We start from the raw sequence: 144,179 nt of genomic DNA, 5'->3' as shown, positions 1-144,179 counted from the left end.
TTTTTAGACTATTTTAGGTATACATTTTCAATTTCTCAAAGAGAACATGGCAATTAGAGAATATGAGAGAAATAAAATTCTCTTTAATATATTAGATAATCCAAACAAAACCCTGAGTCCACAAAATTTATAGCCCCTAGAGTGTTATCTTCATCACAGCAGGAACTTTGCCAAGCTTCCCCATGGATATGTCCTTACTATGTGGAAGTATGTTAGGAAAAATCAATAATTTTTAATCAGTCCATAACATATTGCCAGTGTTTTATTTATGTGCAAAGAACACTAGGAAGTTATCTTTTGCAAATTCTTTCTACCTTAATAAAAAAAAAACCTTTAATTTTATTCTTTTACTCTATTAGTGAAAGTATAAACTGGAACCATTTTCCTAGAGGAAAATGTGAAGTATCAGTTAAACTTTCATTGTGCATATATTTGATTATAAACATTGACTCTAGAGTACCACTCACCTATATGCACAAAGAGGCATGCCCAGGATGTTGGTTACATAGCTGTTGATAACAGCAATAAAACTGAGAATGCTCTAAGTTTCATCAAGAGGGTATCATATAAAATATCATGCAACAATTAAAGGAATTCTATATATCATATGGAACTCTCTGAGACATATTTTCAAGTGAAAAATTATGTGGGAGAACAATATGTACAGTAAAAACCGTTATGCTTAAATACCACATATATATATTTTTTCATTTCCCTCCTTCAGCTTTTCCAAATAGTTAATGGTAACTTTATCTTTCCAGTAGCTCCAGATCTTTAAAAAATGGCTCTCTGTCCTTTCCTTTCTCACATCTGATTTGTCAATAAGTCTTCTTGGCTTTAGCATCAAACTAGCTTCTGAATTTTTCCACTTTGTACAATCTTCATATTATAACATCCTGGTCCAAAAGCACATCATCTCCTACTATGATTTTTGGAAGTCTCCTGACTCTGTTTCCATCCTTCCCTTCCCTATTGTATATTCTCAAGACAGTAATTAAAATAATCCTGTTAAAGTGCTGATCAGATAATTTCATCCTCCTGCTAAAAACCTTCAAAATAACAAGTGAAATTTCAAATTATTCCTTTGACATACAAGGCCCTACACAGTCCAGCCCACTCCCACCTACCTCTCTGACTTCATCTCCTAGTACTCTCTTCCTTATGGAACTTGATTGCAAAAAGTCCAGCCTCCCTGATGCTTCTGGAATGTACTAGCTAGGCTTCCTCTTCAGGGTCTTTCCCACTGCTTCTCAGTCTGCCTGGCTGTCTTTTCCAAAGACACCAGCATGCTTCACTACCTCACCTCTGTTAGATCTTTATTCTAAATCCACGATGTAAATGAAGATTCCCTTGTCTACTCTGGGAGAATTATGCTGCCAAAATTCTCTCTTTCTCAGCTATTTTCTCCTTAACATGAATTACCTACATGAATTTAACCTACTTTAGCACTAGATAAAATATGTATTTACTTATTTTGCCTACTGTTGTTTTCTACACACACACACACACACACCTCACAACATATACATGTTCCTAAGCACTGTCGAAGGCTGTGATTTTTGTTTATTTGCTAACTATATTTACTACACTTAGAGTAGTGCCTTCCATTAGAGCCAAGGCTCAATACATTTGTTGAATAAATAATTGATTGAATGAATAAATGAAGTAGGTGAATAGATGGATAGCAAAAACAAGTTAATCTTTTTCTGTAAAGCCCTATTACATTGAAGGGTTATTTTTCCATCACCACTCCTAGCCCTAAAGCCCTTTTATTTCACATTTGCAACTTGACTGATGAATTCATATTTACAGCTCTTAAATTACAATTACTGAATTTTTTCTTTTAAACTAGTCACAGTGAGAAACAAAGAAACAAAAAACCCTTATTTGGTTCAAGAAAGAAAAAAATAGTATCATACAATGAAAATAACTAACATTTATTTTAAGTGTTTACTAAGCCCTAGGTGCTAGAGCTTTGTAAGTATCAACTTACCAAATTCTCATAAAAACCTTGAGCAAAGACACATAGCTATTACATGTAGGACATAGATTCAAATACAGAAAATCTATACCCAGAACCAATGTGCTTAGCACCATCACAATACTGTCTCTATATTCTTATGTTGTAGAAAGTATTACTACTTCCATTTTAAAGATGGGGAAATTGCACTAGATTTTAAGAACCTTCCACTTTTATAAAGCTGATAAGTATAACCAGAGCTAAAGCCAGGCTTTTACCCATAGTGTATACTAACTCTCACTGTGTAATTCTTTAAAAAAAAAAAAAAAAAAGACGAAAGTTGTAATATGCTTTAGCTAGATAAATCCATCCATCTATTTATTCATCTGGGTAGTCATCATATATTTATTGAGTAGCAATTATGGCAGCAGATTCTATGCTTGTCAATGGGTATACAAAAGTGAACAGGACAGACATAATCCCCATCTTCAGGGAGTTTATAATCTAGGAAGGTAATATTTGGGAGTATTTAAGAAGCTGGGAACATGACCACCATTCCATACATTCAAGATAAGCTATTTATTATGAGAGCATATTTTGGTGCCCAAAAGACTTATTTAAATTATAACTACCTACAAATTTAAAAATTTTTACATAAGCAGCTACATTAGTAACACATTTTGTGCAATATTAATGACCTTTTTGATATTTACAGATCGAGGATTAACATCACAGAGAACCAAACAGTAATTAGAAAAAACAATATATGATTTTATTTCTAGTTTAAAAATTCTTAACTGGAAACAACAACAGACTTCTGAGAAATTGCATTTTCAAGCCCTGAGTACATCTATTTTCAGAGCTTTTTCACTCATGAAAAATTAGCTGCCTTTCTTTGGTAAGCTCTGAAAATGGGCATTATAAATACAGTAGAATGACACATGATTCCTATGAAAAGAAAAGCAAATAAATAATTCCCCTTCAGCTAAGGGGATCCATAAGTAAACAGTTCACATAAAGCCATGTGCAATTATAGTTATTCTAGTACTTTGGAACTCTTTAAATGTTTATGTTCTTGCAGGGGTCAAGAGTTGAGCAGGAATTACATATGCTGTCTTCCTACATAATCATATAGAGGCAATCTTATTTCTAATACTGTCCCACGGTTTGGTGAAATGTGGAGGCTAAGCATCTGTCATCAATAATGCTGTCGAGAAGATTTGGAAAGCGTTTGATCGGGTTTTGGCAGTGTGTTATCTGTTAAAATATTGTTGGAGGCAAACCTGGGAAGTTTTGATGCATTTAAAGGAGACACAAATGTCTCAGCACATGGGCGGCCTGATACTGGGATAGCGAAGTGTTTTATTTAGTAGAGGCACAGATTTCAGTGCAAGTCAATAAAGAAAAGAAGTATTGCTGTGTTTGTATATTCAAGCATATCCGCTAGGCTCCACAATAGGGCACTTTTCAGCTCTCTGAAAAGATGGCATTGGGAAGGAGCATCTGTTGAATGCATTAAGGAAAACTCCTTTTGCACTGAAGGAGAAACTGAAGCATAGGAGAGATTAGAGGAAGGGCCTGATTGGAAATTAGGCATTAAAAGACATAGAAGTAAGGTTCTGCTTATCAGTCAAAGGAAAATGGGTTTGATAATATTATGCTGTTTCAGCTCCCACGCTGTTAACATTAGGTTGGAAGAAAAGAGAGGAAAGTTGGGGTTGGGTCCAGGTGGGGAAAAAAGGAAGGGGTATGAAGGATGACGAGTCTAATTAAAGATATGACACAGGTCATTTATAAGAAGGGCTTGATGAAACTATCAGGGAACATTTCACATTCCAGCCTCTGGAAATCAGCCAAACTAAGCTGACCATGGATATCAAACACCTGCCTTGGGATCTAGTGGGCTTGTCTTTCAAAGGGTTTCTGGGTTTGTTTCTCAAGTCCTTTCGAAGCTGAGGAAATTCACCAGATGCATCTGTGTTAGTCAGCAAGTCTAATAAACACCCAAGCACAAAGGTTTCAAACCAAACTGATTTTTGCATACAGAAATACTGACAATAAGGGGCTAGTTTAATCTGTATCTACCATAGTATACCAATGGAGTGTGATTCTAAGCAGTTTTTATTTAAACATGAAAGAAAATTTTGGGTGGGAAAGGTAAGGTGTGAGAGAGAAAAATTATGCCAACTGAGGATTTCCCTCCATTCATAATACTTTTGAGAGAAACGGTTTCGACTTTTTAAAAAAATGACTTGGACTGAACAAAGAACCCTAGTATTAAAATTTTTTTAAAAAGTGAAACCCTTTTTAAAAAAGTAATTATCTGTGGAATGAAGGAAAGTCTGTGCCTGATTGTTTTCTTTCTACAAACAAGGTAACAATTCTGGTATCATAAGACTATAGTGAGGTTGTCCTATCAGAATTCAAACAGAAGCAAATGCTTAATGCGAGGTTACAAGTTAAAACTTAATTTGAATTTTTAAAAATAGCATAAGATATATATATATATGCATGTATGTACATATATAGGTAATAATTACTCCTTAAATGAGGCATCTTTCTTCCTGGAAATTTACAAGAAAGAGATAAACACTCATCAATCTGTATTGATTTAATGAAGCCTGATTGGAAGATGAGAAATGACTTAAGTGACTTCAGGAATATGGGCCCTTTTATATTTATATTTTATATCACTTTATGCTCAGTTTATCATTTATGCTTGTAGGTCTTTTATATATTTATTAATATATTTCAGTGAAATGTGTGTCTGTTTCTTGATCCACTTGTAAATCAGAAATTCTTTTGCCACTGATAAAAAGAATGAAGATTATTTCATCTACATCTTTGAAGTGCATTTGATTGCCAAATTATTAGTAATGATCTAAAGAGAGAACTGCATGAGAGAAGATAGGAATTGTCTTCATCGTCAATCTTTCACATACTCAAAGGGGGAAAAGAAAAAAAAGAATGTTTTCTTTCAACATTTAGTATATACCTAGGGACATGATGCTTTATCAAGAAAGGGCAAGAGGAATTCAGTGCCATCAGTGGAAAACAGAAAGTACTGAGGAAAAACCAATGTCTTATGAAAATGATGTGTGAAACACACACACACACACACACACTCACACACTCTCTTTCCTTTCTTCCTGATTGACTCTCCTATCTTATTAACACAATTCTGAGACAAATTCTTAAATAATAAGCAGGACTGTGCTAAGAAATAGATTGATTTTTGTCTTGTTTTAGATTAAGGCTTAAAACATACATACATATTCCAAAATAAATCCACTAATGCCCCCTAAATCATGTGGTCCAGTTCCAGGCCAAACAAAATTTCTTTTGAGATCTTTTTGAACCACTATTTTCTTTCATAAGCAAGGAAAACCCAGAGTTGGCTCTAACTACGTATATATTTGCATATGTTATAGCTCAAGACAGAATGCTAGCAACTCTTCTGCAGGGAAGCATAGTTAGCAAACTCAAAAACAACATTTTTATTCTCTTAAGTAATTAATTAATGCCTCTGTCTTGATTATAGCTTTAGTAAATGAAGATACCTTTTATTTTTACCTATATATTTGAACTTTTCCCATGTCCTATATCCTAGAATCAAAGTAGATATGTTTGTTTAAACAATAAGCAAACAAAAAATACCCTAGGAATACACATATAATATCATTACATCAAGAAATATAAGCCATCTAAAAAAATTTAATAGTTGAATTATATAATAATACATTATTGTGCATTACTTTTTAAACTGTCGGAACTGCAGAGAAACATAATTCCTATTTTTTTTCCAGTGGTAAATTAACAAGGGGAAGTGAATAAACTGAAGCAATTAGGCAGACAGAGCAGGCTTTATTAACATGACAGTTAATGTTCATTGAGCACTTACTATGTGCCAGGCACTGTGTTAAGCCCTTTACATGTTTTCATTGTAAATCATGTAATCCTCACAACAGCAATCATATAAGGTAGGTAGTTTGACCTCATTCTAAAATAAAGTCACAGAAACCCAAGAGACCAAGTAACTTGACCATGGTCACCCAGCTGCCAGAGCCAGGATTCAAACTCACACTTAGAGTGACTTCGGGACTACTGGGTCACAAACACACCTTCACAAACAAAGATTTCCAAATCTAAGCTCATGAGGTTTATTTATAAATATTTGCGTGTTACTGTGTTTTAGAAACTTTTGTGTGGAAAGAGAACCAATGAAATGTTTCATGTGATAAGAAGTACGTGTTGACTGTTGTATTCATCATGGCTCTCCAGAGAAACAGAACCAGTGGGATGTGCACATAGAGAGAGATTTATTTTAGGAACTGGCTCATGAGACTGTGGAGACTGCCAAGTCCAAAATCTTCAGAGTAGGTCAGCAGACTGGGGATCCAGGGAAGAGTTACAGTTCGTGTCCAAAGGTTATCTTCTGGCAGAATTTTCTCTTCCTCAGGTAGCATGAATCCTTTTCCTATTAAGACCTCTGCTGATTGGATGTGGCCCACCCTCGTTATGAAGGATAAACTTCTTTATTCAAAGCCTGCCGATTTAAATGTTAATCTCATCTTTAAATATCTTCGCAGAGACATCTATCTGGGTACAGTGGCCCAGCCAAGTTGACATATAAAATTAACCATCACAATTGTACACTTGTATGTGTTTGTATATTTATATGTTATGGTTGAAAACAAATTAGTAAAATTCTTAATAGGGAAGAAGAATTAGCCAACTCTGAAACAATACTTACTGAGCACCTGCTCTTTACTGGATATCGAACTACAACTAAGGTCCCAAGTTTAGAAATTTCCATAATCTGGGTGGGACAGTTCAGGGAAACAGAGACAGCTATGTAATGTATTCAAACAACTATGCTACACTGTGCTGAGTTTTAATGAAGAGGTTGTGACAGAGTTCTGCAAGAAGATGGGAGAAAGAGTAATGGATTCCTTGATGCCCACCCCAGGATCTGAGAAGAATCTCAGAGAGGAGACACTTGAGCCCCATTGTGGAGGAAGAGGACTCCACCAGGAGGAGAAAGCTGAAGAAGAAAGATATGAAAACACAAACATAGAGATAGGGTTTAAGGATTTTTAGGAAATCTAGTGAAGTTGGAGCATGGCGTTCATGATGGAGAGAGATTGGAACAACTTTATAAGTCATGGTATAAAATTAGGGCTTTATCTTTAAGATAATGGAAAACTGTTGAAGTTTCCAGCTGAGGGAATGATCCCAGATGTGCTTCAGAAAGATCCTATTAATGGTGGAAGAAGAAACAAAGTGGAGAACAGGGCTATGGAGGCAGGAAAACCGTTTAAGAGAGATAGTTGAACTTTTGAACCAAGAGAACAAGATTGGGGAGCAAACTGGGAGGAAAGACTAAAAACTGACCTTTTGAATTAAAATTGATATGCATTTAGTTATGTGTAATTTATAAGGGAGAAGGAATTCTTTCATTCAACAAATATATGTTGAGTACCTACTATGTATTGGACTATAAAGATGAATAAGAGGATATAAACAAACAATCACAGTGTGTGATAAATATAATAATAGAAGAAAATGTAAAACATGAAATGAACTTGAGAGAGAAGAGTTAAGAGGGACCAAACAGAGAAGATTATACCCAGGCTGGTTGTGATAGATGGCTAATAGCATGAGAAGAAAGGCTGGTAAGTAATTCCAAACAAAGGGGTAGAATTCAAAAACGCACTTAGGTGTGAATGAAACTTGTGCTCAGGAGTCACAGAGGGTCAGAAGTATAAAGAATGCAGGAAGAGAATAAGAAAAGGAAGAAAAGCCAGGTTGGTAAGAGCTTTGTATTGTATTGAAAGACATTAATCAGAGAAATAGTGTGGTCTCATATTTCTGGCAGAAGCACAGAGGGTGGATTTGTGGGGAAAACTAGTTGAGAGTTGTATTAGTTTCTTAGAACTGCCATAACAAATTACCCCAAATTTTGTGGCTTAAGGAATTTAATTTAGGCATCAACAGGGCTACGCTCCCTCTGAAAGCTCTAGGGGAGAATCTTCCTTGCCTCTTCCAGCTTTTGATGGCTCCTGGCATTCCTTGGCTTGTGGCAGCATCACTCTGATCTCTGCCTCCATCTTCACATGGTCCGCTTCCCTGTATGTGTCTATGTGTATCTTTTTCTGTCTCTTATAAGACATTCACACCCGAATCTAGAATTACTTCATCTTGATTCTTACTTCAAGTACATTTGTAAAGACCCTATTTCCAAATAAAGGCAAATTCTGAGGTTCCAGGGGGACATGCATTTTTGTGAAACACTATTCAAACTACCACAAGAGGTGATTGCAATAACACAGGCAGAGGAGTGTGAGGCTCTCAGATAAAGGAGAACAGAGGAAATAAAGAGGTAGGTGGGAAGGAGGTCACAGTGACAGGAAGTCATGTTTGGAGGAAGCAGAAGAAGAAGTGAAGTTAGAAGTTGAGGACAACTCCAATATTTCTGGCTGGGGAAACCAGGTGGAGTTTGGCACCAGTGGTTGAGATAGGAACTATATGAGTAAGAACAGATTTGAAAGATGAGTTCTGAGGTGTGGAGAACTTATAAAAGTTCAGTTTCACACAAGGTAAAGTGCTTTGAGTGAGGCTATCCTCAAGGGGAAAGCAAAAGTTTAACAGTGACTTAGATGGCTGGATGCATGGTGGTAATGCAATTAACTGTAGTTGGATGAACGATGAAATAAAGATTTTTTTTTTAAGAAAATAGGGTTAGTTTTGAAAATCTTAAGTTTGAAAAGTAGATGATGTATATATGCAAGGCAAGAAGTAGAGCACAAAGCAGGAAATAGGCATTTGGTGCTCTGGAAAAGAACTGACAATGTTTAGCAGTTTAACAGCAGAAGGCAAATGTCTCACAGGAGACCAAGACACGTGGAAAACAACGATGAGAGAACAGTGCCAGTGAAGTTAAGAAAGGAGTTTCAGTAAGGGAAGGTCAGTAGTATTAAAACTTCAACAAGATTGGGAATTAGGGATGATCTCTTCACATGTTAGAGATCACGGTTTATCTCTGACCAAGTGGTTGAATTGCTGCACAGGTGCCCACGCCATGCTGCCATCACGTGAAGAGTAATAAAGACTTAGGGAGTGGAGATGCACGATACTGTTACGTAAGAAATCAAGTTGTTAATTTGGATTGCAAGATCCCAGGTAAAAAACTATTTAAGTATACATGCAAAGAAAAGACTAGAAATATACATATCAACTATAAAAAGGTACGAACATACTTATTGCTTTATTTACTAGTGCCAGTTATTATAAGGGGTTTACATGCGCTTACATTAACCTCTTTAATTTTCACAAAAATCCCCTGAAGGGCTGCTTTTATACACTTTGCATAAGGGGAAACGAACAGAGGTGAGGTCACTTGGCCAAAGACACGCCTGATGTGTGACTGAACCAGGACTCAAACCTTGAGTCTGTTTCTGGAGGCTGCTCACTTAAGCCAACAGTATCCTGCCTTCCATCATCTTAGCATTTTTCTCTACCTGGTGGGATTACAAGGGGTGTTTATTTCTCTTCTTATAACTCTTAAGCATATTTTCCAAATTTTCTACATCCATTTTATAATTTAAAAGATCCAAGTCAAATCTTTTTAAAGAAAGTAGAGCTAATGAATGTCCTTCTTGTGGGATATGGAGGGAAGAGAAGATTGTAGTAATTTGATGAGTAACATTTAAGAAAAGCATTGATTTTTCTCAATTTTTCTTTAGGATGACTTACTCCCCTCTGAAGGCTAAGGGGGTATAGATTCAGTGGAGAAAGAGAGGTCAAAAATATAAGAAAGAAAAGATAAGGGAGCATGCAGAGTGTAAAAGGGAGCAGCGGAAGATGAGTTGTAAGAGCTGAGTGATAGTGTTCCTGCAGGGCAATTGTGGAAGAATGCTCTAAGCTGAGTGGAAGAGTTCGGAGAGGCACTGGGGTATGAAACAGCCAGCCGTGTCCATGGATTACAAGGAGCTAAGATCAGCAGCATGAGAGAGGATATTTAGAAAATGAGTAATAGCCTTGCAAGGGCTAAAGATAGCATCACAGGAAAAGAACTGGGGACACTTAGTCCAAGGTATACATTTTGGGGTAGAGGGGACAGGAGTCGAGGAAATCCATGATTTTGCATGTCTCTTTTTTTACTGGATAAAATAAGTTGCTAGATCTCCCGATAGAATCAAGAAGGCAGTGGTTTGGTTGAAGGTGAACATGTGAAAACTTTGGAAAACCTTCAGATGGAAGGGGGAAGTGAGGCGCCTGGGGATGGACGAATGTGAATGGCTGAGTAGAAAGAGGGTCCATTCTTCCCACTCTAGCAGTGGTTTGTTCACTTTGGAGCAAACTTCCTGAAAGTAGGAATTCTGTCGTTTTCACTCTGTGGCCCAATGCTTAAAACACAATCCAGGACAAGGTAGCTGCTATTAATGTAAATGATTAGAGTGGAGTTTCTCTAACCATTGTCAGCTTATGGAGTAAATGGGGCCAGAACTGGCAGGGACCCTGAGTTCACCGGTGTTTGCTTCTACCTGCTGAATAGAACTTTCCAGCCACTTAATTTGCAAGTTGTGAGGGTCGTGAAGTGCCCCAAGAAACTAGCCACAATTCTTATAAAAGATTCAAGTTAAACATGTGTGAGGTAGAATGAGCCCTGTCACTGTTCTCAGGGCAGAAGTCTGAGCTAACATTTCTTGGTCCTTTGACAACCAAATATTATGGAAGTCTACTAAGCAGGCTGACTGGCCTAATTTGATTTTCTACTTCTTTTACACTGCGTGTAATATAATCAGTTTCAAAGAAACTTGTCCACCTCTACCTGATTCCACTGCCACCAGCATGTTTAGAAATTATTGAGAGGGCCAAAATAATGTTTTGATGGCAAGGCTGGTTTGACATGAAGTCAAAACAGATGACTTAATATATTTTTACTGTTTTCTCCACATGATGTCAATCAATTCACTTGACTTGTGTAGGAACTGTGTGTGTGTGTGTGTGTGTGTGAGAGCAGGGGTGGTGTATCAAGCAAACAGTTTTGTTGTCCTTCTCTTTAACTAAATTGGTGAAATTAATGATCAAGTCACTGTGGGGTGTTTTGAAAAGCCAGGCTAAGTGGGGAAGTGGAATTCTGTAACTCCTGGATGATGTAGCTTAGTTCCTTTAAAAGGCATTTGTGGGGCTTCCCTGGTGGCGCAGTGGTTGAGAGTCTGCCTGCGGATGCAGGGGACACGGGTTCGTGCCCCGGTCCGGGAAGATCCCACATGCCGCGGAGCGGCTGGGCCCGTGAGCCATGGCCGCTGAGCCTGCGCCTCCGGAGCCTGTGCTCCGCAACGGGAGAGGCCACAACAGTGAGAGGCCTGCGTACTGCAAAAAAAAAAAAAAAAAAAGGCATTTGTGAGGTTAATAACTACTTGAACTTTGTAGGACGGTTTTCTGAGCAATATTGGACGCTACATATAGATTAAGGTTCTTCTATTAGCAGATGGCCATAAAAGCCTTCTGCTAATAAATATTTATTAAATTTGACTTATTTGAATTTGCAGCCAGGGCCCTGGTCCTAAACTGTAAGCCTTCAAGGAAAACACTGGAAAAGACATTCTAATTAAACATGCCACTCGAAGAAATCATCACATCATGCCTCGAGGAATGTATGCTTCTGATGCTTATGAGGTCCCAGAGATAACGAGAGCTTCCTGAACATGCCATATCTCTAGATCAGTGGCACTGATTCAGTCTCCAAACAACAATGAACTTTTAAAAAGTTACAGTCTCCCTTAGAAAAGAAGATAAATGTTTTCCATAACAAGGTACAGAGACCTTGGGCGTTGATTTATGCCTTTTCCTTCTCAAAAAGCTGGAGGTGGGTGGGGCTGAGTATAGAGGGTTTTACTTTGGAAATGGATTCAATTCAGATGTGTCACATTTGTTTCCTTCCCAGTATGATTTCTGTGACCAGTCATAAAAGGTACAATCAACCTTTCCTAAATAACTAATGCTAGGAACATTTATTACACCTAGCTCCTTAAATTATGAAAATGACAAGTACATAAAATTTTTCATTCAAGCACTCCGACTTACTTAGCAAGCATACTGAGCTAAGTAGGAGTTTAATGAGTTCTACTGTTGGGTTATACGCACCAAAAATTAATTAAGTTTCTGATCTAATGCCCCCCTTGTTTCACTGATTAGGGGAGTCATGAGTGGACCATGTCATTCTCAGAAGGACAGTGCAATTGTGAAATCTGAGCAGTCTATATGGGGTTTTTTGCCCAAATGCTCCTTTCAAGTCTCATTAGATTATTATGAGTGTTACAGCTGTGCTAATCTTTTTTTCTGAGAAATGAACTTTTAAAATTGCACGTTTAAAAAGTGACTTCTAGAGTTACCATGGCAGCTTCATTATAATGCACAGAGATGAGCATTATCACAGCTTGGCCTGATCTATCCAGGGCTGTCAGGAAATGAGAATTCCACATAAAGCGCATGCTCCAGTAGGGCTATAAAACTTGCCAGATCAAGTGCCTAGACTTTCAGTTTAACAATTTTAAATGAAAAGCTTTCTGTCATATACTGCACACATCTCTGTTTCCTTCAATATATTCTTGATGACTCAGGATCTCTGTTATCAATAGCTTATTGTACTTAGAGCTACAAACAGTGCTGTTTGATTTTTTAGTCTCCTTTTTCATCTCAGTTTGCCAGCTGCTTATGATGACCAGGGACACTAAGAGTCATTTCAGACCCTGAGAGGGTTTTTGCCCCCCACCTCCCAGCAAGGATAGATTTATAAAGATACGTCATGTCACTTAGAGAGTCTAGGTCCTTTGCTGGGGACTTGATGGGCAAAAATGGCAGATTTGTAATAATATGCAATGTAGTTGGTTCCTGAACCTTCTTTCTAGAGGCATGATTTGTGTTTTCTCCTGACTTCCTGTGCATAGTCCAAGATAATTACTCCTTACCCACCCCTAGATTTACCATGTTCTGATGGGCTATTTCTTACCTCTGCACTGAGTACCTTAAACAGTTCCTTACATAGAAGTTTCTAGAGCTCCAAATATGGAGCTAAGACTCACCATTCATCATGAAACTTAAGGATGCAAGCCTGCTTAACCTTCCTGGGCCTGTTTTCTCATCTATAATATAATGTCATTTAGATAAAATGCAATTATATATTTGGAATACATGGTATAGTCTCCAACTCATAGGAAGAATTCAGTCAATGAAAAAAACTATATGTGTGGAAAATGATAGTGGTTGTTGTAGATAAAAAAGACTGATAAATGGTTGTATTATAAAGACTATTTTAGGGCCTTGAAATTCTATTATGGCTTAAGTATTGAGCTTCCATCAGTTATTTGTCTGTGTGGCCTCTTTTTGTGTCCATTACTACTGTATGAAGTCTGTAGTAACAACTTTGTGTAGTCCATCCCATAAGTAAACTTGTAACAAAATTAGAGATTAGAGGTGTCTAACATAATGCATTGAGCTCAAATTGTGGGTGTGGCTTAGTAAAAAAAAATGTGACTTTGGTTTCTGAGAGGAGCCATCTCATTATCTCAGACCCTGTGTTTTCTTATCTCTAAAATAAGGATAAAAGTATCTTCTTCCAAGATGTGGTATATATATATAATGGGATATTACTCAGCCATAAAAAGGAATGAAATTGGGTCATTTGTAGAGATGTGGATGGATCTAGAGACTGTCATACAGAGTGAAGTAAGTCAGAAAGAGAAAACAAATATCGTATATTAACATATATATGTGAAACCTAGAAAAATGGTACAGATGAACCGGTTTGCAGGACAGAAGTAGAGACACAGATGTAGAGAACAAACGTATAGACACCAAGGGGGGAAAGTGGCGGGGGCAGGGGTGGTGGTGTGATGAATTGGGAGATTGGGATTGACATATATACACTAATATGTATAAAATGGATAACTAATAAGAACCTGCTGTATAAAAACATAAATAAAATTAAAATTAAAAAATATATATCTTCTTCCAAGATTAGAAAAAGATAAAATTTGTACATAGTAAGCACATAATAAAGTTATTGTCAGGTATTTAATTTCTAGACATAATTACATATAAAATAAGGGCTACTGAAAAATAAAATCTGAGTTCACTCTTGGCTGAATGTATGGCTCACCAGAAAGGATGATATATAAAATTATAGAGTGGGGTTGTACACTATCACTAAAGCAGCGGATCAACAATCATATTACAAGTTAGGAGAACACTTCCCTCCCTTGCTCTTCCTTAAGTGTAGAAAACAATTCATTTACAATTGCATCAAAAAGAATAAAATACCTAAGAATAAATCTAACTACAGAGGTAAAAGACCTGTACTAGGAAAACTATAAGACACCAGTGAAAGAAATTGAAGGCCACACAGACAAACGAAAAGATAGACCATGCTCATGGATTGTAATAATAAATATTGTTAAAATGACCATACTACCCAAGGCGGTCTACAGATTCAGTGCAATACCTGTCAAAATACTAATGGCATTTTTCACAGAACTAGAACAAATAATTCTAAACTTTGTATGGAAACACAAAACACCCTGAATAACCAAATAATCTTGAGAAGGAAGAACAAAGCTGAAGTATCATGTTCCCTGATTTCAAGCTATACTACAAAGGTGCTGTGATCAAAACAGTATGGTAATGGCACGAAAACAGACACATATGTCAATGGAACAGAATAGAGAATCCAGAAGTAAACCCACACTTACATGGTTAATAAATCCACAACAAAGGAGGCAACAATATACAATGAAGAAAAGACAGCCTCTTCAGCAAATGGTGCTAGGAAAACTGAACAGTTCCATGCAAAAGAATCAAACTGGACTACTTTCTCACACCATGTATAAAAATAAACTCAAAATGAATTAAAGACTTATGTAAGACCTGAAACCATAAAACTCCTAGAAGAAAACATAGGCAGTACACTCTTTGTCTTAGCAATACTTTTTTTTTTTTTCAGATATGTCTCCTCAGGCAATGGAAACAAAAGCAAAATAAACAAATGGGATTACATCAAACTAAAAAGCTTTTGCACAATGAAGGAGACTATCAATAAAATGAAAAGGCCTCCTAGTGAATGGGAGAAGATATTTGCAAATGATATATCTCATAAGAGGTTAATATCCAAAATATATGAAGAACTCATACATCTCAACATCAAAACACACACACACACACACACACACACACACACACACACACACCAAGATTAAAATGGGCAGAGATCTTGAATAGACCTTTTTCCAAAGAAGACATACAGATAGCCAACAGACACATGAAAAGATGCTCAACATTATTAATCATCAGGGAAAAGCTAATTAAAACCACAATGAATTATCACTTCACACCTGTCAGAATGGCTATTAAGCAAAAGACAACACATCACAAGTGTTGGAAAGGATGTGGAGAAAAGGGAATCCTCATGCACTGTTAATCAAAATGTAAATTGCTGCAGCCACTTTGGAAAACAGTATGGAGTTTCCTCAAAAATATTAAAAATAGAGCTACCATACAATTCAGCAATTCCAAAGAAAACAAAAACACTAATTTGAAAAGATATATGCACACTGCAGTATTTACAATAGCACAAGATATAGAAGCAACCTAAGTGTCCATCAATAGATATTGGATAAAGAACATGTGGTATATATATAACAGAATATTACTCAGCCATAAAAAAAGAATGAGGGCTTCCCTGGTGGCACAGTGGTTGACAGTCTGCCTGTCGATGCAGGGGACACGGGTTCGTGCCCCAGTCCGGGAGGATCCCACATGCCGCGGAGCGGCTAGGCCCGTGAGCCATGGCCGCTGAGCCTGCGCGTCCGGAGCCTGTGCTCCGCAGTGGGAGAGGCCAGAAGAGTGAGAGGCCCGCGTACTGCAAAAAAAAAAAAAAATTAAATCTTGCCATTTGTGACAACATAGGTGGACCTAGAGGGTATTATGCTGAGTGAAATAAGTCAGACAAAGACAAATACCGTATGATTTCACTCATATGTGTAATCTAAAAAACAATAAATGAACAAACAAAACACAAATGGAGTCATAGATACAGAGAAAAAACAGGTGGTTGTCAGAGGGGAGGAGAGTCAGGAGATGTGTGAAATAAATGAGGGAACTTAAGACGTACAAACTTCCAGTTACAAAGTAAATGAGTCAGGGGTATGATATGTACAGCATGGGAAATATAGTCAGTAGTAACATAATACCTTTGTATGGTGACAGGTGGAAACTAGACCTATGATGGTGATCATTTTATAATATACAGAAATATCGAATCATTATGGTGTGCTCCAGGAACTAACATAATGTTGTAGGTCAATTATACTTCAAAAACAAATAAACTCGTAGAAAAAAAGATCAGATTTGTGGTTACCAGAGGCAGTGGATAAAGCGAAGAGGGACTGGTTGAAGATGTGTCAAAAGGCACAAACTTCCAATTATAAGATAAATAAGTACTAGGAATATAGTGTACAACATGATTAATATAATTAATACTGCTGTATGTTATTTATGAAAGTTATTAAGGGAGTAAATCCTAAGAGTTCTCATCATAAGGAAAAAAACATCTTTTAATTTCTATTTTGTACCTCTGTGAGGTGATGGAGGTCCACCAGTCTTATTGTGGTAATCATTTCATGATGCATGTAAATCAAATCATTATGCTCTACACTATAAACTTATACAGTGCTCTATGTCAATTATATCTCAATGAAACTGGAAGAAAAAAGAAAAATAGTAAATACATGGAAGAGATTTACATGCACCATTCACTGACCAAAACAATTAAGCTTTCCTCTACTTTCTCCTGCCTTTCTCACTTCCTTCAAGTTTTGCCCAAATGGTACCTCCACAACTTATAGTCCTGTTTAAAATGGCAACTTTCTCCCCACTCCCAACACTGCTCTTTATGGCATTTATCACTTCCAACCTACTATACAATTTACTTCTTGTTGAGGTTTATTGCTGATGTTTCCACACAAGAATGTAAGCATCACCAAAGTGGACAATTTTTTTTTTTCTTTACTGATTGTATCTTAAATACCTAAAGCAGTACCTGGCATCATTGAATGGTATTTTTGACTATATGAGCAAAATTTTAGTATTGCTTCTCAGACCCTCTATTTATAATGAAAATAAAAAGAACAACAAAATATTTAGCATTACTATTTGGGGACTGAAGTTATTATTACATACTAATTTTAATAATAAATTATATTAGCAATATAAATATATAAGGTAAAACAAAGTGAGCCTGTTTTTATTCATTATTTTGAGCCCTTAATTTTCTTTTTTGCAACTAAAACTGGTAGTTTTAGTTGAATCATACTCTTGTCTTTATTTGGTCATTCTGCAGTAATGTTTTTTGCACAAGGATCTTAACAGAGCCATGAAGAACTTGAGTATCTTTTTGACTTTCTGTTTTTGATTAGATTTCTTCAAGGACATGTTCTTCCAAACCTGTCCAGCTCAGAGAATTTACATGGAGTGCTGTAATCTTGAGGACAGTAAATACCCGTGGTAGCTGGCGTTAGTCACAGGATGGTGCATTTTAAGGGATGAAACATTTTGTGTCTCTAGATAGCTTCACAAAGGTGGCTTAGATCAGTGTTCCTTAAACTTTATTGTAGGCGTCTTCCTCCTTCTCCTACTGCAGGGCCAGAGTCCCTGAGGGAGTCCAGCTGTGTTTAAGTCTGGCGGGTGCCAACTGTCTCTGCCATGCCCCCCAAGAAACAGGCTCAGGCTGGGGGCAGCAAAAAGGCGGAGCAGAAAAAGGAGAAGATTATCGAAGACAAAACTTCTGATCCAAAGAATAAGAAAGGAGCAAAGCAACAGAAGTTTATCAAGGCTGTCACTCATCAAGTTAAATTTGGTCAACAAAATCCACTTTAGGTAGCATAAAGTGAAGCTGAAAAGAAGTTGAAGAAAGACGACAAGAAGAAGGAATTGCAAGAGCTAAATGAGTTGTTCAAACCTGTAGTTGCCACTCAAAAAATAAGTAAAGGTGCAGATCCCAAATCCATGGTATGTGCATTCTTCAAGCAAGGACAGTGTACTAAAGGAGATAAGTGTAAGTTCTCTCATGACTTGACTCTGGAGACAAAATGTGAAAGGCGAAGTGTTTACATTGATGCAAGAGATGAAGAGCTTGATAAAGATACTATGGATAATTGGGATGAGAAAAAACTGGAAGAAGTAGTAAACAAGCAGCATGGTGAGGTGGAAAAGAAAAACCCAAAAACTCAAATAGTGTGCAAGCATTTCCTTGAAGCTATTGAAAACAACAAATATGGCTGGTTTGGGGTATGCCCTAGAGGGGGTAATATTTGCATGTATCATCATGCACTTTCTCCTGAGTTTGTCTTTAAAAAAGATAAAAAGAAAGAAGAAAAAGAAGATGAAATTTCATTAGAAGATCTAATTGAAAGAGAGCATTCTGCCGTAGGTCCAAATGTTACCAAAGTTACGTTAGAATCTTTTCTTGCATGGAAGAAGAGAAAAAGACACGAAAAGATTGATAAACTTGAGCAAGATATAGAAACAAGGAAAGCAGACTTCAAAGCAGGGAAAGATTAGTGATTAGTGGTTGTGAGGTGTTTGAATTTCGTCCTGAACTGGTTGACGATGAGGAGGAGGAAGCTGATGATACCTTTTATACCCAGGGAACAGGTGGTGATGAGGTTGATGATTCAGTGAACATAAATGACATAGATTTAAGCCTGTACATCCCAAGAGATGTAGATGAGATAGGTATTACTGTAGCCAGTCTTGAAAGATTCAGCACATATACTTCAGAAAAGGATGAAAACAAATTAAGTGAAGCTTCCGGAGGTAGGGCTGAAAATGGTGAAAGAAGTGATTTGGAAGAGAACAATGAAAGGGAGGGACAGGAAAATGGAGCCATTGATTCTGTTCCTGTTGACGGAAGTCTTCTTACTGGGGAAGATTTGGATGAACTAGAAGAAGAATTAAACACACTTGATTTAGAAGAATGACACCAAACAAGTCAATGAAAAAATTAAGCCAGCTCAGCATGAGTTGAAATTGACTACATTAATTTTTTTCCACCTAGAATTCAACAGGATGTTTGTTTCCCATGCTGATTCTGGAGGGCTTACTCTCCTCCAAAAAAGGAATATTCTCCCTACATCTTGTCTTCTGACTTTGGCTACATCTCATAGTAAGTTCAGAGTAGTTCATGATAAATTAAAAATATAATGGTCATTGCAGAAAATGATTGATTGTTTTAACTGTCCACTCAAGTAGGAAGTGTAACTGCTTTTCCAGCTTTTGGTTTTCATTGGGTATGTGTTATTAGAAGGACAACATAAATTTAAATTACCCTTTATTTAATGCAGTTTTTAATGAGTGATTTTCTTTCCTTTGTATTTATATGTACAAAAGGCTGCCTAAGATATGAGCCTGTACTTCATAAAGGAAACTGTTTATGCAGATTCAGTATTGTATATCTTTGGACAATTAGATGGACATTTAAAATGAAACTTCATTAGTCTGCCAGGATCAGCTGCAATGCCCTGTGTTAAACTGTTTAAAACTATTCCTTTTCTTTTTTGCCAATAAAGTTGTAAATAAAGACCTTGATACATTGAAATCCAAAAAAATAAAAATAAAACTTTATTGTATATGCAAATTACCTGGGAATCTTAAAAAAATGCATATCAAGAGTAGGTAGATCTCCAGTAGGGCTCTAGATTCTGCATTTCTAATCAACACCCAGGTGATATTGACACTGTTGATGCAATAAGCATCCTTTGCATAACAAGGGTCTAGATTAAACTTTTTTATTGTCATTAACCTGTTTCCTACCTGAATTAAACTTCAATTTGATTTCTTAAAGGGCAATGAGGAGAAAACTTACACACTTTTTCTTTCATAGTTTAAAATCATCTGGTAACATTTTTACTCAATAATATTGTGAATTTCAAGTTTGTGTACAATAGCATTTACAAAGAAATAAGAGAGTTAGTTTTTAGGAACGATCTAAAGACAGGTGTAGATTTTATTCTCTAATGAGGTTCAAATTTAGGACTGTAATGAGCCTCGCTGAAAAAGTGAAGCTAAATGGCAGATTTGTTTTGATAGAGACCGAGAATTTTAAGTGCGTGCTGGCTTTACATGTCTTTGAAACTCTGTGCTATGAAAACACAGGAGCCAGGAAATGAACCCAGCCAAGTGATTCCACTCTCTAAAGATGTCAGAATCAGTTCTCTGCGATGTCCAAATATTCCTCCTTCAGAAGTGGAGGAAAGGCCTCAATCATCTGTAGCTGAGTAAACCAAGAGCACTTTTTCTTATGTAAATCAGTCACAGTTCCTTAAAGAAAAGCATCCTTCCTCCTGAAGACAGCTGAAACATACATCTCTTATTCTAGTTCAGGCTTTGTTTTCTCTGAAATTGGAGAGGAGGACTATTGAAATTTTGTCTTTATTCTTTTAAGAAAAATGAGCTAGCTTAGAGAACAGAAGAATTGGGGTATGCGTGTGGAAGACAGACACTCAATGCTAGTGTCCCAAGTACCTCAAGTTTCTCCTTTTGACTCAGAATTATAAAACAACAATTTCTTTGACCCAATTGCAGGTTCTGCATGTCTGCTCACCAAGCATTCTCCTAGCTATTAGTAACTGTCTTCACTTGGAATTCTCTTTTATGACTCAGTGCAACTCTTATGTTTGGGCTGGGCAACCTTCAAGTTCTTACTTAATCCAACCTGATGCAATCTGAGTGGAAACAGACTGTGCTCCCCTTTTTCTTAAGAAAAAAATTGGTAATATCACTGTGGCTGGAACAGTTAGGGAAACTTTGAGAAGAAAATAAAAAAATCATGGCTTAACTGGGGATTTTAATGTGACAAAGTGTGGGAGTTCTTACAGTCATACGAGTGCACTGACACGGAAGTATTTGCCTTTGAAATTGGGTAAACTGAGCTTAAAATTTGCATGGGGGCAAATTAGCATGTGGTGTCTCAAGATCTCATAATTCTCCTTTCAGAGAACATCTGCTTTCTAAAGGAAAGCTGGCAGACCATGCTGCAGGTAAAAGTCGAGATCATTTGTGACAAAATCAACTTCAGTAGTTAATGTAACACTCTAAAGCAGGGGTTCTTAACTAGGTGTTGTACCCAGAAGCTTCAGTGATTACATAGAGCACTTGTACAGTTTACTGGGAGAGGGTATATTAGTTTTCATCAGATTGTCAAATGATTCTGTGACTCTCCCAGAAAGGTGAAGAACCATATCACTTGTGTCTCTCAAAATTTAAAACGTTTGTGACTTTGAGCTAAACATTCCATCTTCAGGAATCTATCTGACATGAATAATCATCCTAATGAACAATTTCTGAATTGTTTGTAATAGTCAAATAGAAAAAACCTTACATAGCCATCAATAGAAAATAGTTTAAAATATTATAGCACATGTATATTATGGAATACTATACTGCCATTAAAAATAATAAGGCTTATATTGAAAGCTGTCTCAGATGTCTTATTAACTTAAGAGTCTTCTGTTCATCAGATGATCAACTAAGCATCCATGATGTGCTAGACACTTTGGTACCAGGGATAAAAATTAGGAAATACTGACCCTTCTCTAGTTTCATTTTACTTAAGGTCTAGATGAGATCAATATGTATTTATGATATGTGGATAAAGATATAAGTGCTAGTGTTTGCTTGCATATGTGTATTTTCATATACATATCAAAAGTTTGGAACAATATAAATCAAGAAACAAGATTTTAACACCAGGGATTTGAAAAGGAGGAAGAGACGTTCAGTTTTTCTTTTATTTTGTTTGAATTTATTTTAAAATGTCTATTACTTTGGTAACACTTAAATATTTTTAACCATTTACTTAAAACTCTGGGGGAAATCTTCATTTTTAAGCTGAGTGTATAACTGGTTACCATAGTCTTCATAGTAACAAAAAAATTTGTAGGCTTAATTTTTTAAAAAAAATGTTTGATACTAACAGCCAGTTTGACAATCTTTTTGTATTTAAGACAATTTTTTAAACTGTCCACTGGGTCTCTATTCTACTCCCGTGTAATAGTGATTACACGTGAAACCCTCTTCTTATTCCTTTTCTTTGGATCTATTGCAGACATATCAAATAGTTTCCCAATCCACAGTGTTATTTGGCATACAAAATACTGACACCAACCCTGGAAGAATTAACAGTTATTTGGGTTAAATTCAAAAGTGTTTTGTTCAGTATCTAACCACCAACGACATGCTCTTGGAGATCTTTTCGGCTATGTGTTTGATTCTCCAAGTACATTTTTTAAGTCTCTAAAACTCAGGGCTCAGTATTTGAGTATGATTTATACCATGTTTTACCAAGTCTTTGTGGGAACGTCTACAAAAGATATTGTGCCTATTTCAATGACTGTACAATGACTGATCTTGTCATTCATCAATTCTTCCATGAAAAGAGTACATATGTATTGGTTGAGCTGCACTGGAGGACCATGACAGGAGTCCAGCTGGTGTAGAGGAGTCCATAAGTGGTATTTGAGCACTACCTAAAGCATTGTAAAGAAGCATATGAAAAAATGACTCATATGTTAACCTCAGAGATAAAGAGCCCTAATGTTCATCACAATCAGTTCTCTCCTCCTGAGGACACAGGAGTGTTACACATTCCAGCCACCTTGCAGTTTGGTGGGCCCACACAGTAGTTCTGGCCAAAGGACTGGGAATAAACTAATGTACATTAATCCAAAGCTAACATGCTTAATTGATAGAGAAAACCCTTCCAACATACCTTTTCCCTTCCATGGTGATTTCAAAAGCCACCACAGCTGGGGTATGCAGCTGCAAGGTGAAGCTGCATCATGGTAACATCTTTGTCAGCCTGGATCCCTGAGTGGCTTCATGGACACTAGCTGCCCTTTGAGAGTGGCCAGGACCATGACATGAGCAACAGGCCTATGTTACGTTAACAACCGAGGCTTAACGGTATTTCTTCCTGCTGCATAATCCAACCTGTTTTGACAAACACAGCCATACTTATGTCCAATGAAATTTGTTTCTTTTAATTTAGTTTTGTTTAAAAGATTAATTTTTAAGAGTCTGATATGTACCAGGCACTGGTTTGGGTACCAGAAGTACAAAGATGAAAACTCTCTAAACTGAAGGAGCACTTGCATTAGAACCACCTGGAGTGCTGCTAAAAATAAAAAATTCTTAGAACTGAATTCAGACTTATTGGAAGAGAATGGCTAGGCATGAGGACCTAGAACAAGCTAGTCAAATAAGTCTTGCACACCTTTATGTTTGGGACTGATCTAATGGTAGATAAGGACACACAGGTTATTTTGATTTATTCCTGTAGATATAAAAGTAGGCTATTGTACGTGACTTGTGAGAACTATGAGACCCCCAGTGGAGTTCTGCTTAGCAGACTGGACCATAATGGCACCACTCAGCCGTGTGTTTTGGGCAGGACTATTTCAATGACTATACAAAGACAAATTTGCTTGAAACAAAAGTCAGATCTCCATTTCCAAAATGAATGGAAGAATTGAAGAGATTTTTACTGTCATGGAACTTTTGCTAATTTAAACTTAAAAAAAAAAAAAAGAAAAGAAAAACCACTGATTTTTAAGTGACTATGAATTTACATTCTTAATTTATAAGTGTATACATTTTAAACACCAATAATAGGGCTGTGATGCAGTGGCTGGGATGGTAATAAATATTTTTAAAGGAGCTTCATAACTCAGGATTTGGGTATAGAAACAGAAACCACTAATTTTTTATTTATTTATTTTTGGCTGGGTTGGGTCTTCGTTGCTGCACGCGGGCTTTCTCTAGTTGGGGCGAGCGGGGGCTACACTTCGTTGTGGTGCGCGGGCTTCTCATCGCAGTGGCTTCTCTTGTTGCAGAGCATGGGCCCTAGGCCCGTGGGCTTCAGTAGTTGTGGGTCACAGGCTCTAGAGCACAAGCTCAGTAGTTGTGGCGCACGGGCTTAGTTGCTCCACAGCATGTGGGATCCTCCCGGACCAGGGCTCGAACCCGTGTCCCCTGCATTGTCAGGTGGATGCTTAACCACTGTGCCACCAGGGAAGTCCCGGGAAACAACTAATTTTTAAACACTCATTGGTTAAAAGAAATTGAAACAGAAGGAAGTCTTACTCTTCTAGCAGGAACATTTCTGCTCTGTCCCTGCTAGGAAGATGTTCTTGTCTATATTCTCAGTATGATTATATGAGCTTTCAACACATCCGTGCCTTTGTTCTAGTACTGATCCAAATCAAATGCACTTTGCAGATCAATAAATAATTATCATATACAGAATTTATATGTACCATTCCCATCCCTTATCTGTCTGCATTCTGTTAACTGCATTTGGGCAGAATTTAGAATTTGAATGAACGTAATTGCAAATAGCTTGTCATGATACATAAAGGGTTTTATGAAATGGGAATGCAGGAAAGCTCTCTTTTTACCATCCTGACGACAGCAGAAACTGGAATTATCTGGAAAGTAAACAAAAATTTAGCTCAACAGTCTCAATTTCCAGACCCACTATATATTGATTTCCTGTCAAGAAGATGTACAGCTCTTGGAACATGTTGCCTGTATTCTTATTTATTTATATATTTGTTTACTCATTCATTCATTTTGCAGTGGGGTAGCTATGGCTGCCAAATAAAATAAGCTTCTGGAGTAGTAGAATATATTAATGCCTTTAAAATGTGCACCTAATATAGGAAAACACTCCTTTAGGAGTAAGGAAAAAATCATTATGGGGGGTAGATGATTCCTGTCTACTATGAACTTTGCATGGAGGTGAATATGCATATCTATAACTCACTGAAAAAATTAAATTTTTGGAATTAGGATTACACAGTAGATGAGACACTTTGTAGGTACAGGGCAGTGGAAATATACCAAGAAATAAACACTGCTACCTAAATCCCATTTGATCTCATTTTCTTATACCATTTTTTCCCTCCAGGTTAAAGTGAAATAGGGAGGTGGTCACAGCTTCAACTTCCTACAGACAGCTAAAAAAGCACAATAATAGCAAGACAATAATTTAAGTCAAAAGCTCTAAATATTGGAGATTTGTGGTGGATATTAACATAGTAAAGGCTCTGAGAAGTCCTGTGGGAATGACCCACATTTTCTAAATGTATTCAACTATTTTTTATACCTCCTATTAACTTCCCACAGAATACATGGAAAACAAGGCCTGATTAGCTCCCCAGTCTCATCTGTTGCCATTCTACACCTTAAAATATGGGTCACAGACTCACATCTCTCAATCTCCACAGTTTTTACACATGCTATTCTTTTTACCTTATTTCTTTTTTAATTTTCTTTAATTTTTTTTTGTTCCCCCTTCTCATTATTGCTGTTCCAGCTTTAATGAGCTAAACGTTACCTGTAGTCTAGGTCATGGCTTAGCAGTCATTTTGCCTGGGAAGTTTTTCCTAACACCCCAATTACAGACACCGTGCTGTTTCTCCACCTAATCCAGTACTTCTTCATAGCTACAAACACCTTTAGTTATAATTGTATTTTTAATGATCTTGCTTCCCTGTTGGATGATAAGCTCCACAGGCCTGCACGCTCTGTTGTCTTATTCAATATTTTAGCTTCAGCATCTTGTATGGTTATTGGCACATCTTAAATACTAAATAGATACTTATTAAAGTGAAATGAATATCTTAAACCACTGGTTTAGAGAAGTGTTCTTGAGGCTTTTAGACTAAGATACCCACAGATTCTCAGTAAGTTATTGTGCTTTTGACCTAAGAGAATTACATTAGGCTACATAAATTGCTTCATTTTTTTTGAATTTTACTTTATTTTTAATTTTTGTTTTATTTTTACTTTTTTATTTACTTTTATTTTCTTTTATTTTATTTACTTTCATTTACTTTTATTTTCTTTTATTTTATATCTGTGCCTATCTTGAGGTCACAGTATAGTTTACCAGCTAAAGCCAGAGGTTTCTAGACTTTGGGAATTGCAACACCTTGCTCTACTTGGTGTGATTTCATAATATGCTCATTTCTCCCTAAAAAAACAAATGCCACATAACATTTATTTCACATTTACATTTAGATAAATTTATATGGACATGTTTATGCACTATAGCTGCCCTCAAACTACTGAGATGTCCAATGGAATGCTTCCAAGCATGAGGCTGGTTCCTGATTCTTACTCTGGCTCTAATATCCAGGGAAAGTAGGTTTTGACTCTGAAGACATAGCCAGCAAGAAGCATAACTAGATAACTGATGTTTCTTAAATGTTTTAATGGCACTGCTCTGGAGTGAGACTATAACTAATGTCCTGAACAGTCTTTGTTCTTGGAATAATTTTATAACTCTGGCATCTTTTTTTTTTTTTTTTTTTTTTTTGCATTACGCAGGCCTCTCACTCTTATGGCCTCTCCTGTTGCGGAGCACAGGCTCCGGATGCACAGGCTCAGCAGCCATGGCTCACGGGCCCAGCCGCTCCGCGGCATGTGGGATCTTCCCGGACCGGGGCACGAACCCGTGTCCCCTGCATCGGCAGGCAGACTCTCAACCACTGCGCCACCAGGGAAGTCCCCACTCTGGCATCTTTGAACAGTCTGTCACAGTGCTTCAGTTTCTCTGGACAGTGTTTGATACTGAACCTCTGTTATGGTTAATTTTATGTGTCACCTTGACCAGGCTAAGAGATACCCAGATAGCTGGTGAGACGTTGTTTCTGGGTATGACTGCAAGGGGGTTTCCAGAAAAGATTAGCATTTGGATTGGTAGATTGAGGGCCTGGATAGAACAAAAAAGTGGAGGAAGGGCAAATTTGGTCTCTGTCAAATTTGGGATATCCATCTTCTCCTGTCCTCAGACATTGGCTCTCCTGGTTCTTGAGTCTTCAGATTCAGACTAGGACTTAGCCCATTGGATCCCTGGTTCTCAACCCTCTGGCCTTGGACTAGAACCATACCTCTGTTTATCTTGGGCCTCCAGCTTGCAGATGCAGATCATGGGACTTTTTAGCCTCCCTGAGTGAGCCTACCCCTCATATTAAGTCTTTTTCTATCTATCTGTCTATCTATCTCCTATTGGTTCTGTTTCTCTGTAGAACTCTAATACACCCTCCTCATAGATAAACTTTTTTATTCGGTCACTAAATATTTTGACGGATTGTGGTGCTAGGTATTGCACCTATAGACTAAACGTTGATGATTTCTAAGAAATATGGATATAGATATTGTGAAAAAAGAAACGCTATAGCTATAAGTGAAAATGACATAGATGAGAAGAGAGATTACATTTGGCAGCAGGAGTTGTTACACTGAATTATGAAACAATACTGATCATTTAGTAAAGAACAAAGCAGAGCATGTACTCGAGAGTCAGTAGAAACCTTCCATCTTTGGAACTGTCTCTTTAATGCTTTCCAGTGGTTATATCTACATGTTTGGCTCTGCATAATGAGAGGCATTTTCTGAAATATTTTTATATGATTTAGAAAAAGATATGGCATTTTCTGTGAGCTATCTGGAGACCCAGTCTCATAATTGGATGTGAAAATCAATAGACATAAGGGAAAAATAAACAAAAACAACAACAAAACAGGATTTAGAACAATTATATCATAAAATTTAGAAAAAAATGAATAAAATAATTAAAAATTAAATTATTCAGAGTGGTTATCTATGATAGGTCATTTCTTACTGCTATTATAAATTTTCAAAATTATTTATAGTGGCAAGGACTTACAAAATTTAACGAAGTTTATTTTAGTCATTTTCAATTGTACAACTGTGCATTAATTCATAATTGTACAAAATGTATAGTGCTTTTTTTAAAAAAACATTAAGATGAATTGTTTAGACTAAATATGAGTGCTGTATGCATAATGTGAGAACTTACCTCTGCACTATCGCTGGAACACGTACTTTTACATGAAAGAGTATTAAGAGTCTACAGAGCCCAGCATAAATGTCCTGAGAGCATTCTGTAACTGCTTACCCATCCCCACCCACCCTGGCCCTATCCCCACCCTCCCCTACCACATACATACCCTCTGTCTGTGCTCTGTTGTATCATAAAAACCTCTCTCCCTCAGTTATCCTCTCTAGCATCTCCATAGCCATACCCATAAAACTACTTTCCTCATCTTTTGAACCTCTCTTCTCGGCATATAATTTTCACCCATTATAATAAAGCACACGGCTGTTGGTAGCAGTACATGTATACGCATGTATGTTATCCTCTCTCACTATGAAACATTCAGACTAAATAATAATGGGAAATGACTGACCTGGTTTATTCCCAATATTCATATTTTATTTATTATTGTAATTAGTTTGATGCATATCCGAAAGATGGAGTGCCATGTGCATTTTCTATGGGTAGGTTTCTGTTCTTATTTTTTTCCCTTTCAACTACCCATTAATAAGTTTTAGTAAATAATTAGAGGAGGGCTGGATGAAAGGCAGACTCTGTAGCATCCATACAACTCTTCTGTAAACCTAAAATTATTCCAAAATAAAATGTTTTTACAAATAAGAGGAGGAGAAGGAAAACCAGAATATGAGGAAGGAAAGAGCAAGGGAGAAGGTGAAAAAATGCAAAGTTTGTGGTTTTAGGGACCAAGAGACAGAAGCCCTTCATACATTAACAGTACAATCATGCCTGCATTTGTGTTTGGCTGACGATTTGTGGCAATCAGTTTTAGTATTGAGATATGTTAATAAGGGCTTAGACACCTCCAAATCAATTAAATTCGGTTTATTAATGCATAATTCAACATTGTTGCGTAGAGCAGAATGCTTAGAAGGATTTTAAAATTCTATCTTCTGATGTGGCCTGAAATATTTCAAGGAAACACCCACTGTCAAGTGAGTGAAAATGAATAATTATGGGAGCCCTAAAACCCCACAGTTGAGCAGACAAGACAGCTGCTATTATTAAGCACTCCAAATTGAAAGTATGGATTCTATCATTATAAGAACAAAGACAGTGCTGTGATAATTATGGAAACGCTATAGCTTCCATTTTTGCTAATATTTTTAGTGGAACATTTAAAGCCACAAAAGGTTAAGATAGCTCAATTTCTGTATCTTGTTACTCACTTAGATGAATGCAACTTTTTTTTACCAATTGTAGTCATAACAGAGCTTGCAATCCCTGAAACATCATGATAAGAAAGCGCCAATTTGAGCAAGAAATTAAATGATAATAAACATAGTGTAGACTCAGTGGGGGTGGTATTGTTTAATGTCAGTGGTGATTGAAAGTACCTTGTAGATGACTGAAGCTTTGTTGGCCTCCTCTGCTTATATTAATTTCTCCTTTTCAAAGGCCATTATCTTAAATTGCATGTTGTATAACTTGTGCCACCTCCCTCCATCCCGCAGCACCACTCCTAAAGCAACCTGATGAAGCGTACTGTAGGAAAGAAATCTTCCCTTGGCTTAGCATCCAAGGAGATTACAATCTTGAGACTGTAATAGGAATGTATTAAACTTTGTACAATTTCCTTTTGTCACGTGAATTGAATCCCGTTGTGCTATTTTCTATACTCCTTTCAATCTTTGTCGCAAAAAGGATCTCCGAAAGTGTTAGCATTGCTTAAGCAACCCTGGCCTGGTTTTAAACCAGTCAGGATCTTACAGTTTTATTGGCTCTGAATTTCTTTCCCTGAGAAAACAAAGCAAGAAGACTGGGACAAACCTACCCAACAGATGACAGAACACGGAAAAGGTCTTTGTCCTTTGGCTCAGGCAGGTTCAACAAGGACAATCAATAATCTTCATGTTGATCATATACAAAAAAATTGAAAGGGAAATGTCGCAACATAAATCCAATCTGGTGACAGTGACTGCACTTCTCTGCAAGAGGGAGACTGAAACACTACAAAGGTCTTGGCTCCAGGTTTTCAGTTTCTAATCACAGGCTCTTCCTCAAGTGTCAGACTTTCCACATTTTCATTAACTACCACTCTTACCTCTGAGGTTAAGATGGAGTCACTCAAAGGTTGATGGCATCTACAGACTTTGATATTGCCTTGAAATGACCAACACCAACAAAGAGAACAAAATCACTCTTATTAAGAAGGAGAGGGCTTCCCTGGTGGTGCAGTGGTTGGGAGTCCGCCTGCCGATGCAGGGGACACGGGTTCGTGCCCCGGTCCGGGAAGATACCACATGCCGCGGAGCAGCTGGGCCCGTGAGCCATGGCCACTGAGCCTGCGCGTCCGGATCCTATGCTCCGCAACGGGAGAGGCCACAACAGTGAGAGGCCCGAGTACCGCAAAAAAAAAAAAAGAGAGAGAATTGCTCCTCAGAACTTGATTTTGTTTTGATCTCTAGAGTGTCTTTGATGTCAGGCAAAGCTGCTGCATACAATGCACAGTCTTTGGAATTTTGGTTGCCTGCAAATTAAACTCATTTTGTTCAAGTTTAAAAGTAAAATATTTTTTGCTGCTTATTTTTATATCGACTTCAAATAATTCCATAGCACCAATAAATAATTTCTCCAGACAAAATCCATAACATTCACACCATTAAAGTACGAAGTGATAAAGAACTACATGCTTTAACTTAGCTGAAACTTAAAATTGTTCATCTTTTATTATGAACTGGTGAACTAAGTGAACTGGTCTATAAGATCTCTGCCTTGTTTCAGAATAATTAATTTGGAGGCACATGTTTTCCAAGTAGCTACATGGAACATAGGATTAGAGATAAGGAAACCAAGGTTATAGGTGATAAAATCTTGGGTGGGTGAGCTATTTTCACCACATGATATCAGAGATCAGCATTACCCAATGGACCATAGATTTAGTCTGTGTCCCTTTCTTAGGACCAACTCAGAAATAATCCCATTAGACTTTAGTCCTATCAAAAATCACTAGAGGAACCACTGAATCTTTCTGAAAAAAGATTTACCAACAGACCACTTGTCAGATCCACTTTACTCTGTTTTACACTTGCATGCCATGTTGATCCGAATCTGAAATAGACACAGGTTATGCAATCATATGGTACTCCAACCAGAGTGGTCACAAAATGACCTAAACGGTATTCCATTCAGATCTTATCCCTTTTTCTCTCAGGATTTTACCTAAAAATAAAAACTGGTGGAACTGAAGAGCCAACCAATAATATCAATAATATTTACTGAGTGTTTGTCCTGTGTTAGGCACCATCTGAACTCTTTACAAGTGAATCTCCTTAGAGTTCTAGGTCATTTATAAGGGAGATCCTATTATTGCATTTTACCAAAAAAATGAAGCTCAAACTAGATACATAATTTACACATGTTATCACAGCTAAGAGATAGGCAATCTAGGGCTAAAATTGTTCTTAATCAGTAATTTTTCTGCCTTTCTCTGCTACCCTTGTTCTTTATATTGGGCTATCTTATTAATTGACTAATGGAAAGAATTGTCCAGGGCCTTCTAAAACTTTAGTTGACTTTGACTAAATTTTCATTTAAAAAATTATATATATATATATATATATATATATACACACACACATCCAGATTGTTCATAATTTTTTTTCCAGAACACAAATTTATTTGGCATTTGGATAAAACGGTTCTCACAGCATCTTAAGAAGTGAATTAGTGCCAACCCAACCAAAATAAACCCAAACTAAAAACCCTTAGTGAAAGGAAAACATAAATAGGCCTTGAGACAATGGCGTATAGACACCCACCCCCACCAAGCAGGTCAGCAGCTCTCACAGCAGCACAAGACTCTCAGCCAGGGCTGGTCGGGGTTCGTCTGACCACGGAGCACAACCAGATCTCACGATGGTGGGCCTGGGTGGAAGGCCGACCCCACCTCTCCCCTTGCTCCCCATCTCCTCCCCCAGTGGAGCTCAGCCCCTGGGGCACCAGCTCCTGGGGACACTGCAGGCAGCAGGCAGGGCCTGGAGCAGTGCCGCATGTGGGCAGAGCAACCCCGGACAGAGCCCTGGCCTGTCCAGAATCAGGGCCCCCTCTGTGGTCCCCACGGCCTGCTTCAGGCCACCCCCTCAGTGCCTCCCACATGCCCAACTGGCCCAGCAGTCCTTCGGTCCCCAAGGAAGTCCCCAGTCCCACACATCTAGTGCCAGCTGCCCTGCCCTGTACACATGGGTCAGTGTCCTGGGCCAGAGACATGGGGGCTGGGAGGCACCCTGAGCTGTTGGGGCCAGGCCCCTCTGGGGATCCACGGGTGAGCCCACTCCAAAGCAGGAGTGCTCAGGACCCTCACCTGGCACCAACGAGGCCTGCGACCGCCGCTCTGTGCCCAGAACAAGCAACAATACTTTTGGGAACTGTTAAGGCAGCATGATTGAAGTCAGATGCTGTAACTCTTCTGAGGGTTGGGTCTTTTTGTTTACTCCAGGCATCAAAATATCCCCTGTGCTGCCACACAAAAAAATAAATAGATAGCTATAAATATAGGTGGGGATACTGATATAAACACAGACATTAGGACAACCATCTAAACGAGAAGATGGGAAACTGCTTTTTTGTAATCATAACCAAATAAGAGTCTGAAAGCTGTCCGAATGCACATCTCTCAAACTTACAGTTAAAACTGCTCATTATACTCCATTATTTCAGGTTATAATGCAAAGCAACTGCTTGGACACCTGGAACAAGGCTGCTTTAAGTAATCTTCAGATCCTAGAATCTATCAGGATTACTTTTCTCTGTGTGTTGACTCCCCTGGTGCTCTTACCATCAAGATTACCTGGAAACAAGACTAGACCAATGCATGGAAGCTCTCAGTGTAAACCAATTAAACCTGTTTAATAATAGTTCTTGGGCTTCCCTGGTGGCGCAGTGGTTGAGAGGCCGCCTGCCGATGCAGGAGACACGGGTTCGTGCCCCGGTCCGGGAAGATTCTACGTGCCGCAGAGCGGCTGGGTCCGTGAGCCATGGCCGCTGGGCCTGTGCGTCTGGAGCCTGTGCTCCGCAACGGGAGAGGCCACGACAGTGAGAGGCCCGCGTAACGCAAAAATAATAATAATAATAATAGTTCTTGCCCTTTAAAAACCTACATAACTTGTAGTAGTACATCAAGACTTGCATAATCTCTCAGTCTTGCAACAAAGTTTAAGCATTTCCTAAAAAAACAATAATTATATTACATTGTGTCTGTGCCTGAAACCAGTGTAAATTTTTCAGATAAAAAATTACAAGTGAACAACTCTTTAGATAAAACTGTCTCTGCATTTTGGAGTGCTGGGAATTAAGTTTTTTTTTTTTTTTTTTTTTTTCGTTACGCGGGCCTCTCACTGTTGTGGCCTCTCCCGTTGCGGAGCACAGGCTCCGGACGCGCAGGCCCAGCGGCCATGGCTCACGGGCCCAGCCGCTCCGTGGCATGTGGGATCCTCCCAGACCGGGGCACGAACCCGTGTCCCCTGCAACGGCAGGCGGACTCTCAACCACTGCGCCACCAGGGAAGCCCGGAAATTAAGATTTTAAAAGATAGCAACATGATGTTAGTAAACAATATACACAATAAATATTGATAAGTAGTATTGTTTGGGGACTAACTGTTGTCATTGGAATTATGGTTTCATTTCCTTTTAGAAATGGAAATGGTAATGGTTAGTAATGAGGTAGCACTGTTACTAGGGGGAGTTTTAAAATTTTACGGAGGACGTTTTTTGGTTATATCAATGATGAATGTGCTAAGGCATTAGTGAGTGGAAACAATGAATGCTAAGTATCCCACAAATGCACAGAGTTGTCTTATTCAAATTTTAAATATATTCCCAGACAGTCAAGTACAGACATCAGATGGAATCATTTATGTTCTACTCTAGTTATGCATATTATTTTAATATAATTATACTTTTTTATTTCTTAAAATTGTTAAAGCTAGGATATTACATTGACTTTTAAAATTACATTATTGGTAGCTTTGTCATCTATTAATTTCATTTCAGAAAAGTAAAAATATTTGTTATAAAAAGATTTTTTATCTGATAGACTGAGATTTACAGGATAAGCAATGAAGAAAGCGTAAATTAGGGTAGAAAAGCATAAGACCGAATCTTGGAAACTTCTAAACTAGAAAATGTCCAAAGAAATGTTATGATGGCAACTTATGAGGGATAAAAGTTGTTGATATCATGTTATAGCGCCCAGGTTTGGTTTAATAGCTTGACCTTCTCAGCTCTCTTAGTGACCCACAGAGGCAAATGTTGATATCAGTGATATTTTCAATAGTTTCTAGGAGTACATTTTCAAACTGTTCAGAGAAAAGATTTTTTTCAATATTTGTCCGTGCCAACTTTTTGTTGTGTGTTAGTGGTGGTGGTGGCTTCATGTTCACTTTAACCCCTCTTGAGAATTACTCATAACATTTCCAAATGGAACTCTCCAAAGTTAGAGCAACATCTAAGAAATCAATCCAGAAGTCCTTGTATTAACAGCTCAAATTTTGAGGTATTTACATTCCTTTGTATTTTAGCCCATCTGGACTATATGACTGAAGTCTTGCCCAAAAATGTGACCTTTTGAATAAGCTTCAAATACTCAGTGGGCCTGTTGGAACAAATGCTCGTGGGCATCAAAGAACACTCTTTTTAGGCAACGATCAGGATGAAGCCATATGTAACCATCCCTTGTGGGATTCTGTCCATCCTCTAAATAATTCAATTACCTGAGTAATCATAAAGCTTAAAATATGCTTACCTTTGTGTCTCTTTTGCTTATTAAACAAGCTTTCACATCTAGCGATATATTACAGAATTATCTTCAAAGAACATCATTTCTTTTTTTCTCTGAAGCCAAAAAATTATTAATGCAGATAAGACATAACTCAAGAGAAAGCATCTCATTAATTAAAATCCTAAATTGAACAACATAATAGGATTGTTTCTAAATAGTAGCTTAATAGTAATTTTTATACAAACAGAAATATACATGAACATATGAAGTATCCAGTAACTTGTTGCTTGAGTGAATGAGTGCAGTAATTAATCAACGAATATATCTATGGAGTATTTGTACGTACTCGTTAAAACTCCATTTTGGAGATATGAGTTAAACTAAAACATAAAGAACATTCCAAATATTTTTTATTATAGAAAGATCATGAAAAGATCCTAGTTAATCATATTAATGTAAATAATTACAAAATTATAAAATTTAAATATACTTGGTGCTTTCTATGTGTCCCTGGTACTATTACTGAGATTTCATATCCATATTAAATCAGTTCATCCTCACAACAACTCTATGATGTATTGTACATCATTTTACAAACTAAGAATCTTATTAAGTGATTTGCCCTGGGATACGGATAACTTTGGAATTCATTAAAATAAAGAGTCTATTAACTGAACTAATGAGTAAAAAGATCAGGTGTATTGATGAAAATTCACAATTATAGACTTGTGATAGTTAAGACTTTTGCATTAAGTACTGGAAACATAAATTAAGCAAAAAAAAAGAAGAAAAGGCAGTGAGGCTCCTTGACTTTTTTGTAGATCCCAAGGGTGATGTCCAGACATGTTGGAAGGACCAGAATCTGTCAGGAGTATAGCAGAATTTTTTTCTGTTCCTCATATTTGCCTCTCTGCTTAACTGCGGCATTTTTCTTTCTCTCTCTGATAGCCAGTACACGTGACCATCCATGCCTTTCAAACTAATGTGTTTAATTTCCAGCCACAAGGGAAAATTAAAATTCAGTTCAGATTTCAGATTCCTGGGAGAGGACCTTTAACTGTCCAGAGTGAGTCAAATGATAATTCCTGTTCCAATCAACAGTGTGTAGCTATGTAATTCTGTCCACCTTCTATCCTCAGCCATTTATTTACTACATGGTGCGAGCCATGCAGAACCAAGATGGTTGCTGGGAGCTATGCCTGTGACCATGTAGAGTGATAGCTTCTCCAATTTCAGATAAATACCTTAATAGGCATCTATTTAAAGAGTGAGGCATTCAGATGTCAAATATTCAAGAGAGAGTCTTACTAGTTGCTCTAGACAGGTCTCCTAGGCTGGTCTATAGTGTTGTGGCATCATGCAGGTGTATCTGGGTCAGATTGTCAGGTTTTCTGAAGAGAAACTACACTCGATCAACTTATCTATATATAGTATTTCAGATCCTAGGGAATTAACGTTAAACTAACTCATAGGAGACAGCTTTAAAAGAATTTTAGCCCCAGTTTAATACAGTGAAAAATAGGCCTGAGTCAAGAATCATGACTGATCCTGGATGTAAGACCTCTCAGGAGACTAAGTTACAGATTAGCTGCTTGTTAAAAACTGGCACAATCACATCAGATAATCATTGGCAGGTGAATTGTCCTTTCTCTAAGGAAAGAACACTTCTATCTAAATAAGTAGGGCACACCTCTAGGATAAGGGAGCAGTTTCCACTAGTTAGTATAAGATAAACACTAAAATTTCTTGTGTTTCTCCCTTTTGTATGCAGTCTGCCTTCTCAGAATAGCAGTTGCTTTAGTTATATTCCAGACCTAAGGATGCCATTGTGATCCTATTGGAGTATTTCCTAGTCTTGTTCAATAAAATATTTGTGAACATCTCTCAACATATATAGTTTTTCAGGGGGATCTTCTTTATTCTGATTTTTACCAGTTTTACGTCAGAAAGTGACCTTTTATGTGTGTGTATGTGTGTGTGCGTGTGACATATGAAATACAGCTTGATTACTATCATGAACATTCTGTAAACAAAGAACCTAAATAAGAAGTGTAGTTAAGAGTCAGGAAGTGGATGGGATCAGAACCAAAGTGCAAATATAAAAATAAGTGAAAATGGCCAAGGATGTGTGCCACAAATACTACTAGTGTAAGAGTAGCCATCTAATGTGCAAACTAGTGTGTCTGGAGATGTCAGGCTGGATCAAAATACAAGATCAAGATATACCTAGGTGAATACAGCATAGTGTGGGAAGGCCAAGAACCAATGGATTGGAATTATGGGGAAGCATTCATATACAACCTACCAAAATAGTTGCATTTGGTTGTACAAGTGGTATACTGCTGGGGGGCACTTCACATGTTAGTCGTAATATATTTGTATAATTATTACAAATTTATGGCAGATAATAAGAACATATCTTGAAGAAGGTGCCTTTTTAAAATTCACATGAAGCTTTTATATAGGCTAAAGTGGTGTCAGCTATCGTATTTGTACAGATAGAATGCAAATGAGACTAAAGGTTATAAAGGAAACCTAGTTATCGTAACTTCAGATCAATGCTAACTATACTTTTCAAGAGTGGACAACACATTACGTGCTAGTCATGAAATCAGACATTTCATCTCTGTCCACTATCAATGCAGACCACCACGTTATCCACCTAGCTGTAGTAACCAGCACTCGGTAGCTTATGATTTTGGTTAAGTAGATTCTGAACCTGTGATCACAATAGCTGAAATTTCTATTCTCATAGTTTAAAAATGTTCCTGTTTCAGAATTTTATTCAAATTTCTAAAGAAATCCTTCACATTTCTTTCAGCCTCTCCCTTTCCTTGAGGTATACTGTGAATTTTTAGAATTTTGAATTTTCTTAAAATATGTGATTTGTGTGGTAGAGAGACACCAAAGAGAGAAAGAGATCACAAGAGAGCAAGCTTTAGTAATGGGGCTCGAGATGTTGAGCAAATGAGGCACAGAATGCTTCCATTCACAGTGCTTTGACAGCATCGTTCCTATCACCCCTACTGTGGGATTGACTAACCAATGGTTTATTTTATAATTCGAAAGTCAAACTAAGGGTGAAAGAAAACTCCTTCTGTCTTGCCAATAATTCCACGCTTGGAGATGCATATATTCCCACGGGAGGCATGCAGCAGGTGTGAGAGCGTGAAGCTATTGCTGTTGGCTGTTGATTACTCTCTGTAATTTGAAAAGGTTTCTATTCCCACAGCTTTATGTAATATATCAACAGTAATACATTCATAATCATTAATCCAGCCTACTGGAGGTTTGGCCACTGTGACAGATGTCTGCTCAATTTCATATTGCGGGTTCTCACTTATTTCCCCCTCCCCCTGGAAAATCTTTTATATAAAAATCTAACATTAATGTATCTGATATGGTGCTCCCATCCAATAGTGACATTAGTTATCAACCTATAACTTCAAATGAATAGTTAATTAATGATAAGCCAAACACACCAGTACTAATTTAGCACACTTTGTCTGCACTACAGTTTATGGCAAAGATTACTAGATAATAAACAAACTCTGAGGTATACTTTTGTTTTTAATAATTGGAATAATCCACTCTTTTGGTTATACACTTAAAAGCTCTATTTTGTCTTAGAGTTTTAAAGACTTTGTCTTACTTTTTTGTGTGTCTTAGAGATATTCCATCATTGGATGAGAAATGTGGAGTAATCCTCAAACATCTCCACCAGGGTCAACAGTAATCCCAAGGCAAAAAATGTTGCCTGTACCACCTAAATTGACAACTCTTTGCAAGGGAAATTCCATGCATACTGAACACACTCTGTACTTTTATCTGTTATCTGGCAGACTTCTGGTAAATGTATAAGAAAGGAACAACTCTATTTCCCTCTGTTGTTTAGTTTCTTAAGAAACTCTTGAGTTTAAGGCATACATATATTTACTGTAAATATTCATAACAGTAATTGGGCTTAAAGAAATACCTTCAGGGTTCTGATGTTACTTCTATCATTGTAATCCTTTAGCTTTGAATAAAATTGTTGTTGCTATTGTTTTTAAGATTTGCCACTTGATTTGAGTTGTTTTATCCAGTGGGTGCCTCTGTTTTCATTTTCCTTGTATTTTTAATACATTGTACTAATTCCTTCTTTTAAATAATTTTCAGAGTCTTAGAAGCAGGCATGGGTGATAATAATGAGTAATATACAAGAGCAGGAGGGAGGGAAGAAGAGAGAGAGAGAGAGAGAGAGAGAGAAAGCAGTAGCTCTCCACAGAAAGCAAGTAGGTCCTGTGCATACAAAGTTTTTTTTGGTCTTTTTAGTATATCATCAGATCACCCAGGAAGCACAGGTTAAAGCTTTAAAAAAAATCTGTCTCCTTCAGTTGTATTAGAATGCTTTTAGAAGAGCTTCAACAGTTCTTCTCCATTTGCATGTTTTCTTATTGCTCTGACAGTAAGTGGGAGGCAAGCTGGAAAGAACTGTGAAAAATATATGCTTGGTATGGATGAATCTGAGATTTCCATAAGGAATTCCATTTTCTAGCATCTGAGATCAATTTCTTATAATGACATTGAATAAACACCTGTTAACGTACCGCTTGTAAACCCTAAAGATGCCTATTCTACAAAGTATATCTTCAATTGACTCTCATTTATCCTTTACCCCATTAAGGAGTGTATTTAGTTGTATTAGTTAATTTATTGAATGATGCTAAGAAATATACCTAAATATTAAGATTGCTTTTTATATGCATCAAAGGTCCTGGGTCTAATTGGAGAACCAGTGACACTTTTCAATTAGAAGAATAGAAATATCTGGAGGATAGAGGGGACACAGAAAAGCATTTTCCATCAGTAGATCAAAGGTCATTTGCCCAGTGGTTAAGGCCATGGACTCTGGCAATAAGACTACCTGGTTGCACATACCAGCTCTTTCGTTTAAATCCCATGTGACCTTGGGTGATATACTTAATACTTCTATACCTTGGTTTCCTCATCTGTAAAATGGGTATAATAATAGTACCTAGCATTACTGCAAGGGTTTAGTGCACAGTTCTTGAACGGTAAGTACTAAGGAGCATTAGCTACTATATAGGATAAGTATACAGAGCATTTTAAAAAGTCAGACTTAATCTATTAGGGGCTTGGATTAACTCCACTTTCTCAGAGCTGGTGGGAGGGGTTTTCATTTGAAACAATGCTCCAACAATAAAACCATGGGAAAAATGGGACACAGCCAGAGCTCCATCACTGAAAGCTCCATCACTTTCCATTACTGAAGGGCTTCAGTGAAGCCTTTGTCATGGATAATGAAGAGATCCATGACCAGGGAACCCTTCTAATTGGAAGATTTGATGGTTTTCCCCCAGGTTTTGAGACTGCTGAAGGGGAAAGTCAGAGGACTCCTAGAATAAATTGGCATATGGGGGAATTATTTGATAGCAAATCTTAAAGAAAAACTCCAGTTGTTATGTTCATTTTTCCACTGGGAATCCTAGCTAAACAGAAAGCATTGGCTCTGTGACAGCAGGCTTACAAATCTGTCTGGTACGATTTTGAGTTCTACAATATTTGTTAAAATCCAGCCATTTTGCCCCCCAATGATGGGAGGGGTGGTCGAATTCTGTCCATTGCCTGAAAGAAATCAATCGTGATCCTCTACATGACCACGCAGGGTCTTTCAGGCCACAGAGAGTCCATCTTTAGTTGTATGCCTGGAGCCCCCAGATCTCCTTCACTTTTTTCTTTTCTGTTTTTTCCTCCCGTGTCCAGATTCCATCCTGTTTCAATACTTTGTGATCAAACTTCCATCCTAAAAAGAGTATATTGCCTCCTTATACCCTTCAGAAGGGATCAGCTGCAAAATAAACAAAACCTCATTGCTAATATTAAGTGCCCCTTCTAGCAATATCCTAATGCTTGCCTCTCTCCGTTGCAACAGTGAGGGCATAAGGAGCATAGGCTAGACAGAAACACATCTCACCGCAATTTGACAGAGACACAGAAGGAGAGCGTCTCTAAGATCATGTTCAATTCCACAATTCTTTACTTTCATCTCTACAAAAATATGCAGCCTTGTTTCTGCTAAAGGCAGGAACCTCTATAATCAGACACAATTTGCCCAGCAATCAGTTGGTAATAAGGGATCAGTGTTCCAGTCAATTTTAAGGAGACTTTTGGATGATCTAAGAGTCTAGATTATAAAAGAGTTGTGGTAACGAGAAGAGCAGAGAGGGGGAAAGGAAAAGAATTAATAAAAGGAAAGGGAAACTGAAATAAAATCTATGCCCTGAATAAACATAGCCTATTCAAAGTGCAGAGAACTAAGGTTGCTTTTTTTTTTTTTGCGGTACGCAGGCCTCTCACTGTTGTGGCCTCTCCCGTTGCGGAGCACAGGCTCCGGACGCGCAGGCTCAGTGGCCATGGCTCACGGGCCCAGCCGCTCCGCGGCATGTGGGATCTTCCCGGACCGGGGCACGAACCCGTGTCCCCTGCATCGGCAGAAGGACTCTCAACCTCTGTGCCACCAAAAAAGCCCTAACCTTACTATTTTTTAAGGTAATTTCTATGTTTCACATGACTTAGGTATACTATTTGACACTATTCCTTTTTCTCTAAATTGTATTTCAGTGATATTTTTAAAGAGGGAAGAAAAACTTTATTTTTTCCATTTAGATTAAATAATTCAGTGTAATGCCTCAAAAAGTGAAATGTAATCTCACATGACCTCTAGGGTCTTTTTGATCTCTACTCTTCAAGATGCTAGGAGTCTATGAAATGCTAAACACGCAACCCAAATCTGCCATGACCAAGTCAATTTCAGATTTCCATTGTTACCAGGCTTGTGGGCTCGATGGATATGAGCTTCGTAGAGTGGTTTATAATTTATCTGGTTGTCTTTCTATGCTTAATCCATCTGTGGGAGTGACAGCTTGACATAATCACTAGCTTCAAATAAGTAATTCCATTTACTATCAGTTTTTAATTTTATTTCTTCATTCCTTTATTGATGCAGTAAAATGCTGGTTAATCTGCAGAGCCCAGGCCAGCCCAATGTTGTCAGTATTAATTTCACACTACTGCATCTTCGTGTTTGGTCCTATACAGTAATTAAAGGAAATCATTATACAGTTGAAATTAAGCTGGATGTATAATCCTTGGTTTAGTTTGCATGAGACCAATAGATGATTCATAGCAATCTTTATTATTTTCTTCGCATAGCCAATGTTTTCCTTCTCTAGTAAAATATTTAGTCACATGTATTTCTTTGTTAAAGTCTCTTTTATTCTATAATGTGCAACCTCCCCTGCAAAAAACCTATCCTTTAGGAAGATGGGAGTTATTCTTTTAACTCTGGTAAAATTTAAATTTGCTAAGAGCAGTGGTTCTCAAAGTGTGGTACCTAGAGGAGCAGCATTTTAATGACATGGACTCTTAGGTGCTATAAAAAATTACCATAGACTGGATGGCTCATAAACAACAGAAATTTATTTCTCACAGTTCTGGTGACTGGAAGACCAAGATCAGGGTATCAGCATGGTCAGGTGAGGGTCTTCCTCCACGTAGAGACTAACAACCTCTCTTCTCCTTGTATCCTCAACATGGTAGAAAGAGGGTGAGAGAGCTCTCAAGGGTCTCTTTCATAAAGACACTAATCTCATTCATGAGGGTGCACCCTCATGAACTAATTACCTCCCAAAGGTCCCACATCCTAATATCATCACATTAGGGGTTAGAATTTCAACATATGAATTTTAGGGGGACACAAACATTCAGTCCATAGCACAGGCAGTCTTGCTAAAATACAGATTCCACCAAATCAGAAATTCTGGGGGATGGGGCCCAGCAACATGTGTCTTAATAAGCCTTCTAAGTAATTCTAATGTATGCCAGAGTTGGAGAACCACTGATTTAGTTTTCAAAGCATTTCACACACTACATCTACTTTGCTCCTCATGACAGCCTGCACAGTGGCTTCACTAACCCCATTTTATAAATGAAGAAAGGGAGGCTCAGAAAATCTCAAGGATTTGCTTAAATTCACAGAACTGATAAATTGTAGAGCCAGGATTTAAATCTGAAATTTCACAATGCTCTTTCCACCGCATTCATGGATTTCAAATAGATCTCAAAGGAAATATGCAGATGCCCAATGTATAAATTAGGTAAAAATCAATTATTGATTATTTTATATTTATTTTTATATGAAAATTATTTTATATTTATTCTTATGTGGGAGTATAACTTCCATAAAATCACAATCATTTACTCCACCCCCTACTCCCTCATGTACATACACACATCGCCTTTTCTCACCAGCCGTCCATTAGTGAATTCTTCAAATCATAATACACAGACTCCACTTTAAATTCTGTCCAGACTGGGACCTTCAATGTCATGCTGAAGAATTTAAGCTTTGCCTACAAATCAGTGAGTCTGCCCTTCTGGGCCACGGATGGATACTTTGTTATGGAGGGTGGGCTGGAATTTTGCAAGAGATCCACCAATCTAGAAGCACAGCAAGCAGTGAGTTTAAATCGAATGAATAATAATATCTCATTCAAATAAGTAATACAAATCTTCAAATATCTGAAACTAATAAAATACCTATATATCTAACAGAACACTAAATTCCAAGTAATTTTATGTCATCATGGATTTTCTCAAGTGACAGATACCAAAAGTTCAACTACTAGAACATAGGCATTTCCAGAATTTATGGATGTTACGAAGGAAATTCAGACTCAAAGTTTGATAAGTCTTGCCATTTATCCAACTTCTTTGTTCTCTATTCCCCATACCTCTTGTTCTCATTCAAATTCAGGGCTTAATTTGCCTTGATGATCAAAGTAACTTGGGTGACCATACAATTAGTCATTCAAGCTAGGATATTTTTGAGACTGAGAGAGGGCACTATTAATAATTACACTGGGATAGGTGTTGTAAACCCGGGCAGCCCTAAGCAAAGAGGGATCTGTGGTGGTCCTAGCAGAAACCACTTCCTTCCCTGACTCTCCTCTCTCTTTCTACCCAACATACATACGGTTTTCATGGCTAATACATAACCCTGGTCATGTCACTTGTCTCCTCATTCCCAGACACAATAAAATTAGGCTTCTTTATGCTGACATTTCAAATCCTGCAGGATTTCAGGATTTTTATTTCAACCATTTTCTCCAGTCAAGACCAGCTACATAATTTTTTTGGAAGTTTGTTCCTCTTAATCTCCCTCACCTATTTCCCTCCTCCCCTGACACCCCCTCCCCTCTGGCAACTGCCTGTTTGTTCTGTGTCTATGACTCTCTTTCTATTGAGTTATGTTTGTTCATTTGTTTTTTAGATTCCACACATAAGTGAAATCATACAGTATTTGTGTTTCTCTTTCTGACATATTTCACTTAGCATAATACCTTCTAGGTCCACCCATATTGTTGCAAATGGCAAGATTTCATACTTTATATATTTATATATAAATATACACACACCTATATATTTATGTGTGTGTATATATATATGTATGTATTTATGTATTATGTATCATCTTCTTTATTGATGGGCACTTAGGTTGCTTCCATATCTTGGCTATTGTAAATAGTGCTGCAGTGAACATAGGGGTGCATGTATCTTTTCGAATTAGTGTTTTCTTTTTTTTAAATAAATACCCAGGAGTGAAATTACTGGACTTATGGTAGTTCTATTTTTATTTTTTGAGGAGTCTCCATACTGTTTTCCATAGTAGCTGCACCAATTTACAATCCCACCACCAGTGTTTGAAGGTTCCCCTTTTTCTACATCCTTGCCAACACTAGTTATTTCCTGTCTTTTGGGTAATAGCCATTCTGACAGGTGTGAGGTGATAGCTCATTGTGGTTTTGATTTGTATTTCCCTGATGATTAGTGATGTTGAACATCTTTCCTTGTGCCTATTAGCCATCTGTATGTCTTCTTTGGAAAAAATGTCTATTCAGATCCTCTGCCCATTTTTTAATCAGGTCGTTTTTTTTGTTTTTTGGGGGGTTTTTTAGATGTTGAGTTGAATGAGTTCTTGGTACATTTTGGATATTAACCCTTTATCAGAGATACCATTTGCAAATATCTTCTCTTATTCAGTAGGGAGCTACATAATTTTTGAGGCCCAATGCACAATGAAAATGTAGGGTCCCTTGTTCAAAATTTGTTAAGAATATCAAGATGGCAACAACAGAGCAATAAACCAAGTGTGGAGCCCCGTAGAACTACACAAGTCACACATCCATGGAAACTGGCTGAGCTGCCAATAAAACCAGACTATCTACTAGCCTCTTGGACATCCGATGCTTGCCCCTCTTTCCCAGGTCCTCCCCTGAATTCATTATCCCTAATTTCTGTCCTTTGAAACTAGGTGTAAGGCATTCTGTTTTTTCCTCCATAAAGTTTATCTTAATTCTACTAATTTCTTCTTTCTTAAAATCCCCAATTCTCTTTTGTTTGCGTATGTCCCTTAGGTCATATTACTTTAGTCATCTTATTTTATCTTAATCTTCCTCACCATCTAGTTTCCAGTTCAGCTTAGTTATGTAAACATAATAAGAATTTCAAGAACGTTTGCAGAATGTACACATTAGTAATTTTTTAACTCTCTTTCTTTCCAAATATGTAGAATATTATTATTTGCTGACAACAATCCAAACTCCAGCGTAAGTTTTCAACATTGCCTAAATATGTATTGATTTATCCTCATTTGGGGGAAATTCTTTAACATATACTTCAACACAACATATTCTATCTAAAATTTCCTTTGTTCTTGTATGTTATGGAGAAGGGAAATGCTGTTCACTAGGCACGTATCAAGTGCCAATTAATAAAATAAGAACATTTACAAAATGCATCTCATTTACTGCTTGCAAAACCCATTTACTAATATGCCCACATTACAAATGAAACTAAGATTCCAGGGGTAAAGTCACCTGCCCCAAATCACACAGCCTGTGACACAGTCAGGATTCAGAACAATATCTGCCTGTCTCCTGTCTGTACCTCACACCATCAACACTACTTTCCTAAGAGCGGCTCATTAATAATAGAAGGTGACAATCTGTCAATTTTACATTCATTTTATTAAAAGGTGACAACAAACCATCAAGGGCAATGATTGTCCACCTGGCTGCATCTTTCCCCTGTTTTTCTGATAAGGAGGTGAGCCATCTTCAGGACAGGGTCAGTTCTGAGGCCACTCTAGGAGATTGGGTGCCCTGGCAGGGGGTCCAGAAGCAACCCCACAATCCTCATCTCCTCTCCCTTCTGAGTATGACTCAATGAATTACAACTTTATGATGTCCCTAATAATGCTCTGCAGCCTCTAAATATTTGTTGGCTAAAAATGAATAAATGGAGACATTATAAAACTCTTGGATTCCCACAGTTGACTCCAATGAGAAACACACTTCAACTAACAACTCCAGATGGAAATAAACACTGAGGATGCCACAAGGGTCCACAGAGCCCCTCCACCACCCAAGACCAGCCTCCCTTAGACAAGGACATTTTCTTTGCAGAGCTTCAAATCTTGATTACAACATATCCTTAGTTGTTGGGTCTTGGTGATGTTAAAGATTTTGCCTTTGAACCATAGTTCATAATCGTGATTTGCCTAATAGCTGTGCTGTCCCCAGAATTGCCCTCAGAATCAACAAATTACCATTTGCATTTAACGATTAGGAAATAGCTGCTGCTCAAGAGAGGAAAAAAAAATCATAGCTGTGAGAAGCTCACTTTAGGGCAATTACTCTGGATAGAAGTAAGGGTCTGAGGTCCCTAGGAAATGGCAAGAGTTCGGAACAATCAGAGGAAAGGTTATACTTAACTGACTAATTAGAAACCTCAGTCTCTAAAATGAGGAGGCCCTTGCAAGCTAAACAGTGCTCCTGGGGTGAATAGGGCTTTTAATGCATACTTCAGAAACTTGCCCCCTTCACCCCCTTTCTCTTCAGGGAGAAAGGAGTTATCTTGGAGCTTATCACTTCATTTCTAAGGCAGATCACAGAGACAGCAGAAGAATCAGTGAAACTATTTTTTCTCTAATTTTGACACTGATCCATTCTTTAAGTTTCAGCTCCAGAGTCAAATTTCTCCGTAATTTCCCTCAATTCCCAAAGAAAAGGATACAAAACGTTACAGTAGGAAAGATTATGGATTTTGGATTCAGTTCAAATGTTGACTCTTTGATCTACTTGCTGGTAACCTTGGACATGTGACTTAAGCTCTTTGAGCCTCAGATAGCTCTGATGATGATCCTTACACAACAAATAAGATTTGTATGTGATGGTACTGGATTAATAAATGTTAGCTCCCTTCCCCTCGCAGCATCCCCACTGAAACCAGTACTGTTATTAACACATTTCAGACCTTGCTTTATAGTAGGATTTGAATATACATGACTTGCTTCTCTTCCATGATGCAAACTGCTTTTCAAGAAGGGGTGATGTGTATCCTTATAGGCTCAGCATACCTTCTGCAGCATGTGTTCAGTGCATGCTCTTTGCAGGGAATTAAAATATTTTATTCACGGAAAAGGAATGAACTTTGCTTCAAAAGGCAAAGTAGATAATCATTAGTATAGACATTTCTCCAACGAAGACATACAAATGGCCACTTTTTTTTTTTTTTTTTTTTTTTTTTGCGGTACGCGGGCCTCTTACTGCTGTGGCCTCTCCCGCCGCGGAGCACAGGCTCCGGACGCGCAGGCTCAGCGGCCATGGCTCACGGGCCCAGCCGCTCTGTGGCACATGGGAGCCTCCCGGACCGGGGCACAAACCCGTGTCCCCTGCATCGGCAGGCGGACTCTCAACCACTGCGCCACCAGGGAAGCCCTGCCACTTTTTATAGTTGTATAAAAAGACAGTCAGCATCACTAATTATCAGGGAAATGCAAATCAAAACCACAGTAAAATCACCTCACACCTGTTAGGATGGCTATTATTTTCTTTTAAAGAAAAGGAAGAAAATAACAAGTGTTGGCAAGTATATAGAAAAGTTGGAACCCTTGTGCACTGTTGGTGGGAATGTAAAATGGTGCAGCCACTATGGAAAACAGTATGGAGTTTCCTTAAAAATTAAAAATAGAACCACTATATGATCTGGGTATTCATCCAAAAGAATTGGAAACAAGATCTCCAAAAGATATTTGCATTCCAGTGTTCATTGCAGCATTCTTTATAATAGCCAAGATTGGAGACAATCTAAATGTCTGTTGACAGATGAATGGATAAAGAAAATGTAGCATATACATACAATGGAATATTACTCAGTCTTAAAAAAAAAGGAAATCCTGTCACATGCTGCAACATGATGAACCTTGAGGATATTATAAATGAAATAAGCCACTCACATCAGGACAAATACAACATGATTCTGTTTATTTGGTATATCTAAAGTAATCAAACTCATAGAAGCAGAAAGTAGATGGATGATTGCCAGGGGCCGGGGAGCAGAAAATAGGGAGTTGCTCCTCAACTATATAGAGTTTCAGTCACGGGAGATGACAAACTTCTAGAGATCTGCTGTACAATGATGTATGTATAGTTAACACTACTGCACTGTACACTTAAAAAATTGTTAACAAGGTAGATTTCATGTTATGTGTTTTTTACCACAATAAAAAAAAAATAATCTGTTGCTAGTCCTGATTACTTGTACATCTTCTTACATTTAGTACTTTCTTTAAAAAATCTTGAAGGAATAGAAATATTTTTAGTGCCTTACTACTTTAGTACCCTAGGATTAAAGAAAATCAAAATGTATTCTTCTCTGACCAACACTCGCTTTTAGAACAGTGGTCTTTGACCTGAGTGTCACAACAGTTCAACCAGGAGGGGCGCCAAAAGTAAAAACGTATGTGGTTGAATGGTTAAGAGCTCAAGCTAAGGAGACAAATCCCAGTCTCATGTCTTACTGGCTTTGTCTTTTGAGGGAATTACCTGGGCTTTGGGTGCTTCATCTACTCAGATGTAAAACGAAAATAATAATAATGCTTCTCTTGCAGCATTATTATAATAATTAAATGAGATAATACATCTAAAGCACCCAACTCAATCAATATAACTATTACTTTTAATTTGTACTCACAATAGATAAACAACTCAGGTTGCAAATGATTATGTGTGTATGTGCATATGCATGTACTGGGTTGGCCAAAAAGTTTCTTTGGGTTTTTCCATAAGACGTTACAGAAAAAACCGAACGAACTTTTTGGCCAACCCAATAATTGGCTTGTTTTATACATGTTAACCCTACGAAAGCATGACCTTCAACATTTCTGTTACGGTTCAAATAACTATTTCATGATATATTTATTTTGTCATTCAAATTTTTCTCAAAGTGGGTCACTTTAATCGTTTCATCTACAAACTACAGACTTGTTTATGACAGATTATGTGTGTTTTTTCTCTTCTTACCTCCTCTCCTCACCTCCACCCCAATATCTAGCAGAGTAGATTGTCTACTGTAGGCTCAGTAACATTTTTTAAAATGAATTAATTAACATTTTTAAATTTAATTTTAGAAAAACATACTGCAAATACAACATTAGAAGAGAATAGAACTTGCTCACTTCTTCTCCAAGCACTTTATATTCAGAATGCTTTAACTGGAATATTTATGTAAACATTTGCCTTCAAATGCAGAATACTTTAACTGGAATATTTATGTAAACATTTGCTACTGATGGGAGAGTTTATTTTATAGAACTATACAGTCAGGAGGATTATAAGGGGCCTAAACAGTTCATTTATTATGATTTCTAGGTTTATAAAATAGAAAATTAAAACCTGTATTGACCTAGAGGCTTGACTATCGAGGGCCCAAGCTATGGTCGTCTGGTTTCTGCAACCCAGCTGCATTGAATCAAGATCCCTGGCTTCACTACAGCTGAAACCATAGCTGATAAACAGCCTTCAGTGGACTTCAGAGTATTTCTGTCTATGGGAAAGAAATACACAAGTATTTATTCCATTGTACCCTCTGAAAGTCTTTCCCGTCCTCTCCTCTCAAAATTACACACACTTACACACACACACACACACTCTTACACTCAGCCAAGAAACACATGCAAAGTCCATCTGACCACCAGGGGGCCACCACGAGAATGGACAAGCCTATAAGAGACTCCTGTCTTAAGATGCTCCCCTTGTTCTATCAATGTAAAACAGTTGTGTGAATTACTAAAACATGAAAAATATTCCCTTCCAGAAACTGCAATCTTTGTTCAAAGGACAATGCTTTAGCTGCATAAAATCACTCTGTCGGTAAAATACAGTGTAGCCCAAGATTTAGATTCAATACATTTTCATTCACTAACTGAATTCAAATAGTTATTTCCCTTCAGTAGTGACAGGATATTTTATAATTTAAAAAAATTATTATTAATTTTTGATGAGATAAGTGGCATTGTGGTTAGTTTTCTTTTTAAGTCCTTGGCCTTCAAAAATACATTTTAACTATTTATTTCAAGAAGAGAGAAGAAGTATATGGGAAAATAGATTAAAGAAACATGGCCATGTGCATTATATAATGATCCAAACTATTTTATATACTATATGTATATTTATGTGATATAGCTTTATATTTAAATGGCATAGGTAGATAGATGATAGAGATGAAAATCTTATGATAAACCTCAACTGTAAATAATAGCTAGATTTGTAGGACATGATCACAGATCTCTGTATCTTCTTTGAGTTCTTTTTGCCTTTTACATAACAAATATGTATGAGTAATAAAGCCAGAACACTATATACACAAAGTGTTCAAAAATTATGCATATTTGAAGGCATTAAAAATTATGTAAATATTAATATATGTTTACATAGCCGCATGATCTCTCTCTGGTACGTTAGAGAATGTGGTCATGTCAAACCATTGCTGGAATTTAATGATGGGTTAGATGTTTTATATGCAAACTACAGGCAAATTCCTTCTTTCCTCCAAGTGTATTTATGTCTTAAGGACTTCTTAGAATAGCGCTTCTAACCAAGGAAGATCCCTCCCACCCAGAGATATTTGGCCATGTTTAGCAACATATTTATAAAACTGTGAAGAAATGAAAGAGATTATCATACAGGAGAGCAATTTCCTTTAGGAAGAAGGAAGAGTATTATGACTGAGACAGGATACCTGAAGGATCTCTTGGGTAACTATCCAAAGTCTGTTTCTTTTTTTTTTTTTTGCGGTACGTGGGCCTCTCACTGTTGTGGCCTCTCCCATTGCGGAGCACAGGCTCTGGACGCGCAGGCTCGGCGGCCATGGCTCACGGGCCCAGCCGCTCCGCGGCATGTGGGATCTTCCCGGACCGGGGCACGAACCCATGTCCCCTGCATCGGCAGGCGGACTCTCAACCACTGCGCCACCAGGGAAGCCCCAAAGTCTGTTTCTTAATCTGAGTTAGATGCATCATAATAATCCGTTAAGCTCTCCACATGTTTTATGCAGTTTCCTATTTTATAATAAATTATTTTTTAAATGTTATAGTAAATATTCTGTTAAAAGTTTTATTCTGTAATAAAAAATCATTTTATAAAAGCAAACCAGTCATTGTCCAACATTTGCTTGGATATCTCAGGTGATCTCACACACAGAATTGAGGGAATGACATACAAAAGTTGTATGCAGTGCCCATGGTACTATAGAGTAGACATCTCCCATCCAGGTGACAGCATGCAAGCAGAGTTTGAGTTGAATGTTCTTAAATCTTACTTTCAATACACATCCTTTGCCTCACATTTACAGTCTCTTAACGATTTTAACTGACACAAACTGGAAAAAAAAGACTTTCTAATATAAAAGGTAGGTGTTCCCATAATTGTAGTGCTTAATCACTATTTCTGTGACAGTTTACTACCATTGGAAACTCATATTTTCAATCTGTCACGTGTAATGCAATAATATTGAATCCATTTAACTCTTACAAATTTTATTAATTGTTTCAATCATTGTATTAAAAATATTTTGTATACATAAGGTATTACAACTTTGAACAATAAGGTGAAAATATGCAAGAAAAATATGCTCCATGTGGCAACAGAAAAAACGTGTTAGGGGCTTCCCTGGTGATGCAGTGGTTGAGAGTCCGCCTGCCGATGCAGGGGACACGGGTTCGTGCCCCGGTCCGGGAAGATCCCACATGCCGCGGAGCGGCTGGGCCCGTGAGCCATGGCCGCTGAGCCTGCGCGTCCGGAGCCTGTGCTCCGCAACGGGAGAGGCCACAACAGTGAGAGGCCCACGTACCGCAAAAAAATAAAAAGTGTTAGAATTTTGCTATCAGGGGTTATTTCCTTCTTTATTATTAAAAATAATGATGAGACAGATCACCAAGTCCAATAAAATATAACTGGATTGTATACAGATGCACCTTTATATATCCAACAAGGACACTATCAAAAGGGCAATTGTAAATATTTTCATGCAATAAAATAATAAGTAGCTCTCTGATACTGTTATTTGTTCTTATTAACCTTTATGCATTGCCATCTTTGGGCCTTTCATCTTTGCATTTCTGAATCTTACCAAATTTCTCCATCTTCTAGCTCTCCATGGCATTCTTTTATATTTTTCTCTTTTGGAGCTAATCACATTCCACCTTTATTTATTGTCAGGGTCATTTTTCCCTGAATTTTTACCTGCAGGGCCACTAGCATGAGGATTGCAAAGTGATGTGGTAGCTTCAAGTCATAACTTCAAGTTCAGTCCACTAATGGATCACTTATATGTCCACTAATGCAAACATTCCCCCACTAAGAATTTGGACCTCTAATTTGGCAGAACCAACGGTGATGGGAAACACAAATCCAAAGAAGCGTTGGTCATTAAGAATGATGATGAGAGAGACTAATGTTACTTCTTCCCTTTGGTTTCCAGACTCATGTGTTCTTGCTACTGGGTCAACACAGGTCAGTCACAGGTTCAGTCTATATCCCACACTCTGCAAGGTGTTGTCCCTAAGCAGCATTTTCTACATCTGTCTTCTCAGCCTCATATTTATTCCATTGTTTATCAAGTCTGATGCATTTTGCTTCCTAAACTTTTCTCACACTTTAACCCAGTACTACTGCCTTATTTCAAGTCCTTATCATCTACTTGAATTTTGCAATGCTTCCTACCTGGTGCTTTTCCTTCTTGTCTCTTATCCATTTTCAATGGTGCCAATCATAATCCAAATGAAATGCCCTCCCTTCCAACTTATTTCTAGATCTGCATTTGACATACTTCCAATCCCTATTGACTTGTTACTGCATTATTCATTATCCCACCCACAGCTTCAGCCGGCTCTTCAAACTTGACCACTGGCATTGCTTTCTGCTTACTTTGGATGTTTTCTTTTACTGTGTTTCAAAACCTCCCTCTGACTACACCATCTCAAGTTATCCTGGTCTGGTCTACCCTGGATAAGGACCACTAGGTGTGGACTAGAGCACAGTGGACTGTTCTCTTGCCATATGTGCCCTTGCCTGCCAGGAAGAATCTGGACATTTCTTGCCACTGAACTGGTTGTTCCTTTATGCCAGGGATGTTTTATACATGCCATTCCCTCTGTCTAAATGTCCTTCCCTTCTTCCTACTGGCAGGATCACTATTCAAGAATCAGTTCACATATTGCTTTATCTAGTAAGCCTCCCATAGGCATAATAAAAATATTCAGCCAGTCCTATAATTAACACATAGCAGTAATATAATACTTGTCATATTAATAATAATAACACAGCACAATAATAACACAAAACACAAGATTTATTAAATGCCTACATGTTGGTCTCTGTGTTAACCACAGGTATTACACTGGCCAATGTAGATCAGTCAACATCCAAACTATGGGATTCCTAAGAAGATGAATCAGTTCTGTTTTCTTTCAGTGTCTAACGTGTAGTCTAATTCAAGGCTTCATGATTGGTCTTCGTAAATAATTTCTGAACTGAATTAAATTGTTTGGGACATGCTCAGTTTACCATCTTTCTTTCTACACGGTTCACAAAACAGTAATTCTTTCATATTATGTCACTTAACACATTAAAATTTCAAACTTAATTCTTGCCTGAGATTCATTGTTCCAAACAACTGGCTTCAGTCTTGCATAACAATTCAGTTCATCCTGATTGTAGTTTTTGCCTCAACAATAACAGCTTCCAGGACAGCAGAAAGGACTTTAATTATTCCTGTAGGGATTGGTGAAGGTGAGGACAGAGGAGAGCAAGCAAAAGCCCCATCATGTTTGGCACATGGAGTGTTTGCTGTACTTTCTGCAGTGTATGCCAGGGCCTCTGCTTAACCAAGTCGAGGATTAACATATTCAACAAGCAAAGAATGGCTCAACTCCCTGGGTAGGTGGGTCTCATTCAGTGTATGACAGGTAACCCTGCTATTTGAGTATGAGCTCTTCTTGTTGGGAAATCTCGGTATGGCCTGTGCACAAAGACTTTGCTGCTCACCCAGGCTGAAAACATTTAGTAGTCTGCTCATGGGAAACTGAGAGTCTGCCTTGCCTCCAAGCATTGAAGCCTGAAACAAATTAAGTTTCCATCTCTCCCCTATTTGGGTTTGAACAATCTTGAAAGCAGTCTAGTAAACAGGCAGACAAAACTTCACTTGAATTGCAACCCTATTTATAATCTAAACCCTATTTATAATCTATAACCCTGGTGGAATCCCAGACCAGGCTGGGACATATTAGATCTATAATAAAGAATCAAAGAATTGCAGTTTAGAGGTAGGGGTAGGGCAAGGCAGTGCCATTGAATGAAAATGGATGCAATTGTCAACGTGTCTCTATGTGAGAAGGAGGTTCAGAAAGTGATCTGTGTCAGCGCAGAGTGGCAATGGGCCTATGTCAATTAAAGAGCTAAGCCAATGTGGAAAGCACGTTTTCAACAAGTAAATAATGCCATTTAAGGAGACTGATTGTGAAAGCAGCCTCATTGCCTAATGGGGGCTAGTCAATCATTCAGCACATATTTGCCACCTGGCCTTGGAGTTGACACTGTAATACATGCAATGCAATGGTAAGCAATAACCTCTGTCCTGGCGCTCCAGTATTTTTATATAGGACACTAACAAAACAGGAATGTAAAGAGATTTTTTAAAACCCTACGATTTGTAATAAAGGCCTGAAGTAAACAAAAGAAGTGCTGTTCTGTTTCTATTCATACAGTTACTTGGGCAAAGTGTGCAAAGATATTCTGATCTGTGTCTGTGCAGTGCCCTCCCCTCAAAAAACTCCTAACACCCATGCACACACACCCTAATCCTTTATGACACCTCATTTGAGATCTGTTCCAGCCATAAGTTTTGACTGCTCTGGACGTTTCCATCATTCAACATGGGAGACTGGAGGGTCTGAATTATATTTACGAAGAACACAACTCCCTATTGAGATATGTCTCTAAGCTTAGAGTTTAGAAGTTTAAATTGTTCAGATCAAGATGATATAAATCACATAAAGCATATGACTGACCAGTTTCTCTATTTCATTCAGTCCAGGTAGCCATGGATCCTGATTGCTTAATATAGGTAATAATTATAATGTCACCTTCACACAAACTGCAGTAACTCTTTTAACAGGGTGAAAGAAAAAAATATAGAGGGAGAAAAAAAAGGATTGTAATGGAACCAACATGAAGTTGTAAGAAACATCATCATTGAAAGATAAAAACCTAATAGTATCACAGACCAGAATCAATCCCTACTGACAGATTGATCTATATATTATGTTAATGAAATGTCATTTCTCCAAGGGAACATTCCTCTTATTCCAAACAAAACCCTAATAAAATCTGGATTTAAAGAATCAATTGCCTAGCTGTGTGCCACACATTCTGTGATTGTTCATAATGACATTAGACTGTAAATCCTCCAAAAATAAATATCCATTCAATTGATGTTTTCATGTATTATAAACATATACAATCAAATTCATTATGCCTTTTATTTCTTCAGCTAGAAAACTTAAAAAATCAAACAGGTAAAATCAGCAACAGCTTTTAAAATTTTTCTTTGGTTCTCTTGCTTGGTTTTTAAATGAACCTGTGGTAAATAGATTTGAATTCGTTCATGAGTCATGACACATCATCAAAACTGATCCATGCATAACCCTCTTTTTTTTCTTTAATTTTTATTGGAGTATAGTTGCTTTACAATGTTGTGTTAGTTTCTACTGTACAGCAAAGTGAATCAGTCACACGCATACACATATCCCCTCTTTTTTAGATTTCCCTCCCATCTAGGTCACCACAGAGCACTGAGTAGAGTTTCCTGTGCTATACAGTAGGTTCTAATGAGTTATCTATTTTATACACAGTATCAATAGTGTATATATGTCAATCCCCATCTCCCAATTCATCCCAAACCCCCTTCCCCCTTGGTATCCATACATTTGTTCTCTACATCTGTGTCTCTACTTCTGCTTGGCAAATAAGATCATCCATACCATTTTTCTAGATTCCACATATATGCCTTAATATACAATATTTGCTTTTCTCTTTCTAACTTACTCCACTCTGTATGACACTCTCTAGGTCCGTCCACGTCTCTGCAAATGACCCAATTTCATTCCTTTTTATGGCTGAGTAATATTCCATTGTATATATGTACCACATCTTCTTTATCCATTCCTCTGTTGACGGACATTTAGGTTGCTTCCATGTCCTGGCCATCATAAATAGTGCTGCAATGAACATTGGGGTGCATGTGTCTTTTTGAATTATGGTTTTCTCTGGGTATATGCCCAGGAGTGGGATTGCTGGGTCATGTGGTAGTTCCAATTTTAGTTTTTTAAGGAAGCTTCATACTGTCCTCTGTAGTGGTTGTATCAATTTTCATTCCCACCAACAGTGCAAGAGGGTTCCCTTTTCTCCACACCCTCTCCAGTACTTACTGTTTGTAGATTTTTTGATGATGGCCATTCTGACTCGTGAGGTGCTACCTCACTGTAGTTTTAATTTGCATTTCTACCCTTTTTTATTTTACTTATTTATTCATTCATTTCAACAAATAAATATCTGTGAACCCAACATCCAGGCCAAGAACTAGAACACTGACGATTGTTTACATGTATCTTTATGTTCTTCCCTATTCTGTCCTCTTGTCTATGGCTCCAACCCATGTTATCCATCATACTGCTTTTTGTACATTTATTCTCTTGTTGTTGTTGTTTTGAGGTATAATTGACATGTTAACTAGACTTACTGTGGTGATTATACCTTTTTTTTTAAAGATTGTTTTTTATTACGAATAGCAAATGGTTAAGCAACTTTTTTATATTGAGCTTTTTCATTTAAAAAAAAAAGGCTATTATGCTTTATACAACTTCTGAGATTTTCTTGTCATTCAGCAATAGGTATGCTTCATCATGTTGTATACAGTTGTGATCCATTCATTTTCACTTCTGTGTAATATCACATTCTTGAATGATTCTTTTTACTCATTCTACTCTTGATGGCTATTTGCATTTTACACAGATTTTTTACTTACGTTTCTTTTTGTTATTGTGAACAATGTTGCTATAAACATTCTTATACATGTCTCCTGATACACATAGGCAAGTGTCACTTGAATTTTTATCTTGAAGAGGACTGATAGGTGATAGGCTATGTGCATGTTCGTTTTTCACAAGACAGTGCTAAATTGGTTTCCAACGTGCTTTTACCATTTTATTCTCTTATCAACCATGTATGATACATTATTGATCTACATCTCTCCAACAATCGGCATTATCAAACTTTTCATTGTTTTAATCAGATGGATGTAAAATGGCATTTCCTTGCAATAATGATTTATAGCAACCTGATTACTAATTAAGTTAGCTATCTCTACACATGCTTGTTGTCTAATGGCTTTTCCATATGTTAAGGCTTTCCATAGGCTTTTTTTTTTTAACTAACAGCAATGGTGTCAGTCTTACTTGTTTATTTTTATTTATTTATTTACTTTTGGCTGTGCTGCACTGCATGTGGGATCTTAGTTCCCCGACCAGAGATCGAACCCGTGCCCCCTGCAGTGGAAGCACAGAGTCTTAACCGCTGGACTGCCAGGGAAGTCCCTCCATAGCCTTTTCCATTAGACAAATGTGTGAAGCAGCCTAATGAAGAATAATTGATTCTGGGTAAGAAAGTATTTCTAGCCAAACACTTCCTGATTTAGTTTCTAGAATATTAGCTTTTTCATAAATAATAAATTTATAGGCATTCTATCCATATCTTTTGACCCATAGAGCTGACATATTTGCCTCTGCTGTGTACTTATAGTTTTACCACCTGATAACTCCAGAAATTCCAGAGTTAAAGTGCAAAGGCAGGGCTTCCCTGGTGGCGCAGTGGTTGAGAGTCCGCCTACCGTTGCAGGGGACACGGGTTTGTGCCCTGGTCCGGGAAGATCCCACATGCTGCAGAGCGGCTGGGCCCGTGAGCCATGGCCGCTGAGCCTGCGCGTCCGGAGCCTGTGCTCCGCAACGGGAGAGGCCACAACAACGAGAGGCCCGCGTACCGCAAAAAAAAAAAAAAAGTGCAAAGGCAAGGAACGGTTTCTGAATGTTGCTGATCCTTTCATTCATAGATAGAAATTAGTTTCAATTTCTTGGAGGTTTATGTGAATTATGGAATTGAATTATGTTAAATCTGAGATCTGTTCTTGGGTGGGTGTAAACTTTTTTTCTATGTCTTCGAATATGTCCCTGCTTATTTGGGGCCTGAAATATACAGATCAACATTAGACACCATGCAAAAAGATATTTTTTTCTTTCCTATTTTATAGGGATTTATTTGATGCCTAAAAGATTTATGAAAGAATTCGAGTAGTCTAAAAACTTCTAGGGAAGATACAAATCACTGTTCTACTGGCATTGTCATGCTTAGGAGTATCAGGAAACATCTACAATTCATTTCATGTACTCCATCATGGAAACACCAGTTATTCCACATCATGTCCGAAAGGTTGAAGGAGATGGTCTTATATGTTGCATTTTTACCACCTCGGTTATCCAATATCAAAATTCTCATCTTTGCTAGGTATCAGAAAAGGGAGAGCAGGAAGTTGAGAAGAGAATTTAAAAGAATCACAGGATCATGACATGCAAGTTGTCTCCAGTCCAAATTCTAGGGATACTACCTTGCTTGAGGGCCCAGGGCATCCCTTCAGATAAAATGATGACATATCCATATCCTGAGTGATTATACAGCTCCACTGGGGAAAAGTGTAGAAATTATGTAGTCAAAACTTAATTACTATCTTCTCAAAATAAAGAGATTTCCTTTTTGTAATCAGAATTTGCTATTAATTTTGGCAAAAATTAGAATTAGATTTGTTTCTGAAACTCATCCCAAATGTATTTTTGCTGTGTACTAATCAGCATAGAATTGTTTGTACGCTTTTCAGAAAAAGAAAAAGAAATTTCAGTTGCAAATGTGTAATATCTCCTCACAAATTTACTTTGTCAGTTTGAACAACAAATAATCTTTAGATTTCTTACATCTTTTATTGTATGATTTTATAACAAACAAAAATAGGTCAATCTGTATCATTTAGTTGAACATCTTATTTCTCCATTTTAACCAATGTAAAATTTTATGATTTTTCCATAAATAGAAATTAACCTTTTTATAAACTGAATAATTTCCACAAATTGGTTCTATTAGTATATATTTCCACTTAAAGTGTCCACTATTAACGTGCAACTTGCTTTAAGGCACCTGTTATGTACGTAATAAATTGCCTTCAGTAGATGCAAAGAATATTGCACAAGGGTGCCAGGGTGGTAGACGACTGGAACAGAAGAGAAACAGATTGGAGCATAAGTAGTTAGTCATAGCGGCAAATGGAACCTTGGCAATGGAGCAGTATACCCTGCAGTCGTTCTTCAAACCACATCCAAAGAATCAAATACCTAACATGCAATATGTGGGAAGGTAGGAAGCAGGTACTCAGTGAATTCTGACTTTGAGTTAGAAGATATATCCCTTAGCTTTACACTCTTCAGGGTAAAATACAGATTTTTAATCAATAAACCAACAAATATTTATTAAGTATCTACCATGTGCCTAGCACTTTGAGAGAAATAACCAATCAAACAAATCCTATCCTCAAAGAACTCACAATTTACATGAAAAAGAAAGATTTATAAGCATAGAGTTAATGGTTTTCAACTTTTTATTGTGTGCATTCTTTTTCTTTTCTTTAATTCATTTGGTCATTCAACAAATATGTGTTTATCACATACTTAATGCAGGAAGTACCAAGAAGCCCTGTAGGGGATAAAAATATAAATGATATAATTTCTCTCTTCTTAAAAGAGTTTAAAGTCTAAGGAAGTTAAATATGTGCATACAAGTAAACAATAATACCACCAAGTTTGGAGTTGGATAAAATGAGTTGATACATTGAAAATAGAACACAGAAGTGGAGAGTAGGAGAAGGGAGAATTGAATGAAGATGGTCAAAAGCTACAATCTTGCATTTATAAGATAAATAAGTACCTGGGATGTAATGTACAGCATGACTATATTTGACACTGTATGATATATGGGAAAGTTGTTAAGAGAGTAGATCCTATGAGTTCTCAACAAAAGGAAAAAACGTTTTTTTCTTTTTGTTTTTGTATCTATATGACAAGATGGACATTCAAGCTCATTGTGGTAACCATTTCATAATATATATGCTGTCACTATGCTGTACACCTTAAACTTATACAGTGCTGTATGTCAATCATATCTCAATAAAACTGGAAAAAATTAAAATTGATATAAATTAATAAAAACTAAAAATTAAATAACACATTTTAATATGAAATCAAAGAATAAAATACTCAGAACATTGCTTTATATATAGAAAAACTCATTAATTATTGATTATTATTATTTTACTAGTATTATTAGAGCTGGATCTACATAGATGTGCAGGAGTTTGTCAAATGAAAAGATAGTAAATGTTCTTAACTCTGTTTTTACAGCTTCTACCTCTTTCTTAAATTTCAGATCTATATTCTCAACTTCTTATGACCATTTTCTCTGGCTGACAGCATACAGGCAACAGAAGGAAACATACAACATACAGGCAATAGGAGAAGACAAAGGAGGGATTAGGCCATTACTAGAGTATAGAAAGAGAAAACCAAGGATCTAACTTTGGAGATCCTCTAAATTTCAGGGATAATAAAAGAAAAAAAACACAAAGAAGAAAAGAGAGCTAGATCATTCGAGGACAGTAAAATATCACAGATGCCAAGATGAAGACAGAGCCTTTAGGGCAAAATGAAGACATTTAAACAGTCAGTCTCCTTCCTATGTACTACAGAAGGAGCTGTTGGGTTTTTTTTTTTTCTCCTTACTTTAAAGCACACCCAAACATAAGTGTGATATTTTCTGGAAGTCTCTGCAGTTCAAACATGTACAATTATAAAGTACCTATTTACCCCAATCTCTCCCAAACCTAGGATACTTGATCACTCGTAGAACTTGTGGGATTATATTAGATACACTTCATATCAGCATTAGCAGCCATTATACTGATTTAAATTTTGCAGGCAAAATCAACAGCTGGTGAGGGCATTGCTGCTTATATTGCAGAGCCATGCCATCTGTTTCCATAGCACAATTTGCAACATTTCATAAATGACATATTTCATGATCATTTCATATGTGGGGTTCATGATAAATTCTTCTAGTAGTATCTCTGGTGGAATGAAGATTGGCATTTATTATAGTTTTGATAAAAACCCTATCTCACGAGATGATATTACTATATATCATTGAAATTAAAATAGCAATATCATACAAATATCTATAACATACAGGCATAATGCTTGATGCTGAAAGCTGGTAGGGTAAAATCACATCATCAGAGATAATTCGCATTCATGGTCTCCAACCTCAGTTATTACTAAGCTATGTTTCCTTGTGTTCATCACCAGTTTCCTTTCACTTTACCCTCAGAGGCTATATTAGAAAATTTTACTCCTCCTCAAAACCCAGATTGGATGCCTCCTCCCTCACCCTTACTTATGAACATTATATTTTACTTGATCAAGATGAGACAACAAACAACAGCTCTTTCCACCTTTGTCTCCTAGAGCCTAGAGTGTATTTCATCATCTGCATCCTTTCAGCATTCCTTCCTTTCTTAGTGAAAGAGGATGTCCTCTTTCTAGTTAAAGTTCTCTCTCCTGTGAATTCCAATTTCTCCTCAGAAACCTTGTTTATCAGTTGCCCTACCTCCTCCCGGCCCCCACCCCATCTCCTCTTCCTCCTCTTCTTCCTCTTCCTGTTCCTCCTCCTCTTCTTCCTCTTCCTGTTCCTCTTCTCTTCCTCCTCTCCCTGTTCCTCCTCCTCTTCTTCCTGTTCCTCCTCCTCTTCTTCCTCTTCCTGTTCCTCCTCCTCTTCTTCCTCTTCCTGTTCCCCCTTCTCTTCCTCCTCTCCCTGTTCCTCCTCCTCTTCTTCCTCTTACTCTCTTTCATCCTCTCCTTCACCCTCTTCTTTTTCTTTTTTCCTTCTCTTTCCTGGATCATTCCCTAAAATTGATATACATGTTTATGTATATATGGAGAGTTAAGTCTCTCCAGTCTTGAATAAAGAAATGCTTCTCTGTGACCCCATACTCCCGCCTACTCTGCTTTTTTACTATGAAATTCCTTGAAGAATTTCCTGCTACATGCAGTCTCTACTTCCTAATAAGCAGTTTACTCCTCACCCTGATGTGATCTGGGTGTTTTGTTCCCTGTGCCCACTGGAATTGCTCTTATAAAGGTCACCAAGGGCTTTTGTATTTCCAAAGACAATGAATGATTCTCAGTTCTTATCTGACATGACTGTCTGCAGCATTTGACCCATTTAATTAGTCTCTCCCCATTCTGAAAACTCTTTCCTCTCTATATCTCTGAAAAACCATGGCTCTTGGTACTTTGTACGTTTATAGATGTCAGGCCCTCTTGGCTTTCATGAGACTTGATTTTCTTCTCTCACCTTGGTTTGACTGGTGCCCTGGTTCCAGAATATATGGAAAAGACCCATTGGTTTTGTACTTGCAGCAGAGCTGCCAATGTATTCAACATTTTTCTATCACAACTGTTATGTTCTGAACTCCTGCCTTTAACAAAGGAATCTAGACAATGCAGGCCAGACCCCTACCAGGGAGAGACGCAGAAAAGAATGTAGGAGTTGATCTGTATTCTGTAACTACTGATGTATAATTAAGTCTTCTCTGTGAGTAATTAAGATGTGCTACTTGTTTGGCTTTCCATTCCAGGTCAGTAGTGATAAAATGATGAGAAAGTATGGGGCAATTAGGGGCCCCCATAACATGTAGTTTATTACGGCGTTTGGGAGTTCAAGCCAAGGAGTAGCGGGAGGTGAAGATGAATACACGTAGAAATCAGCCTAATCATGAAAAGCCTTGTATGTTATGCCAAGGAAGTGATTCTGTGCATAATAAACAAAGAAAAAAATGTACGGAAGTTGTAAAAAGACATGTTATTTTTTATACCCAGACATTCTGAATCGTTTGGTCTGAGTTGAAGGTCAGGAAAAAGTTCTCATGTAATTCTGAAGAAAAGCTTCAGTTGAGAATCCTTATGTGAAGGAGTTTGGATTTTAGGAGAAAATTATATAACTAATATAATTGACATGATTAAAAATTCATGATTACCAACTTCAGTAGGGCTCTCAGCACCACTTAGCAATCTCTCCAGATCTCCCCAAATAGCTTCAACCCTCCTCACTCTCTACAAGTTGTAGCCATCAAATACAGACTTCCTCATTTTCCCCCAACCGAATTCACAAAACATGTCTGGATCTATCCTTTACTGTTCTTCCTCCTGTAACTATAGAATCAGTGTCCCTTCCCTCTCTAAGACTCATCTCTCCCCCTGAGTTGTGGATGCCATTCCCTCCCATTCTTTCTGGGACTCCTTTTCTTTAGGAACAATTCCTCATGCTTGATTCTTCTTGATTCTATTTCTTTTTTTCCCACTAGATCTTTATTATTAACATTCAGAAGTGCTTGCAACACTAGTCACCTTGAAGAAGTCGCGTGACTGTGTAATTCTCTCCAATTGCCATTCTTTTCTTACCTATCTTTCACAGCCAACTGACTTTAAGAGTTGCTTCTTTTTACTTCCCATTCTGTCTTCTTTCAGCACAATACTAAAACTTCTCTTGCTAAGGTCAAAATGACCAATCTGTGGCTAAACATAATAGATACTTACTTCTCAGACCGTTCAGACCTCTCAGCAAAACTCAACACAACTAGCCATTACTTCCTCTGAAAAATCTTTTCTCTGGGCATTTAGGATTCTACCTTTCCTATTTTTCCTCCTATTTCTTTAGTCCCTCCTCAAGATCCTTTTCTTGGCTCATCCTTCCCTACTTAACCTCTAATTGCTATAATTCCCCATGGCTCCACCTGGGAATTCTTTTTTCTCATTCTACATTTGCCAGCTTTTTTTACCTTTTCTACTATCATGATTTTAAATACTATACCAATACTAACAGGTCCCAAATGTATGCCTTTTCTAGATCTCTCTTCTAAGACCAGACCTATATATCCAACTGCAATCTCACACACAACTGTATTTTTCTCTTCTTTTCAATGTGCTTCTCTACCCACATTGCTTCATGGTCCAAAAGCCAGGATGTCACCTGTAAAAACACTTTGCCAGTTTATGTCTCCTCAATACATAAATATATCTTAAATATATCTACCTCCCTATGATACCATACTTGCCTTAGTTTAAGCCACCATAAAGACTCTAAAACATAGAGCTCCCACACTTCCAATTTTGACTATCCAAATCCATTATTTTAACACTGCAACAGAAAGAATAAAATACCTAGGAATAAACCTACATAGGGAGGCAAAAGACCTGTACTCAGAAAACTATAAGATACTGATGAAGGAAATCAAAGACAACACAAACAGATGGAGAGATATACCATGTTCTTGAGAGGTACTGCATATGGAGCTTGGTGAACAATTCAACTGGAAAGGAGGGAACCTAAATGCCTCCCAAGTTTATGGTTGGGGAACAGAAATGGTGATGCTCTTAATAACATCAGAAAAATACAAGGAGAGAATTTTGAAAGAAGGTGATGAGATTAGTTTGGGACATGTTGAGTTGAAGTCCTTGTGGAACATCCCACAGGGCTATGTCTAGTTGGCATTTAGATACACATCATGATAGATTGGAAGTTGTTAGAATATAAGTGACAGGAAAGCAATAAGACAGAAAGGAATCTTTTAGGAGATAAAGGGTTGAGGGACAAAAAACATGGTAGAAAGTAAATTTAAGGATTCAAGCTGAACCAAAGGGAAATTAATAAGTCTGCATATTGAACTTGAGGCCATCAGCTGCCTTCTCCACTCATGTCCAGAATATCCACAGCTACATTACATACATGTGTTTGTGTGTATATATATTATATATGTGTGTGTGTGTGTGTGTATATCCATTGAGAAACTATATAGTTTCCAAGAAATACCTGTAGATACTGAGATTTGAGGATTACACAATAAAATAAACTAGTTCTCACATGTTTAACATAGAGGAAGTCCAGTGGTCAACAAGCCCCATCTAAATACAGAGAGTGCCCATTATTTCCAACATTTAAGGATCAATAAAGGTTTGAAGAGAATCTACAACATGAAAGACAGAGTCTGCAACATAAAAGAGAAGAAAATATTTTTTTAAATACTATCACTAACATACTCAAAGTGGACATACTGCATCCTTGAAACAAAACATGATATTATAAAGAGGAAAATTCAGCAAACAAGATAAAAATTCTAGGAATTAAAAAGATAGCTGAAATTAAAATTGTTTTAGGACATTTGGATATAATGTCAATAAACAAATGAAAATATAAAAATAGAAGGAAAAGATGATTGCAGGATTAACCTAGGAAACCTAACAATTTATTGGTAGGAGTTTTACAAAGAGACAACAGAGAAAAATGGAAAGAAGGAAATTATCAAAGAAAAAACATTAGAAAACATTCCAGATATGAAAAGTATAATATCTAAGCTCAAAGCATCCACCAACCAGTCAACAATGAATTTTTAAAAGACTTCCACTGATACAGTTCATTGTGAAAATTTAGAACACCAAAGGCAAAGATCAGGTTGTAAAACTTCCAGAAAGATTAAACTATGTCACAAACTAAGGAACAAAATCAGAATGACACCGGAGTTAATAGCCACATTTGAATTTTTAAAGAATTGAGCTATGCCTTCAAAATTCCAAGGAAAAAAAAATTTCAACCTGGAATTTTATATCCAGCCAAACTAGGTGAAGCATAAAAATAGGATAAAGAACAACTAAATCAACTAAAGTTTGGAACTATGTACCCACAATTCAAATATTATCCAATAAGCTCTACCATCTCCAGCAAATGATGAGGCTGTAAAGAGACTGCTATCTATTAAGGTTACTCTGCAGTTGTTAGAAAAACTACATCAAGACATTTTTTTTCTTATTATTCAACATTTCATTCTTACTTGACAATAGGAATTGGCCTTGCTAATTTTTTATAGTGGAATAATGCCTCAAACAACAAGTGTGTCTCAAATGTCTACAATGAGTCTGAGCTAAAGTCTGGCAGGACAGTATTTTATTTGAGTGACTGTTATACCCATATCTACAGTTGTTTTATTATTATTATCATCATCGACATCATTATAGTTTTAAATCACAGAATATTCTCCACCAGGATTTAGGAAGTTGATGTAAAAAACAGATTTCTGCTTGTGATTGGAGACACAAAGTGTGGGTCCAACAAGGCTTGGAATGCTGATCAACTACTTTGGAAGCCATTTTAGGCAACTTGGAAGCCATCTTAACATTAGCATTCTCTCTGCACCTGACATTGCTTTAAGAGGTACACCCACTTCATAAAGTCAAAACAGCAATGGTTTTCCAACCCCTAAATGTAAAGTCCCCTAGTACTTTAACTTTGATGAATATAGGACAGAAAGAGTCTCCCAAATGGAATGGCCTTGCTGATTACAAAGTGGTGACTGGGGAGATTTGAATATGAAGATATAAAGTGCTGTGATTCTTTTCTTTTTTAAAAAATTTTAAAAATATTTTACTTTCTTTTCTACCTCTTTCTCTTTTTCAACAAAATAAGACTTATTTTTTCCCAAAAGTCTTCTTACCAACTCTGTAGGGGAAAATTTGTGCTTCAATGGAAAACTACACATTTCTATAACATACCCTTTATCCTTATCAGATTCTGATTCAATGGGAGCTATTTTACAACTTTATGAGTTCTAAGTAACTGATAGCAACACAAAATGATTTTTGTCTGTACACATGCAAATGAATTCTGTCCAGTGGAGGGGCAGCCCTCCCCACTCTTCAGAAAAATCAATTTCACCTCCATTTATACATCTTTAATGTACAAATTTATCTATTCATTGGATTCATTTTTGGATCAGTTATAACATCTGCCTGTTTCTCTCACTATGAGTTAAACAAAATCTTTAATGTGTTCATATTTATATGTAGTACCTGATTTTCATTTTTTAAAAAATCTTCTCAGGGAGGTGGATTTCTGGAACGGTGAAATGAAGACCTTAGTGAACTTGCTGTCCCTCTAAAACAATGAAAATACAGGCAAAACACCTAAAATCAACCATTTTCTAACCCTGAAAATTAACCAAAGAGTAAACTAAAAATCATCTATGAAAAAAAAATTACTGAACCTCAGTGAGACAACGGGTTATTTGACATTCTAACTTAGGACTATTCCCATCCCTTTTCACTCCCCAGCTCAGTGCACCCTAGCCAGAAGCTGACAACATTGCTGACAATGGAGAAATCTGACCACTTGTGGAATTCCAGTAAAACCATCATCCAAGAAAATGGTCAATAATCTGTCCAAAATTGCAGAGACCTAGAAAATCTCTATTTCCAGAGTATGTTAGCTCTTTGATTTGACTCAGAGCTCAGGTTAGCTGAGGAAAGGCACTTCTAACATAGAAGTTCTAACAAACTTCTAGAAGCAACTGCTTATGGTTGTGATTTCAGTTATGGAAAACATGGACCTCACCTGGAATTTAAAAGGAATTACTAGAGAAGCAGATGGCAATAGAGGAGTTTGACATATTTCTGAGCATCTAAAAGGCCATTTGCATGCACAAATCTGGGTGCATGACCAGGAAATACATAGGAAAGAAGAAAGTACCAGTCACTCACCTCCAGCTGACCTTGAGGAAGAAGTAAAACTATTTCTATTTGCAAGTGGCATCATCTTGCGTATAGAAAATCTGAAGAAATTCATTATAAACTATTAGTACTAATAATCAAGTTCAACTTTGTGCCTGGATATAAGCTCAAAGTATAAAAATTAATTGTATCTCTATACGCAAGCCACAAATAATCCAAAAATGAAATTAAGAAAACAACCCCACTTATAATAATAACAAAACATATAAAATAACTAGGAATAAAATTTTAAAGTGCAATGCTTGTACACTGAAAAGTATAAAACATTTAAAAATTAAAGATCTAAATAAATGGAACAACATCTTACATTCATGGATGAGAAAACTTAACATTATTAAGATGTAATGCTCGGCAAATTGATCTACCAACTCAATGCAATCCTTTTCAAAGTTTAGCTGATTTTCTTGCAATAATTGACAAAATGATTCAAAAATTCAAGGGAGTCGGAATAGCCAAGACAATCTTGAAAAAGAAAAACAAAGTTAGAGGACTTGCACTTCTCATTTTCAAAACTTATTTACAGTAATCAAGACAATGTGCTGATGGCATAAGATTAGACATATAGCTCAAAGGAATTGAATTGACAGTCCAGAAAAAAATCTTTACATTCATGCCCAATTCACTTGCAGCAAGGGTGCCAAGACAATTCAGTGGGCAAAGGACAGTCTTTTCAACAAATGGTGCTGGGAAAACTGGATGCCCACAGTCAAAGGAATGAAGTTGGACTCTTACCTTACACCAAATAAAAACATTAACTAAATATGAATTACAGATCTAAATAGAAGAGTTAAAACTATCAAACTAGAAGAAAACTTAGGAGTGAGTCTCTGTGATCTTAGGTTAGGCAATGGTTTCTTCCATATGACGTGAAAAGCACAAGCAACAAAAGAAAATAGATAAACTGGATTCATCAAACTTAAAAAGGATGCTATCCAGAGTGTGAAAAGACAACAGAATGAAAGAAAGTACTTGGAAGTGCATATGACAAAGGTTTTATGTACAGAGTATATAAAGAATTCTTAATAACTCAATAATGGAAAGACAATCTGCTATAGACTGAATATCTGTGCCTCTCCTCCAAATTCATATGTTAAATCTTAATGCCAATGTTACGGTATTTGAAGGTGGGGCCTTCGGGAGGTGATTAAGTCATGAGGGCAGAGTCCTCATGAATGGAATTACTGCCTTCATAAAAGAGACCCCAGAGGGTTCCCTCACCCCTTCCGCCATGCAATGCACAGAACACAGCCTTCTAAGAACCAGGAACAGGTCCTCACCAGACACCAAATCTGCCAGTACCTTGATCTTGGACTTCCCAGCCTCCAGAACTGTGAGAAATAAATTTTTATCATTTATACTATATTCACTCTATGGTATTTTTGTTACAGCAGTCTGAATTGGCTGAGATATAACCCAATTTAAAAATGGGCAAAGAATTTGAACAGACATTTTTCCAAACAAGATATAAATGGCACATAATCACATGGGCAGATGCTCTACATCATTAATCACTAGGAAAATACAAATTAAAACCATTTCACACCCATTAAAATGGCTAAAAAGACAGATGATAAGTGACGTTGAGGATGGGGAGAAATTGGAACCCTTATACTTTTGCTCGTGAAGATGTAAAACAGTGCAGGCACTTTAGAAAACAGAGTTTGGAACTTCCTCAAAATGGTAGCTATGGAGTTATCCTAAGATAACTGTCTATATCAATGCTAGATAGATACCCAATAGAAATTAAAACATATGTCCACACAAAAACCTACTCATGAATGTTCATAGCAGCATTATTTGTAATGGCTAAAAAGTGGGAAAAAAGCTAAATGTCCATCAACGGATGAATGGATAATCAAAATGTGGCATATTCATGCAATAGAATTTTTCTTAGCAATAAAAAAAATGAAGTACAGATATATGCTATAGAATGAATGAGTGTTGAACATATCATGCTAAATGAAATAAACCAGTCACAAAAGACCACACATTGTATAATTCCATTTATTTGAAACATCCTGAATAGGCAAATCCATGGAGACAGAAAATTGAATAGTCGTAGTTCCTCAGTTGGGGAATGAGAAAAGATTGCTAATGAACATGAGTTGGGGTTTCTTTTGGGGGGGTTGTAAATGTTCTAAAATTAGACTTTGGTGATGGTTATACAACTCTGAATATTCTAAAAACCACTGAACTATAAGACAAACATGAAAACCCAGTTAGTAGTAAATAACAACAGAAACAAAAACAAATGCTTGCGAAAACAGCCCAGTACCACAATATTTTAAACAGCTGAGAAGAAGGCAGAAACTATATCTCAGGGCATGAAGGGTGAAATCATCTAATACAGGTCCAAGCACCCAGAGGGTGTCCAATAAGTCTAAACTGATGATTCCAAGTTCCTTGATCTGGTAAAGGTCCTCCTGAGATCATAACATCCATCTCTCTGCCCCATAAAACCAAGCCCAGATAAGAGGGTCATTTTCAGTGCTGCATTTAAAGCCATACAAAAAAACAGTTTCACAGCCTCTTTTGGTATGGTGACAGGATCCAAGTGGGATGCTAAGTGGCAGGGGCAAGAGGTTCTTCTCTGCGCCTTTGTAATCATGACATCAAGTGCTCCGATAAGCAGCTCTTGGTAAGAGATGGAGGTAGGACGATAGAGGTTCAGCTAAATGCTTCAGAGGAGAGCATTTAAGCTAGTGAGTGAGGTTTAGAAGATGCAAGAAAGAGAGGATAAAGCCAACAGCAGGCAGACAGAGTACTGAACAAGAGACAAAGTGACAGAAGAAAGGATAAGTCAGAGAAATTTTGATAAGGCTGAAGAGAGGAAAAATAGAACAAAGATTAAAGGGAAAACGAGAAGAAAGAGGTTTTTTTTTTAACACTCCTACCTTTCTTTTCTCCCACATATTGATAAATATGGAGCAAAACAAGACATTTGGCCCTTCCATATGTTCTTTGCTCCATCAGAAGAAGCACTTTAGGGCTTCCCTGGTGGCGCAGTGGTTGAGTCCGCCTGCCGATGCAGGGGACATGGGTTCGTGCCCCGGTCTGGGAAGATCCCACATGCCGCGGAGCATCAAAAAAAAAAAAAAAAAAAAAAAAAAAAGTCACTTTAAAATGCAATACTCAAAGTGATGGAAAAATATACAGTAGAGTTGGGTTAGCAATAGAGTAGTCCAATCCTGTACCATACAGTAATCCTGGAATAACACGTGAATTCCTTAGTATTTTCTCACAAATTTGCTAAGAAATAAATACAAACTATTTTCTTCTATCCAATTCATAATGAATATTAATGGTAAAAATAAGCATACAAAATAAAACAAAAATTGCATATGGTAAAGTTGGTTATTGACTAAAAGTTGACAAAAGCAAAACTTTTTAATAAAATTTCTCTGCAGAATTTGACTTAGAATAAATGGACTTGGTAGATAGAGTGTCCATAAAACAAAATTTCCAATTGTAGATGCTATAATTGATATGAATAAAAAACTTGATGAGCAAGAATTCATTTCCATTGAAAAATCTTACATGGAAAATAATGATTCTGATGAGAATAATTTCAACAAAATAAAAGTGAACATTAAAAAGTTAGATATGATTTGAGTGCTAGGTAGGAAGTTGATTAAGGAATTAAATTGACCTAGTGGGAAAAAAAAGAGTCTTCTCAGTGCAGATTTCTTTTGTTCGAGTGTATTCTTCTCCATGTGCTCTGGATACATTTCTGAATGTGTGTGTGCTGACACATAATGAGCCCCTCAGCATCTATTTCTGAGGAAACTTGATTTAGTTACTCTTCTTATAAACAGTTTAAATTCAAGAGAATAAGCAGCCCATCTTCCCTGGGCTTGGCATGAAGAGCAGCAGATGATCTGATAGGTTTTATTACTTCTAATTTTGGTGACTAATATAGAGGTTCTGTTTTGAAAGCACCCAGATCTGGCTCCATTCTGGTTTAGCTAAAAACAAATTTGGAACAAAATGTACTCTTTCCCAAGAGCCAGGCCCTCAGAACCCTACTAAGGATAATTTTGAAAGGCATAAGCAAACCAAGAATAGTTCAGAGTGACCATGAAGCTTGCCAAAGGCTTAAAGAAAATCGAAAGTGGCCTAATTAAATTCAGACAGTGGGGCTAACAGAAGTCCTTAAATGTCAAAACGAGGGGTTCTTCCTATTCCCTGTCTTAAGATTTCCCTATGAAGGAACTACTGCTGGAGAAATAGTCCTGTCTTTTGTTCATGCCCCCTCTTACTTTTCTTTATGTGATTGGTAATTGAAAGAAGGAACGGGGAATCCTCCACTCTCCTCTAACTCTTTAGAAGCCAGTTTTCCCCCCAGGAAGATGCTATCTGTACTTCTTGTTGCTATAAAATTTCCAGGGGCACATACCACTCCTGTCACTTTTACCATGTCAGGAAGACAGTGATTTTTCTACCTCCACCCTGTGAACAGATTGATAAACCTACCCCATTCTGGTATATAGAATTAATAAGTTCATTTGTCACATATGTAAGTCATTCTCCAATCCAGACTTTTGTCTCAAATAAAGCTGATATTTTGATGATTATCCTGACTCCCATTTGTTAGATGGTTTCAAACTCAGGCGGAGAAGAGAGGAATATTATTTATTGACTGCCTTAATTCCAACACACACCCCACTTTTTCCTCTTTTCCCTCTTTAGCTATTTCCTTCCGTGGAAACCTGTGGAATTTGTTTATGGTGTGTGTGTATGTGTGTGTATTTTGTTTGTTTTTCTCTTTATTTTTAGGCAAAGAAAATAAAGGCAGGAATTTGGGGTGCAGTTAGCATTTTGGAGGTCTTGTAGAAATTTGAAGCCACGGGCTTCTTTAAATTTTGAGAACACAAAATTCTACGGAAAAAAAAAAAAGGAGATGGAAAATGACAAGAACCTGAAGTAGGTGGGGCAGGAGACGTGTTTACCAGGAACAGGCTTATTTCATGCAGGAAAGACATTTTAAATAAATAGGACATATTTCAACATGTAATCTGTGGGTGATGTAAAATAACAGCATTCTCTTGAATAAATTTCCTCTTAAAATCTCACAGCACACCCATATATTTGTGCGTGTGTGTGTGTGAAATTGATCTCAGATTTGAAAAATTGGTTTGAATCTCATAAGACAGAACTTTTAAATAAAATGGGCATTATAATTCATAGTATTACTACCTGGCAAACAAGTTGGTAGGTTTTCCTGTATCCCCAGACTATACTGGTTGTATTCAATAATGTAATGGAAAATACACTGCAAGGGAAGCATATGTACTCCAGGGACTAAATTTCTACTTATACTTGTCTTCAACATTAACATCAATAAACATCTAAAATTGTTACAGCAATTAAATACAGAAAACAATACAAAATCTTTGAGAAACAAAGGGAAAAGCTCTGAAATATGAAGATGAAGAGTGCTTCTCTGGGTACACCGAGTGGCCCAAGAGGAAACTGTAAAGTGGGTGAAGTTTGTCTCTCAGCTGTCGCTTCCTCTGGGTTCCTCTCTTTAGGTATTTTATAATCTCATGCCACCCTTTCAGGACTTTGAATTTGGCCTATCTTGGCTGATACAAGAGGAAGAAAGCTTTTCCCCAAACACTCCAGTCCATTCCACTTACTTCTACACGTCCCTCAAGAATTAGCTGAAAGGTGTCCTTCTCTGAGTTAGAGAACCTGCTCTCTGTTTCCACAATGTCCTGTGCATACCCAAATGGGGGAAAATAGAAGGGATATCTTAGCCCAAAGGATAAACTGTGGGTTTAACTTTTGCAGGTGAAGGAAGAGTGTGAGCAGATAGTGGCTTCTGACAACCCCACAGTCACCACAGACGCACTTGTCTGCTGTGCTTTTACCAGGACTGGTCTCACTCTGTTATTCCATTCCAAGCTGAGAGAAGTTGAGAGATAAAAGCCCTCTACATGGGTATTCCTATCCATAAGAAGAGCATCCCTATTCACAGAAAATCCTCCAGCTGTTTTAACCTATATCTAATGCAAAGTTTCACTGAGATTACTAACAGGTGCAGAACCAATTAACTGATTTGAATTTTATCATCGTCACCAGCATTGTCAACAGACAATGAGTATCCCTCGAGCACTGCACACTGCACTTTATGCTAAGAGCTCAACCTCCTTCCACTGGAGAACATTTTAAGTAGTCATAAGTTATTCAAATATATAAAGAGATCTGTTTATACACATAAACTGAATAGGGAAAGAGATTATGCTATAGATTGAATGTTTGTGTCCCCCCAAAATTCATATGTTAAAAATCTAATGCCCAAGGTGATGATATTAGGAAGAGGGATCTTTGGGAAATAATTAGAGTATGAGGGCTCTGCCTTCATGAATGGGATTAGTGCCCTTATAAAAGAGGCCCCAGAGCGATCACTTGCCTATCCTGCCATGTAAGAACACAGCCAGAAAGTGTTGTCTATAAACCAAAAATTGGATCTTCATCAGATGTCAAATCTACTGGCATCATGATCTTGGACTTCCCAGCCTCTAGAATTGTGAGATATAAATGCTGTTTATAAGCCACCCAGTTTACAGCATTTTTGTTATAGCAGCTTGAGAGAACTAAGACAGATGATGTTGGTGGTGATGACGATGTTTATGATAGATATAGATAGATGTAAACAACATGCAAATGTACGAAAAGATCTGTAGTCTAGACAGAGATATAGTTATGATACACCTATGTTCATACATCTTTATCTAGACCTATATGCATAAAGAGATAGAAGTGTCTAAAAACTCTTATTGGCAGCTCTTCATATTAATTAGAAGCACACAATAATTTTTATCTTACAGATTAAAATTGATTGACTGGCATTAAGAATTCTTCTCAAACAAACTTGAAATTCCTAATTCAAATGTGAGCTCCATGGTTAGAAAGAGGACAAAGGTCTTGGATAAAATCCAGACAAGAGTGATAACCTTGACTGGGGAAGTGAGTGAAGAAATTTTAATGCTAAATACAAATAGCTGAGGAAAGAAGTAAGCCTAGATCTAATTTAATTCATCAGCCCCAAAGTAGTATGGAATTAGTTAACCTAGTACAAATGTACTCTCCGAAAGGGCTTTATTTTCAGCCTGAGTAATGGGAAGTGTATAAGCCCAGAACATGTAGAGATAGGAACCACTGGTTAATAAAAGAGTTTTCCCAAGCAGTATGTTAACACTGAACACATCTTATTTTTTTAATATTAATTAATTAAAATTAATTTGGCTGCGTCGGGTCTTAGTTGTGACACGCAGGATCTTCGTTACAGCATGCGGGATCTTTGGTTGTGGCACACAGGCTCTAGAGTGCTTGGGTTCAGTAGTTGCAGAGCATGGCCTTGGTTGCCCCGCGGCATGTGGGATCTTAGTTCCCTGACCAGGGATGAAACCCACGTCCCCTGCATTGGAAGGCAGATTCTTTTTTCTTTAATTGATTAATTTATTTATTTTTGGCTGCATTGGGTCTTCGTTGCTGTGTGCAGGGTTTCTCTAGTTGCAGCGAGTGGGCACTGCTCTTCGTTGCAGTGCACGGGCTTCTCATTGCGGTGGCTTCTGTTGTTGCAGAGCTGGGGCTTTAGGTGTGCGGGCTTCAGTATTTGTGGCCCACAGGCTCAGTAGTTGTGGCTCACAGGCTCTAGAGCACAGACTCAGTAGTTGTGGTGCATGGGCTTAGTAGCTCCACGCATGTGGTATCTTCCTGGACCAGGGCTCGAACCCGTGTCCCCTGCACTCTTAGGCGGATTCTTAACCACTGCACCACCAGGTAAGCCCTGGAAGGTGGATTCTTAAGCACTGGACCACCAGGGAAGTCCTAGAAGGTGGATTCTTAACCACTGGACCACCAGGGAAGTGCCTGAACACATTTTAAACAAAACAGATTGACACAGATCACATTCCTAGGATACAACCTAGTGATACCTGGGTAGTGTACCAGATAACTAAAAAAGCTTCATACCTAATGTGTGATACATTTGTCTATTCACTTAAGTAACATGTTGTTTTGTTTAAGGTAGGGTCTATTTAAGGACTGTTCAAAGGATGAGAGTGATGCCTAAAGAGGTGGTTAGGTCATAGAAGACATCATAAGATATAAATGTTTGAGCTGATTCTGGAAGAGAAAGAGGCTAAGAGAAGAACCTGGAGGGGTGCCCAGAATTGTTGGAGAGAAAAATATTTCAGACAATGGGAATGGAATTAACAAATGCCCTGAGGCATGAGAGAGCTTGATTTGTTGGAGGAACATAGAAGAGTTAAGAGTGGCTAGATTATAGAGCACATGAGGGAGTGTAACATCAGAGCCTGAAAAACTATACATCCCACCTTAAAGTCCCTGAGTATCCACAGGCCCAAGAATCCCATCTTTAGTGGTAGAAATCACGTGACACCCCTTTCCCCCACAATTGTACATTACTTAATATCTGGTATTTTCACCTCTGTTAGCAATGGAACATTCATCAAAACCTGAATACCAGCTGATAAACAAAAAACTGCCTTGGTTGTAAAATTACATAAACAATTTAAGTTAGGAAAAAAAAAAAAAATATATATATATATATATATAAATATTTCAGACAATGGGAATGGAATTAACAAATGCCCTGAGGCATGAGAGAGCTTGATTTGTTGGAGGAACATAGAAGAGTTAAGAGTGGCTAGATTATAGAGCACATGAGGGAGTGTAACATCAGAGCCTGAAAAACTATACATCCCACCTTAAAGTCCCTGAGTATCCACAGGCCCAAGAATCCCATCTTTAGTGGTAGAAATCACGTGACACCCCTTTCCCCCACAATTGTACATTACTTAATATCTGGTATTTTCACCTCTGTTAGCAATGGAACATTCATCAAAACCTGAATACCAGCTGATAAACAAAAAACTGCCTTGGTTGTAAAATTACAAAAACAATTTAAGTTAGGAAAAAAAAAAAAATATATATATATATATATATCTCCCTAATGAAAGCAGTCTTCCATTTTTACCAAATTCTCTTTTCTGTCTACTAAGGGATCAACCTCATTTTCAGCCCCAGTAGTATTCTATCTTTCCCACAAAAGAGGGAGGGGGAAAACATAAATTTCCAGACATGGTTTTGCACACAAATGGCAGACATAGATTTCTTTTTGTTTTGGGGTTTTTTTTGGCAGACATAGATTTCTAAAGGATGGTTTCCAACCTGTTAATAGTTTTCAATACACAACAGCTGCAATCCATGAAAGAGATAAATATTCATGGCACAAAGCATTTATATGTATCAAATGTATATTCATGAACAAATGGCTTCCCCTGCCTTTCATAGTGTTTGCCATGCAGTCAGTGAAGAATGGGCCAAGCTTCCCCTGGCTGCTACTGCTGAGTCTACCGCTACATCTCCTGAATGTCAGTTCTGCAGTGGTTACAGGCAGGACAATAGCCGTGAAAAAAAACAAAAACATGTGCCCAGAATCACTCCCCACTCATTCCTGATTGGATAGCAACCCCTCCATGCATCAAATATTAACAGCAAATTCTATATGTCTGCCAACTTATTTTTCAGGAAAAAGCATTATATATTCAAGCCTTATGTGGCCATATGTGCAGGGTAACATCCATGGTTGACCATCCTCTTTCAAATATGCTTTGTCACAGTACTGCCCTCCCAACGGGCTTCACTCAGAATACTGGGAAGGGAATTTGCATACACTGAATAGCATTCTCAGGTGACCATCAGTGTCCAGTTGTCGTGCCCTCAATCAGAGCATTCTGTGCAGCATGGAAGCAAAAGAATGACAGTGCAAACTGTTCGACAGAAGTCTTTGTTATTCAGTAAGGTTTGGTGGATGGCACGTGCTTTTGAAAATTGGCATACTGTTTGATAAAAAGTGTGTTTGCTCCCTTAATTTCTCCAGGAGGGAGACAAGAATAGAATCATGTGCCTTTGGTTGAACAAGAATAAGGAGCCATTATAAGGCTTTAGGGCACTGAACAAAGCCTGCTAAAAATAAAAAATAATCATAATCATAAAATGTAAGTATTTAAATTGTATCATGCAGGCAAAGGAGCTTGTCAGCTTTGCAGACAGGTTCTCCTTGCCCCTTCTCTCCATTATTTTTGGTCAGCTCCCAGCCCTCCTTTATAGGGTCACAAGAAATAATTCCAACCCTATCGAGCGTGCCAAATTTCCCCTTTCTCTCTATTAGTATTTGCTGTCGATCCACTCTAAGAGATGAGCTTTTAAGACCATAATGATAAACTGAAAATGGGATTTGATACCATTCCCTCCCGCACATTTTTATAAGGATACTAGCTGTATCTGAATTTTAGTTTGCAAAGTTAAATTACACCCGATTCCTCTTAGTAGTTTATACAATACATTGCATCAGAATCCAAGTGGTAACCTACTATGAAAAGTGAAAAAATTTTAGCTCTTTGTTTTATGAGACTGAGATTGCATATAATAAACGGTGAGGAGGAAGCACCTTACTGGATATGCCAAGGTTCCAGAAATATCATGAATTGTAGCTGTACTTGGCTAGGATGACATCATACCTCACTATAAATTATATGGTTCCAGTATTTAAAATATAGTTTCAGTATTTAAAACAATGCCAATCTTGCCTTGGATTGTATTATGAAAATCAAACCTTCCTTAAGGGAATGTCCCCGAAATCTCCATAAATAAATAGAAGACACTCTCTAAAGAATGACGAATCCCTGAAGACCTCCAATTAATTCCCTAGATCCCTCCCACTTCTAATTATACAATTCAGAGCATGCTGTTATCATCTTTTTCCCCTGTCTCAATGAAGAACTCAGTATATGTGTCAGATTCCTCTGCGCCAGCTTTATACATCCTTACTATGAAGAGCAGTCCACATTGTCATTTAATACCAGACCACAATTGCTACTTTATCAGAAGTAAAAATAATATAAAAGGCATAGGAATTGACCTCATCTAATCTGTCCATTTATTTGAATTATATCTTCCATGCCTATCATGTTCTGGGACTGTGCTATAGACACAGCATTTCTCTCAAGATGTGTTTAGTCTAACAGAGAAACCAAATGAAGTATCCATACAGTTAGAATGCAGTGTGCTCAGTGCTCCAGCGGAAGAAGCATAGGATGCTATGGGATTCGGAGAGTTTGACACTCGCCAAAGGTCCCGTAACAAGAAAGCAATAAAGCCTGGGTTTGACTCAAGTTTTTCCAGGATCTTTACACTGTACATACCGTTTACATGAAATACTGATTTAGCTGTGTCCAGCCTCTCTTATGTAGAACAGCTACTTGAGACCAGCCATAGGAAATTCTCTCCCCATGGTCTTAGGTAGAATTAGAATCATGTCACATGTGGCTGATCTCAGCCACAAAGCAGGAAAAGCTGAGAAGTAGAAAGTAGGAAATCTCATGACTCACTGAGTGAGGAAAACAGGAATGGCAGAAAGGCTCTGGCTATGGATGGAGTCTGTTCCTGTTCCTATTAGGCTCTTGACTCCGCTTTGGTGTTGGGGCCCAGCTAACTGTTCTCTGCATGAATCCAAGGGCTGGAATGGCATCACTCCACCAGTTCATGGACCCATGGGGAAACTGCTGCCACAGCTCTCTCGGGCTACACTTGACACTAAGCTATTTTCTTGGGGAGGTTGGGGTGCTGGCCCAGACTCAGCCTCCCATTGGCTCCATTGCTTGGTATTCCCTGCTCTACCGTCTGTTGGAATCCATACTGGAATCCCTGTCATATCTCTGCCATCCTCCCCACCTTCCACAAGTTAGTGGTTAGATTCTCCATCAATTTTTAGTCTCCTACCAACCATGAGGACTAAGGATAAGATAATAAACTAATCATGGCACAGAAACTAACCACAACATCTCCCAATGTTGCACAATTGTGGCCAGCCTCAGACCCATCTCCCAAAAGCTTGGATGTGGGGGATGAGTTCTTCCCATTGGCCAACATCTTCAGAATTAAAAGGAGGGGCAGGAAGGAATGGAAACTAGGATGTGGAAAGAAATGTGACAAACTATAAGCCAAGTACCATGCTGGGCACTTTCTAATACTTTACTTCATCAACTCAAAATAACCCTTGGAGGCAGGTATTATTGACTGAGAGAAAAGAAGTAGTGAGGTTAAATATCATTCCTGAGGTCACACAGCCAGTAAGTGCCAGACGGAAAATTTAAACTAAGTCATATGCCCCTTCCACCACTGGTACTTGCCTCTGAAGACAGACGTGTCCGGATCTCAAGTTGAAAGAGAAGATGGAGGCACCTTTCCATAGAAACTGAAAAGCAGCTTGATGTACTTTTCTGCTCTGTATGCAGAACAACAGTCCAAATACTAAAAAAGAAAGGAAAAAAAAAAGACATAAAACTTCACTGAAAAACTACTCATGTAACACAAGGAGTTCAGTGCCTCTGAGTCACCAGGACTAGCAGCACTCCAGTGGGTCTGGACTAGGCTCCCCCTCCCCAGCTCCTGAAAAAACTGTTGCCCACTTCTCCCTGGAGCTATCACTGTAGGGGAAACTGTTGACTTGGGAAAGGAAGGGTGGTGGCCCAGACCCAGCCTCCCACTTGCTCTGTTAACTGGATTTGCAAAGTCCCAAATATCACAGCATAGGATTCCTTTGTAAGTGCTGGTTCTGGACTGGACCTGGAGCCCAGGGGGCTGGGAGAGACATCAGCTAAGGCCTAGATGGGATACATAAGCACAGAAATAAAGGGAAAGAAAAATACTGAAATGGGTAGTTTCTATGATTAGTTCACTGTGATTACCTTACCCTAGGACACAATGGATTGGTACTAAACTAACAATAGAGTAAGAATCTAACCTCTAACCTATTCTGATTCCTAAAAATTTACTTCTATAAATTACTTCTAGAACTTAATTCTTTTGTTATTTGAGAATTTACAGGCCTTTCATTTTATATATATTTATATATTTTGTATCTAGTACATATATTATACATGTATGTATTTTACACATATATATTTTATATATATACATGTATATATAATTATACAAAAATAAATATGTGTATATTATATATATATAATTTATAAAATTAGCGAGCCTTAGAGAAATTCTAAATAGAATTTGAAATTGAGAAGGTATGAAGCTACTTAAGATCATTCATATTGGGAATTTGCCACTGTAGTTCTTGCAGTCATCTACAGGTATAGATGAATATCATAGTTTTTCATTGTTGGGACGGGAGAAGTTGGCTATTGCATTTAGGACACTTTTAAATCTAGTAAGAATATTGCAGCTTCTACACAGATATCCTGAGCCAGTGTTCATTGTTCACAGTCTCCTGACCACCATTCAAGCACCAGGGATTCTGTGCAAGACAGGCCTTGATGCCTCAGTGCAGTGGGAGCAAAGCTTTCATTTATAGGATGTATTAGTCAGGTTCTCCAGAGAAACAGAACCAACGGGAGTATATAGATATATAGAAAGAGATTTATTGTGAGAAATTGGTTCACATCATAGAATCCAGAAGCAAGAATGTTTATATGCTTTTCCCTTGTCTTAAAAGTCCATGAAAATATAAAAAACAAGCAAATACAATGACCAAAATAGGTATTAAGTAATTGGTTTTAATTAATGAATCCTATAGATATGCCCTTGAGTAGGAAGGCATGACCGGCTAGGGGCAGGTATGTGCCTTTAGAACAAAAGCTTTCCGGATGAAGGCTGGCAAAGGTGTTTGTCCTCAATGGATATGACCATGACTTTTCAGAATTAGTGGCTACAGAGGCCTGAGGGGACTGATGTCAGTCTTCATGTCCAATCCTGCCACTCTCCATTTTGAAAACCCCATTGTTAGAAAGGCACGGTAAAGCAAGCAATTCTTCAGGCAGACTCATGTCGTGGTTAGAGGAACAACTGCAGCAGGTGTAGGAGGTAAATCCTCTTAGCTCTATTGTGGAAGCTCATCTTTCTCCTGTTTCCAAATGGGGACGGGATGCCCCGCCTCCGAGGTGAGCCAGCAGTGGGTGTCAGAGCAAGGGTGCCTGAGGCAACAATACTGGTATAGCAAAAACACTGTTTACACATTATGGCTTTTGTACACTCAAGGTGAAACAAAATCAAAGCAGTTAACTAGCTCATGTTGTGGCCCTCTAAGAAATACAGAAAAATTCCCATTCCAACTACAGAATATATAGAATTCACAATATATGAACCCAAGAGGACTACCATTTAGGATTTAACACCCCACGCCTGACCTTCCATTCCTAGGTGAGTATGTGCTTTCTTATGTCTCATTTACGTTTCAGCATTGGTAAACTCCATTTTCATTTATAAAATGGACACTTTACTACAGGATGTTATAGCAGTCTTAAAGGTTCTATTCACCATTATTTGAAATAGATTTATTCCCCTTCAATGACTCCTGTCAGGAAAAAAACTAAAACTTTACTTCTCCTTCATGAGGCAGGGGCCACTTGAGGGTGGATGCAGCCAAGTTATTCCCTAATATATAAATTACACTTACTTAGTGCTGGGGAGGAAAGTGGCCCATGTGTATATATAGGTCTCACACTACCAGGGGCTCTTTCATGTGATTTCATTTATTTCTCATTAAACCCCATTAGATAGGTCATGTTATTAGTCCCATTTTAGTAACATTTAATAATGAAAAAACAAAAGCAGAGAGAAAATCATGTTCTCAACTAGTAAGTGTTGTACCTGGGGTTTAAGCCCTTCTGATATGAAAACCAATGTCCCTTTCATAATACCACACTGTTTTCCTCCGTTATAACACCTGTGTTTATTTGTTCTTCTCTCACCGCCAGTACCCCACATCAAATATAAGGTCAGCTAGATGCTGGAGTCAGTGTTTCAAAAGGGCAGGGAGTGCTGAAGAAGAAAAGCCCCAAGATTAAAAGATAGTAATAAAGTATAGTTATTGAGAAACCTTGTAAAACAAGAAGAAGAAAGAGAGTCGGGGAGAGGAGGGATGACGAGGAAGGAAAAGAGGAAAACTTGAAATGCTGAGGGCTGTTTCCAATTTATTTTGAAATGAAGGTCAATGAGAACCAATACCATTTCTTTTCAGATTTCTTGTACCTTCCCCACTGGTTGTGTTTTTTGTTATCCTAGTCTTGTACCTACTTGAAGGCAGAAAAAAAAAAATCCTTTCAAAGATTAAAGAATTTTACTGTGGCTCTGCTGAGCTGAGGAACAATTAGAACTTGAATGAGGGGCGTAGTGTGCCTGACATCTGGGGGAGGCGCCCAAATGGAACAGCAGGTAGTAGCAATGGAAAAGGGCAGGCTGAATCATCCCTGAGACTTTGCGATAAGAAGAAAAGACTTACTCTATTTCTCCTTCAATAATATAATAAGAGTTGACATTTTTTTGAGTATTTCTATGTTCCCAAAATTGATTTAAGCATATGCTATCTGTTAATTTAATTCTCACAAAATCCTGTGCAATATGTACTATTATTACCCCCATTTTATAGAGGAAGAAATTGAGGCCCAGAGAAATAACTTGCCCACAGTTATATAAGCTGTCATTTTCCCCCCTTTTTTCTCTTCTCTCTTCCATGTTTTCAACCATTTCTTAAAGGAGAAATGTGAAGTTACTTATTTCCCACTTACTCTTTAACCCAATAAAATTTGGCTTCTATCCTCTCCACTCGCCCCCAACAATACACATAAATGGGCCTTTCAGAATCATCACCTGTGACCTCATAACTTCCAGCTCCAGTGACCTGTTTTTGTTCCTCATCCCATTTCACTTCTCTGAAGCATTTCATAATGCAGACACTCCCCTTCCCTTTGACTGCCCAGGAGCCACCTATGCCTGGCTTTGCTCCTGTTCTGCTGGCCACTTGCCTTCAATCCTTGTTTCAGCCACTTTTTACATTTCTGGACAGCTTCCAGCTTTGTCTTTCACCCTTTTCTCTTCCAGTTCTAATGAGTGGGTCTCAGGAAGACATCAGAATCATCTGGGAGATTTTTTAAACTATTCACACCCTCTGCCAAGATCCTGGGTGTTCTCATACATCCCACACCCTGCTGGGGAGTAGAAGCAGGAAGAAGTATGTTACCACTACCAGAATACCTAGTGAATTTAACCAAATAGACATTTGCAAAGAGAGAACTCATCTTTCCTTTTCTTTCCAAAAGGTTATACCTCTCTCACTCCCACCTCCAAAATAGATACTACCAAGAATCACATTTGCCTTCCTTTCCCTCAATTTTAAAAATCTCTTAAATGGTGTATATTGAAAATAATGAAAAGAGGGAAATAGAGGTGGAGAAGAGAAAAGAGAGAAATGGATGGCCCAGGCAGTGTGTGTTTCTGCAGAGCAACATTAGGGAAAAGATATAAAGGAAGCAGCAACCTTAGAATCCATGTCTGTTCATCATGGGGGAAATGGGCTAAGACTTGTAGCCAAGTCCACTCAGTCGAGGATGTTCTGGTGTGGAGAGAGGCTTGGTTATGCCATCTGTTGAGGTGAGAATGTAGTGTTTGGGATTTCAGCCTTTGTGTGCACAAGAGATTCCCTCCTTTAATTCCCTCCATTTAAAAATAATAATAATATCGCCTATGCGAGTAGTGGTATGTCAATAAACAGAGTTCATTAAATAGTCTTAATGAATAGTAACGCTACTCTTTATTGGGCCAAGTACTTTGCTAAGAACTTTATAGGTATTATCTCACTTAATCTTTACAACAACTCCATGAAGAGGATACCATAATTTTATTTCTTTTGCAGATAAGTCAGGAATCTTGCCAGGCACTAATTTGAAAAGATACATGCACCCCAACATTCATAGCAGCACTATTTACAATAGCCAAGACATGGAAGCAACTTAAATGTCCATCGACAGATGAATGGATAAATAAGATGTGGTATATATGTACCATGGAATACTACTCAGCCCTAAAAAAGAATGAAATAACGCCATTTGCAGCAATATGGATGGACCTGGAGATTATCATACTAAGTGAAGCAAATAAGACAAAGACAAATATTATATGATCTCACTTATATGTGGAATCTGAAATATGATACAAATGAATTTAGTTACAAAACAGAAACAGACTCACAGACATAGATAACAAACTTGTAATTACCAAAGGGGAATGGGGTGGGGAGAGATAAACTAGGAGTTTGGGATTAATAGATACAAACTACTATATATAAAATAGATAAACAACAAGGTCTGACTATATAGCACAGGGAACCATATTTAATATCTTTAATAACCTATAATGGAAAAGAGTATGAAAATATGTATAGTATAACTGAATCACTTTGCTGTACACCAGAAACTAACACATTATAAATCAACAATAATTCAATTAAAAAAATAAAAATAAAGAATCTTGCCAGGCAAGAGCAGAGCAAGGATTTTAACCAGTGTTGGTTCAGCCAATGCTCTTAAGCAACGTTATTTCACATCTAAATGTGATTACCCGATATCATTAGTCACTAGGGAAATACAAATGAAACCATAGTGAGGCACTAGTACACACACCCATCAGAATGGCTGAAATTAATACTGGCAACACCAAGTGTTGGAAAGGATGTAGTGCAACTGTAACTCATACATTGTTGGTGAGAGTCTAAAAATGCTCTAAACACTTTAGAAGACGTTTGGCAGTTTCTAATAAATTTAAACATACACTTGCCCTTTGACTCGATGATCCCACTTCTATATGCATACCCAAGAAAAGTGAAAATATATGTCCACATAAAGATGGACACTATAAGGATGTATAATACATGGCAGCTCTATTGGCAATAGCCCCAAACTGGAAACAGCCCAGGTATGTGAAGAATGAAAAAACAAACTGTGGTATGTTCTTTTAATGGAACACTACTCAACAATACAAAGAAATAAACTACTAATACACTCAGTGACACGAATGCAGTCACAGATATTATGCTAGAAAAAAAAAAATGCACAAAAGAGTACATGCTGTATGATTCCATTTGCATGATGTTCTAAAATTGATAAAACTAAATTATTGTTTTAAGAATATTTAATTAAGCATAGGGAGCTGTGGCTGTCTGAACAAGGTGACGGGTTGACTGGGACGAGGTACGGGGGAACTTTCTAAGCTACAAAAATATTTTATATCTTGAAAGGGGTGTGGGGTATATGAGTGTATCAATTAGTCAAAATTATATAGTTAAGATTAGCACATTTTAATACATGTAAACCTAACCTTAAAAAAACTATATAAAGAAATAATAATAAAGTTGGGGGAAATTGGAAGGGGGAAAAAGTATAGATGAAACAAGCATGGCAGAATGTTAATGCTATTGAAGCTTGATAATAATTACGTGGGTAAACGTTATACTATTCTATTTACTTTGAATGTGTTTGACATTTTGTATAATGAAAAACTCCTAAAAAATGATTTACAAATTCTTAATATCTGTTAGAACTAAAATACAAATGAGTGGTTGGTTTGAGGCCAGAGTGCTGAACCTCAGGGCCCAGTGCAAAAAAAAAAAGTAAACCTCATCATGTTTTTTCCCTTCTGGGAGACTTCGATGAGTTTTCCACTCCCTGCCCTAGGGAATAGTGTGAGTGCCTCAACATGGTTCACAAGATCCTTTATACCAAACATACATACCCAAAACACTGCATAGAGTTCTTGATGATATATTGTGTATTTACTACTTAGACCATCTCTATGAAGGTTATTATCCCATTTTATAGGCAAAAGAATTTATATCTATGAAAGGACCCAACACTGGATGGATAATAAGTGGCAGGGTCTAGAGAAAATTCAAGTTTTGGACCCCATTGTTTTTCTCCACCATTCACCCTGCTTCTTCTGTGGTAGGAAGAATTCTAAGACAGCAGCAATATTTCAACCCCCTTCACATTTACCCTGCTATAATACCCTCCCTTTGAGTGTGGGCAGGGCCATTGAAAATTATAGTGTATCTGTAGTTACTAATACAGCTAAAGGGAGAATAGCCTGGGTGGGCCAGACCTAATCAGGTGAGTGCTTTAAGAGAAGGAAAACGTCAGGAGGATGCTCTCCTGTTGACGTCAAAAATGAAGGATGTTGTGACAGAGCCTATGGAGCACCCATGGGGCAAGGACCTGAAGGTGACCCCCAGGAGTTTAGAGTAATCTCCAGTGAACAGCTAGCAAAAAAAAAGTTTCTAGATCACACAGCCTCAAAGAACTATATTCTGCCAACAACTCTGTGAGCTTGGAGAAAGCCCCTGAGCCTCAGAAGAGATCATAGACCCAGGCAACTCTGCAATTTTAGCCTGGTAAGATCCTGGGCAGAGGACTCAGTTAACCCACAGAAACCTTGAGATAATAAATATGTGTTGTTTTAAGTCACTAAGTTTGCGGTCATTTGTGATGCAGCAATAGAAAATAAATCCCCCTGCCTCTCTCCCTTCCTTCCCTGTTCCTCTCAATGCTTCAGTCACTCTGAACTTTCCTTAGTTTCCTAATTAAAACATTACTTCCATGACTGTGGTTTTGCAAGGAATGCTCACTTTGCCTGGAATGCCCTTTTCCTCTTTCTGCTTATTGAATATCACCCATCCTTTAGGACCCAGATCAACTCGTCCTCTCCTGGAAGCCTTGACTGATTGTCCCAGGCAGATTTCTTTCCTTTCTGTTCTGTACTCCACTGCACCCCGTGATCTCTCTCTCTCTCTCTCTCTCTCTCTCTCTCTCTCTCTCTCGTATATGACTTAGTTGAGAGCAAGAACTTACATTATTCACATTCATGACACTTAGAACTAGGACAGTACTTAGAACATAGTAGCCGTTCAGTAAATTGTTGATGGGTTAATGCACCTATTGTTTTCCATTCAGATGCTTCTGAAGTTTATTCAGTTTAACAAATACTAATTTTCAGGGCTTCTTACAGCTGCCATGGACAATCAAAAGATTAGTGGGTCTTGTTCCCTGTTTCAAAGAGGAGGAATAAGATTTGCACACAAACAGTAATTACAAGAGGCAGAACATGACCTGTGTCACATAAAGAACTGAATCTGGTCTGCGGGATTCTCATGGAGAACGAGATTAGGGTCCACAGCATGGAGGAGAGCACACATATGCCATCCAGGCTCATGTGTGTTTTATGGAACAACATCTTTCCATTATTATAACACAGGTTGGAACAAGAAAGGGAAAAAAGGCTGCTCTTATCTCTCAGGTAGCTGGATGGTGAGCACAGCTCTCCCAACCATCTGCTGCTCTTCCTGGGCAGCTTGGAGCATGACAGCTGTGAAAATGGTTAGAGGAAAAGGCAGGTCACAGAGGGAGGGAGGGGTGTTGGGTAATGTCAGCTTTCCCCTAAGACACTGTGGACAGCAGGGCCCTGAGAGAGACACGGAGCCACAAAAGACTTGCTTGATGCTGTGTGTGGTGCTACTCAAAGGAGTGGGTTCAGCTGCTACTGGTGTGAAACCCAAGGAAATGTCCCTGCAGCTTCTGATGTCAGCATCACATCATGTGGCCCACTTGCACTGTGAGTGAAACACCCACATCCTGTTGCCTTACAATCGCATTAGTTTTCCCTTTAAATGACATATCGAAGAGGATATGTCTTTTTTCATTTTTTCCGATAGATGTCTGTTACTTTTCAGCACAAAGGAGATGCGTATAAGTTCTGCAGAAGTCCACCAAATGTGGGCCAGGCTTATTTCCCCCAGAAAGCTCTGAAGCTTGTGCCACATGCCAAACGGTAACTCAACACACTGAATCATTTGGTATCACTTAAGCACTCTCTTCTTTCAAAAACTCTTATCTACTTACTTTGTACCATTCAAATAAACTTGCAGAGGATTACAAAGAACATCTGTAATATTAAAATCCACTTAAAATTTAAATCAACTAATCATTTTGATCCAGTTGTTTCTCTGAGCTTACAAAATGTCGTGGATATAAATTTACCATTACGTTTAACTCGATTCCGTGTTTTTGAACTTTATCCACTTAATTGACCAGGCTCAAATAATCATCAGATTATTGGATCAATCTAAGTACTCAGAGTGAGCTATTTTGAATTGAACTATTTTAGCTCTGGAGGGGAGGAGAGGATGGAAAAAGGGGTCAAGACTTATTGGAAATAAACCAAGACTGTAGAGAAACTTATGCTTTTTTACCCCTAGTCTAGAATATGTCCTCTGTTCATATGTCTTTGAATCATTTCTGAGCTAAATTTGATAGTACCCTGGTTACCTGGGGTAAGGGTCGCAGAGAAGCACCTCCCTTGGCAGCCACCTCACTGTGGGACTTTCCAAGGCTTTTCCCAGTTTCTAATGCACTCATTGTAGTGATGATGACACACGTCTTGGCAAAATGTTTCCGTGTTCAGAAGTAGAACAGCTCCAATGTTCTTGATTCTATTTTAGACTTGTATTAAAGTGATCTGCCCACCACAGCCTGACTCCTTTCAACCTCATCTAATTTTTTCAGACTTAGTTTGGTCAGCCATACTAATTTCATAGGATAAAGAGATACTATTGCCTTCTAGAGTTGGAGCTAAATATTAGAGACAATATTGTGTTAAGCCATAAATTTCCAAACATGGTGGTCTCATTTACATTGGTAGATGCTTATGAGGCTAGCATTGGTTTTCTCACAAAATGGCACATGAAACACAGCTTATAAAAATATACCCATGATGTGGAAGGTATCAAGGAGCCCTTATGAAATATTCGACATTTTGCTTCTGTTCATTATCTGGTTTTAACCTTTCTTAGCAGACTTTTGTAATGAACCATAGGCTGACCAAACTAAATTCCAAAGCCTGAAAGATCATTTGTGATGGGAAACAGGACAAATAAAAGGGATATTATGCAAAGCAGATAATCCTTAACTTTCACAAGTTAATCCCTCAAAAAAAAATGTCATCATACTTCCATTTACTATATAGTAACACCCCTTTTGGAAGTAGGTACATCAACTGATAAAAAAACACTTTTTAATTCTCTAATGGGGGGTAGCTTAGGTTTGGAAATGCTTATTTATGTCTGTATAGCTGGGTTTGTTTTATCACATCCTCTCCCTCTTATTTTATTAAATGAATGAAAGTGAATAAATAATAATATTATGAATTGTAAACTTTATAAACCCAATATGATTGAAATAGAGATAAAATCATTATAATAAAATAGCATTAGATAGTTATTGTACTAAATCAGGTCAACTGTTCATTCAACTGTTTAAGAAAAGTAAGTCACCAAAGGTTATTCTAACAGCAGAGATTTATTTAGGAATATATAATATGTATTTTAATCTCTGAAAATAAACTAATATCTATTTAGTTTTCATACTTTAGATTGTTGTGCTTATTTTCAGACACATATAATGTACAAAATAGGGTATTAATTATAGTTGTTCAAAAGATGGATTTAGAAATCAGACAGATCTGAATTGAAAACCAGCTCCTCTACTTACCCAATGCAAGTTACTAATTATCGTTGAGTCTTAGTTTCCTCATCTGAAAAGGGTCACCAAATTTGTTTGTTAGAGTTTTTTTTGAAAGGGAAAAAGATAACATATTTTTGGATATAGAAGACCTATCATCATGGTACTTAGCATGTATATACATAGATCAGATATATATATATATCTAGGATGGACCTAGAGTCTGTCATACAGAGTGAAGTAAGTCAGAAAGAGAAAAACAAATACCATATGCTAACACATATATATGGAATCTAAGGAAAAAAAAAAAAAGGTCATGAAGAACCTAGGGGTAAGATGGGAATAAAGACACCTACTAGAGAATGGACTTGAGGACATGGGGAGGGGGAAGGGTAAGCTGTGACAAAGTGAGAGAGTGGCATGGACATATATACACTACCAAATGTAAAATATGGCTAGTGGGAAGCAGCCGCATAGCACAGGGAGATCAGGGGTGGGATAGGGAGGGTGGAAGGGAGGAAGATGCAAGAGGGAAGAGATATGGGAACATATGTATATGTATAACTGATTCACTTTGTTATAAAGCAGAAAGTAACACACCATTGTAAAGCAATTATACTCCAATAAAGATGTTTAAAAAAAAAAGAAAATAGAAAGAAAATAGTAAAATTAATTCTAAAAAAAAAAAAAATCAGGCATTCAGGCTGCAGCACTCGAGGCACTAATCCCTCCCATCTTCAAGGTTAGGACTTGGAGAATCCACTGGCTCATTTTGCAGAAGATGACACTGAGGCAAAGCAAATGCAAAGTTTGCTAAAATACTAGACCTATGGAAGCTGTTGTGCTACCATCAATGTTTTCTTCTCTGAAGGGAGACAACAGCCAGGAGAGTAATAGGAAGTTGTTCACCTGAGTGGAACATCAGACCCAGATAGGAAGAGTAAAAGTCCATTACAAAGGCAGGTGGTGGGGCTGATGCAGAAAAGAATGTGAAAGATACGGATGGAAGGATACAGAACCTTAAAGAGGTGAAGACTTTATCTCTTGGTTTCCTTTTTCCCTGTGTTATTCTAGAAGGAATAGCTGAAAATTGGGAAGTTCCGTGTGAGCTTTGGAGTCAGGACTGAGCCCAAATCCCTGGTATATGTGAATCGTGAAGCAAGACATAATCAACTTGGAGAATTTCCATTCCACGCTTAGGTTAATAAATGGGCCTTTTTTTCCCTTTCTGGATATACTGCTTTGAGCTCTTGTAATACTTAATTGCCACAATGAGAAATAACAAGAAAATTAATAAGGCGATGCTTTTAAGATTTTCCTGACAAGTTTGAAAAGCAGATCTAACTGTAGACATTTATCAGTGATGAACTATTGAACCCTGGGGAGTGACTGGTTGATGCTTACGAACAGCAGCTATAGTCACCTGACAGCTGATGACTTCCAAGGAAGTCCTATGGTGATGGTAAGTATTAGCCTTCGGCCCAAAAAATCTATTTGATATTTTGACCAATGCATTTGGGAAATGTCTGTATTTTATATGTAGGTCAACAAAATATAACCCTCAAAAATTTAGAGAAACAAATATCAGTTTTATTTTAAAACTGGAGAGGATGGGAATTTGACTAACGTAACTACAGAGAAAAAAATAGAAGGAAAAAATCTAATCACTTATAATGTTTAAAATCCACTTTTTCAATTTTGTTCCAAATATCACAATCCCGGGAAGGGTAAATCATTTGTTTTGGGTTATTTATTCATTCGATCTTTAAAATAATTTTGAAGTACTTTCTTTCTCGGTACTATCCTGAGGCATAAGCACAAAATCAAAAGAAAATATTAATTAAAAAAAAAAGAAAGAAAATATTAATTAAATTGCATAACGGTCGATACTGTTACAATTTTACAGCTTAAAATAGTACATGAAAATAGCTTTTTAAAATTCAACCATATTAAAAGTTCCTGTCTTATGGAGAATTCTAATTTTTAAAAGGTACTTTGCATTGGGCCCTGATGACCAGAAACTGTGTTTAAGTCAAACTGACCCAGGGCTGTAATCTTACTTCTTTTGACAGAGAAAAATAAGAGCGTGGTAATCACTGGAACTATTTCATCCAGAGCAGCCGAGCTGTATTTATTTCCATCCGAATGGAGAATCATTCTGTGAACAGGATTGTTTGTTTCTTTGCAGGCCTGACTCCCTGGGGAAGGAGTTCCACTTAATCACATCTGTATCTCTCTCAAAAAGACAGAAGTCCTATACAATGTAAAGGCTTAATACTAATGAGAGTAACTATCATTTATTAAGTACCTACTATGGGCCTGTAATCGTATTTTCTCCTTTGATCCTCGTAACAACATTTTAGGAGGGCATGGTTATTCTCAATGTACAGATGGAGAAACTGAGGCCTCACAAACTTACATGCCTTGCTTAACAGTGTTTCTATCCCATAACTCTTATAGTGATCATGCCTACAGTCATTATTACTAAAAAAAAAAATGAAATGACTTGATCCTGGAATTGTGTTGTAGCATGGAAGCTAGAAGCTCATTATTTCACACAATGGACTATCTCATTCACTGAAACGTTAACACCCATCTGTGATTTTGCATAAGGTGAAAAAGAGCTCTGGTAAGCCAAGCAGGAGTCCTGACAGCCTTTCAAATATATACTTGGATAAGTTTCCTAGGAGTAGTAAACCACAGAACAGTGCTTTGAAAAGTCCATCCATGATGTGAATAAATGTTTGTCCTCAGATTGGAACCTCTACATTCATAAGCAGTCATTCTTCACTGGGTCTAAAAGGGAAATCTCTTAATCGAACAGGTTTTTCAATCAGAACAGAATGACAGGCCAGTCAGTACAGTGCTAGCGATATACTTCCCACAGAAAGCTAGAGTGTAGGTTACTGTTGAACAATGGAATCTGGAATCTCAAACCGCCGTGCCTTTCCCTGCAGGTCTGTAAAGGGATGGTATATTTCCCCCCTTTAAGAAAACTTAAACAAAAAAAATAATTACCTAATTTGAGCATAAGAATGGGAGTCAAATGATTCCCAATGAACCACACGACATTTTAAAATAATGTCTTTGCCCAGTTTGACATGAAATATATGACGTGTCCCACGTGCTTCTTCCCTAATGAAAAGTGCAACACCATCCACCACGTACCTAGGTCCCTGCCTTTCTTCCTTTTCTTTCCCAGCTTTTGTCTCTTTTGTGTCAAACCTCTCACTGTGCAGTGTTAATCTCTCTAAAGTCATTGGGTGCTTATTGTTGTTTTTTGCCATTTAAATAAAGCGTTATATAGGGAAAACGTGTTTTAAAAAAACTAAGATCACTGATATTCAAGTACACACACACAAAGGAAATGAAAGAGTTTAATCAAACCGTGCTGTTTGCTGCGAAGTGTTAGAGTGGCTGACAAGAGACTATTTTATAATTTTACCTAATGCTTTTTATAGAAGATTTTTTAAAACCTCATTCTTATCTAATTCTAAAGAATGAGCAATTCGATTTTTTTTGGAAAAACATAAACACACAAATCTGTTCAAAAGGAATAAAAAATAGTAACATTTAAACCTTGCTTCCAGAATATATATATATATTTTTTTTTAACATTTTGTTTTAAAATTTATTTTATTTATTATTTTTGGCTGTGTTGTGTCTTCGTTGCTGCTCGCGGGCTGTCTCTAGTTGTGGCAAGTGAGGGCTACTCTTCGTTACGGTGCGCTGGCTTCTCATTGTGGTGGCTTCTCTTGTTGCGGAGCATGGGCTCTAGGCATGCAGGCTTCGGTAGTTGTGCACGGGCATAGTTGCTCCGCGGCACATGGGATCTTCCCAGACCAGGATTCGAACCCGTGTCCCCTGCATTGGCAGGCGGATTCTTAACCATTGTGCCACTAGGGAAGCCCCAGAATATATTTTTTAAAACATTTTAAGAATATTCTATTTAATGTCTTATATTTGAATGTATGTTTTAATAGCTCAGTTTCTGAAAAGGAAATATAATATTTAAATCTTCGTCAATAGTTGAGAAATTATTCAGAAATACGATGAATTATATCCATTCCCAATAAATCCTTTCATAGAGTTTAGCAATGTATTTGAAAAGAAAGGTACCTTTAATTGTCTGATAGGGCCTCTCTGAATTCTGAGATTCCCATGCTTTTTCACCTAAATCAAAGTGAAATTTACCCTGGTACAGCACAGACCTCAGGCACCACTCTACTGTTCCATGGAACAGATGTTTTGGAATTCACATAATGATAGACAGACTTCTTCTATGAAAGGTTTCTAGAATGAGGGCTTCGGTGAAACTGGTCATGCCTGTATTAAGACCTTTCGCTCAGCAGGACAATATTTGCATTTTCGCACTTATCTGGCAATCTCATCTTTTTTTTAAGAAAATTTATTTATTTATTTATTTTATTTTTCACTGCGTTGGGTCTTCATTCCTGCACACAGGCTTTCTCTAGTTGCAGTGAGCAGAGGCTACTCTTCGTTGCGGTGCATGGGCTTCTCATTGCAGTGGCTTCTCTTGTTGCAGAGCACCGGCTCTAGGTGCGTGGGCTTCAGTAGTTGTGGCATGCAGGCTCAGTAGCTGTGGCTCGCAGGCTCTAGAGCGCAGGCTCAGTAGTTGTGGTGCACAGGCTTAGTTGCTCCACAGTATGTGGGATCTTCCCTGACCAGGGCTCGAACCCGTGTCCACTGCCTTGACAGGCCGATTCTTAACCATTGTACCACCAGGGAAGCCCTGGCAATCTCATCTTGATTTTTAAAAAAAAAGTCAAGTTTCTTTTAACTTAATTGCATATTCCATTTTTTTCAAATTACATTCCTAACATTTAGAATGTTGAGTCATCAAGACTGAACGTAAGATTTAACATTTTTCTGAGCTATCATCTCAGATAATAGTTAAACGAAGAAATACATCAATCAAAATCCATCATAAAACAAAGACCTTTGAATAAATGGCACCCCAGCCTCTAAACAAGCAAGAGACACAAATGGGTGACCTCTCCTAGGCTAAACTCTAGATGACCCCAGGAGGGCACTCCTGGCATAAAAGGGTACCTGTCTCTTGTGTAAAGAAGGTAAGAAGATTCAGCCTCTCAGAGGTTAAGACTGATGCCCACTCATTCCCTCACTAACCATGCGACCTGTGAGCCAATCCCTCCCAGGTATCTTGGCCTGGATTGTTGATGAGATTGTTGAGAGTTTGAATATTTTTTTGTAATCATCTGACACTGCTACTGTTTACTTAGCCCAACCCATCCAGTCCCTGGATGTGGGGTATTTTCAGAGGCAAGCTGACTCATTCAAGCACTAAAGTACCATTTAGGACATAGCGGCCGTGATCTAGTAAATGCCACCTGGGTCTCTGCTTAGCCAAGCAACATCCCCAGTTCCCATCTTTGATTTTACTAAACCAGAGGAGGGTCAACACATGGCCTTTACAATAAAAAAGTCTGTACTCAGTCTTGTTTGAGAGTTGGAATTCAAAATTTTCCAAAGGTTTCTATTATCTAACTTTAATTCCTATTACCCAGTGGACGCAATACATTATTCCCTGATTTTACACAATTCCAAGGAGCAAATTTATAGCACTGTGCTCCTGGAACTAAGTATATACAGAAGGAACTAGATTTGCCAAAGGAAATTTGCTACTTTTAACTTTTCTCTAGTCATACAATAGCTAATCATTAAAATCTGCTTTTGTGGTACTGGTATCCTTACATTTTGCCTTTATCAGTCTAGAGAATGGGCAGTAGATTTGCTTACTGGCTTCTAGAGTTTTCTCCAACAAATTTTTACAAATGTGCATATTTTCATAATACCTGAGATGCAGAAAATCAACTGCAAATGAAACATAACATTCAATTTTATGCTCTCAGAGTCTTATGTGCATGTTCTAACTGAGATCAACTACACACACCCTAAAGGGTAAAACATGTCTTCGTGATTCATGTAACACAAAGATGACTTCATCTGTTTTAACCCATATTGGAATATTCATCCGTGATGTTATATTCAGAGAATTTACAGTGAAATGCTTTCAATTATAAGTATTTATGGTACATGTTATAGAATGGCATAAACTAAAAATATGTTTATAGATAAACTCATAAAATACCTAGACTCCAGGCTTGGCTAGAATGTTAAAGTATGAAATATACAGTCTCAAAATGGCAGAAATCAAATTGCCAAGGTATTCTCTGATTCATTGTATAGAATGAAACAGCACTTTCCTTATTAAATGCTTACAAACATAATAAGCCATATATTAATTGTTTCATATGCATTAAAGTATATAAACCAAAGTAGATTGCTCTGAAAACTGTTACATTTATTTGTCAGTCAAAAGTGTATTTAGATTTCAGCCTAGAAATTTGAAAATATTAATCAAATGTAGTATTTATGACTAGGAAATTTAAATTTTTAAAAAACTTCAATAGGTGACTATATTAATTTTTTTTCTTTTTGTAAAAAGTATTTTGGGGTTGAATAAAAGAAACTGAAAATTCACTTAGACATTCTCCAAGTATGGAAAATAAGGAAGGTGCATATCCCCTTACCGTTTGGAATAATTTGCTGTCATTTGGGGATGACTTGACAGACCCATTGATACAGCAACAGAAAAAAATAAAATGCAAAGCAAGAGTTAAGTATCTGAAATTATTGCTGTCCCCATAAGTGAGAACAATAAAACTTAGGTGGGTAAGGCATTTTGACTAAACGTGGTGATTTCCTCCATCTTCTTCAATCTTTAACTTTTCCAGATCACAGATGCCACTTGCCCTGGAGGCTTTGGCCAAAGGACAGGAGATTACAAAACAAGATAGTGGGTGAGTCATGAGAACTGTATTAAAGAGCTTATCATGCTTTTTCTGAAATATCCTTTCACTATGAAAACAGAGGAGGGAAATCTTTAAATTGAACAGCCTTAGTCAGAAAAGAAAGGCATGCATGTTTAGGTTTCATTTTCAAAACAAGATTGCTTTGTATAACTATAGAATCCAGTAACACACACACAGATATTTCTGTGGGTTAATATGAAAGCAAACCCTACCATGCTTAGCACAGTTTCCTCCTTTTTCAGAATTACTTTATAGTAAAACGTGAAGACGGGTAGTTCCTTCTTCCTGTTGCTGATGCCCACTCTGAATTACTTCGGAAGGATTCAGGAAGGATGATAACATTAATTCAAATTTCAACAACTATCCCCTATTTTACAAAATGATTGCTTCTGTTTTATATCATTTTATCTCAGAAACCCCATGGCATAGTTTGGGTAGGTGTTGTTATCATTCCTAAGGTACAAATGAGGAAACAGAAGTTTGAAGGGGTTAAGTGACTTACCCAAGGTCACGTGCTACACCTGTCACTCAGAACTGTGTTCCTGGATCCATCCTCTTCTAAGCCTCCAGCGAACTTCCACGTAAAGGATAATTCCCTCTCCTCATATACACAACACAACTTTTGAAAGTTTGTGAAAAATATTTGGAACATATGTATTATACTTGAAAATCCCTTTATTTTTTTTTCCAGCAACTAAGTCATTTTCCTCTCTCAAAAAGCTCATCAAGCTTTTAAGGTACCCCAAGAATTGTTCTCAAGTGGGAAACTTATGGAGAGCTATTTTAACAAAACAAAATTAAGCTTCTGTCTTCTGCCTGTTATCATTCAAACACCTAAGAATGAGTGATATAAACCCCTATATTGAAATAATGAGAGCAGATGCTGTAAATCTGCTTTGTGCTATACAGTATCCACTAACCATATGTGGCTATTAAAATTTAAATTAATTTTAATAAGTTAAATGACATAAAGATAGCAGTTCCTCCATCACACTAACCATATATCAAGGATTTTATAGCCACAAGGGGCTAGTGACTATTGTATTGGACACCACAAATACAGAACATTTGCATCATTGCAGAAAGTTCTATTGGCCAGTGTTGGTCTAAATTCTAGCTGTTATCAGTGTCAGCCTCCTTCCTTCTCAAGCAACTCAAACTCAATGATGCTGTCCTCTGGACTGAATGGCATCGTGTGTGTGTGTGTGTGTGTGTGTGTGTGTGTGTGTGTGTGTGTGTGTGTAAAATGAACCATGATTCTATTCTCCCAAACAATGCTAGGAAAAACAGCAAGCCACAGATAAACATGGGCTATTTATGTGGCTTCTCTTGATGTGGGAAGAAACCAAAATCTTTCTGTTAGTATCAGTCAACCCTTAAGACCATTTCAGTGATACACTGTTATATTATCACTGTATATGTGTGTGTATGTGTATATATATGTACACCCACACACATTTTTACATTAACAGCTCGTATGATAGAACACACTGATGCTGAACAGAGAATCTCAAGTCTCTGAGGTTTTGTGGATAAGGAGATCAAATGAGAGGGCTTAGCCTTTGGAGATGGGTTGTTTGGGGCAGGCACCAGGGGGAAAGATCCTTCCCGTGAGAGAGGCTCATGCAAAAAAGCCAGCATGGTACAAGGAGCATCCAGGGAACGTGCTCCATCAGCTCCACCTGTGGATTCTCTCTAAGGAGCCAGGTAGCTGACTTGGCTGGAAGAGTGAAAATAGGGAGAAAGATGAAAAACTCTGTAAAAAGGACTGAATATTGTTCTTACTGAACTGTCTGTCACAGATGGCCAGGCATTCCTGAACTTTTAAAGTAGGTTAATCTGAAGAGGCAGTGGTTTGGGGAACAGGAATGCATTCAGGCCAGAATCCTCCATCTGCCACCTTCTATCTCTCTAGCTTTGGCCACATTTAACCTCTATGAGCCTTAGTTTCAAATCTTATTTGTTCTACTGAAGGCTAACCTCGTAAAAAGCATAGTATAACAAAAGGAGAGGAATACAAAGAACTCACACAAATAGATAATTATCCTATAATTCCATGAATCTGATGACAGACATAGGCACAGTCTTGAAAGACTTTGTGGTGGAGGAAGTGGTATCTGGGCTAAATCATTAAGGATGAACAGCAGTTTAGGAAGGAATAGGTAGTTCGTGGAGAAAAGAGCATGAATAAAGAATGGAGAAAAATATATGGCTATGAAAAAATGTATATATGAAAAGAAATCCTTCCCCACTTTGAAAAAAGAGAGAGATTTATAAAATAGAAAAACACTCCATGCCTGAACAGGTAAAGAGTTAAAGAAAGTAGAGAAAAAATATTGTTTAAAAAGGAAAGAAAACAAAAAGAAGTGACTGGAGATCCCAAATAAATTCCTTTCCCACCAAGAAAAGCCCTTTCTTTCTTTACATTCTGCTTCTGCCTTTGTGGTTTATTTGCAACTGCACGAGACCATTCAGCAGCTGTGTTCATAGAAACTCCTTCTCATTTCTGGTGGGACAGGTTGCACCAGTGAATCTCTGATACAGACAAACTAGGCAGGCAATTCTTTCAGATGCCAGTAGCAGCAACCCCTCCCCACCTGCGCGCCCGCGCGCGCACACACACACACACACAGGGCTTCTCACTGCCCTGACTGTGTGATCCCCTTCCCCCGACACTGGGAATCCCTCTCAAAATTAAGGCTGAGCAATGTTTGACCCCTCTCTGGTATGGCCAGTGCAAATTTTCGAGAGAGAAGCTTCTCTTGGATTCCCTTAGATGTCAATGCTAATCAAAACCTACAGACTTACTATCACCTCCTTCTGAATCTAGATGTCTCATGAGGCTTCAGTTTTTGGTGTCTAGACATGTATTATTTGGAACCACAGGGTCGCTGGGTAATGTTCAGAGAACAGCAACTCACTATCTGACCCCGAGAGAGAGACTCCATGTGAGTCACTGACCCATTCCCCTGAGGAAATGTTTTTTCTGGAAGCAGGGAATGAGACGCTCTCATGAAGAGTTGTCCCACCTGGGGATCACCATTTAATTTTTTTTTAACAACAACCAAAAAAAACCCTGAAAAACACTAACTCATTTCTGACACAATTTGCTATTTATTATTTGTGACACTTAAACAAGCTTTAAATGAAGGCTCCCTGAGAATGTTAGATTAAAACAAAGATATTCATATTCCGCCTGGGATTGTTAGTGACTAGGGAGTGGTGGAGAGAGAAGGTCTATATCCATCATCACAGCTCTCTTTACTCTCTCCTCTGCCACTTCTGCCATCCAGAAGCAGGAGGGACAGATCAGTATCATCACATTCACATTTTGGGAGGGCACTTGGGTCAACGGCAAATGTCAGTAAACTTTGGTCTACAAGCCAAATCCAGTCCGTCATATGCTTTTATAAATACAGTCATCCCTTGGTATCCACTGGGGATTGGTTTCAGGACCACCTGAGGATACCAAAATCTGTGGATGCTTAAGTGCCTTATATAAAATGGCAGAGTACAGGCATACCTCATTTTATTGTACACCTCTTATTGAACTTTGAAAATACTGCATTTGCTACAAATTGAAGGTTTGTGGCAACCCTGTATTGAGCAAGTCTATCAGCACCATTTTTCCCACAGGGCTGTTCATTGCAGGTCTCTCCATCACATTTTGATAATTCTCACAATATTACATTTCTATTTTCATATCTTCCCAAATACGTCAGGTCATCTCTACTTATAATACCTAATACAATGGAATTTCTATGTAAATAGTTGCAAATACAACGTAAATACTATGTAAATAGTTGCTGGTGTGTGGCAAATTGAAGGTTTGCTGTTTTGGAACTTTCTGGAATTTTTAAAAAATATTTTTAATACTCACTTGAATCCACAGATGCAGAACCTGCAGATATAGAGGGATGACTGTAAAGTTTAACTGCAGCACAGCCATACTCATTTGTTTACATGTCACCTACAGCAGCTATCATGCTGGTAACGTTGAACAATTGCAACAGAGGCCATATATGACCCACAAAGTCTAAGACATTTACTCTCTGGCCCTTTATAAAAAATGTTTGACTTGATCTAAGGTAAAGCAGAGACATACATGAGGAACAGTCTGCTCAATATTTACCACATTTTGGTTCATTTGACAAATATTTGTGAAGAACTTCCTGGGTGGGAGGCTCTGAGGATACAACAGGGAACAGAACCCGCAGAGTCGTTTGCTTCACAAAGTTCACAGTTTTCTCAGGCTTTATTGCAATGGTCCCTGTTCAACTTTTCTTTCTTCTTCTATGTTTGTTAAATACAAGCTAGTATTACAATACAGTAATAGGCATGGAATAGGGTATCAAATAGAGTTACTAAATACAGGATGCCCAGTTCAATTCAGTAAACATGTACTAAATTAAAATAGCTACTATGAACAAAGCCAAATGCTGTAATATTATCCTTCCTCTGAATGGGACATCAAGAGAGGGCCAACGAATAGTGTTCTGTACAGGTAGGGTGTTTTTATCCCATTATCAAGGAGACAGAGGTTAGTGATGGATAGAGGTGACTGATGGACTTTAACCATGAGGACAAAGCCATCTCTGTGTAGATGTATGTGTCAAGCTATTTTAAAACGATGCTAACAAATATTCCATTAAAAAAAGTAGTAGTAACAAGGGGAGATATTTTAAAAAAAGAAAAAAGAAGAGGAAGAGAAAGCTCTTTCCTCCTTTCTGGTAGGAGGGAGAAAAGAGAAACCTGTACGTAGTACACAGAGGAAAAAACCAAGTTGATTAATTCATGAGTGCTGAGAAATGTGAGGAGTGCTCATCTGTACAAGTCTCATTCTGAAAACATCTGGCTTGACAAATCTGGGATCTTAGTGTTGTGATAACAAGAAAAAACAATGGAGGGGAGAAAATGTGGTGGGGGCTGAACCTGTCACATATATATAAAATCTAAACCCAGAGTGTTCACGTGGGCAGAATGGAAACCCTTCTAGCAGCATGGCAGTGAGTCCTGCACAGTCAGTCCCTAGAGATAGAGAGCATGCAAAAGGTCACGTGGTATTTGCCATCTAAAATAGATGAACGCATTAATCCATTTCATCAAACTAGTATTTGTGTTTACAGGCATCGGTAGATATTTAACTCACACACAGAGGTAATTTATAAAACCAAACATAGAGACAGAGTCTGTTGTGAGCATTTAAAAAATCAAACCTGGACTACATTAGCTAAATCTTAAGCAATCCCTAAATTTAAAACATAAATAAGAAGTGGCTTGTTTTCAGGTCATCCCTGAAGGATTTTCATCAGGCCTTCAGTTTGTCACAGTAGCAGACTGCAGATTTTTCCTCCCAAGCATTTCCCAAGAAGGATTTTCTGATTTGTCACACATGTTCCCATTCATTGGTCCAGTGCCCTGGCAGAACCAGAGATTCTAAACTTGTCCGGAAAAGGGTTTCATAATTCATCATGCATACCACTCTCCTTGGCGCCAAGAGCAGTGGCCTGTTCCAAGTGCATGCTCTTGGACATTCACGGTTGACTAAAGGGACCAGATTTTTTATTAACTAATGTAGGACAAAAGGAAAGAGCCTGATAGCACAGGGCCTGCGGCTGAGATAGAGGAGGGAGAAAGAGAGAGACAGGGAATGAGGCTGTGGTGAGAGGGGCAGGTGGGGCTCCCCTTGTTGGGTATCCCATGAGACAAATGTGTGACTGCACTGGTTGAGGAAGGTTGCTCCCTGCAGTAAGGGGGGTAGGGAGTACTAGAAGAATAGTGAGATGTTTGGAAGGATGAGAGAGGAGGACAGGCAAAAGGGGAAAGGAGAGCCTGGGGAGAGAGCCAATGTTCCAGGACGGATCGTTTTGGAAAACATGGTGCCTACCAGCCAGCCCAGGAAGTTCATGTTGAGGGCCATCGTTGGTACAAGGTGACCATTCACCTTGGCTTTGATGAGGCTGGGCAAGAGGGGGTGGAAATGATGCACGGGGCCCATATCATGCTAACATTCTTTGAGAGTGCCAATTTGTCTACAGAGGTAAGACATTCTGAAAAGTTTCCCATTTCCACTGTGTTCATAATGATTTCAGCAGTGAGCCATTTAAATTCAAAATTCAGATTTACTTTGTTTGAAATGTTTCACCTTAGAAAGCTGCAGCAGAATCATAAGAAAAGGAATATGTTAACTATTGTTAAATCTAAGTATTCAGTCAGCCTTCTTCTCCTTCTGAATATTCAAATTGGAGAGCCACAGAGGACAAAGGGAAAAATAAATGCATTTCTGATAGAAAATGCAAATTAATGCCTGCATTCTGCCTAAACTCCTCCAATATATCCTTTCAGTTGTTTTCTTTCATCACCATCTGACTAGAAAACTTACATAAATTTTTTTTGGTTGGTAGGTGAGTGGGAGTCTCTTTGTAAATTTTCTTATTTAAAAAACATTATATTGATAATTAAAGAAATGCAAATTAAAGCTGCAAAATAACAATACCGTTACCAAAATGGTGAAGATCCAAAACACTGATAATTCTCCAGATGGGTACAGTTGTGACAAAACAGAAACTGCATACAGTCTTGATGGCCTTATTAAATAATATTACAGTTTGGACTGACAATTTGAAAATTTATCTACACTCTAAATCCACTTCTCCCAAGAATTTTACATCACTTGATTTACTCCGTAGAAATAGTTGCCCAGTTGATCACACATATATATGAACAAAGATGTTCACTGCTGCATATTTCATAGGTGCAAAGAACTAGAAATGATTAAAATGTTCACCATGAGGGAACTGGTTTATTACATTATGGTACCTCCTTTCAACAAAAATCCTCAACAGCCTTTAAAGGAATGAGCTACAATATGCTTCTGCATATATTATATATCCTTTCAATATATTAGATGGGGGATGGGCAAGGGGAAAAGGTCACAACAGCATTCTAATATGATGATTCTAATCTTATTCTAAAAAACATTATCAGTGGATAGATTTCATGAATATTTTACAGAATTGTTATGCAAAGGAAACATCTGCTAGGATTCACAACAAAGTGTAAGCAGTGGCTACTTCTGGAAAGCAGCAGGTGGAGTTTGGCAGAGATGGGGGACTTTTACTTTCTTTTCTTACTCCACTGTATTTTTCCTGTTTTTATAGGCCTGTGTGATTTCATAATTCAAGAAGGTCGATGTACATACTCAGATATTTTAGTTTACTTCTTCTCTGGAAAATCCCAGGATTTGTAGATCCTCCCAGGTAAGAGTCATCATATGTAAAAAATGCAACGTTTTACCATTCAGTACTGATCCTGTTACTTTCTTTCAGTGGTTTCTACTTCAGCCTCCCAAAAGTCCCTGGAATTCATAGCATCCTCTAAATTCAGCTGTCCGGTCCCTGCTCCATTCCTTCACCGTAGGCCCCTCTACCAACATCATATGCAAGCCTTTAGGGATTCTCATACAGAAAACAGGGTGAAATTCCAACCCTTACTTCCAAACTCTCACCATGGCAAAACTCTGCAAATTTTATCTCCAGTAGTAAAGGTTGATGATCTACCATTATATAAGAACAACTGTTAGATCATAAAATAGTAGAGCTAGAAAGCTAACATTATCCAGGTGGGTGGTACTCAACCTTCACTGCATGATAGAAACACCTGAGGAGTTTTGAAAGCATAGAGACACTTGGGCTACCCCCAGACCAACCAAAACAAAGTCTATTTTGGAACCTTATCTAATCCCTTATCAGAAAGGTAAGGACACTGAGTAGCAGAGAGGATGAATGACTTGCCAAAGGTCATTCATGTGCTGGTTGGAAGACATTTTATTCACCAGATTTTAATTGCTTGTCTAGGGTACATGGTAATAAATAACCCAGATACTGGAATTAAGCACACACTTTTTATTAAAATTAGAAAATCAGAAGGTATATTTTTCTATTCTGAGATATATACTGCTTGAAAAGTACCATTATTAATGACACTAGTCCATGTTAGTCCAATATTAGAAAAATAGATCTCACGTTGCCTTGATTGTAAATAAATAATTTCTCAGAACATTGTGTCTAGAACAGTTTAATTGCCCTAATGGCTTGCATCATAACTCATCACCCCATCAAAGGCATCAATACAAAGGCTCAACAGTAGATTTAAATGTCTTAATAAAAGAATATTATAACGACCTATATTATCTCTGTTTATAGCTCAGCATAAATTAGGTCAGAAAAGTAATTTTGAAAATCATCCCCATATGTTTAAATCTAGAAAACCATCTAAAATTAATCAAATTCCCACAGGGATTAATGCACAACTCTTAAGTTTTGAATTGTTCTGCAAACAGATCCCAGGGCATGCCTAATGATCATGAATATTTTTAAGAAGCCGTTTTTCTCTCACACATATTTTCTATCTCAACCTTTGAAACCGTGAAGAAGTTGAATTCACTTCAAGTTTTCATACTAAAAGTAAAGGCACCTCTCCAAGCCAGACAAACACACATCATTGTTGCACAGCTCAGAAATCAGAGTTGTTCAGCTTTTCCCTCAAAGGAGTTTGGGAACCAGAGTTTGCTATTGAAACCAAGAAGGACAGGGCTCCTGGGCATGAAAGCCTTTTTGTCCCCAGTTTCTTGTAGGCAAGACTCCAGCCTCCGTGACCTTCCCTGAGTTGCAAAGGGCAGATTCGAACAGCTGCTAATCAAGGGAGGGGCAGCAAAGAAATCACCTGAGGCAAGATTATGGGGACCAGAGAAGTTCATCAAGATTAAGAGACCAACCACCTGAGACGAGATTAAGGGCGTGCAGGCCCTGCACACACCCTAATCTTATCAGCAAGCCCACCCTTGAACTATTGCTATAAAACTCCTCACCAAACCCTCCTGGGTTGGGACACATAGTTTTTGAGGGCAGGAGTCCACTGTGTCCCCCTTTGCTGGAAAACCAATAAGGCTATTCTTTTCTGCTTCACCCAAAACTTTGTCTCGTAGATCCAATCTGGCACCGGTGCAGAGAGGCTGAGCTTTCGGCTTCCCTATTGACGATTCTCAGGCAAAATTCTAAAATTCCTCCTGTAGTAGTCCCAGCTTCAAGGTCTCAAATACCTGCTTCATGAAGCCTGTGTCATAAGCAATACTCTCAGCTGACTAAGAGAGAACCTTTAAAGGAAAGACTCTAACCCTGTTAAAAACAGTTAACTCTTTGGGATATCTTTCATCAAATACATCTTAATCTAAATGTGGCTCAAGCTAGGACAAAGGGTATCAGGCAAGAAAGGAAGAAAACTCCATGGTGGAATCATAACACACTTATGTCCGCAGAAATTGGAAAGTTCATTTCTAGCACTTGTCTTAACATGTATGAATCAGGCATTCTAAAAATATAGGAAGTGTCTTTGATCTGCGGCTGCTTTTTGGTTTTTTCAGAGAAAACATCAATCCTAATGAACTTTTCAAACTTCTCCATGAACAATGTAAATAAAGCTAGATTCCAGCTTTAAGCAGTAAGTCCTTACAATTTCCCTCTTTTTGAATAAGGACACTTTAGTTACTGCCCTGAGAGAATTCATTATCTTGCTGTTGTTTTGTTTTAAAAATTCTTTATCTTTGTTTTTGTTTATTTTTTCCCCACACGAGGAAATAGTTAACTTAAAAATGAGTTACTGGGGGCTTCCCTGGTGGTGCAGTGGTTGAGAGTCCGCCTGCCGATGTAGGGGACGCGGGTTCGTGCCCCGGTCCGGGAGGATCCCACATGCTGCGGAGCGGCTGGGCCCGTGAGCCGTGGCCGCTGAGCCTGCGCGTCCGGAGCCTGTGCTCCGCAACAGGAGAGGCCACAACAGTGAGAGGCCCGCGTACCGCCAAAAAAAAAAAAAAGAGTTACTATTGGTGTGGTTGGGGCAGCCTCATTAAATCTTTCAGAACATTAAATTCTCCATCTTTTATTTTCCTTTCAATAATATGATAAATCCTGTGGGTCTTTGCCTGAGCTAAACAATGTGGCATTTACTTATTCAAAAACATTTCCCAAGAACCACCTAAAAAAGTTTCTAAATGCCTTAATAATATTATACTAATCCATCATGCTGCTCACTATTTGCATAGTCATTTCATTGGATAGTTTATGATAAATGGAAGTGAAAGGATTTTCTTACACTGCCATTTTTCACAAAGCTTGCTTTCTTATTAGAACAACATTAGAGGCAGTTTCCTTCTGAGACCCCTTCAGTTAGTTTCAATTTTCTAAAGAGATACGGGGCTGCCCTGGCAGCCTGCTGATCTTATATACTGATCTATCCTCCTCTGTTAAGCTCCCCTCCCATGCTGACTTCCTGAAGACCACCTTCTGGAAAAAATAATCATGAAAATTCCCATTCAAGTCTATGCAGCCAAGAGCACAAGTGCTCAAGCTTCTTTCACACCCAAAGCTTCTAGGAGTCATTGTACTTCTTTTGTCACCTCTTCCCAAGTACCTTATGACTAGTATGGCCTATCCAAACTTCCCATGGCATATTCATCAATGGCTAAAGAACATTATTGTTATGGGCTCAATGATGTTCCCCCAAAATTTGTATGTTGAAGTCCTATTCTCCAGTACCTCAGAATGTGACTGTATTTGGAAATAAGGTCTTTAAAGAGGTAATTAAGGTAAAATGAGATTATGTGGGTGGGTCCTAATCCAGTATGACTGGTGTCCTTATAAGAAGAGGAGATTCGGTAAGACACAGACGTGCACAGAGGGAAGACCATGTGAAATCATAGAGAGGAGGCTAGCCATCTACAAGCCAAGGAGAGAAGCCTCAGAGGAGAAACCCTGCCGAAACCTCGATCTCAGATTTCTAGCCTCCAGAACTGGGAGAAAATACCTTTCTGTTGCTGAATCCTCTTAGACTACTGTATTTTTGTTATGGCAGCTCTAACAAACTAATACAAATATTTTTCTCTAATTCAAGTTTTAGCACCTATTTGAGGTCAAGGAGAAATGTGGGAAAAAGTAAGACTGGAAAGAAGGACTGGGCCAAGATCAGATATAGTCTTCAGGTATGGGAAGGAATTAGAATTTTATTCTAAATGAGATAGAGGGGGGAATACGGAATTCAACAATATGGACAAGCCCCTTTGAGAAAGTAAGATTTGAACAGTTTTGATAGGCAATGATGTCAGCCAAACATGCAGTGGATTAAAAAATGTCTAAATGGGTGGTAAGACCATGGACTCGGAACATAGGTGATGAAACTACCTGTGTCTTTCCTCTAACAAAAACCCATGTCACACTACTTGGTATTTAATATGAGAAATTCAATACAAGTTTAATGCCTTGATCTAATAGAAACAATTCTGCTTCCTCAGTGAAAAAAGAAGCAGTAGTCCCCTGACAAATGACTTACCCCTAGCACCAAAACAAGCACATTCTTTTCTCTTGTGAAGTTGACTACTTGTAGGACAAGTTATAATTTATCCACATCTTACTTACATTTAGGATAGCCTAAAAATATTTTCTCTAGAGACTGATATTTATGGACTTGCATCATTATGCTAAATAGACGTAGAATGTTAGGAAACTGTAGGTCTGAAGATTCAATTTTCTTTTGCCGTTAGGCATTGGGTGCCATTAGCCTTACATCCCTAGTCATTGTACTTCACAAGTGAAAACTAAAAATCATATTTGTGCTACCTTGTGACTTTTCTCTCTCACATCCAAATTCTCAGGTGATTATGTGAAACCTTAAATAGGTCATAATAATGGCCAGAGATTATCATCTGCTTGCCAGTGCAATCTTGGAAGATAGCACTGAGTTTTATAAATAGAAACTTCTTTTCAACTCACTTGCCTGAAAGTAGTCATAATACAATTGGGATTTCACTTGAAAGTTGCATGATAGCCAGAATCAAATCTCCAAGGTTTCCTGAGATGTTGTCAAAGTATATTAAACATTGGCCATTGTTTTGCTCTTTGGTAGGTTGGTCTAATTGAAACTCAGTGAGATAAGGTATGCAAAATACTTAACACAAATGTCTGGTGGACACTCAAAAAATGTGTAGTGAATGAGTTATTAAATGAGTAAATGAATATATCATAATTAGAGCAAGAATGCGGCTGGTTATCAAGGAAACTGAAACTGCGTCCTTAAAGGTTGTCAGGAACCATATCTTTGCCATTATTTCAGCTTCATTGTTCTTCTCCACTACCTGGCTTTCTCTGCCTCTTTGTTCCTATGGGTTTCCTAGTGCTCCTGAGTTTAAATCTTTTTCTTTTTTTTTTTTTTTGCGGTACGCGGGCTTCTCACTGTTGTGGCCTCTCCCGTTGCGGAGCACAGGCTCCGGACGCGCAGGCTCAGTGGCCATGGCTCACGGGCCCAGCCACTCCGCGGCATGTGGGATCTTCCCGGACCGGGGCACGAACCCGCGTCCCCTGCATCGGCAGAAGGACTCTCAACCACTGCGCCACCAGGGAAGTCCCCTAAATCTTTTAACATGTCAATATATTATTATTTATCCACCCCTCAGAGACTGTTTCTTGTTCCCAGTACTAAATCTCTGGGGTGATCTGCCAGGTTCAGCTTAAATCAAATGTCCACCCAAGGTCCAACTGGCCTTCACTAGAGAATGGGTTTGCACATGAAAATCATGGCCCCTGTGTAAATTACTTAAGTAAATGGAAGACCAGTTCCCAGAGAAAAAGGAATTGTTTTAAGTTGGGCAGATAACCAAACGATGTCTTCTGGTGATTGATGGTGGGGATGGAAGTGAAATTTTACTGAAAGATGAATAAATGAAAGGACATCAGGACGAGATGCAGAGGAAAGATGAGAAAATGATGACTTCGAATCAAAATGGAAGAAGGAGATTTGGAGTCAATATCACAGAAGAATCATTCATAATTTAGTGTCTCATTTCTCTGCTCATGGTCGCATAGGAACTTTCAGTTTTGCCAAATATACATGTTTCAAATTAATTGTATTTTGGAAATTCTATTATATTCATCTCACTATGATATATGTGATCTGTTGTCAAGAAATATATACACACAGTATGTACTTACATGAGAATCAGGAAAAGTGAAATCAACTATGAATATCTTTACATTTTCTATTCCTTCTTGTACATTTGTTAATCAAGAGTAGCACAGTAATCCATTTCAGAATACATTTTGACATTCCTTCATTATTGAATGAGAGTAGCTTATATATATATATTTTTTAAATCAGCTAAACTTTGGTTTCTGCTGAAGCAGTAACCAAGATGCTCTAGGTTACAAGCTGAAGTTTGGAAAATATTCAACCTGCTGACTTTTATCCTCTCTTTTGGACAAGATGGCTACGGGTAATTTGGGCCTCTGGCTATAAAACATGAACCTGTCTATCTGCATTATTAATGGATGTTTGATGGGATGAGCCAACAGTGACTTTGGTTTCTTTGCAAAGAGACTGAAAGGGAATTTCTTGAAATGGAAAAAGTCAAACTGACAGAAATATGGTGATAATAACAACGAACATTTGTAGCTTGCTTATGATGTTCCAGGCACTGTGCTGAGTACTTGAAATGATTCATTTGATGTAATGTGTGCAATTAACCTATGGCATGGATACTATCATTACTGCATTTTAAAGGTTAGAAAACCAAGGCTTCAAGAAGCAGAGTAGCTACTCAAGATTACAGCAGCTAGAAATAGGGTAGAACTGCAGTTTCATTTCAGGTAATATAACTTTAGAACCATCATTCTCCTCCAGATCTTAACTTATAGCTTTACTGCATCCTTCATGTTGAGGACTAAGTTCCTGGCAGAGCCAACAAGTCATGAAAGTACTGGGGCTGAAATTTCTCTCTCTGGGCTGAACTGTTCCTTGATTTTTTAAAGCATGAGATGAGGAGAGGGACATAGCATAAATGATGCTGAATACAGATACAACTAAAACCACTTTGTAAAATCCCCAAAACAGTTGAAAAGTTTCACGTACACTTATTCCCTGGTTAATATATTACACCCACAGCTTTTAGATATTACTCGCATTTCAGCTGTTTCAATTTTCTGACCCCTAAAGCTGGAATTTCTCATTCACAGATAGGCGGAGAAACAGCAGGGAGAAGCTAATAGAAGGGTTATACCAAGACTATAATTAATTCTCCACAGGAAACACCAAGGAAATACTCCGTAAGAGGAGAGAAGACTTCTGACCTTTCTTCCTCTCTTATTACATAAAAGGGGAAGAATATTCTGGGTAGATTGTAAACCCAGATGCACATTTACTTACAACCTCCAACCATTCATAATAAAAATCCAACTATGACATGTATCCATGGTGAAATCATACGAAAGCTTTCTTTTGCTTTATTTTGGATAGAAATGGGCATACTTCTCCTTAATCTATGTATATACAGTTATCCCTTTGTATCCACAGGGGATTGGTTCTAGGACCCCCCCAGGATACCAAACTCCGAGGATGCTCAAGTCCCTTTTATAAAACGGTGTAGTATTTGCATATAACCTAGGCACATCCTCCCATATACAGTCAGCCCTCCATATCTACAGGTTTCATATCCACAGATATGGAGGGCCGGCTATAGTCATTGTTCAATATCATTTTATAAAGGGGACTTGAACACCTGTGGATTTTGGCATCCACTGGGGCTCCTGAAATGATCCCCCATGGATAAAGACAGATGACTATACTTTAAATCATCTCTAGATTACTTATAATACCTAATACAATGTACATGCTATGTAAATAGTTGCCAGTGCACAGAGAATTCAAGTTTTCCTTTTTGGAAATTTCTGGAATTTTAAAAAATATTTTTGATCTAAGTTTGGCTAAAACTGCAAAGGCAGAACTCATGGATACAAAAGACCAACTGTAAATATGGATATGGCTCTATAAATATACAGATATATCAAAAATATTCTGAACAAAAAAGGAATTTGCATATTTTCAGTATTTTTATCATTTCTAAACGAGATAGGCAGATATCTTACAGCTGGGATCTCTGTGACCTTGATAGTCATACTTTGCTTAAAATAATGGTCATACTTTATTATTTCACCTATTCTTAAAAGAAGAAAAATACCAATACATGGGTGTTCCAGGAATTGCAGGCCCATCTGTTTATTTTCCCAGTGGTGCCCATACACTTCCCTCCCACAGCTTCTGGATGTGCTCCTAGGGTGTGAATATGGGAACAGAGAGGAGACAGAGCCCTCTCGCAAAGGCTCACTAAATGTGGGATGAGAGGAACAGGGCAAAGAGATTTGCACGGAGAAGAGCAGACAGTTTTGGCTTTAGAAGTTAAAACCCAAATCCTGAACCACAAATTCTTTTAACCCTACCGCAGAAGTCTTCATCATGAGTACTCTCTTTGGTCTTAAAGTAATCAGTACTCATCCTAAGCCTTCTTCAAATGCACATTTTTTCCCCTAGGCTAATGTGCAGATTCAGAATTGGAAAACGTAATTAAATTGTATCATATCAAGTATTTTATAATACAAATTTGAATGTGTTTATTGGCTTTTAGCTATGCTTCTTTGCATTATTTTTTAATGATTGCTTTGGAATTACAATATACACCTCTAACTTTTCACAGTCTTCTTATAGTTAACATTGTACAAAAATTTTCAACCATATAGGTCCATTCACCCCTTTCCCTGTCCTTTATAATTGTCATATTCATTACATCTTCATACAGTAAATACCTCATAGACAATAATGTAACTTTTCCTTTTAAGTCACATATATTTTAAAGAAATTAAGAATTAAATAGTCTTTATGTTTATCCAGACCTTTTCTAATGCTCTTAATTGCTTCCTGAAGATCTGGGTTTGTATCTGCTTTCATTTCCCCTAATTCTGAAGAATTTCTTTTAGCCTTTTTTTGTAGCACAGGTCTGACTGGTAATTGATTCTCTTTATTTCTCTTTTATGTAAGAAGTTCTTTATTTTGTGCTATTTCTTGAAGTATATTTCTATTTTTTTTCCTGAATATAGAATTCTGGGTTGAAGTTTCACTCTTTCAGCACTGTGTGTTACACTGTCGTTACACTGTCTTATGGCCTTCATAGTTTTGTTGAGAAATTAGCAAAACTTGATCACTGATCCACTATGTATAATGTGTCATTTTTCTTTGGCTGCTCTCAAGACTTTCTTCTCAACTTTGACTTTCTAGCAGATTGACTCTGATGTGCATAGGTGTGGCTTTCTTTGCATTTGCCCTTTCTAGATTCACTGAGCTTCTTACATCTGAAAATTTATGTCTTTCACCAAATTGGTAAAAATTTTGGCCATTATTTCTTAAAATATATTTACTACCCAATTCTTCCTTCTCCTTTGGGAACTCCAATTACATATATATTACACATATTATACCTTTTTATATTGTTCCTCAGGTCCCTGGAACGCTGTTTTGTTTTGTTCCCCAGAATGAATAACTTATATTGTTCAATATTAAATTTTACTAATTTATTTCTCTATCTTTTCTATTCTACTGTTAGCCTATCCAGTATATTTTAATTTTAGATTGGAAGTTTTTATTTACAGAATTTACATATGGTCCTTTGATATATTTAAAATTTATCTGCCGAGTTTTCTATTTGTCATTTCTTATGTGTATATTTTCCTTTGTTTTATTGTGCTTAGTTGTAATAGCTGCTTTCAATTCCGTAGTCTGCTAATTCCAACATCTGGTTATTCTTTGGACTGGTCTTGGTTGATTGTCTTTTCTCTTGAAGCTGACCCATACTTTCCCAAATCTGTGTACATCAAATAATCTTGAATTGTGTCCTGAACATAGTGAGTGATCCAATAATGATTTTCTTGTCCTTATGTTAGCAAGTAATTAATTTTATTGCTCTCAAACTGGAAATTCTGTCTTTTGGGTGGCAACTAAAATATCAGTTTTATTCTTTCATCCTCAATTGACTGCTTTAAGTCTGTCCCACAAATGTATAGTTCAGGAGTCAGTCTAAGGTCTGGGCAGAATGTATACACAGAATTCGGAACCTCTCATCTCTGGCTCTCTTCTTTCCTGGATTCCCGTTCCCTTCACTTTCCCAGCAGCTGTGCTTTCCCTGATCTCTGTCCTCTCATTTTTCAGGGCAAAAGACTGGTTCTACGTGTAAAAATGGGACATTCACCCATGTCATTCCATTTATCCAAGGGTCAACTTCTGCCCAGAATTTGTTCAACTTTCTTTATTCTCCAATATAATAAAAATTATTTTTAAAATTTTGTCCAGAGTTATAATTATTATCTATAAGAGGTTTAGGTCAGTAAGAGATTACTAGGCCATACCAGAGATCAAACTCAAGGTTATATTGACACAGTGTAGACACTGATTGCTTTTATTATTTTCTTTCTCCTCTTCTTTTATTTTTTTTAATTGCGTTATTTGATTGTAGAAACAAACTTTAAAGAACATAGTTTGATGATTTGGGGGAGAGGTTGTGTTGTTATTTTAGTTTTTCATCTCTTTTTTAATGAAATGGGTAGTTTCTCTTCTCAAATATACGAGGCAAATTTACTATGAAAATGAAGTGTTTGAAGAGATGTAATCAAAGAAAAGGAAACGTCACAGCAGGGTAGAGTAGGAGTTAATTCCAAATACACTGATGACACATCAGATGACAGAGAAGTGGTAAATGTGAGAAAAGAGAACCAAGAAGAATTTGGCCAGCACTCAAACCCAGGTGTGAATTACTCCAAGGTACACACTCTTGCCCACCCATGCTATACTGAGGAAGAATATTAAAACTGAAGATGGGAAAATACCATTTAACATAGAGGAGAAAAGAGAAGCCAGTGAATTTTTTTTCCCAAAGAATGTGAGGAAATTTTAAAAAAAGTTATTTTAGAAAATGGCGCTGTTTGTGTTATCTAACAACAGAAACCAATTTAAAAGGAGTTTCTGAATTCTAAAATTGAAATCTCAAGCTCTTTGTATAGAATTGGGCAAGTATCTTGAATATTGTAGAGAAGGAGCAATGAGATTTATTAAATACATTTAAAGAAGCATTCGTTCCCTGGGATGTCATCTTCATTGCCCCTTATTACTATCTGCTATTATTGTGGAAAATAAGGTAAAGTATTTTGACCATCTATAAGAGCTTCAGGACTCTTGAGTACTAAAGGCAGTTGCAGCAACTTCTTTAGAAATACCTATCAATAGGTATTTGATAGGTACCACCTGTTTGCACACATACTCTGCTGTTGCGTCACTGACGACATTAAAGACCACATTGATATAGGTTGACAGAAACAACCTACTGATCAACCTGAACAAGTATTTGCATTAAATAATAATTTATATTATGTAAAGCAAAGGTAGGTGCATTCACGGTAGGGAGGCAGATAGAGAGACCAGCAATTTCTTGTTTAGACAGAAAGACCTGACAAGGAAGAGTTCATTAGGGTCTCTGGAGAGTAGCTGACAGCTGAGGAGCTGTCAGCTCTGTCAAAAGACCTTTGAAAATAATTCTTGTTTTTGAATCAGAATTTTCCTAATCACCAGCAGGACGCCAGAATCACATTGTTTACTTCCTTGCATATTCCCTCACCCTTCAGTGCTATTACAATTTGCCCAAAGCCTTAGCTGCCTTCAAAACTTTTTTACTTTGGCACAAATGCCCACAAACAAACTGGAATTTGTTTTCTCAGAAATCCCTTTATTTATCCTTGCTTCTATTCTGGCTAATTAAGTCAGTGCTTGCCTTGAAATATGTCATTGTTTGTGTATGTGTGTGTGTGTATGTGTGTATAAGAAAGACACACACATGCACACACAAACAAGCGCAGAGATTAACTTTGATTTTGTGTCTCTAAAATGAATAAAATCAAGACAGTAGGAATAGAGTGCTAGACCTGCAAAAAGAGAACTTATTCAAATGACTATTGTTCAAGAAAAGCAAAACCCCAAATATCCCTGCAGACAAATCCAATGTAAGTCACATACTTTAATGATCTGCCTCTCAGATTTCTTCTGCTTACACATAGCAGTTTCTAATTTTCTATCCCAGAATCAGGATAGAATTCAGATATACACATGTTGGCCCTCAGCACCACCATTCCTAGTCTTCATGTCTATTCAACTTTGGTATCTTATCTTCTCACACAGCTCCTTCCCTGCCCCCGACATGCCTCCTCTCAATATTACCCTCACAGCAGTGTTACCCGCAGCTCTACTAGCAGCTTTGTATGTCCTAACAGCTTATACCAGCACTTAGCTTGGATAGGAAAGACGATGTTCATAAATATGTTTATGTACCTCTTTGAATGTGATAAATGCATTAATAACAGTTATTATAAAAGGTATGAGAAAGATTATCCTCATTTTAGTGTGGGGAGAACTGAGAAATGTTCAGCACTAGCTCAAGAGTATATAGCCAATAAGAGACAAAGTCTAGATCTGGCTTTCAAACCTTGCTTTGTTTTAGCCACTATACCAGACCGCCACCCCTGAAGCAACCTCTTTTTCCTTGGTTGGTGGTTGTAGCCTCCCTGAAGTTAGAGGATGTGTGGGACCTTGCCTCCAAGATTCTGAGTACAAAACTGCCTCCTAGGTAAACCTACCACTGCTGGATGAATTCCTTTAATGAAATAACAGAAATTCTGTGTCACTTTTGGTGTGTGGTTTCCTTGATTTTCTTCACTATCTGACTGCTTCAGAGGTATGGTAGTGGTTGAGCTACTGGTCAGCCTGAAACAGGTATAATCGTAACTTCCACTTCATAGACAACGTGACTGAGGCTTATTAGAGGAGTCATGTGCAACCAGGATCAAAATCAAGATCTACTTGTCAACAGAACTACTTATGGATGAGAACTTCATCTTTATGTTGCTCAGAGTTCTGGTTCACACCCAATATATTTGTTAACTTAAATTACCCTAAATAACTAATTTCAGCACAATCTCCTTCCTGTGCCAATTCTCTCATGCTGAGCAGGAGCCCTTATGTGTTTCAGCACATTCTGACATCTCTCAAAATCTTTTTTCCTCCTGTATCAGTTAAAATCCCTACAAGAAAAAATAGCCTACTCAAAGGTTTTAGATTTTTATAGAATAATTATTTTTTCAGGAATGTGAATAGAGCTAAGAGTGCCTTGCTAGATGGAGAAATGCCCAGGCAGTAGCAACAATGGGTATCCATAATCACCCACCAAGCCTAAAAAGGCAAGGAAGAAGAATGGTGTTTGTAGAACCAGTGAGAGCTGGCACTTTGGAAGAGTGGCTGTCCAACAGGAGCTGTGTCTATAGAAGAATGGAAACTCTCTCTCTATGGTGGTGAAGTAGAGAGACAACAGAAGGAATAAATACTCTGATCTCTCTCTCTCTCCCCCCATTCTTCAATCAACTGCTGGGGCTTCCATAGGCTAAATCCAACCAGGAGCCAAAGCATTGGGTTGGCCAAAAAGTTCATTTGGGTTTTTCCGTAAGATGTTACGAATGGACCCCGAACCAACTTTTTGGCCAACCCAATATAAGGAAACGGGAAACTAGGATGATTCAGGGCACAGAGTATGACAGAGAAAAGCAAAAAATCGATCTAGAGGGGCAAACAGAGAACCACCAGTACATCTCCCATCAAAACTACCCTCCCAGAAAACAGTTTGGGCATTTTCTACTAAAGCTAAACTATGTATACCCTATGATCCAGCAATTCCACTCCTTGGTGTATATATGTAAGAGAAATATATGCATATATCCACCAAGCTACGTGTACAAAAATGTTCATATTTTTTTAAATGTTCATATTTTAAATAATCAAAAAATAGAAACAACCCAAATGTCTACCAACTGTACAATGGTTAAATTGTAGCATATTCATAAAAGAGTATACAGCAATGAAAAACAGCAAGCCATCGATAAATGCGACAGCATGAATGAATCTTACACATATAATATGAAGTTGAAAAAGCCAGACACCAAAGAGTACATACTGAATGATTCTATTTATAAAAAGTCCTAAAATAGGCAAAACCAGGCTGTGGTGATAAAAGTCAGAATAGTGTTTACTTTTTGGTATGCGTGGGAGAGGAGACAGAGCTGTGTATTGACTGGAAAGGGAGAGGAAAGAGCCTCCAGGTGGTGGTTACTTGTCTATATACACATGTAGAAATTTAATGAGCTGAACACTGAACACTGCTTCACTTCATGCAAGTTATATTTCAATTCAAGCAACAATAACAACAACCACTTCTACTATTACTACTCTCCCATGTAGCGAAGTCTTTCAGAATTAGGTTGTCTGCCAGTTAAGACCAGCAAGTGAGAGACAATCAGAAAATACTCTCTTCTGGTTTGTAAACTGGATATCCCTCACTGATAACAACAAAGAACAAATTATTGATAAGCAAACAACAATGACAGAAAAGCTTTCAACTCCAGAAGACATTTAGGGAGTGAATTCAACTTCTATAAACAACAAGAAGACCATGGGTAGAGTTAACATTTGCAGTGGGCAGCCCTTGGAACCCCTCAGATCATAACTGGCTGGCTAATGCTTGCGTAAGCCTGGCTCACAGCTCTGTCCTGTGTTACTATGTCACACGGGGCTAAAGCCTCAGAGAACTGTGACAGATAATCCATTTTCATGAAAAGTGGCCAGAAATACTGCATGACTGATTTTCAAACATAATTTATTTTTTGCCTGGTAGATTGGGTAGAACATAAAGTTGAGTGAAATTATACAAACCCTCCTGGCTTGCTGTTTTCTCATTTATTACTAAGTTGGTTTTCAATGCAATAGTTATTAATATTTCTAAACAGGAGCTCCAATTACATGGCATTTTAATATCTTGACCCATAGATAAGAATTTAACAGATATCTCTGCTATGCTGCTATCTCAATGGTCCTGAGCCTATGATGAAAAAAACCACACCCTGAGAGCAAATTGTTCCCCATAAGAGTGGAATTAATGTTTCTAAGCACCATGGCTCCATTTTGCAAATTGCTTCTCCATGGTACATTACTGGGCAACCACAGAGAAGTATATAGAATTGGAACACAAGAGAAGAGACAACTGGAGTTGGTACTAGTCAGAAACAAAGATTTTAAGGATGCTCTCAAGGCCAGAAGGGGAATCAGGACTCTATTTATGTGTAATTTGCATAATCCATGAACCCAGAGCCACAGTAGCTTGTAGACGCACAATATGCAATATTTCTCTGATCTGTTCCCACTATATCTATGAGAACATCACCCCAAGTTCCTCTCACATTCGTATTGAAGTCCCCAGAAGTCATCTCGTATGGACCCCATGAACAAACCTGCAAGGCTACCATATGTCCTTCACCATTTTCCTCCTTTCTACCCAGCTCAACCCGGACATGTCTCCTGTTTGGGCCAATGCTGTTTTCTACAGCACTTATGTCTGTGATGAGGGCACTGTCTTTAGTCGGTGCAGCAATGTACACAGTGTTGCTGCTGATTTCTTAGTGCTCTCTCAACGTCACAGAGAGATTTTAGTGAGACCACCATTAGGGTTTTTTATTTTTTATCGTCTTATAAAATACATCACACATACAAAAGAATATCATTTATAATTGTCCTTAAATAATAATACTAATAAATTAAATAAAATAAGCCTCCTGTACCCACAATTCAGCTTGAGAAATAAAACTTTCCCAAAGATTTGAAGCTTTCCCGACATCCTAAACCCCTTCTTTTCCTCCTTTGTTCACAATTAAACATTATCCAAGACATGCTATTTCAGGTATTGTTGATTTTCAAAGCGAAGGGAGAGCTTTGTGAATCTCCCCCCCGAGAAAGGTCAGCTAGGGCAGAATTAGAGGACAGCTCACCTTGGAACAGCTGGGAGGTGGCTGGGGCAGCTTGTCTGAAGCATGGATCCCATAGCACATGGCTACTGGGATACTGAGCCTAGGGCCAGCACACAAGTGATGAGGCCAAATCTGAGCCTAAAACCTTAAGGTTAAAATGGTCCCAAGTCAGGGGTATCTCCTGGCTACTTGTAAAAACAGAAGTAGAAATAGAAGCAAAACCCTCTCCAGAAGAAAGGTACCTTCATTTAGGTGCGTGGACGTCACACATATTAAAACCAAAGTAAGTACAAAATCACAGAACACCAAGTACACAAGAAGGCAAGCTATAAAGAGTGGCCATCAACAGAAACAATAAACAATAGTTATTGATGCCTCCCCCTTCAGGGACTGTAGATACTGGAATTATTAGGTGCAAAATATAAAACAGGTATGTATGAAATCTTTAAAGAAATTACGGACACAAAAATTAAACAAGAACTACCTATTTATTTTAAAGGATCTGAACCTAAAGTTTTTTATCGTTTATGTGTGTGAGAATATTTTTAAGTACTGTGCAATTTCATTGATCCTTTAGGAACATTCAAGTTCCTATATCTTTAAGCATCTTTTTCCATGATGTGCCTGTTGAAGTTTTCCAAACTTATTGATATAAAGTTGTTCACATTTTCATTACATTTATTATCTTTGCTGCATCTTCAGCTACACGTTTTTCATTTCTAATATTGTTTCTTTTTTCCCCCTTTTTCTGACTCATACTTGCCAAAGTATTTTTTTTATACAAATTTATTTATTTATTTATATTTTTTTGACGGCATTGGGACTTCATTGCTGCACACGGGGTTTCTCTACTTGCGGTGAGTGGGGGCTACTCTTGTTGCGGAACATGGGCTCTAGGTGCACGGGCTTTATTAATTGTGGCTTGTGGGCTCAGTAGTTGTGGCTCACGGGCTCTAGAGCGCGGGATCAGTAGTCGTGGCGCACAGGCTTAGCTGCTCCACGGCATGTGGGATCTTCCCGGACCAGGGCTCGAACCCACGTCCCCTGCATTGGCAGGCAGATTCTTAACCACTGCACCACCAGGGAAGTCCCGCCAAAGTTTTTTTGTATTAGTTTTCCCAAAGAATCAAAATTTAGTTTTGTTGGTCCTCTCCAAAAAATATTCATGTCCTATCTTATATATTTCTTCTCTTCCCTCTATTATTTCTACCCTGTGCTTTGTTTTGGCTTCTTCTGTCGCTATTTTCTGAATTTTTCCACTGAATAATGTGCCAGGTATTAGGTTCCAAATTCTATACTCTATTCTGTGATGACAGTTCTGCAAACAGCAGGCAGTTCTCTTTGTCAGAAAGTCTACTGTTTCCCTCCCTAGGAGGAACTAACAGGGAGACTGGATGGCAGGAGAAGAGGAGAAGGGACTTGTCTATTCATGCTTGTTGATTTATCCTATCAGTCCACCCTACTTGCCTTGTATCCTGGCAGCAGAAGGATAAAAGCTCACAGCTGCAGCTTACTGAGGCGTTCCCACCACCAGCCTCCTTGTGCACCAGCTAGACAGTGCCTACTCCTCATGTGTCTGAGTCACAACAACACAGGAACTCTCCCAAGCTTCTGAAACACCAGCACCAGCTGTGCAGCATCCCCTGCTCAGGGCATCCCCTGCTCCCTCCTCCAAACCCCTGAAATACCAGCAGCATCCAGCTAGGTGGCACCCTCCCTTGGAATCCTGAGTTCTAACTTTGTAGGCTCCTTTCATGAAACCTCTAGATTATAATAATCGCAGCCTCTTCTTTTGACCTCTCCACCCCTAAGGGTGGTAGCAGCTTTTTGTAATGATCCCTTCTGTTCTCATTTTCCTTTTTTCAGTCCTCTAGCATTTGATTAACAAATTCCCTCTATTAAATTCTTTCTGTTGAAATACCTAGAGTGATTTGTTTCACTCACTTGAATGAATGAATGAATTCAACCAATATAAATGTTCAGCTTATTTATTTTCATACCCTTATTCTAAACATTTAAAGATTATGCTAGATTCCCTGTTGCTACTCCTTCCTTGCTGCACCTGTATGGCAGAGGAGAATCTGGGAACTACATCTCCCAGAACAATCTTCTCTGTATGTTTTGTATTTGAGTGTGGATTGGAGTTTCCTTCTCTAAAAGAGAGGCTATTACTAGAAGCATGGGCATATACCCCATATAAAATTCACAGTAACTTCTGGGTGAGCTCTGCTGTTCCAGTGCTTCAGGAAGCTAAGATAATCAACAGGAACTTCCTGAAGGTTTTTTAGATTCTTTGGGGCTTCTGGGAATGCACCTGAGAATCAACTGGAATTCCTCTTATATTTGTCTTTTTTTTTTTCTTTTATTACAACTGTCGGGCTCATTCTGAGGCCACACTTTCTATTTCTTTAGGGTCATCTTTTGTTTCCTACTAAAATATAATCATATTGGGATAAACTGACATCTCTTACTTTTTCTCTACTAATTGACTTGTTATTAGTGAAGGGATTTCCGAATGGCTATTGAAAAGAAAGTGTACTAAATATCTAGACTGTTATGAGCATTTAGAAATCATACTAAAGAAAAATTATGAGCTCATTTTTCAAGATTATACATACAAGTTAAAATACACAAATAGGCTCCCCATATATTAGCTTCCAAATTCTTAAGCAGCAGCTCTAAACTGAAACTGATCATCAGAATAACCATGGGAAATTTTTACTAGGCAGGTGCTTGGGCCTTATTCCTGGAAGCTCTGCCTGAAACTGGGTTCAGGTTTCTATATATATATATATTTAAAGCTCTTCAGGTGAATTTAGATGACCAGCCTTGCTTTGAAAGCATTACTTTGTATTATCTTTTAAATAATCTTGTGAGTTTGTGTTCTTAAATTCAATCCCAAGCTTTCTGCCTTACTTGTTTTTCTCCTTCACTGGCCTCAGTATATTTCAGGAAGTCACTTGTAAACTAGTGCTTTAGGAAGTAAGAGTTAAAAAAAAGAAAACTTCTCCTGCCTGAAATTATCCCCCAAAACAAGGATTCCTTACTTTGTACATGATGTCCCTGACTATGTTTATTTCAGAGTGAATGATAATGATAGGCTTGTGAAATCAACATGCTGGACTACATATTTCTATTTTATAAATGCAGAGTAAATCAGGAATGCCAAATGGCAATGTCACAATCCTTCTGTTTTCTGCCAACTTATTTGCCTTATGGACTGAAATATGTTGCTCTTGAAGCAGATGGCTCTCCCTACCCTCCAGGTTATTACATAAGAAGGTGAGGTGCAGGGGATTGGGTATGCTTGGTTTCCAAGAAGACTAGCACACTGCATGTGGCAAGGCCCCAGGTGTAGGGGAAAGAACAGAGCTTCAGAGCCAGACATGCCTGGACTTAAATCCTGGCTCTGCCTCTTTCTGATCATGAGAACTTCAGCAACTCAGCTCATTTAGCCTCCACTGCCTCTTCCATAAGAATGGAGATAATATTTCCTTTGTGTTCGTATCGGAAACTTGAGTAATATATGTATAAAGCAACTGGCAAATAAAAGATGCATAATGAAAGATTTGCTTTTTAAGAATTTCTGTATGAAAAAAAGGGATTTCTCCTAAGCTTACTTTTTTTTAAATTTTAGTTTATTTATTTATTTTTTATACAGCAGGCTCTTATTACTTATCTATTTTATACATATTAGTGTATATATGTCAATCCCAGTCTCCCAATTCATCCCACCACCATCACCCCCACCCACACGCTTTCCCTACTTTGTGTCCATACGTTTGTTCTCTACATCTTTGTCTCTGTTTCTGCCTTGCACACTGGTTCATTTATACCATTTTTCTAGATTCCACATATATGCATTAATATACAATATTTGTTTTTCTCTTTCTGACTTACTTCACCCTGCATGACAGTCTCTAGGTCCAACCACATCTCTACAAATGACCCAATTTTGTTCCTTTTTACATCTGAGTAATATTCTATTGTATATATGTATTACATCTTCTTTATCCATTCATCTGTCGATGGGCATTTAGGTTGCTTCCATGACCTGGCTATTGTAAATAGTGCTGCAATGAACATTGGGGTGCCTGTGTCTTTTTGAATTATGGTTTTCTCTGGGTATATGCCTGGTAGTGGGATTTCCTAAGCTTACTCTCAAATGGCATTTGTTCTGAATTGAGGAGTTCACCTGATATGATTTAATGTAATCACAGGTCAGCAATCCTTTTGCAGGAACCTGTCACAGTAGTTGTTATAACTTGAAGCACACACAGACTGAAAACTCAATCTGTAAAAGAATGATGCTTATGAGTTTGCTCTCTCAAGGCACTGAAATCTTGACTCTGGTGGTCTACCTGAGCTCAACCTTCCAATTATCTACAAAAAAAATCTCTGCATGTGTGTGTATACATTGTGGTATTGGAGGGAGACACAAAACTTAAAAGAACCCCTCAAAAAATATTTGATGAAAACTACTGAACCCACTCAACAGGATGAGAACTACATAAGAATAATTCAACAATTTATTTAAATACACTTCCAAAAAACAAATGACAAATAATAAGTAATGGGAAATTCAGAGTAATTTCCACTTTTGCTCCTGCAGAGGAATTAGTAAAGCTATGGCAATAATCAAAGGAATAGTTCAATTTAAAAATGTCTCATTTCATCTTCTGCTCAGAATTTTGTGTGTCCTGCATCCATGTCCTACACAAGCAGAGTGGTGTTTTCTTGAATTAGAGCCTCTGCACTGTTTTCAAATTTTTTTATCTTAAGCAAATTTTTAAGATATTTATATTAAGTATTTCTTGAGCTACACCTCAAATCTTTTACTCCATCTCAGTGGCCACAGTCACCTTTTGGGAAGGTAAAACCTGTCACCACCTTGCCCCAGCTGTACCCAGTTCTCTTGCTTTCTGTGCTTGGACTTGTCTGACACCTGACATCAGATGCCTGTGGAGCCCTGACTGGTACCCATGCATGCCTAAAGCTGGAAGATCGGCATCCTACGGGGTAACCCTTGGGTCAATGCAGAATTAGAAACAGTGGGTAAAGGCCTGCTCTTCTGCCCCACCCTCCTGACAATTCAGACGTGCATTCTACATGATCCTCAGAGAGTCACAACGGGACCAAGCCTTTGTCACCCACAGCTATGACCTACTCGAAGATGCATCCTTATTTTGACAATCCCTCCTCCCCCTTTTCACTCTTCCCAGTCTTCACTCATGACCCCCTGAGATGACATCCTCTAGTAAACTACCTTCATAAAAGTGAGTCTCAGACTCTACTTTCTCATGGGAACCCAGGTGAAGATAGTATCACTAAGGCCAAACAAATAAAGCAAAATTGCTGAGGGCCTGAGCTTACAAACCACAGCAAGAGCGGCTGGGCTTTGCTACAGCATGCACTGTGTCTCTCTAAGACGACTGTTGTGTATTTTCTCTCTCTGCTTTCTGTTCCTCTGAGGTGGCAGAGAAGTTGATGTGCCATTTTGTTCAGTGGGTCAGAGCTGATGTTCCACTTCTACTGGGGTATAAAACAGATTCACCTTTGGGTCGAAAAGTGGAGTCATAACACTTGCTATGTAATACCCCACCACTATTCTAGTAGAATTAGCTCTCAGACTTTCCTGTTTAACCACTTAAAATATCAGGTAGCTTAACCATTTCCCCTCAGAGTTAAGGTCCCCAAATCTATTTCCCACAGCATCCTCTTTCACCAACCCCAGTAAAACAAGAATATGTCCTCTTAAATTTGTACCCACTGTGGCTTTTATGTCAGCTGGACAGTATCAACAAACACTCAGAAATAGAAAATGATGGCACCACGTGGCACATTCTTGGCAAAATGTTCTTTACCTTCTTTCACTTTCCTGCTGGAGAACTTCCCGAGACCTGCTCTCCTCCCCATCTGCTCACAGCCAGGGAGTGTTGTCTCTGCTGTGCTTGTGTGTTTACATGTTACTCTAGGTGGTGTGCTTTTCCCTGGTGTACCCCTTAGGGGCGGGGGAGGAGCCACCCATATTCTGCATATTTAGATCTGGCCTTGAAGAGATGACTACAGATGGGGCTTCTTTCACTCTAAGCTCTATTATCACCCAAAATATCTTCTGTTCTCTAGTGAGCTTCCTCCTCTTAATCAGCCATATGTTTTTGCGGGGTTTAGTTTTGTTTTCACCACAGGCAGTTTCCCCCACTCCTTCCAAAAGACTGAAGAATTTTCCCATGACAGTTTTGTTATCTTACTTTATCTCCCAATATGACCTCCCTTGTCCAATATTCCTTTTCTTTACTCCTGCACACAGAAGCACAGAGAGAACGTGAACTTTGGAGTCAGACTGGCTTGGGTTCTAATCTGAGCTCTATTATCTCTTGTCTGTGTGACTCTGAAGCACGTGTTTCTACTCTTGACCCTGAGTGGCTTCTCCTGTAAAATAAAGGTAGCAATGTGTATCAGAGAACCGCAGAATTTTTGCAAAGAGTAAATTAAATACAGAGTAAATGCTCAGAAACTGACTGTGTCTTTATGTCTCTCTGTTAGTAGCTATATGTTACTTGAACATCTAGTTGGTTTTGCCTTACTCTAGTTGTCCGTTACAGCTAAGTCTACTTTTCCCAGACAATCTGCTTCCTTTCTCCTAGGTTTCATGCTCACTCTGCTTTTAAGACCACCCCTTGATCAGTTTATAATGAATGCCTTTGACCTTTACAAAAAGTTTCGTATGTTATTGTAGGAGTTGTTCATTGCTGAATAACAACAAACCTTATCACCTCATACAGTTTCTGAGAGTCAGGAAGCCAGGAGCATCTTAGCTGGGTTGTTCTGGCTCAGGGTCTCTCCCAAGGCTGGGGCTTCAGGGCATCACAAGACTCTATGGGGCTGGAGGACACAAAATACAGTACCTACCATAGAACCCATCTCAGAAATCAAGTAAACTGTGTGACCCCAAATTGTGATCATCAGAGCACTTACTGATTTACTCACTTTGGGTTTACAGTCTGGCTTTTCTCACCTAGACACGAAATCCCTAGCTGGATCAAATTGTTTTTCTTATCTGGGGACTTAATGGATTGAAATTCACAAAGCCTAGTAGTACCTTTGCCTGGTAAAAGTCTACCCTGTCTCCACATGAAAACGACCTGCAAGCAAGCCAGGATTTTCCTCATGGAACCACTTTGCATGCATGTCTAGTAAGTCCAGAGTTCTGCACCTTCTAGTTGAGCACAAGGGCTGGGCTTGTGTTCAAAGTCAATTTTAACAGTTCCCTCATCAGCTATGGGACAACTTCAGTAACGGTGATACTGGCTGCTTTCTGTTTGTTCTTCCAAATCTACTCTTCAAGGTTCTGGGCTGTACAAGACTGACCTACATGGACTTCATGAGCAGGCTCTCTTGACCTCAGACTTCTCAAGTTAGGTCTGGCCAGTTGGAAGCAATGGGAGGGGGTTAAAAGGGCAGAAAGAGAGTGAGGCTGGTGTATTTACCTCCAACTCCTTCCCAGAGCAGCATTAGCTGTATCTCAATACCAAAGGTGACAGCCCCTGTCGGGAGGTCCTCTCTGAACAGCTATCCACACTATGTTCCTGAGGCCACATCCTCCCCCTGCATTTTCAGACTTAGAAGTGGTAACTGCTCTCCCATATTTATGAACTCTAGGGCACTTCATTATCACTCTTTTCCCCTAAACCTGCCCACAACTTTGTACATAGCTCTTTACTAAACTCTTCTCCATACTCAGTTTGAATATGTCACCTGTTTCCTGCCAGGACCCAACTGATAGCTACTATGAAGTGGCTGGCTTTATCTATCTACCTATCTATCTACCTATCTATCATCTATCTATCTATCTTCCAGTTGTTTTGAGATGAAATTGATACACAGCACTGGTTAAATTCAAGATGTAAGCATAATGATTTGTCTTACATACATCATGAAACGATCACCACAATAAGATTAGTGAACACTCATCATCTCGTGTCAATACAAAATTAAAGAAATAGAAAAATGTTTTCCTTGTGATGAAAACTCACGATTTACTCTCTAACAACTTTCAGATATAACATACAGCAGTGCTAAGTATATTTATCATGGTATGTTACATCCTAGTACTACGTTACATCCCTAGTACTTATTTATCATATAACTAAAAGTTTGTACCTTTTGTGAAGTGACAGGTTTTAAACAGCTCAGCCTCCCAAGCTTCCTGCAGGTATACATTAACTGTAAATTATAGTCACAACTAATTAAAAATAATTGACTGTTGAATTACCTAGTTGTTATTTGAATGAGACAGTGATTGGCAGCAGTTTTCATTTCAAGAAGTTCTATGTGAATAATCATTTATTGCCAAAAGTGACAAGAGGTGAAAATTAATTGAGGATCATCAATATTAAACCCAGCAAAAGGCTTCATGATTTAAAATAATATATAACTTGTATTAAGTGCTGTGTGACAAGCATTGCATCAAATGATTTACATTTTTTAATTCTTACAAATTCACTTTTACAAATTTTAAATTCTTTTAGTCCTCACAATTACTCTGTGAGATATATTATTTTTGCCATTTGACAGGTGTGAAAACCAAGGCTTAGCTAGGAGAAATACCTTGCCCAGTGCTACACAGGCAGTCATCAGTGGAGCTGGTATTCAAACCCAGGCCGTCAGAGTCCAGAGGCTACATGGTACTCAATTTCCTCCTTAGTTAATAAGGAAATAACTAAGAAAATATGACGAAGGTATGTCTTTGTTTAAATGGAAAATATTTGCAAATTCCTGTATGGTATAAATAGGCTGTTAAGAATTATTAATTATAATTTATAATTTACAAGTCTACTGCTTGTAAGACTTTTATTTATTCCAAGCTTGTTTGTGGATTTTGTGCAATAAAGGGTGCCGGAGCTATTGTGAATTTTAAGTGTAGCCCACAAATACAAATAATTCTGAATCCACCAAATACACACAACATAAACACACACACACACACACACACAGAGGAGCCTGACTTTACTAATTCTAGTGCTTAGCAATTCCTCAACTGGGAAGTGGTTAGTCTCCGTCTTCTTATAAATCGCCTTATAAATAATGGTTGTGTTTATACACCTGGAAATACTGGATTTTTCCCTAAATGAGTTGTTGTTTTGGAATAGTATAAATAGAGCCACTGTTAAGGAAGAGGATTTCTTTGTCTATTAAAGCTTTGAGCATTTAAACAGCTGCTTAGTTTCACTACCGAGGTGTTTGCATTTCATTGACAGATGGAGTAATTTACAAATGGTTTCAATCAATATATACTAGACAAGTGGTTGAGATTCCATGCCACTCTCTCACTTTGTCCCAGCTTACCCTTCCCCCTGCCCGTATCCTCAAGTCTATTCTCTAGTAGGTCTGCATCTTTTCTTTCTTTTTTTTAATCACATAAATAGCCTACTTAATTAAGTCATATTAATAAGTTAATGAAATCTTTTAGGTCTGCATTGTTTTTCCCATCTTGCCCCTAGGTTCTTCAGACCATTTTCTTTTTTTTCTTTAGATTCCATATATATGTGTTAGCATAAAGTATTCGTTTTTCTTTCTGACTTATTTCACTCTGTATGACAGTCTCTAGGTCCATCCACCCCACTACAAATAACTCAGTTTCATTCCTTTTTATGGCTGAGTAATATTCCATTGTATATATGTGCCACATCTTCTTTATCCATTCATCTGTTGACGGACACTTAGGTTGCTTCCATGTCCTGGCTATTGTAAATAGAGCTGCAAAGAACATTTTGGTACATGACTCATTTTGAATTATCATTTTGTCAGGGTATATGCCCAGTAGTGGGATTGCTGGGTCGATGGTAGTTCTATTTTTAGTTTTTTAAGGAACCTCCATACTGTTCTCCACAGTGGCTGTATCAATTTACATTCCCACCAACAGTACAAGAGGGTTCCATTTTCTCCACACCCTCTCCAGCATTTATTGTTTGTAGATTTTTTGAGGATGGCCATTCTGACAGTGTGAGATGATATCTCATTGTAGTTTTGATTTGCATTTCTCTAATGATTAATCATCTTGAGCATTCTTTCATGTGTTTGTTGGCAATCTGTATATCTTCTTTGGAGAAATGTCTATTTAGGTCTTCTGCCCATTTTTGGATTGGGTTGTTTGTTTTTTTGATATTGAGCTGCATGAGTTGCTTGTATGTTTTGGAGATTAATCATCTGTCAGTTGCTTCATTAGCAAATATTTTCCCGCATTCTGAGGGTTGTCTTTTCATCTTGTTTATGGTTTCCTTTGCTGTGCAAAAGCTTTTAAGTTTCATTAGGTCCCATTTATTTATTTTTGTTTTTATTTCCATTTCTCTAGGAGGTGGGTCAAAAAGGATCTTGCTGTGATTTATGTCATAGTGTTCTGCCTATATTTTCCTCTAAGAGTTTGATGGTGTCTGGCCATACAATTAGGTCTTTAATCCATTTTGAGTTTGGGTATGGTGTTAGGGAGTGTTCTAATTTCATTCTTTTACATGTAGCGCTCCAGTTTTCACAGCACCACTTATTGAAGAGGCTGTCTTTTCTCCACTGTATATTCTTGCCTCCTTTATCAAAGATAAGGTGACCATATGTGCATAGGTTTATCACTGGGCTTTATATCCAGTTCCATTACAGATGGATACAGACAGTATTTTTGTTTTTGTGCCAGTACCATACTGTCTTGATTACTGTAGCTTTGTGGTATAGTCTGAAGTCAGGGAGCCTGACTCCTCCAACTCCGTTTTCCTTTCTCAAGATTGCTTTGGCTATTCAGGGTCTTTTGTGTTTCCATACAAATTGTGAATTTTTTTGTTCTAGTTCTGTGAAAAATGCCAGTGGTAGTTTGATAGCGATTGCATTGAATCTTGCCTGTGAAGCCATCTGGTCCTGGGCTTTTGTTTGTTGGAAGATGTTTAATCACAGTTTCAGTTTCAGTGCTTGTGATTGGTCTGTTCATATTTTGTATTTCCTCCTGGTTCAGTCTTGGCAGGTTGCGCATTCCTAAGAATTTGTCCATTTCTTCCAGGTTGTCCATTTTATTGGCATAGAGTTGCTTGTAGTAGTCTCTCATGATCCTTTGTATTTCTGCAGTGTCAGTTGTTACTTCTCCTTTTTTATTTCTAATTCTATTGATTTGAGTCTTCTCCCTTTTTTTCTTGATGAGTCTGGCTAATGGTTTATCAATTTTGTTTATCTTCTCAAAGAACCAGCTTTTCGTTTTATTGATCTTTGCTATCGTTTCCTTCATTTCTTTTTCATTTATTTCCAATCTGATCTTTATGATTTCTTTCCTTCTGCTAACTTTGGGGTTTTTTTGTTCTTCTTTCTCTAATTGCTGTAGGTGTAAGTTTATGTTGCTTATTTGAGATGTTTCTTGTTTCTTAAGCTAGGCTTCTATAGCTATAAACTTCCCTCTTAGAACTGCTTTTGCTTCATCCCATAGGTTTTCGGTCGTTGTGTTTTCATTGTCATTTGTGTCTAGGTATTTTTTGATTTCCTCTTTGATTTCTTCAGTGATCTCTTGGTTATTAAGTAGTGTGTTGTTTAGCCTCCATATGTTTATATTTCCTACAGGTTTTTTCCTGTAATTAATATCTAGTCTCATAGCGTTGTGGTCGGAAAAGATACTTGATACGCTTTCAATTTTCTTAAATTTACCAAGGCTTGATTTGTGACCCAAGATATGATCTATCCTGGAGAATGTTCCATGAGCACTTGAGATGAATGTGTATTCTGTTCTTTTTGGGTGGAATATCCTATAAATATCAATTAAGTCCATCTTGTTTAATGTATCTTTCCCCATATTAGGGAATTTTCAACTATAACCTCTTCAAATATTTTCTCAGTCCCTTTCTTTTTCTCTTCTTCTTCTGAGACCCCTATAATTTGCATGTTGGTGCGTTTAATGCTGTCACAGAGGTCTCTGAGACTGTCCTCAATTCTTTTCATTCTTTGTTCTTTATTCTGCTCTGCAGTAGTTATTTCCACTATTTTATCTTCCAGGTCATTTATCCGTTCTTCTGCCTCAGTTATTCTGCTTTTGATCCCTTCTAGAGAATTTTTAATTTCATTTATTGTGTTGTTCATCACAGTTTGTTTGCTCTTTAGATTTTCTAGATCCTTGTTAAACGATTTTTGTATTTTCTCCATTCTATATCCAAGATTTTGGATAATCTTTACTGTCATTATTCTGAATTCTTTCTCTGGTAGACTGCCTATTTCCTCTTCATTTGTTAGGTCTGGTGGGTTTTTATCTTGCTCCTTCATCTGCCATGTGTTTCTCTGTCTTCTCATTTTGCTTAACGTACTGTGTTTGGGGTCTCCTTTTCACAGGCCGCACATTCGTAGTTTCCATTGTTTTTGGTGTCTGTCCCCAGTGGCTAAGGTTGGTTCAGTGGGTTGGGTAGGCTTCCTGGTGGAGGGGACTAGTGCCTGTGTTCTGGTGGATGAGGCTGGATCTTGTCTTTCTGGTGGGCAGGTCCACGTCTGTTGGTGTGTTTTGGGGTGTCTGTGGCCTTATTATGATTTTAGGCAACCTCTGTGGTAATGGATGGGGTTGTGTTCCTGTCTTGCTAGTTGTTTGGCATAGGGTTTCCTGCACTGTAGCTTGCTGGTCTTTGAGTGGAGCTGGGTCTTGATGTTTAGATGGAGATCTCTGAGAGATTTTCGCTGTTTGATATTACGTGGAGCTGGGAGGTCTCCTGTGGACCAGTGTCCTGAACTTGGCTCTCCCACCTCAGTGGCATAGCCCTGTTGCCTGGCTGGAGCACCAAGAGCCTGTCCTCTCACGGCTCAGAATAAAAGAGAGAAAAGAAAGAAAGAAAGAAAGAAGACAAAATAAAATAAAATAAAGTAAAATAAAATAATGTTTTTAAAATAAAAAATAATTAAGAAAAAAAAATTTTTTAAGTAATTAAACAAAACAGACAGATGGAACCCTAGGACAAATGGTAAAAGCAAAGCTATACAGACAAAATCACACACAGAAGCATACACATACACACTAACAAAAAGAGAAAAAGGGGGAAAAAATATATATCATTGCTCCCAATTCCACCCCCTCAATTTGGGATGATTCGTTGTCTATTCAGGTATTCCACAGATGCAGGTACATCAGGTTGATTGTGGAGAGTTAATCCACTGCTCCTGAGGCTGCTGGGAGTGATTTCCCTTCCTCTTCTTTGTTTGCACAGCTCCCACGGTTCAGCTTTGGATTTGGACCGGCCACTGCGTGTAGGTCGCCTGAGTGCATCTGTTCTTCACTCAGACAGGACGGGATTAAAGGAGTAGCTGATTCGGGGGCTCTGGCTCACTCAGGCCGGGGGGGGAGGGAGGGGTACGAATGCGGGGCGAGCCTGCTGCAGCAGAGGCCAGCATGAAGTTGCAACAGCCTGAGGCGCCGTGCGTTCTCCTGGGGAATTTGTCCCTGGATCACGGGACCCTGGCAGTGGCGGGCTGCACAGGCTCCCAGGAGAGGCGGTGTGGATAGTGACCTGTGCTCGCACACAGGCTTCTTGGTGGCGGCAGCAGCGGCCTTAGCGTCTCATGCCCATCTCTGGGGCCCGCGCTGATAGCCGCGGCTCACGCCCCTTTCTGGAACTCCTTTAAGCAGCGCTCTCAATCCCCTCTCCTTGCACACCAGGAAACAAAGAGGGGAGAAAAAGTCTCTTGCCACTTCGGCAGGTCCAGACTTTTTCCCGGACTCCCTCCTGGCTAGCCGTGGCGCACTAGCTCCCTTCAGGCTGTGTTCACGCAGCCAACCCCCGTCCTCTCCCTGGGATCCAACTGAAGCGCGAGACTCAGCTCCCAGCCCCTGCCCGCCCCGGCAGGCGAACAGACAAGCCTCTTGGGCTGGTGAGTGCTGCTCGGCACTGATCCTCCGTGCGGGAATCTCTCCGCTTTGCCCTCTGCACCCCTGTTGCTACGCTCTCCTCTGTGGCTCTGAAGCTTCCCCCCTCTGCCACCCACAGTCTCTGACCACGAAGGGGCTTCTAGTGTTTGGAAACCTTTCCTCCTTCACGGCTCCCTCCCACTGGTGCAGGTCCTGTCCCTATTCTTTGTCTCTGTATTTTCTTTTGCCCTACCCAGGTACATGGGGAGTTTCTTACCTTTTGGGAGGTCTGAGGTCTTCTGCCAGCATTCAGTAGGTGTTCTGTAGGAGTTGTTCCACATGTAGATGTATTTCTGATGTATTTGTGGGGAGGAAGGTGATCTCCACATTCTACTCCTCCACCATCTTGAAGCTCCTCCGAGAATTATCTCTTAAGGGGAAAAAAGGAAAACAAAAATAGAAAAATGCAATTTAACCATGGTGTCTTTAATTATTTTTTTAGCATCTGTTATTAAATAACTACCACAAAAACCACATGTGGGGATGTGAAATTCTATGCAGTCGTCCATATTTAAAGCTGTTTATTTTCATGCCATTTAGTAGTTTTTGTGTTCTTGTAATTTTTTTAAAGAGGAAATAATATATGTACCTGAAGCATGTTTTTGCCCAAATTTATATTCATGCTACTCTTTACTTTGGCTTCTCTAGGAGGTGTCAAATTTTAAGTAAAACCCACAAGGCATTATTATTGTTATTTTATATAGCCAATGTTCACATAGATTTACCCACATGTTAACCATATTCTTTGTTTCTCATTTCTTCCTGTCTTCATCTCAGAGCATTTTTCTTTTGCCTGAAATACATCCTTAAGAATTAATTCCCTTAGTGAGAGATTGCTGGAGGCAAATTCCCTTTTTTTTTCTTGAAAATGTTTTAATTTCACTTTCATTCATGAAGTATAATGGATGAATATCGAATAGCAATTTGGGAATTACTTTCTTCGCACATTTCTGGTATTACCCACTGTCTCTGACTTCCATTGTGGCTGTTGATACGTCAGCTGTCAGCCTCACTGCTTTGAGCCAGAGAGAACTCTGTTCTGTGCTGTCAGAATTCCTTTGGGATGGAAGGAGTTGTACTCTCAGATGCTGAGAGTGCTCCCAGCTGACAACCCATGACTATCAATCTTACTGGAAATTGCTCTCAACTCCACAGACCCACCTCAACCAAGTTCATGTCTCATTTTCGGAGACTGTTGGTATCTAAATACTCCTCTGACCCATCAACCAGGTGGCATGAAAGGTGCCAACTTTGACTGAGGGCCAGTGTAGGAAATGGCTGTGATGCAAGTGGTCTTGCCATTTGGGCCATTTGACTCAGCAGACCGTAAGTTATTAGATGTATCAAAATTAAAGAAAGGTGCAGAGCAGAGGTTAAGGCAAGCCAAAATAGGAGAATCACCTTTAGAATTCTGAAACAAGGCAATGCCATCTGCAGCATACACCTTTCCAAAACCTGCTTAAGTGTGCTACTTGGCCCTGGTAAAGACTAAGTACATGACCATGAAGCACAAAGCAACCATGAGTCAAATATCCTATTACGAGCTGGGTTCCGCCCAACATACCAAATTGAGCAGGCCCAGAAGAAATTGATCATAGCTGGAAGGAAAATATTGGGATCAAAGCCAAGACACGGCCAGAGACACAAGGAGGTGGACTCGTGTCACCCATCATGATCTCATTTGTGCCTCTTCCAATGACAAGCTTGGTTCATGGATGGCCTATCTCATGACCTTGAATGTGGGTCAGTATATGAGAATAGCTGAAAATGGACTTGGGCCACACTGCATCCCCATCCAGTGATGGTCTGAAAGGTAAGGTCTGTAAGGTAAAACTTCCCCAGTGGACAGATCTTTAGGCAACATATCTGATCTTCTTTATGTGGAAAGAGAAGTGTCCTAATATTAAATGTGCATGGATTCAACAAATAGCTTAGCTGGTTAGTCATAGGCCTGGAAGAAAAAAATATTAGAAGATCAGAGAAAAGAAGGCCTAGAATAGACATATGTGGATAGACTTTGGGACTTGAAGAGAGAAGATCTCTGCATTTGCATTACATGTTATCACAATCATAGAGTGTCATCCAAGGAAGAGGCACTAAACAATCAGATAGAGAGAATGACTTGGCCAGCTGATGTTGACCAGCCTCTGTCATCTGCTTTCCCAGGGCTGGCAAAATGGGTCTGTAAATGTAGAGCCATGGTGGCAGAGAAAGAGGCGGCTATACGTGGGCCCACAATCATGGGTTTCTACCTACTAATGTCCAGCCTTCCAGCAGCACTAACTAATGCTGATCCCCTTATACAGGAGCATCTCTCAAGGACACCAGCAATCCACTTAGCACTAGAATTTGCCTTAATTGGATCTTTTCTATCCTAGAAGGAACACAGATTCATTTTGACTTGCCCACATATATTCCAGGTGTGAGTTTGACTTCGTATCCACAGGGTCTTAAACAGACTATTATTTGCAGGCTTACAAAGTTCAAGCCACCCAAATGGGTTTCCCAAACAGCATTACATCAGATCAAGGAGTCCATTTTATGACAAATACCATGGCATGATGGGCAAATACTATGAGTTCTACTGGCTACAGGCCTGAGAGAGTGATACAAATGCTAAGTGGTCCAGAGGATTGGAGGAGGCCTAGGGTCTGAGAAAAAAAGGTTCAAGGGGTCCACATCTTGTTACCACAGGGCATGGGCAAGGATGTGGATATCAACAGAAAATTCTGGTACATTCCCAAAGGCTTGGCTAGTGCAGTGCAGACAGGTATAGCAATGACAAGGTTCATGTCAAAAGACCAAGCAGAGGTAGTGAGGACCTGAGAAGAATGTGTAGACCAACACCACCTCCCCAATGTCACGATGTTTGTACCTTCCTAGGCTGGAGGGAAGCAGTGGGGAGAGCCAGGCCCAGAACAACTCTAGTGGGTGGTTTGACCTTTGAATTAATAAGTTTAAATCCCGAGTGGAATTAACAAGTTTTAATTACTTGTTACTATTTAAACCAGAAGAGACCATATTACTCTTCAGTGGCAAGATTAGGAAGTTTTCAACATCAGAAAAAATGGGGGCACCAAAGCTGAGTTCAGTAATAGAAAAGGTAAAGTTATATTTCCACACCGCTAAGCTGTGACTATTTCAAAACACCACACATGTAACCTTCTTACATGCAGGTGCCCTGACAACAGCTTTCAGAACTTCCTGGAACCCAACTCAAAATTAGCCGTCATGATCCATTCTCATCCCTGCAGGAGGGAGAATTTAATCAAGAAGGAGATAAATTCATCTCATTTAAAAAATATGAAGCAATTTTCTGCACAACCATCCAAATGTCATTTAATGATTCACTTACAGGCACAGACACCTTTACAAAACACTCTTTTTTTTACATTTTTATTGAAATACAGTTGTTTTACAGTGTTGTATTAGTTTTAGGTGTACAGCAAAGTGATTCAGTTATATATATATATATATATATATATATATTCATTCTTGTTTTACATTCTCTTCCATTATACGTTACTACAAGATACTGAGTATACTTCCCTGTGCTGTACACTAGGTCCTTGTTGGTTATCTATTTTATATATAGTAGTGTGTATATTTTAATCCCAAACTCCTAATTTATCCCTCTCCCCCCCCTCCAAAACACTCTTAAAATTCTCCAAAACTCATCCTCATACATTACTGGTGGGATTGTAAGGTTGTTCAGCCACTATGGAAGTTGGTTTCATGCTTCTTCAATAAGTTAAACATAGAATTACCATATGATCCAGCAATACCACTCCTAGGGATACTCCAAAGAATTGAAAACAAATATGCAAACAAAAGCTTAGCACAAATACCAGAGCAGCACCACTCACAACAGCCTAAAGCTGGAGATAACCTAAATACCCATCAAAAGAAGAATGGGTACATAAAATGTGGTGTACCCATGCAGTGGAATATTATTCAGCCACAAAAAGGAATGTAGCATTGATACATGCTACAACGCATATGAAGCTTGAAAACATGCTAAGTGAAAGAATCCAGACACAAAAGGCCACACATTGGATATTCCATTTATTTGAAATATCCAGAATAGGCAAATCCAGAGAGACAGAAAGTAGATTTGTTGTTTCCAGGGGGAAAAGGGGAGTGACTCCTAATGAGTGTAGCGTTTCTTTTAGCGGGATGAAAATGTTCCGGAACTAGACAGTGGTGATGGTCTCACATATCATAGCTGCACTTAAAGCCCTGAATTGTACACTTTAAAATGATCAAACTGGTAAATTTTTATGTTATGTGTATTTTACCACAATAAAAAAAAATTCTCCCAAACTCAATTACCAGGTACTTTCCTTGCTCCCACAAAACAATTTTAGATCTCAAGGAAAGTTTCCTGCAGTTCTAAATAAAGTGGGTCATCAGTTTTTCCTTGTGGGAGACAACCCAAGACTCTGATTGCAACTGAATAAAGTCGTTCAGCTGTTTTACAAGGAAAACACCTGGCACCAAATCCTGGGCTCTTTAAAGAACTGCTAGCTAAGCCTCTTCCCCAGGGTAAATTCGGGAGAAGCACTATGAGTCTGAGCTTGCCAGGTTCATGGGGACCACACCCAGCAGTTAATAAGTTGTTCCGAACTCTGCATGCCCCATCTTAATAACTTGTTCTCTTCCCAGTTTGTAGGTTCCCATAATCATGTGGCTACTCAAATGAGAACAGCGAAAACCACTAACAATTTGGAGACGAGACAGAGTCCAGAAAAGGAAGAAAAGTCATGAAAATATAAATTTAGCTTGAGGTGTTCCATGAACACAAGGCAGAGACCTAGAATTAGGCCTTGTCCTAAATTTTGAAATTGACAAAAGAGTGGCTTCTCTGAAAGCAGAATCATTTGGATAAGGAAATCTCTCAAGGAGGCATCTGCATGAGCAAAAGGGAATTGATCAAAGAATTCAAAACTTTTGGAATTCAAAACAAAAGACTCTTTGGTCCATCTGGTGACAACTGGTCAGAGCAATGTGCCATAACGTTAATCTGAGAACCAACCTGCAGGTAGCAAGAGAAACATAGCTTCCTCTACCCTCAGAATGCTAGTTATAAATGCTAGCTTTTAAGTTAGAACAAGGACAGTAGTCAGCAGGAAAAAAATATGAGTATGAAGAGGTAGGCAGGAGCCAGATAATGTAAAATCTTGGTCTAGGATTTCTTCTAAGCTCAATTAAAAGACATTGCAGAGTTTTAAACAGAAAAATTGGCATCATATAATTTACATTAATAAAACATCGTTCTCTCTGGTTGTGTGGAGGATGGATGGATTGCCAGGAGCAAGAACAGTTGCCAGGACAAAAGCTAGATGATGGTGGCTTGGACAAAGTGGGTAACAGTGGAGATCTAGAAAAGTGGATGGATTCAGAACATATTTAGGAGTAGAATCTACAGGACTTGTTGATGGAATAGAATGTGTGGAAGGGGAGCAGAAAGGGAGGAGTCAAGGATGACTTCCAGATGGAGAGGAAGGCTGTAGCATCTGGACTTCTTGTTGCAATAAGCAAAGCTGGTATTCACCCTGTAGGAAATCTAGTATACATTTGCTCCTTCACTCCTACAAGATTGTGCTATCCAGCCCAATTGAGTCAATACTATATATTTTTTCTAAATCTTTGCCAACATGAGAAATGAAAATGGTGTCTCATTATGTTTTTTGAATTAACAGCGAGGTAAAACACTTGTTTATATATTTGTTGGCCATTTGTGTTTCCTATAGTTGTCTGTTTTTCTATCCATCTTTTTTTTTCTTTTCTTCTATCCATCTTTTCTTTACAGTTTACGAGACCTGACCACCAATCCCTCAGAAACCCTTTGTCCCCCCTTAGCTTTCTTGACTCTGTCCTCCTCTTACCTGCCTGACAATTCCTGCCCAATCTCCTTTGCTGACTCTATTTCCTCAGTACTCTGCCGTAGTCCCACTGCACCTTGCCGAGCTTCTATCCTCAGTCCTCCTCTCTTCTTTCTATAAGTGTCCCTAGATGATCTCTTCTATTCATGTAATTCAGCTGTTTTCTCTACATTAATCATCCTAAAATCTCTATCTCCAACCATGACCTCTTTCCAGATGTTCAAAACAATGGTTCCAACTGTCTACTCTGCATTTTCATCTCTATGTGCAGCAGACACCTTCATTAAAACATGTCTAAAATTAAATTTCAGCCATCATTTCGACCGGCCAACTTCTCCTCATTTCTTGTTTATCTGCATAGTACCAAACTGATCTAGATTTCTCAGATTATAACTTCCTTCATTTGTTTATTTTTTCAACAGATATTTATAGAGTATCTGCTATGTGCCAGGCACTGTGCTGGGCCCTAAATTTTTTGACTCCCTAATCTTTTTCCTTGTATTAATTCTATTATTAAATCTTGTGAATCTTTCCTTTGTGATAATCTCTCAAATGTATTACCTCGCTTTCATTCCTGTTGCCACCATCTTAATTCCTAGTCTCTCCAGCAGGTCTTTGGCATCTCATCATTGCCTCATAACATTGCTTACTCCTCACACCTAAGCAAGGTGAATCACCTTAGAACATAGCTCTGATCCTCTCACTTCCCCCCTTAGAAACCATCTTTGATGGCACATTTACAAGTAAAGAAAAATCCAACTCTTCAGCCAACAATGATGGCCTTCAAACCATATCTCCCACTAATCCTTGCTCTGCATCCAACTCTCCATGAACATTTGGTTTCTTTCCTTCTTTTTGTATATTATTACTTTATTTAATATACCATTTTTATTAAAATATAATTTATATACATTAAAATGTTTTCCTATATGCTTCTATTTACAGCAAATATCTATGAGATTAGTATTGTGAATTATTTTATTATCATTGCCACTGTTGAATATTTTGCTCTGAAAGACAATTTTTATACATATGTAACTTCCAGGTTCTATACCTATAAAGCGTAGGTATTTCTTACATTGTCAAACAAAATTCAGGCAAGAATGTATTAGTTTCATGTATCACCCTAACTTGAAAGAGGGTACGCTATGGCAAAACAACATTTCTAATAGACAAAATGAAATGGAGAGAAAATAATGGTAAGAGTTTAAAGAACTGCTCAGATTTTTATTTATTTATTGTAATTTATCTTGATTTTTATAGTGGTGTACAGCTGATTTACAATGCTGTGTTTCTTTCCGCTCTACATCCACTTGATTCACTTACAGAGAGACATCTACAGATTCTTTTTCAGATTCTTAACAGTCATGTATATTCTTTCCTGGTGATTGCAGTGTGTTGAGTCGAGTTCTACATGCTATGCAGTAGGCCCTTATCGATTACCTATTTTCTCTATGGAAGGTTATGCATGCTAATTTCAACCTCCTGGTATATGCCTCCCCCCCCCCCCCCCCTTTCCCCTTTGGTAGCCATAAGTTTGTTTTCTAAATCTGTGAGTCTCTTTCTGTTTTGTAGGTTAAGAACTGCTCAGATTTTTAATCTCAGTGGAACAATATAATGAAGCCCATTAAAAATCTCAACTTATTTCTGAAACTCAATTTATACCTGTCTCAATAGAGCCCCATTTATTCTCTGAAATCATGTTCATTTTTTGTTTTTTAATTAATTTATTTTTCTCTGCATTGGGTCTTCTTTGCTGCACGTTGGCCTTCTCAAGTTGTGGCGAGCGGGGGCTACTCTGTTTCAGTGTGCAGACTTCTCGTTGTGGTGGCTTCTCTTCGTTGCAGAGCATGGGCCCTAAGTGCATTGGCTTCAGTAGTTGTGGCATGTGGGCTCAGCAGTTGTGGCTCACGGGCTCACTAGTTGTGGCACACAGGCTTAGTTCCTACATGGAATGTGGGATCTTCCCAGACCAGGGCTCAAACTCATGTCCCTGCACTGGCAGGCAGATTCTTAACCACTGTGCCACCAGGGAAGTCCCATGTCTTTGTTTTAAAGACTGTGAATTATTCCAGTTACATCAGTATCTTACAATTGTCTTTATTTTCACATAAAAAATATATTTGTATTTGTAGTAAGATATTTTTTGAATTTTATTTTATTTTTTTATACAGCAGGTTCTTATTAGTTATCTATTTTATGCATATTAGTGTATATATGTCAATCCCAATCTCCCAATTCATACCACCACCACCACCACTACTGCCCCACAACTTTCTAGCTTGGTGACCACATGTTTGTTCTCTACATCTGTGTCTCTATTTCTGCCTTTCAAACTGGTTCATCTGTACCATTTTTCTAGATTCCACATGTATGTGTTAATATATCATATTTGTTTTTCTCTTTCTGACTTACTTCACTCTGTATCACAGTCTCCAGGTCCATCCACGTCTCTACAAATGACCCAGTTTCGTTCCTTTTTATGGCTGAGTAATATTCCATTGTATATATATACCACATCTTCTTTATCTATTTGTCGATGGGCATTTAGGTTGCTTCCATGTCCTGGCTATTGTAAATAGTGCTGCAATGGACATTGGGGTGCATGTGTCTTTTTGAATAATGGTTTCCTCTGGGTATATGCCCAGTAGTGGCATTGCTGGGTCATATGGTAATTCTATTTTTAGTTTTTTAAGGAACCTCCATACTGTTCTCCATAGTGGCTGTATCAATTTACATTCCCACCAACAGTGCAAGAGGGTTCCCTTTTCTCCAACCCTCTGCAGCATTTGTTGTTTATAGATCTTCTGATGATGCCTATTCTAACTGGAATGAGGTGATACCTCATTGTAGTTTTGATTTGCATTTATCTAATAATTAGTGATGTTGAGCAGCTTTTCATGTACCTCTTGGCCATCTGTGTGTCTTCTTTGGAGAAATGCCTATTTAGGTCTTTTGCCCATTTTTGGATTGGGTTGTTTTTTTTTTTAATATTGAGCTTCATGAGCTGTCTGTACATTTTGGAGATTAATCCTTTGTCCACTGATTCATTTGCAAATATTTTCTCCCATTCCGAGGGTTGTCTTTTCGTCTTATTTATAGTTTCCTTTGCTGTGCAAAAGCTTTGAAGTTTCATTAGGTCCCATTTGTTTATTTTTGTTTTTATTTCCATTACTCTAGGAGGTGGATCAAAAAAGATCTTGCTGTGATTTATGTCAAAGAGTGTTCTTCCTATGTTTTCCTCTAAGAGTTTTATACTGTTGGTCTTACATTCAGGACTTTAATCCATTTTGAGTTTTTTTGTGTGTGTATGGTGTTAGGGAGTGTTCTAATTTCATTCTTTTACATGTATCTGTCCAGTTCCCCCAGCACCACTTATTGAAGAGACTGTCTTTTCTCCATTGTATAGCCTTGCCTCCTTTGTCATAGATTAGTTGACCATAGGTGCATGGGTTTATCTGTGGTATTTCTATCCTGTTCCATTGATCTATATTTCTGTTTTTGTGCCAGTACCACATTGTCTTGATTACTGAAGCTTTGTAGTATAGTCTGAAGTCAGGCGGTCCGATTCTACCAGCTCCATTGTTTTCTCTCAAGATTGCTTTGGCTATTCGGGGTCTTTTGTGTCTCCATAGAAATTTTAGGATTTTTTGTTCTAGTTCTGTAAAAAATGCCATTGGTAATTTGATAGGGATTGCATTGAATCTGTAGATTGCTTTTTCCCCTGTAATTTATTTCTAATCTCATAGCATTGTGGCCAGAAAAGATGCTTGATGTGATTTTAATGTTCTTAAATTTACCGAGGCTTGTAGTAAGATATTTTTAAATAGCTAAGTAAAAATAATTTAAGAATGGCTGCTGCTTTATTGCCATATTACATTTATTTTAAAATACATAAAGTACTTAGAAGAATAAAGGTATTGCTATCCTTTTATTGTTGTTGCCATCACTGCTGGTGATAAGATTCTGTAGAAACACTGGAATAGAGCAGAAGGCCATCACTAATACTCTTGATGTGATTTCACAGCCCTCTGACACCTGCCTGGTGGGTCCATCTTCCTCCCCCAGACTATGCATGTCCTTAATTTGCAGCCTATCCCGATGTTAGCAGGGAGAGGCAGACTTGAGTTACTGCAACATTCAGGAGCCAGGCTGTGTCATCCAAAGCAGACCTGTCTGTCCTTTTCCAGGGAAGATTTTAAATAATCAAGAATTTTGTCTCTCTAGTCCTCTCTTTCTCAGGACAAAATTCCCACTTTCTTTAACTAGTCCTTGTCTAACAATATTTCTAGAAATAATACCTCCTGGCTTCTCACTTATACACAGTGTTAACTTAATTTGTAAAGCAAAATTTACCTTGCCTTTTCTTTACTTTCCATTAATGTATATTCTTTCTATAAAAGTTATTTTAATTTACATAGCTATTGTTTCAGGAACCAAAAATTGAGCATTTATTCCCCCAAAACTCTTTATTCTCAATATTTTTAATATAAGCCTTT

At 38.1% G+C, this 144,179-nt stretch overlaps 1 pseudogene; it reads left to right on the top strand.

Annotated features, from left to right (window-relative positions):
* The first annotated feature begins 17,722 nt into the window (after window positions 1-17,722).
* LOC112405842 (zinc finger CCCH domain-containing protein 15 pseudogene) lies at window positions 17,723-18,999 on the top strand (annotated as a pseudogene).
* Window positions 19,000-144,179: the final 125,180 nt, after the last annotated feature.

Source organism: Neophocaena asiaeorientalis, unplaced genomic scaffold (assembly GCF_003031525.2).
Source record: "Neophocaena asiaeorientalis asiaeorientalis breed wild unplaced genomic scaffold, Neophocaena_asiaeorientalis_V1.1 scaffold92, whole genome shotgun sequence".
Taxonomy (NCBI): Eukaryota; Metazoa; Chordata; class Mammalia; order Artiodactyla; family Phocoenidae; genus Neophocaena; species Neophocaena asiaeorientalis.
Note: the sequence above shows the minus strand (reverse complement) of the source record. Positions and strands in the feature narration are given on the sequence as shown.